Source organism: Cynocephalus volans, chromosome 8, assembly GCF_027409185.1.
Source record: "Cynocephalus volans isolate mCynVol1 chromosome 8, mCynVol1.pri, whole genome shotgun sequence".
NCBI classification, from domain to species: Eukaryota; Metazoa; Chordata; class Mammalia; order Dermoptera; family Cynocephalidae; genus Cynocephalus; species Cynocephalus volans.
Window position 1 is genome coordinate 113,759,895 of NC_084467.1, and position 139,597 is coordinate 113,899,491.

Sequence of the window (139,597 nt, forward strand, 5' to 3'; positions counted from 1 at the left end):
CAATCCACTACAACACCCAAGTAATTAGAATGTTCAGTCACTCACCCACTCCACACGTTTACTGACTGTGTTCTCGGTGGCAGAAACAGTGCTTGGCATATTGGAGATTTAGCTGCACAGGATCCCCATTGGCCTTAACTGACTTTCAGCTGCGTTTCTTCATCTCAAACGTGGAGACATGGAGATAATAATATCTATCTTTAAGGCTTGTTGTAAGGATCACCCGATAGAAATATCATGCATAGAAATGCTCTGTAAACCAAGTGCAATATACGTAAGGCTTTCCTCTTCTCTCCAACTATGTAATGTATTTGAGGGGGGAGATTCCATTATCATCTTTTAAATTATATTTTATACATACAAAAGAATAATTTGTATATGTGTTATATACATAAAAAAATGAATACCCATAAATCTACCATTTAACCCAATAACTAGAACATTTCCAATGGCACCCATCTGTGTGTTCTTTCCCATCTGCTATGGATTGAACGTCCCCACAAAACTCATTGAAGCTTGATCCCAATGTAACAGTGTTAAGAGGGTGGGAAATCAGACTATGGCAATATTGAAAGGTGGGGCCTTCAAGAGGTGATTAGATCATAAGGACTATGCCCTTGTGAATGGTTTAATGGGTTGTCATGGGTGTGGACTGGTGGCTTTATAAGGAGAGCACATGAAAAAACTTCTGGTCATCCTTGCCATGTGTATTTTGCATTGCCATGGGACTCTGTACAGAGTTCCCACAAGAAGAAGGCCCTCACCAGAGTGTTCCCTGGACCTTGGACTCCCAGACTCCAAGACTGTAAGAGATAAAATTCATTCCTTTATAAATTACCCCGTTTCAAGTATTCTGTTAAAAGCAACAGAAAATAGACTAATACATCGTCCCATTCCCAATCTCTCTCCAAGATAACCAATTTATTTTGTTTATCACTTTGCCTTTTCAAAAGTGTTATCAAATATACTTAATATATTAATTTTGCTTGGTTTTGAACTTTATAAAAGTGGTTTCAAACGTTTGCAATGTCCTGGGATTTCTTTTTTCATTCAATATTATGTTCCTAAGATTTATCCACTCCCATCATGTACTTTGTACCATCTTCGAAGCCTCATCTCCCTCATGTAGCCTTCTCAGATCACAAGAGCAGAGAGCTCGTTCTCTCTTCGGAACACGTCTTGCACTCATTGTTTAAAAAAAAAAAAAAAAGGACGTAAACTGTGCCTTTGCTTTTCCTTTATCTTAAGTGACATCACCCCCAACTAAACACAAGCTCCCTGAGAGCAGGGAGGCAGCTTATTATGGTAAAAGAGCACTGAACAGGGAGTTGGCCAGCCTGGGTTCCAGGCCCGGTTTTACTCTGACTGGCGGAGTCCTCGGACTAGCCCCTTCCTGAGCCTCTGCGTCCTTACTTGATAACCTACGTGGAGGGCTTTTGTGAGGAACTCCTGAGACGATGGTCATAACGCGCTTTGTAAACTGCGAAGCGTCCCCTTCTCCAATCAATGTTCATGCTACTATTTGCCCTCAGCTCCTACAGGGACCTCTGCACAAAGACCCAGGCCAGTGACTCGCGCGCTGCGTTTGGGGACGGTCGTGTCGCCCCTGAGGGCAGGGACCGAGATCCTCTCTTTCTTCTGGATCTCCCCAGCGCCAGGTCCGTATACAGAGGTTAGGGGTGTGGGAAAACTGCCAGGAGGACAGAGGGCGCTGACTCCCCGCTAAATTGCGCAGGGAGCTGGAGACGGTTAGACTCACGCATGCGCGCCTCCTCCTCGGGGGCCCTAGTGAGACTCAGCCAAAATTGGTTCGCTCAGCTCGGATTTTTCCCATACACGGGCTAAAATCTTTTGCGTACGCATGCGTCTTGTCCAGGCTGCGGTTGGCTGATGGTCCCATCTATCACTGGAAAAGCCAATGGAGTGAGCCTGTGCAGCCACTTCCCAACGGTAGGAGGTGCTAGGAGGGGATTGGGATCTTTGTCCGCTTATTCAGGTGTGGAGGAGCCGGTTGAGAAGCAGGTTTTGGAATGTTGATTGGCCCTGCTGCCGAACCATTGCCTCATCTGCCGTGTCACAGTGGGGAGGGAAGCGGGGAGAGGAAGCGGGAGGGGACCGGCGTAAAGGGCGGCGGGGTTGACGCTGCTTGCGAACAGTGTCCGATGGCTAGCTGCCAATCGACCATTTATTGGGCGCCTCCTGTGTGCCAAACACGGCCCAAGGCTCTTTGGAATACGGTGATCTCTGTATTCATGTGAGTTTATGGTGTAGAGAAGACTGAACAAGTGACTGTTGCTTTCCTTTTTCCTCCCTTCTGCCCCTTCGCCTTAGATGGAGATTTTCTCTTTCCGAACCCGGAATCGCTCCTTCGTCTCCGCCCACAGCCGGCGCCAGCCTCCCTTTTCTACTGAGGGTGGTGACACAGGCGAGGACGGGCGCTGCCGGGCGCCGCCGGTCGCGTGACCTGGCCGTAGGCGGAGTCCTTCCCCTCCCTCCTTCGGCCCGCGTCGCCGTCACCAGCTTTTATTGGGCACGTGGCGGCTGATGCGCAGTAAACAGGAGGTGACTCTGGGCGGCCACTCTGCGAAGGTGGGGACCGCACTTTATGAGACCAAACTGAGCTAGGCCCTTAGAGCTGTAAACACGTGGAAGCAAGTACAAAGCAAAGGGAGGTGAATGTAAATCAATCCAACTGGAAGCACTAAATCCTGGGCCCCCAGGGTGATCTGAACTAGACCTATCAGGGAAGTGCAGAGGCAAGGCGTGGTGGAAAGAACCTGGGGGGGAGGCTTTACCAACTGTGAAATAGGGCAGGGGAATGGACGTGCCCCTCGCCCAGGCAGTGACACTCGATGACTTAAGATTGCAAACAGATACAAGTGGGTTGTAGTGGCTCAAGTAGGAGCCTCTTTGGAGCCTGGGGTGGGGTCGCCCTGTGTCCCTTCCACTTCCGCTCTTTCTGAAACAAGTTTCCACCATCACAAGGTTGGAAAAGTTACTCAGCCCATGGGACTGAGGAGTGAGTCAGAAAAACATGAGCTACAAGAGAATTGGCCTGGCCCCCTTGGCTGGAACAATCAGATACCACCACTTTGTTTTCCACCTCTCGAGAGCCACCTCTTTAGGGGTAGGAGCCCAGTAGCTACTAATTCTTGCATCTACTACCCACAGCTGAGTCCAGGAAACTGAGATCCTCAGCCCTATTCGATCTGGTGCTCCTTCAGGAGCTGGTCCTGACATCTGGGAAGTAGAGGAGAAACTGCAAAAAGTAACCAGGCCCTTGAGTATTAAAAAAAAAAAAAAAAATCGAGTTTGTAGCACTCCACAGTTTACAAAGGGCACTTTCACAAGCATTAGCTCATTTTAGCCTCCCTGAACATACTGTGTGCCAAGTGCTAAGCCAGACACAAAAATGGATAAACCAGTGCATTTTTTTTTGTGACCAGTAAGGTGCCTGCACCACGGTCAGCCAGCACACCGGCCACCCCTATGTAGGATCCGAACCTGCGGCCTCGGCGCTCCCAGCGCGGCACTTTTCCGAGTGAGCCACGGGGTCAACCCGACCAGTGCATTTTTAAAAGAGGTGTTCAGTCTAGTTGTAGAAAGAAGATGGAAACTAGTACCTACATTTCCAGGTAGAATGGGGTAGATGCTATAAGGAAGGGAAGGGGTAGATTCCTGATGCATTGTTGGAGGATATCACAGCCACCTCAGCAGGAAGGGGGATGGAAAGATCAGGAAAAGTGTCATGGAGTGAAAATTGTAGGAGTGAAAACTTAAATGATAGGGTTTCAAAGATAGAAATAGCAGTTTTTTGCTCAAAGACCTCTTCTTATCGAGGTAAGCACATCATTTTCATGTCTGACAAATAACAGTAGTAAGTATTCTACCTCTTAAATATCTACTAAATTCATCCTCTTCTCTCCATCCTTCTGTCCATGCCTTCCTTGGGTTTCTATTTGTAGAGGATCCTGACTGGGCCACTTGCCTCCAATGCTGCATTCCTTCCAAGTGATTTTCACCATTACTGTCAGAGGGAGCTTTTACTGGTAGATTTCTGAAATGCAAATCTAATCAAGCTCCTTCTCTACTTAAAATCTTTTGTTGACCAAACATCTGCAGAATGAAGTCCAAGTATTGGCCACCAAGGCCCTTCATAATGAGGCCTCTGCCAACCTCTTCAGCTCTGTATGCTATTCCTTTGTCCCGCACCACAATGTTTGAGTTCCTGAAGGCACCATTCTCTCTCCATACCTTACATGCTATTCTTGCTGTAAGGAATGCCTTCCCTCATTTACCCAGGCAAGTCCTACATGTCTTCAAAATCCAGCTCAGAGCTGGCTAGTTAGGTCAGTTGGTTAGACCACAGTGCTATTAACACCAAGGTCAAGGGTTCAGATCCCCTTACCCACCAGCCCCCCCTCAAAAAAAAAGTTCTTGGAAAAATGGAATTAAAAAATAATATGTACTGGCCAGCCGGCCCCCCCCCAAGAAGAAAAAAAAAAAAAAAAAATCCAGCTCAAACACCTCCTGCAGGAAGCCTCCTCTGATGTCTACTAGTCTGGATTAGGGTGTGCCCCAAACGCATTTATATCCTTCCTATGTGACATTTAACAGACTCCAGTGTTAACTGTTGGTTCACTTGTCCCTTGTCCCCACTAGACTGAGTTGCCTAGAAGTAGGAGCAGCCTCCTTCCTCTCTATATCTCCAGTGCCTAACACAGGGTTTCACAGAGAAGGTGCTTAATAAATGTTTGTTCCATTTCGGACAGAAGGATGGCATGAGCAAAACTACAAAGGATCGATCTATCAAGGAATAGAGTGGGCTGTCTAAGTCTGCCTAGAGTCCAAGGGATGCATAGGGAATGGCATTGAGTAAGCCTGGAAAAGGGGTTGTATGTTGGCTCTTTGAAGGCCTTCGGAGCTGGGCCAAGGAGTTTGGACTTTACATGGTGGGCAGTGGAGAACCATATGGTATTAAGATTATCAAAGCTGGGCCAAAGAGGGAAGGATGGATTGGAGAAGGGTGAGGTGAGGATTAGAAAGAAAGCATGCAGCTACTAGCTCTGTTTACAGATACAGAGGCCCAGGGAGATTGTGACTACCCAAGGCCACACAGCTGGTAAGTGGCAGAACTAGGAGTTGAATTAGTTCTGGACTATACCAAGTCCAGAGATCTTTTTATCACACCACAAAGGGTGTACAGTAGATGGGGCTTCAAGGCTGTCCAAGTGTGAGATGTATGTTCATTGATCAGAATGAAAACCTGCAGGTCTGCAGGTTATTCTGCAGACACAATACTAACATCTCTGCTGCTTAACACAACACACATTTTCTATTCACACAAAGTCCACTCTGGTGCTGGACAACACCTTAAGGTGGCTTGGCACTCCAGGCTGCTTAGATCTTGTAGCACTCTACCTCAACATGTGCTTCCACAATTCCCACAATGGGGAAAGAGCACTTGGAGAATCAGGTACTGGCTGTGCTTCAGAAGGGACACACATTATTTCCCGGTACAGTCCATTGGCCAGAACTAGTCCAATGACCCCACTTGACTACACAGGGACTGGGAAAAACAGCCTTCTGTGTGTCCAGGAAGGAGAGAGAACATGAAATATTTGTGGGCAATAGTAATGCCTACCCAAGACATCATGAGCAATGCCTATAGAGAAGGAGGGGCAGGTCAGACAGTCTGAGGAACAGACTGGAGATGTACAGAAAAGAGGCTTTGCTCAGGATTTAGGTGTTAGGTCAAGACTGTTCTGGTCACCTCAGAGAAAGGTTCTCTCTTCCATGGGAATGGATGAGCTGCAGCGTACATCATACCAGTGGTTTCTTACCTGTAGCAATGTTTGGGGAAGTTTAGGAACTATAAGCACAGAGGAGAGGATGGCTTCACTCAATGGCTCCTGGCAGGAGGCCTCAGTCCTCTGCCATATGGGCCTCTCCATAGGGCTGCTTCAGTTTCCCACAACATGACATCTGGCTTCTGCCAGGACACATGATAGAGAAAGATAGGGAGAAGCTATGACTTGGCCTTGGAAGTCACATGCCATCACTTCTGCCTTTTTTTATTGGTCACACATACCAACCATGATTCATTGTGGGAGGGGACTATACAAGGTCATGAATACCAGGCAGGGATAACTGGAGACCATCTTGGAAGCTGCTACAGGGGAGCAGGTAGCCACAGGGGAGCCTCATCTGGAGGACAGTATCTTCTTGACCCCTTCCTGCTCAGCTCATTGTTCTTCTCTGCCCCTACTGAAGAAGTGAGGTGAAGTCTGCAATGACCTTGTGAGGGAGGCAGGATGAGTACAGGTGGTTGCACTTTGCAGATAAGGAAACCAAGGCACGAACACATTCCGTGACTTGCCTGACTCCCATGTGTTCTTGCAGCAGCCTGCACATGCAGCAACCACAGCCTTAACCTTGCGACATGGATTTGAGACATTTGTAGGCCTGTCTCTGCTGTTGTATACAGCCTCTCACACTCCATGTTTGCTTCTGCAGCACCTAGCATGGACTAGGTACAGAGGAGTGGTCAAACTCTGCTAGCAGTGAGCCACACCTGGTACACTTCCCTCCACAGCCGCTGCACTGGCCCCACGGCATAGCTGTGCGGGGTGTGAGGAGGCAGGAGTAAGGGCAGCCTGCCCAGATGAAGGGTGCCAGGTGGGGGGCCCTTCAGGATGTGTGAGGAGGGCAGGGAGAGGTTCCCTGGCATGGTTAAAGCACTCAAAAGGCAGGTCAAGGGCAAGCCACTGTTTCTCACAGTTGACTGTGAAGGTGGAATCCATATGTGCCTAACAGTGCCTGGGCAAGTTTCTGCTGCAGAATGGTTTTCAGCAAAGTTCCTCTACCATGCTGCACCCCCACACTGAACACCATTCTGTTCCCAACCTGACCTTGGGTGGTATTTCTGTTTTTCTTGTGTCCCAGGATCCCTCCTGGGACTCTAACTGGACAACCCCTTCTTAGTCCTAGGGCTGCCTCCTTCTCACAGAGCACCTGGAAGAAATTCTCACCTGAAAATCCCACCAGAGACACCTGGAAGTGCCCTCTCCCACAGGTTGACCACCATTCTTCCCAGCCAAGGTGAAGCCTCTCGCCATGGCAGGGCCACACCGGTCCTTCCTTCGCCTCCTTGGCCGGCCGCACCAAAGAAACCAAATCCAAGCCAAAGTATCAGAAACGTGTATTCTTTTTCTTTTAATAGTAAACCTCTTTACAACAAATATAGTGAAAGAGTTTTCAAACAAAACTCATAAGAATCTCGAGGACTTTGTCTTTTCTTATTGTGTAGAATACTAAGAAAGCATCACCATACAGCACGAAAAGAAATATTGAAAACAAATCAACAGCCACACACTTGGACTCGCCCTGCCCCAGGACCCAGGAGGAGCCCCAGGAGTGTGGGTGATTGTCAGGTTTGGGGGTGGGGCACCTCTGTGGCCTGGCCTGCCCCTCCCTCCCTCTTCCCCAGCCCCTCCCTTCCTCTGGGACTTGAATGGGGGAGAGGAGAGAATCAAGATTCTCCATGTAACGTTTCAGCCACTTCCCCCCATACAAATCCCACTCCTTCTACCAACTGCTCAGGGGGTGGGAAGAGGCAGCAGAGGGGAGAACAAGGAGTTCCCAGGCTCCATGTCTCCTCCCTTCCATGAAAGCCTAAAGTCACCCCCCACCCCACCCCAGGGGATTCCAAAGAGTCAGTTAAAAATATATAGAGATATAGATATTTCTAGATACACTTACATCATTTCTGTCTCTCCAAACAAATAAATAATCAGCAAGAGAAGGTGCATTACTTCCTTCCTGTCCAAGGTGGGGAGGGCTGGGTGGGGGTCAGGGGTCAGTCTCGCTGCATTGAGTGCACTGTTTGGGGGAGAGGGGATAGTGCGATCCATTGGGGGGGTCCTCATGCCCACTGTCCCTGAAAGCTGTGGGAAACCTGGGGAGGGGAGGGGTATTGGACGACTCCAGTGGTTACTTTGGCAAGTGCCCAGTTCTTCAGAGGGAGTGGGTGGAGGCAAATTTGGCTTGTAAGAGGAAGAAATTAAGTCCCCATTTGAGCTCTGGGTTCCCAGGGACCCATTCATCTAGCCGGCCGAGAGCCCCTACCCCCAAGAGAAACCTTGGGATACTGAATTGCAGAAATGTCACATATTCATTCACAGACCACCCCCTGTCACCAGGGAGAGAAAAAGGACACACACACATCCACACATGGTAATAATCAAAAGCCAGGTTTGCCATTATGAGGCAGAGGGCAAAACTGGTGAATATTGCACCGTGAACTGCAGGGGCCCTCACCCTCACCCCTCCTCCATGTTTGATGGTGGCCAAGCCCAGCCTAGAAAGGTGGGCAGACTGATGGTAGGAATAGCCTGAGAAGGGAAGGCCAGTCATTCAACCTTTACTGAGCACCTATCATTCAACCATTCGCCCCTTCAGCATTTACTGAGCACCTACTATGTGCCAGACACTGGACAAGGCTCTGGGAATGCACGCATGCATAAGACTACACCCTGGCTTCTTTCAAGTCCCTGATCAAGTCTCATCAATTCTTCAAACTCCCTCTAGGAACTTGCAGGAGAGGTGGGAAGGCTGGACATGCTGTGTCCCTGCTCAGTCAGCAGGTGAGGGTTAAGCTGTGAGTAAGGAAGGATCACGCCCAGCTGAAGAAAAAGCTCAGGGAGGAAGGGGAGCTTGAGTTTCACCCTGAAAGCGGGATGGGGTTTGGTGGAAGAGGGCACTCTAGAAAAGGGAACTGAGTGTCAAGGCATGAAGGACTAAGTGGACAACAGAGTGGGGGCAAAGGTTCCTGGAGGGAAGCCCTGGAGAGGTAGGGCCTAGGGAGAAGCAGAGGGACAACTGCCAACCCCCCTAAGTGCAATACAAACTGTAGAGCTGTGGTGAGAGCAGGTGAAGGAGCAGGCAGGAAGGGAGTGAGGGTCAGAAGCCAGTGAAGGGGAAGCCAAGGCTTGGAGCTAGAACAGCCACCTGTCCCTTTGTAAACACACACCCAGCCACACACAAACACCAAACACAGAGATGCCCTCAGAGCTCCAGTCACACAAGGATTCACGTATCCACCCAGATGGGCTCAGAGACACACACAGGTACACCCATGCATACACACACCCCCACACACACATACATAAATACAAAGGTACGCTCAGACACACAAGTACTAGGTGCCCTCATGAACACACTCAGGTAGATGTGTGGTCACACACACCCCTCTGCTTCTGGTTCCTTCCCTGCACTGAGTGTCGGAATACTGCAAGAGGCTGGGCCATAGAGGCGGGCAAAGACGGTCGTTTAACAGGAGACTGGGCCTTGTCTAACTACTCTCCTCTCCAACAGAGAGGAAGCCCCAGGGGAGTGCTGTACCTCTTGGCCACTTGGCAGAGGAGTTGCTTGTGTGAAGGACTGTGGTGGGCCCCTGGCTACCTGCCCCTGTCACCCCAGGCCAGGCCCCTTAGGGTGGGGAGTGGCTGTGGAGTCGGTGGAGAGCAGGCTGGGGGCCTGTCCCCTCCAGTTTGATCTCTGATCCAGCCCGAGGTCTCAGGACCCCATGCTTCGGCTGCCCCTGGCCCCTTGCCCACCACCCCACTGGGGAGGCAGCAGACGGGGCAGACTCGGGGGGGAGGGGAGGGGGAGTGAGAACAACAGCAGAAGAATCTCATCTGTACAGTACGGGCCGTTTGAGTCATTATTATTACAATATACTTTGACAAAAATAGAATCTCATTTCATATCAATACAACAACAACAAAAAAAACAGTTTCCTGGACTGTTACACCGCTAACGTTTTCCAAAGGTTGCTATTTACAATTACAGTAGCCAAGAGGGAAGGTGGGATGCGGCCTGGAGGTGGTGGGTCAAGGAGGTAGCGAGACCATGAGGGCGCCGAGAGCAGGGAGGTGGGGTGGGGAGCAGGAGGAGCTAGGAGGAGGGGCTGGGGAGGAATTCGGGAGGCTGGCCCTTTACGGACCTCATCCCCTCATCCATAGGGACCTCCCACCCCACAGACCAGCCCAGTGCCCACTCCTCTGGGTAGTGTGCGTGCAAGGCAGAGGAAGTCCCTTCACCACACTCGACACTTGCCCCATGAAAGGGCTCTGGCCCTCAGGCACCCTAGGGAAGGCCAAGGCCGACTCTCGCTTGGAGCCACCCCATTAAAATTCCTCACCCCAGTTCCCCCTGCACGTTGTGGCCAGCTTTACGGGGCTGGTGTCAACTGAGGGATGGGGAGCTATTGCACTGTATATCTTAGAGAAAAAGCTGGGGAAGGGAGGGGGCCCAATTCAACCCTTGCCCAGCCCTCTTGCCCTCCTCAGCCCTCTCCTCATGGCTCTGTCTTTCCCTCCAAATGTGCTTTCAGAGAGGCCCCACCTCAAACCCCCACCCCCAGCCTCAGATTCCTAGACACCTTCATAGCCCAAAAGCTCAGACAGCACCCACATGAATCAGTGAGAGTGTGTCATGTGTGTGTGCAGGGGAATTTGGGGGCCAGGCTTGGGTATTCATCCCCATCTGCCTATGGCCACATGAACAGCCCAGAAGCAGAGACCCTTTTCAGAATCTCTGCCTCACTTTCCCCTTGAAACACAAACCCACCCATGAAGCCAACTTTGGGGTTTCAGTCTATTGTATGGGTTATTTGTTGTTTGGTAGTTTTTTTGGTTATTTCCCTCTTTCTGGGGGATGGAGTGGGAGGGCTCCACATGCAGGGCTCGGCACCTGTCCTTTCCCAAAGGCCTATCGGGCCCCCCACCCCCTTCTTGCAGCATATGTGTACAACGTGCAAAGTGTCCCCCCCTTCCCGCAAAAGAGAGAGCCCCCCAGCCAGTGAAAATGGTGGGGGGTGTAGAAAGAGGGGATGAGAGCATCCCCCTCTCCAAAGCGAGAATCCAAATTAAAAAAAATATAATAATAATAATAATATAATAATAATTATACACAAATGTAACCGTCAACAGGACACGGAGCACGAGAAAGGAAGTGGGGGTCGAGCGGGAGGAGCCCAGGACAGGGAGGGGTGGGCGGTGAGATTGTCAACTCTTCATCAGGGAGGCTGAGAGGAGGGGAGTGGGGATCGTCACTTTAATGTCTGTGAAGAGAGGAGATGGAGAATGGGGTGTGAGGGGGTGGCCCAGGCTGCAGGCATGTATCCCCCACTCCCCTCTCCCCATAGGGCCAGGATTCTAGTGGCAGGGCCAGCTGTGAGGGGCGGAAGCCATCAAGCAGACAGGCTGATGCTGGAGGCAAGGAAGGAGATGGGCCTTTGGTAGGGGGACAGGGGTACTGGTGCTGCCCCACAAGGGCTGGTGGAAGGGCTAGCTGGCCACAAGGCCTCTCGGGTAGGAGTTAAAACAAGTTGGGGGGCACAAGGGGCAGTCCCTGGGTGTAGCAGACACTGGAGGACAGGAGGGGTGATGCTACAGTACCCAGGTATCGAGCCGCATCCTCTTCACAGCTGAACCCTCAGCCTCAGGCTCTGGGGCCGGGCGCAGCAGGCCCAGTGTGGGCCCGAAGTCCCCCCGTCCATCATCCCGGTCCCCTGTCTCATAGGATCCCCCAGCCGGGCTGCTGAGACTGTCGCCAGGCTCAGGGCGGGCAGTTGGGAACACAGCTGGAGGGGGAGGCGCAGGGCTGCGCTCCCGGCTTGGGGACACTGGTTCCGACTTGATGCTGATGTGGGGGTGGGTGGTGACTGTGAGGGCAGCACCCACGTGGGGCAGGGGGCTGCCCGGGCTGGAGGTAGGCAACAGGGATGGGGCACAGGGGACAGAAAAGGAGGGGTGAGAGACAGAAAAAGTGATAGCAGGTCACAAGACAGAGAGTAAGGGAGAGCAGAGAATGAGAATATGGGGATGGGAGGCATGGGGGGACGAGGGAGAGACCAGTGGATGGAGAGAGTGAACAGAAGAGAGGGGGTCAAATGAAGAGAGAGAAGGGAAATAAATATTAGTTCTCCTTCTATCACATGTTATCTGCAGCCCAGGCCCCCCTCCCCAGGGCTGGCTGGGGGAAGGGGCTCAGGGTGAGTCTCATAGGCTTGTACAGGGGATTCCAGGACTGCCACTTATGCAGTGCACAGCCTCACATGATGTCCACTAATGACAGACAACCCTGAAGGGAATCCAGCTCTCAAGAGGATCCTCCTCTTCCTGCTCCTCAACTCTCCCTTCTCAAACATTCCCATGGAAAATCTCCCAAGGACTCACATGAGGTTGCTGAGAGATACGGGGACCAGGTGGGGCTGTTGCTGAGGTGGCTGTTGTGGCTGCTGCGGCTGCTGCGGCTGCTGTGGCTGTGGCTGTTGCTGTGGAGGCTGTGGCTGTTGCGGCTGCTGGGGTTGTTGTGGCTGTTGCCAGGCGGTGACATTGCCTAGTGACAGCCCCCCAGGTGAACTGAAGGCTGGTAAGGAGGAGAGCTCTGCACTGGTCAACTGGTAATCTGCTCAGGAGAAAAAGTGAGATGAGTCTACAGTGGGGGAGAGGGCACCAGGCTCCCATGGGGAGCCACCTCCCAGAGGACCAGGGTGATGAGGGAACAGGTGGTGTTTAATGACGGACGTGAAGAATTCAAGAAAAGCATAAAAATTTGGAGATGGCACTCAGAGTTAAAGAATTTCAAGTCATAATAACCATGAAGTGCTGGGGTTTTTTTTGTTTGTTTTTTTGTTTTGAAAGATGACCAGTAAGGGGATCTTAACCCTTGGCTTGGTGTTGTTAGCACCGCGCTCTCCCGAGTGAGCCACAGGCCGGCCCTTGAAGTGCTGTTTTTTAACAGGATGAAAAGAGGTGATTTTTTAAAAACAGTATTAAACTTTAAAAAAATCGTGTAGGTAATGACAATTAAAAAGAAAGAAAAAGGAGGGGAAAAGATAAGTAGAGAAGATCTAATACATGTCCAACTGTCATCATTTCACCTGCCACGTCTCCAATGGCCTTCCTGAGGTACTGGGGAGCCATGGTACAAGCCAGACAAATGGTGCCTCAGAAGCAAACCACTGTGACCACCATCCCACTCTGCACACAGGCCCTGAGTCTTCTACAGACTGTCAATCCATAAAATAGGTGGCAGCAGGGATTTGAGCCATTGTGCCTATGCACATAAACACAGAGGATGCATGTTTGCCACCCAGTTCTCACCTCATGGAGCAGTGAGGCTGCAAGGATTTCCCCACGAGAAGTTGCTCATTATTTTCTAAAATGTCTGTCCTAATGAAGAAACTGTGACATCTGTACTGTCACAGAACAAATAGAACCATGCTATTGTTTCATGTTGCAACCTGTTTGGGAGTTTATAAAATGTCTTCCCTGAGGATCATAGTGAGGTGGCATTGTAAGAGTGGGAGGGCATGCTGTGTTGGGGAGCACATCCCCCAATCATCCCAGCACCATCCACTATGCTATTACTCAGGGGGTCATCTGCTCCAGCACTCTGCTTTAATCATATTGTCTTTGCCATATAGCAATAAGGTTAAAGGCTTAAGATATGAGGTCAAAGTTCCTTGCTACCTCTGCTTATGGGCTGTGTGACCTTGGGCAAGTTACTTACTCTCTGCCTATAAACTTGAGGCAGGAATCCTATCTACACTGCACAGCTGTTGTGAGGACTGAGTGAGTTAATACACAGAAAGCATGTAGAACAGTGTCTGGCTAATAGTATATATTTAAAAAACTGACCTATCACTACTTTACAAATGAGGCAACCACAGCCTCAAGTCTGAGAAACTTGCTCCAGGCCATGGAGAAAGCCAGTGGCAGAGCTAAAATAAGAACCCAGGACTCTGTATTACCTTTAAGTCTCACTCTACAGTTGATCCACACTTAACTCTGGTCTTGTAATGCTGGCCAGGAGTTTTGAGATGCTTATATTTACAAAAAGCAGAACAAGGGCAGAAATAGGCCCTGGGATCAACTATCTCCAACACTTGCTTTACAAACAAGGAAGCCAAGCCCAGAACAGTGTAGCAGCACCTTTCCCAAGGTCCCTCCATGAGTGAATGATAGACACAACTCCCAGTTCTCCACTGTCCCACCAGACTTCAGCCCTATCTATTGGGAGGCCTGGCTCCCCAGGGCCAGGAGGAGCACAGCCCCCCGGCCATTTGGCAGCCCACTCAGTCTGTTCCCTGAGCCACTACAGCCAAACCTCTGTTGCCAGTGCCAAAAGTGGCCAGGCCTGTCCCTTACCCAGGACATTCCCATAGCCAGATCACCCCCAGCTGGAATCGGAACTGGGGCCAAGGACTGTAAACAGCAATGTGTTCCTTGGGGTTTTGTTTATATACCTAGGGTCACCTGAAAACACCTGTTTAAACTGAGGTCTGTTTAGCTATTCCTGCAGCAAGAGTGATTGGAGCCCCTTGTTTCTGAGAGGATGTGAGAAATCCCACACACTTCCCAAAAGGACTCCAAGGGCAAGCCCAGGGTCAGAAAGTGCTTTCACATCAGAGGGACAAATAAGAGTTTGTAAGTCAGGCTTTGCTGAGAGCCTGTTCCAGGTTCACTGACACCAACTAACCTCCCTCCTGCTTCACAAAGACTGCGGCTACTCAAGAAGATGGCAGAAAACCACCACCATGGGATTCCCAAACTAACAACAGCTCTGGAAAAGCGGTCTGAGCTGCCCTCGGCCAAGCGTCCAGCCTGCCCTGCCCACAGGGAGATGGCTTTTCCAGTTGGCCCCAGAGCCCCAGTGGTAGGGCTAAAGGAGCCCCAGAGAACTTCTGTCCACCAACTCCTCTTACAGATGAGGAGCATGGCCCACAGCGTGTGCCTTCTGGAGGAGTCCTTGCTGAAGCTGCAAGGACCTAATAACCTGGAGTGAGTACACATGTGGACAAGGGTTTTATGGACACCTGATTAGAATGTATACACAAAACACATGCCAGAGACTGGTCACTTAATATGAGGCAGTTCTCCGGGCTCTCATACCTGCACAGGTTGGGGTCTGGATTTTTACATGTGGGGAAGAGGTGGGATTTTGTGAGTATTTGTACTGGTGTCTGGTATCACACACATGGTTCAACTCTGGGATGGGCATGTGGGGAGGCGGAGAAATTTTAGGGGTTTTCTTGTCTAGTCTGATCGCATCACAGGAATAGCCTTAACATAAGCTACTCACATGTGAGAGAACCTGGGGAAGGCAGAGATCTCTTTAGCTGGAAATAGCCCAGGTTCGCCAATTACACAAATGCTCTGAAACAAGGTGACAAGGCATTTCCCCTAGTAAAGTTCTTCCTGACACAGCAGCTTGAAGTGTGGACAAAAATGGCTGGAAGTGTCACAGACTGTTTCCAGGTGGGTGTGAGTGGGTGACATAGGCCAGGACAGCCCTAGGGACCCAGGACAGCTAGGCACTGGGTGTCCTGTCTGAATTCTACCCAGAGACCTCTCCCCTGTCTTCAAGTGAACTCTTCACCTTCAGATCCCCCTCTCCAGCCATCATCAGTCTTCCTTCTTCCTTCCCCCCTTATCATTCCGCCACCAAGCCAACATCAGGAGGAAGAGACCCCCTTCCTCCCCCTCCTGCCCTGGAGGCCCTACCTGGCTTTCCCAGGGAGCTGGCAAATCATCCCTGACCATGAATCTCTGGCCTCCTCAGTCTCCCCGTCTCTTCCTCCTTCATTCCTTTATTCTCCTCCAGGAAGCCTTTGTGACCTGACATGTCTCCCTCCCTACTCCTTTAGCCTGAATCATCTGCTCAGCCCACCTCTGTCTCCCCTCCTCCTCAAACTGGAGGCTTCCTGAGGATGGAGCTTCCCTCCTCCATTAGGTCCCATATTAAAAATAAAGGATGCCCAGTTAAATTTGAATTTCAGATAAAACGAGTAATTTTTAAGTGTAAGCATATCCCAAAGACATTCTTCTACTAAAGTGTGTCCCAAAGACATGCATATGCTAAAAAATCGTGCATTGTTTTATCTGAAATTCAAATTTAACTGGGCATTCTATGTTTTTATTTGCTAAATCTGGCAACCATAATTAATTAATTAAGTAGGGGCTCCCCCAAATCAATAACCTTCCTCAGATTGGGGCCTCCCCAGAGCATATCTAATGTCCCCTCTCTGGTCACTCACTTGCCCCAAGCCCAAGTGCACACATGTGGACGTCACAAGAACACTCACCTGTGTTGTAGGCAGTGGGCATGGAAGAGAAGGGGAGGCCCTGGCTGAGTAAACTTGGTGTTGCCACGGAAACCACTGGGGTGGTGAGAGAGTGAGTAGACTGGGAGACACCAAGGCGCTGGGCATTGTTCTGCAGGAGAAAACTGTATCAGGAGGTGGCTGATGGGTGGGCTTGCCTTATGTTGGCCCTCCATTCCAAGGCCAAGCTGGGGACCCTGAATCACAAGGCCAAGGTGGGGTGCCTTAGCATGGAGGCCCATGTGGATACACATATGCTGGTGCATTCACAGGTACACTAAGATCCATGGAGATATACATGCACACACAGATTCATTCACACTTACACACATGCAAAGAGAAAGGCGTGTATGCTAGCCCTGTGGCCCCAGCACCGAGCCCAGTCTCCTGAGGCAGAGTGAGAGAAGGGAGAGACATCATTCTTCTTCTCCTGGCTAGTCCCTCCACAGTCCACTCTCCATCCACCTCACTGCAGCGCACGCCCTGGTAGAAGCATGCTGGCATCTGTGAGGGAAACGTGGGGCCTGGCATGGCGTGTGCCTGCATGTATGCACACACGTGTGTGGGGCTGTCAGCTCCATCTGCCGCTGAGTCACTTGTTTATTCCAACTCCACGCTGGGGCCGAAACTGCCGCCGTGTTGGCCGCCAAAGCCTGCCTGCCTTTTCCAGCCTCTCTGGCCTCCCGTCAGGGAGTTGGGAAGGGAGGAGCCCCTGCCCCACTCCTGGCTGAGGATGAGTATGTAAGTGTGTGGGGGGCGGGGCGGCTGTGTGCCTGTGAGACGGGCTGAGTGTAGGAGGGAGCATAAGGAGACAGAGGGAAGCAGGGAAGCCCCCCAGTAAGAAAGACAACTCTGGCCTTGCTTGGGCCTCAGCTTCCCCTGGAAAACGACTTTACTGTCCAGCAGGCATTCCTCCTAAGGAGGTCCCTGTCCTGGGTTCCAAGAATGCCCTGTGGGCCTGAGTGGAGTCAGAGGGCTAGTGGGATCCAGCCCTCTGGTCCAAGAGCCTAAACTAGATGTCAGGGTTGGGACCTCTGAGGCCTGGGGCTGGCCCACTCCCCTTGACACATACACATACACATACACACACACACACACACAAAGGAAGTTGTGTCTGAATAAATATAACATCACATAAAGACATCCATGTACACAGGTATGCACACATGCATGTCAATCCCCTCACTCTCACCCTCTTCACCTCTGTATTCCGCATGGCACTGAGCACAGCCCCTGGCAAATAACCAAATAAACAACACCACTACACACACAGGCGAAACAGCAAGGACATACACATACTTCATGCTGGGGGAACACAGAGAAAGGGCTGACCCAGAATTCAAAGCCACAGCAAACATCTCACAGCCTCACTTACCAGATCTAAATGGTCCTCAGTCTGAGAGCAGAAATAAAACCAAGGGGATGATTCAGTCTCTGGACCCTGCCCTCCCCCCACACTTCCATCCCCATAGCCACTCCATCCACCTCTCTGCCTAAGAGCAGGATGGCTCTGCCCAGCCTAGACGGACAGAGAGCTCTGCACGGTCCTAATTTACAGAAGATGCTACATCCCCAATAAGATGAAGATCCTCATAATCTAATCCCCATCCTTCCTGCTGAAATGGCAAATCCTTTCTATTATCCCCCATCACAGGACCTTCCCTCCTACCTCCTGTCCCTTTTCACTGCCCTTAGGCTGGTATTTCTGTGTTCCAACCTCTTAAAAGGCCTGCTGGGAGGAGCAAGCTCATGAAAAGCCATGCTTCCATGGTCCCTCTTGGGATGTTCTGACTGCTGGCTAACCTTCATCTCTCCTGCTAGATGTCTGCTATTTCCCCTCTCCCCACTCTCCCATTCCCCAGCCCCTGCCCTTGGCCCAGATACCTACTCACCAAGTGATGCATTAACCCTTTTCCTCCCTGGGAAGTGATGACCCGCAGGTCGGGCTTGCGGCTGGGAGCTCCAAGCTGGGCGCTGTGGGTAGGCGGGGGTGGAGACTTGGCAGGGATGACCTTGTTTAGGCTGTTGCCATTGGCCACAGGGAGGAGGCCAGGGGAAGCCCGAGCACTGACATAGCCATTTCCTGGAGAAGTGACAAGATGAGGGTAAAAGGCGAAACACGGGCCTACCCTACTCCTCAGCCTTGTTAACTTCCCCATGCCAGTATGCCAGTACTGTCACCCAGAACCTCTCAAAGCCATGATAAGGTTTTGAGTGGGTGCTGAGCTATCTCATATTACCTAAAACCTTCCTGTCTTGGGAATAAGGAGAGGACAATACCCCTTACTAATCATTGGGTTTGTTCCCCTGCCTCCAAGATGCATGTGATGTGGTAGGTGGTGGAGGGAGCTCTGAGGTTGGTGGGAAGAACTGGAAAGCAACCAATGCCTCTGGCCCCCGCAATGGCCAGGAGGTTCTTCTGCAACAAGCTTCTCCCCACGTTTTCTCTTCTTTGTTCTCCACAGGGAACAAGTCCAGTTCTTTCAGATCCCACAATCTGCCCCAGACAGGACCCACAATGACCAGGACAGGGAAAGGGTAGCAGTCTGGAATCTGGGCCTCAGTGAGAAGCCTGATCACCAGGACAAACTACCAACCACTCAGACTGCTCCCTCTGCCATGAGCTGGGATGCTGTGATTTGCATCAGTACATGACAAGTTGTTCACAACTTGGGGGAGACAAGCCATTCGCTGGTGGTAATGGAGTTATTGGCACTGGTGACTGATAGAACAGCCACCACCACAATTAGCCTGGTAATAATAAGCAGAATAACTATCTTTTACATTTGGTCCCACTCCACAATCTACACAGACCTTCCACACACATTATCTCATTTAATCCTCACATTAACCCTGTAAGATGGACAGGACACGTATCATTAGTCCTGTTTACAGAAGAGGAAACTTAAGCCTGATTGGGAGAGGTGTAATAACTTGACCAGGGCCACGCAGCTGGCTGGAGGCCAAGCCAGGGCTCTCACCAACTTTCCACATGCTGGACTTGAGGGCCTACAAGTACTAATATTTCCTTAAGGTCTGCAAGCACTTCTCTGGCCTTCTGCTTGGAGAGGTAGGGGTATTCACCAATTCTCCCAATTTCCTGACCCCAACACACAATTATTGCTGGGGAGGTATTATATGGTGACTGAGGCTGAGCTGGGGTATTCTGAGGTCCAAGGATGTGGGAGTGACCACAGTCAAAAATGCCACCTTGCTCTGTCCCCTAAGAGCACACTGTTGTCCTGGAAGTGTATGCCTGCTTCCATCCCAATTCCCAGATCACTTTGGGAATGGCAGGAATGTCAGGGTGACGTCAATGGTGACATTCGAAGTCTCAGTCACCCAGCTGGACAACGGCTCAGGGCAGGAGGGGCTGTCAGCTGCCAGGGGTTGGGGGGAGGTGCGGGGGAGCAGCCTTTCTTCAGTGGCTTATGCATGTGATGTGTGTTCACAAGTACACATCTAAGGTCTAGATATTTCCATAGGAGTGAGAATGTGCATGTGTGTGAACGCAAGTGTGAGTGTGTGTGTGAGTCTGTGCCTACTGTTTGTCTAGGCAACGCCAAGCATTCTCATCCTCCACAGCCACCCAACTGGAAAGACTTGGATCTTCCCCCTGGTCCATCTTCACAGTTTGTCCAGAATTCTGTGAGCCTACATCTCTGCTGATCCTCCATACCAATCACTGCTACAGACAACAAAATCCGTAGGCTTAAAAATCTTCTGACTCTAATTCAGGTCCTGGGATCCTCCTCTCCTCTAATGTAGGTCCTTCTTGGTCCTTGGACCCCTGAGGCCACTGAGCAGGCAGACCTCCCCATCCCCAGGTAAAAAGACAGCTGAACTCACCGACAGGGCTAGGGCAGGCGCCATTAGCACTGTTGAGGTCTCCCCCCAGCATGGCCCCTGGAGGAGAAACAGAACCATGATGAGCTAACAGGACTCCCCCTTCTAGAGTGAGTCTTGGGGGCTGAACAGGAAGAGGGGATCCCAGGAGAAGGAGTCACAGTCCCTTCCCTCAGGAGCCACACAAATGGGAATGCTGTGGTGGGTGAAGGAAATACTCCCTGTTGAAAATGGAGTCCCAAAGCTGCCATCACACCTCATTTCCACCTCACATACCCACCTACCAGCTCACTTACCCGCACTAGCTGGCCGCTGGGGCAGGCCGGGAGACACACTGTTCCTCTGCAGTGCTGGCTGCTGGGGGGACAGGAGCCGTGGGTCCGTGAGGGATGATGTCACCAGGGAAGGAGTGACCAGGGAGCTGCTGGGATTGCTGAACTGCAGTGAGCTCTGATTGGACACGGGCACCGTGACAGGCATGGCAAAGTTGGGGGCCGGGACAGCTGACTAGACAGAAAGACGGAGTGGCAGGGTCAAGCCAGGTCGACCCCTTATCCTGGACCCACTTTGCCTGGGAGGGCAGACAAGGGCTCTTCTAGTTTCTGGGCTGTGCATCCTAAGGCCAGCAGCTCAAGCTCTGCCCTGGGCCCTCCTGGAGTCCTGCCTGCCACTCCCACCAAGGAAGAACATTGGTGGGAATGCTTCGGGATCCAGCTCTGGCCCAGAGAATGAGAACAAGGCTCTCCTCACTGCAGACAGGACCAGGGACACCCCCTAGTGGAGGAGGGTTAGTCCTCAGCCAGGCAGGACACACCGGGAGCATGTTAGAGGCCCTGAATACAGACCCAGATCCACACACACAGCTGTTAAAGGCCTGCACCATGGGTCGGGGCATCATTTCACTTGCAGTCTCTCATCTATCTGGCCTGCTGCAGAGGAGTTCACACCCACCTCACTGCTTACCCATTAGCAGTACTGCTTCCCCTAAACAACACGGAGTGTCTTAGGCTGGGGCATCAGAGCAGGCCCAAGGGGGCCTCTCCCCCAAAAAGATCTGAACAAAGTGCACACTCTACTTTCTTGTCCTCTAAGGATCTCATGTCATCTACACACTTCTTGCTGGTGAGGGAGACACTACAGACCACTCTGGATTATGCTTCATTCAAGATGAGTCTCAGCAAGGGTCACAGGTTTATCATGACCAAGGTCAGAAGTTCCTCAGTGGTTACTACTAGCCCCAGCGTGGCTCAGAGCGGGACATCCATCAGAGGCAGCCGAGGGCCGGGCGCGAAGCCACACCATGCACCACAGGGAGGCTCTCCTCCATGCGACTACTCACGGCCAGTCTATAACTCTGCATCATTTTATCAAACTCCTCGTCTATCTTTTTATATTTCTCTTCCGTCTGGGGGGTCAGGGCAAACACCTCGTCCACCTCAGGGCTCTCACATTCCCTGTGCTTCTTGTGCAGCGCCTGGGGGGAGGGGCCGGAAGGGGGAGCCGACAGAGAGAGAGTGAGTGGGGCTCACCCCGTAGCGCCGGAAGAGCCCGTCCAGCTCCTCGCTGGCGCGCCGGTACTTGTCCTCCAGCAGGGGGCTCTGTTCCAGTGAGTCCTCCCCGTCGGGCTCTGGGCTGTCGCAGCCGTTGAAGCCCTTCTTCCTCAGGGTCTGTAACCGCACCACTACCATCAGTGGGGTGAGGGTCCTCCCCTGTTCACCTGCTCTGAGTTCCTTCCAGCCCTTGTCTAAGATCCCCCTACTTTTCCCCAACCTCCTTCCTCAGGGTTACCAGCATCTCCCTGGCCCCCTCTCTCAATGTTACCCTCCCCTCCCCACTGACAATGCCTCCTGGGGCACTGTGTGAAGATCAGCTTGCTGGGGGGAGGCATCAGAATATGGGGATCACTTGGAGGTGGGCCTAACCCAGGGAGTGCACTTGGCATGGAGACATGTGCTTCCAAGGTGACAGGTGGGGAGGGGGCCCTTCAGGGGGAGGGGAAGCTGAAGAGCTGGTTCCCTGGACCAGCCCCTGCCTGACCACCTTTTGGTGAGCCCTGGCCAGAAGGCACTGAGCATTCCCCAGGGGGAGGTAGTCAGGGTGGCTTTGCCCTTCCCAGTCCCTGGGCTCTGCTTAGGAGAAGAAGGAGGAGAGAGAAATAGAGATGGAGACACAGAAGGAGAAGAATGAGATGTGGAAAAGCAAAGAGGGAACTAGCCCTTACTGAATTCCTACTGTGTACCACTCCAGACTCTGTCCTTGCCCAGAGGACAGAGTTTGTCACACATACCCACTGTGGTGACCAAAAAAAGTGGAGGCACACCTGGTGGGTCTGCAGCAGCTCCCAAAGCTGCCCTCTCCATTTTCAAAATATCTTTACAGAGACTTGCTTTGTCTTTTAAATGAATGTAAATTTTACATTCTAGTCTAGAGTAAATCTGTTTTCTCTAACATAAAAATTAAAAAATTTTTTCCAAGGGCTGGCCCGTGGCTCACTTGGGAGAGTGTGGTGCGGACAATACCAAGTCAAGGGTTAAGATCCCCTTACCAGTCATCTTTAAAAAAAAAAAAAAAAATTCTTCCAAATCTCTGAGTAGGCCTGTGGCTTCCTGGGCACGGGCACAAGTTCTGTACCCCCAAGGTGTATGCAGCTCAGTGTGACAAGCAGGAACTGGGCTGTTTCATTTAATTCACACAGCAACCTTCAAAGCAGCCACTGGCCCCATTTTGTGGAGGTGGACACCAAGGCTCAGGGAGGCCAAACCATCTGTCCAAGGCCATGTGGCCAATAAAAGCCACAGCTGAATTCCAAAGCGTGTCCTTCAATAGTTCACAATGTCGGCTCTCTTTGAAACAGAAAATATAGCCACAGGGACCCACAAGGAACAGAGACAGAGCAGGAGAGATGGAAACAAAGAGGGAGACAAAAAAAGAAGAGTCAGATGCAGGAGCAGACCAAAGGATGGAGAAAGGGGGAAAGAGACAGAGAGAAAAAGAGAGAGAGAGAACTGGAGAGAAGACAGGGCAGAGAGGTATTATGTCATGCCTGACGGACATGAAGACTGATTCTCAGAGAGAGCAGCCCCTCCCAACAGCTAGGCAGCCCAGGTGTGGGCCTGCTCACCCGTACTGCCCTTCCTTTCTCCTCTGGCCCTGGGTTTGTGTGAGAGCATGTGGGTTTACTTGTGTGTGTGCATAGATGAGGGGTCGCAAAGGGCAGGTACACAGATGCATGTGCACAGGTAGGTTTGTGTGTATGGGCTGCATGGGCACGTGCCCATGTGGAGGCACGCAGGGGTGGTGTCTGTGTGCACAGGCCCACCTCAATGATGTCAGCGTTGGTACGGCTCTCATGAGGCTCATTGTATTCCGTGTACTTGAGCAGCACCTTGTCCATGTCAGTGCTGGCATACTGGAACAGCTTGTTGGAGTGGTTGAAGATGATAAGTGCGATCTCGCAGTCGCATAGCACGCTCAGCTCGTAAGCCTTCTTCATCAGCCCAAACTTCCGCTTGGTGAATGTCACCTGCAGGAGGGCGGATGGGCAGCCGGGTCTGGCTAAGTCAAGGCCTACCCAGGAGTCCTGGCCTACAGCAGCTGGGTATAGCCCCTATCCTCAGGAGCCTCCATTCGCAGGGTGACATAGCCCCTGCTCTCAGGAGTCCCTGGCCTGGTCAAGGAACAGGCTAGCACCCTCTGCCAACACATGGCCAAGACACAGACCAGAGCCAATTCAATGAAGGGAGAGGATTTAGATGAACAGAACTCTACACCTCTGTGCTGGGAGCTATGAAGCGGTCAATGGGGAAGAAGAGAAGGGCTTCCTAGGGTGAGAAGAGGGGAAGGATTCATTTTGGAAAAGAGGGAGTGCCTGGGCATGGCCTAAGGCTTGCATATGGCTTCTGTATGGGGGCACAGGTCCATCTGGTTGCAGCAACAGATGGCCTCGGAGTCCTGGGACACAGGGTTCTAAAAGCTGCAATGAGGTGAGGAATCCTCTTCTCCCAACTCAGCCCTTCCCCTTCTGTAATAGCTTCTACAGTCTCCCCTCTTTCAGGAAGCCCTCTTGGACTATCTGGAAGGAGTAGAGGCAGAGGCCAGTTCCCAGCCCTCACCCCACTGTGGCTCTAGGACTTCCTCACCTGTCGGTTCCGCTCATCGGTGATTCGCTGGATCTGAATCTTTTTCCTCCCCATCTTCTCTGGGGGTCCTCAGTGCTAGGGAGGGGAGGGGCTTGCTGGGTAGCAGGTCTCAGCACACCTTACACTGTGCTCATGAACGGTCTGGGACCAGTGCTCAGTTCATGGTCTGCAGGACACCTTCTGCACAGATTCCTGGGAGGAGAGGGTCATAAGAGGACTGTCAGCCCCCATACCCCCAGCCCTGCTCCTGGGGACATGGGCCAGGCTCACAGCATCCCTGGAAGAGGCTGGCAGAGTTTGAGCCCCACCCTCAAGATGAAGCAATGCTGGCTACCTGAGGCAATGGCATGCCACCGCCAGGCACAAGCTGGAACTCACACCAGGGCCCAGGATGGTGGTCCAGTCTCTTTCTACGTGGTTGCTGCCCTCACACTCTAGATCAGACAGAATACATGCTGCTCCCTGGTTTCTAAGGGTCTGTGTCTTGGAGAATGCCCCATACCTCCTTCTCCCCAAAGCTTGCTTGGAGTAGAGACACCTGGGCTCTCCAGCTGGCCCGGTGGCCTAAGAAGAGTGGTTCCCATTCTGGAGCCTGGTGTGGAAAGCATGCTGGGTGAACACCTGCCCAATCAGTAGACAGCAAGCATGGCATACAAGAAGCCAGGATGGGCTTTCTCTGAGGCCCTGACTTAAAAAGCAGTGGTCCCCATACCAGGCTCATGGAACCTGGGACTTGGAGTCCCATAGTGGGCCTTGGGCTGCAGAACCCCTATCTCCCTTCAAACAGAGTACTTCCACACCAATCCATTTTACTTAGTGGGCCTTGGCCTAAATTTGTTTTTCTTTCTTTCTTTTTTTTTTTTGGTGGCTGGCCAGTATGGGGATCTGAACCCTTGATCTTGGTGTTATAACACCATGCTCAAACCAAGCTCTAACCAACTGAGCAAACCGGCCAGCCTCGGCCTAAAAGTTTTGTTTGAAGAAAGTGTTCTGCTGCTTAAAACAAACAAACAAACAAACAAACAAACAAACAAACAAACAAACAAACTACTCCTCTAGACCAGAGGTCAGCAAATTTCTTCTGTAAAGGGCCAAATAGTAAATATCTCAGGCTTTGCAAGCCACAGAGTCTGTTGCAACTACTCAGCTCCGCCATTGTAGCACGAAAGCAGCTGACGGCAACACGTAAACGAAAGACGGTAGCTGTGATCCAATAAAACTCTACAAAACAGGCACAGGCCAGATGTGGCCTAAGGGTCATGGTTTGCCAACTCCTGCGCTAGAAGTAGGGGCCAAGTCTAGCACCCAAGCTCAGTCTAAGAGCTACTACTTCCCAAACTTGTACACCTTGAGGCACACAGAGATAATATAAGGCCAACTGAAATACAGTGGCAAGGCCACTGGCAGCCAGGGGGATGCTGTGCCTACAAAGGCTGAGTGAGCCCTCAGGGACTGGAAGGGCCTTGGTGGGATGGAGGCACGAGATAACCTCAGGGCCCCTCCAGCTCTGTGATTCCACTGGGAGATGCTGGAGAAGGGCAGTGAGCAGGGGACCCATGCTTTCTAAAGCCACTCTAGTTGGGTCCTGGGAGGAGCCTAGACCAGAGAAGTCCAGCCCTCTCCTCCAGGGTTCCCCTTCCATATAGACCCTGCCCAGAGACCCCATTGAAGAGTCCAGGGAGGTGAGTCCCAGCCTCTATGTGCCCTTCCCCCTCCCCCAACCTAGGCAGAATTGTTGCTGGGATGTTTGATGAAAGGGACCCCTCCCCACACCCCTGACTGCCACTGCCAATGGCTGCTGAGTTTCCCTCAGCTTTTCCAGCCCCATTCCACATGGCCCCTTAGATACCACAATAGATGCCAAAGTTCAGCCTTGGCATCTTGGCCATGGAAGGAATGAGGGAAGGGAAGGTGGGGACTTGGGAGGAGCCAGGACTAACCCTCCCCATCTTCCCCATTACCGGGACTGTCCCTCAGGCTTTCCCCAGCCCAGATGGAAAGAGAGCTTCTGCTCTGTCCATACATAGATATTTACAGAAAACAATGAAACAGCTCTCTCCCTGCTTGTTGAAGGAACTTTCACCCCTCTTGCTCTTCCCAGAGAGGGATGCCAACACCCCACTTCCTCTCCTCCTTGTCCTCAAGGTGCTCCATGGGCCATGGCCCTCCTACTCTCCCTCTGTGTACTCCCCCACCCCCAACCCTGGGATAACATCAACATCAGCCCATCCAGCCCTGAGTTGCCCAGCAGACACCTAGGCCCAGAACCAGCTCCAGCCACCCCATTCCTCACTTGGGACCCCAATCTCTGCCAGACACACATTGCAAAGGCTCCAGCCCAAGGATTTCAGCTCTTCTGCTTCCCAGTGCAAGCCCAAGTCCATTCTTCCTAGGGTTATGGTGGTGTGGGCTTGGCAGGGAAGGTGGAGAGGGCACACAGCGGGCAAGGGGTGTGGAGCTATGATGAGTTGGCTTTTTAAATGAGATTCTCTGGCCTGGCCTTGAAAACCCCAATCTAGACTGGTAACTACTGCACTCCTCTGGCTTACAGCGTCTACCTTCCCTTTTTCCGCCATTTTATTATCTTCCTCTCACCACCTCTTGTTCATTAGCAAATTCTTGCTGAAATGTAACCTCTATCAGCTTATAGCCAATACTGCTTTTTCCTCCAAGTTGAAGAAAATCCTCTTTGTTCTCATGACCCTCAGAAAAGTCACTCTTGCAATCTTTCTAGCACTTATCACAAGTTAATTATAACTTAACTAATTACAATTCTGTACTTCTATTTAATGCTTGGCTCCCCTATGAAACTGAAGCTTCATGAGGGCAAGAACAGTACTTTATACTTGTAAGAAGAAGTTCAAGAAATGTCTGTTGAAAGGAAGAAGAGATTATTTTATTGTTGTGAAGTCCTTCTTGCAGTCTAAACTCTGTCAGTCCTGCTGCCATGCCAACTCCTCTTACTCTGTGCAGCTAGAACCCTTCCTCTCCCAGCTGCTCCTGAAGACTGTCCTTTGGACACCATCCACCCTCCAACATCCCCTACCACCTCAATCCTCAACCCTCCCCACCCTCAGGTTGGCTGGTACAGAGGGTGAGACTCTATAAAGTCTTCTAAGGAGCAGCCCTGAGCACATGGAGATAGAGAGGATGGGGTTGCTTAGGCAACTGTCGCCTGGCAACCAGCTCCCTGGCTGATCTCCTACCCCCCCCACCCCCGCCTCATGCTGGGGGAGCTGGGATGTGAGAGGGATCAGGGCTGAGAAGGCAGGGAATCCACAGAGACCCATTGAGCATCCTCTGATAGAGAGAAATCAGGGTTAAAAAGATCAGGCTCCATCTATCCCCTCTCCCTGTCAAAGTAATCCAAAGTACTTTTATAATTCCCAGCGTCCCAGGGCCCTTTCCCCATTGCTGCTCCCACCTCTGCACCAACACTGGCAGAGGAGATGTCCCTGCCGTGGGTAGTCCTTCCTCCTATCTAACCAGGAGCCCTACTACAAAGCAGGTTCAGTCTGTACTAACCTCTTTCTCCTTCTGCTATCCATTCTACGTTGTTGCAGGGTCTTTGAAAGCCCTGGGGCAAGAACATGAACTCAACCGTGACTTTGGAAGGGGTGGCTGGGGCCTAGGTGGTCAGAAAGGAGCCTAAACTGACCCTATCCAAGGTGTGGAGGCCTATCCTGTCCAAGCTTCCCTCCTAACAAATTAGGGAGATTTTAATGAACACCTGGACCTTCTTAATTAGCCCTCTGCCTAATTACCTAACCAAATGCCAGGAGCCACAGGCCTCGGCATCTGCTCTCCAGATGTGAGCCTCCTCCCACCTGGGCCTGGCCCCATTCCTCTTCTCCTTTCCTGCCTGTTCCTCTTCTAGGAAGCCCTCTCACATAACCTGGCCCTTGGCTGCTTCTCCTCTAACCCTCTCTCCTTTGCTCTGCCTGGTATCTGGAGCCCAGGGCTTGGGAGGACTTGGGCTGCCAAAGAGATAGGGGGTGTGCCAGGATGGCCTTCCTGCTCTGATGGCTCCAATGCCTGCCCAATCCTGACCTCAGGCTATAGCTATGACTCCTAGGGCTGACAGCATCTGTGTCACCAAAGTATCCCTTGGAGGCTCCAGCTACCTGACTCTGATTCACCTCTGTCTCCCTGGACAGGGCAGGGTTGGGCAGGGCAGACCGCTTGGGAGGCGAGGGGTAGGGGCAGACAGAGGCATGGCTTTCCTAATGGAGAGGACAGCTGGGCTAGCCTCAGAGAGGCAGGCACAGACCCAGTGTCTGTGGAGAAGGGTGGTTGTGAGAAGCTTCACAAATGGACAGCAGGGAGGATGCGGAGCAAGAGGCCCACCCTTGACAAGGAGGAGGACCTGAGGGGACCAAAGACCATGGTGGATCCAGAAGGACCCCCCACACACATACACACAGCCATTTTTCCAAGCTGAGCTATAGACCCAGTAGGAACCTGAGGGTCATGTTTATATGTAAATGAGGTACAAATGATATGCAAAATGTACCCTAAAGGGGGACTGGTTTGGAGGGGGCATGGGAGAAGAAACAGGCCCCTGCCTCCCCAGTGTAACACCTCTTGGTACCTGAGCAATATTCAAACCATTCTCAGGTTTCAGAATGATGCTATCTCAGTTCCTGTGTGAGGGTGGCCTGGGGCCAGTGGGGGGGGGCTGAGGGGGAGCGGTCAGGGCTGCCTCCCAGGAGCTGCAGCTGCAGCAGGGCTGAGCAGGGCTCTCCTTCCTGCGGAGCTGCAGGAACAGTCCTTTCCACTGGCTAGACTCCATCCCTCTCTCCTCGTCAGGAGAATACCTATTTTTCCTCCTCCCTCACACCCTTCCACTCACATCCACCCTCTGTCCCAGTGGCCCCAAGTCTCAGAGAAACTGTAGGGAATCTGCTTCCAGAGCTCCCCACCACTGCAGGTCAAAATAGAGATGCCCAGAGAGGCTGAGTGAGCAGGCCCCATGTCACAGAGCGATGGTGAGAAAGGGAGCTCTCATTAGATGGGCCTTCATCCCTCCCCGCAGGCTGCTCGGGGCTGCAGGCTTTGGACTGGAGGGGAAGGCAGGAGGCGCTGGAGACAGCTGTCATCCCTCCTCCCGCCCCTTCCCTGTGGCTGGGCTGCAGGGCATGAAATAAGCAGCAGGCGCTGGGGGAGGGGGTGACAATCCAATCCACCTGTCACCCCCACAGTCAGGCGGCCTCAAGCAGCCTGCTCACTAACGAGGGAGGAGGCGTGGGTGAGGGAGACGCAGAGGGGGATGGCAGAGGGGGACAGACACACAGACACAGGAAAGAAGACAAAAGAGGCAGCCAAGTCAGAAGGCAGAGTGTGGGGCAGGGGCGGAGGCAGAGACTGACTAGTAGAGGGCCACAGGAGAGAGGGAGAGGCAGGAGAAAGAGACAAAGATTCAGAGAGAAGCAGCAGAGAACAAGAGACAGGTTCAACAATGCTCACAGGACTCTGCCTCTAGGTCGCACTAGGAAAATAACTTGACAGGACACCATCCCTGCCCTCTGAGAACCTGCAGTCCAGCCAAGAGACAGACAAGGGAGGGGCAGTCCCACCCAGGGCAAGGGCAGGGATAAGCAATAGGGCCCGTTGGTCCTGGACTGGGCCCAGACTCGGCCCCTGGGCAGGAGCATCAAGGCTCTCCCAGGTGTGGGCGCCCAAGGGCAGGCAGGCCCCGAGAGGGGGCAGAGGTGAGCACCAAAGACCAGGGCTGCGAGGGTCAATCCCCTGGGTCCTGCCACAATTTCCATCCTACCCCCAGGGCTGCTCACAACCTTCCTAGTCATTCTCTCTGAATCTCAGCCCTGGGACCTCTTCCCTCAAGGCTGAGGAGGTCTTGGAGACGGGGAGGGGAGGTGAACCCCGTGACTCCCCCAAATACCCAGGCAAGAGGGTCCAGGGGCATTTTTCTGTGGTTCACACAGGGAGCCCTTCCCTCACAAAGGAAGTGGGGGCATTACCCTTCTTAAGTCTGAGCAAAGGCAGTGCTTGGGGTCTCACCTAGTCCTCCTCTACCCCATACACAGCCCAATTCTCACATCTCCCGCTGCAGGGCCTGTTTCCCACCCCTGCGCCTGGGCCTCTCTCTGGTCTTCCTCTTCTGCTTTATTCCCTCTGTCCTCTCTCTGTGCCTGCCCCCCTCCCATGTCAGCCTCTTTTCTTCACCCCAGAGTGCTTCTAGGGTCAGTTCAGAAAAGGCAGGGCCCCAGCCCCAACCCTTCAAAGTTCTGTCTGGCAGGCTCACTATCCAAACTCCTGGTTCCCACCATCTTCCCTCCCTCAGGGACTCCCCTCCCCCAGCCCAGCAGCCTCAGGGCTGGGCAGGGGCTATTTTTAGCCAGGGCACTGAGCTAATTTTAACTCACCAACAAGGGACCTGGGGGCAGGCTGTTGGACTGGTAGGGGAGGCAGTCCAGGAAAGCTGGGCCTGGGGCAGGGATGGTCTCAGGTCCAACGCAGCCTAGGAGCACAAGTGGGGGTCAGGCACTGCAGTCTCAGCTTAAGGGACAGAACCGAACTGCCAGGAGGAGAAACTGGAGTGGGAGCATGGCTGGGAGCCCTCCCCCCAGCTTCCACTGGAGAACTCTCCTGTGCCCCACCCTAGGCTTCCCGCCCTCTTCTCCCTGGCAAATCTCCTGGGATGGGGTCATCCTGTTCTCTGCCTCTCCAGTGAAGGTCTGTCTCCTGAGCCTCCTCCACTTCTTCCTCACCCCAGCTTGTCCTTCCTGTAGTCTAGCTCTCATCCTTCCTGTGGCTGCTATGAGACTGTATGGCTATGGCTCCCTACAGAGGCAGCAGTCTGACCCCCAGGCTCCAGCACCTCCCACCCCAGCTCTACCCTTCCCCTCATGGCTTTTGGGCTAGCTCCCAGGTAACAACCGTACCCCACAAGTTCCTTAGAGCCACCCAGACTGATCTCAGGAAGTATATGGGGGGCCACAGGAGACTGAGTCCCAGTAGGAAGAAAGTGAGAGAGGGCAATGAACAGTCCAGGGAAATATGGGGGCTCTGGGCTGGGGTTCTGGATGTCTGTATTCTAGTCCCTGGTCTGGCTCTAACTCACCGTGTGACCTTGAATAAGTCACTGCCCCCTCCAGACTTCACCCCATTGGCCAGTATAGTGGGTAGCTGGAGTGGGCGAAGTACCCCAAGTGCCCTTTCCGCCCACACATTCTGTTCCTGTGTTCTTTGAAGGGGCCCAAAAGGAAATGAGGTCAGGATTGTGTGATTCCATGGAGAGGTAACTGAAGCATGGCCTTGTTGGGTCCATCGTTCTCCAGCTGTGGGGGAAAGGCAATATGGAGGCCAGAGGAGAATAGGGATGGGGCTGATGGAGGGGGACATGTTTTCTGAACAGTAACTCCACAACAGATGGCCAAGGGCTGACAGAGGCCCATGGCGAGACACACAGGCCCTTGTGGCAGAGGTTCAGCCATCCCAATCCCCTCATACACCTGGAATGCCTATCAAATCCAAGGCTTGAGGACTCTTGCTTCTGGTTGTTGAGCAGTGACTAGCCCAAGGTCACTGTCATGGTTGCTGGTGGGGCCAGTTCTGGAACCCAAGCCTGAGCCATGCTTCATGCTCCACCCCAACAGGCCTAGCAAGCAGCAATGACTCACTACCACTCATTTGCACGGGGATTTGCATACTGTCTCTGACCTTATTCCTTCAGGCTCAACTTCCCATTCCAGGTTCTGGGCCACCCCCACGAGGATCCCTAGGCACTTACAGACCCCAGGCCTCTGGTCCCTTCTTTCTCCTTCAGAAAGCATTCCGAAATTTATAAATACCCCCCGGGTTGATACAGTCTAGAGCTCTTCGTCCAGCTGGGTCCTCTACTCTTGTCCATGCAGGGATTGGGGGTGGTGATGAAATCATGAGGAATAAGCAAGCACTGCAGCTAGAAGAATTTGGTAAGGCTCGTGGGGTAAAGTGGGGGGGATATGCCACTGCCTGGGGGTTCCCCAGGAAAAGAATCCCATTTGCCTCTTTAGTGCCAAGGTTAGGGCAGCAGCAGTAGGATGAGGGTGAGCTGTCCTTTACTTCTATTTCTATCCCCATTTCTAAAACCCACCCACAGAGTGCAGAATGAGAGGAAATAGCCTAGTGCAGCTGGGAAGATAGATGCAAGACTACAGAGCGGACTTCTCATGGTGAGTCCCTGGACTCAAAGTAGTCTCTGGGGCTCAAATTTACTTTGTCAGAAGCCAACCAACCAAGCATGGGCAGCTGGTGACAGGTGTGGAGGCCCCAGCATTGTATTCCAACCAATGGGAGCTAGCAGTCAGTCCCTTACCTACCGGGAGGTCTGACCTCCATTTGTCTAGTTATAGTATCTACACTTCTAGCCATGCCCTCTGAAACAAGGAATCTCAGCCATGGTCCCCTATCCTGGGAAGTCCTTCCTGCTATCTAACTGCCATCCTTCCCAGTGTAGCCAATCCTTCTACTGCAACCTAAGTCCATTTCAGTCATCTAGACAAGTGTGGTAGATGGGGGCCCCTGGCTATCAGAAGCCTCGATTGAGGGGAGGTGGGGGCGGTTGGGACGGTTAGTGTGTCACCTTCCACCTCCCCACCCAACTTCCCTCTGGGGTCTCAGGAGACAGAAGTGAAAGTGGCAGCTGGGGCCCTGAGGGCGGGTCAACTTGAAAGCCGTTGGGATAAGCATAATGCCACCAGTGCTGGGTCTGGCTGGCCTGTCATTGCAGCGGGTGGGCTGATGGTTAGATCAGGGGAGGGACTTCCCATGGAAATGAGGGCAAGGGGTAATGATGAGCATGGGCCCCTGGCCAAAGGAAGAGTAGGCTAATGAGGAAAAAATGGAGAGAGGCAGGCAGTTGACAGTCTCAGAAGGGCACTCTCTTCCAGGGCAGTGGTTTGTCCCCTTGTTTAAAACAGCAAGATCCTTTCTTCTCATCCACAGCAAAGAGACAGGACTTCTCTGGCTGAAGAGGGTATGCGCTCTGGTTGCTGGGACATGAGGGCAAGGAAAGAGGGGTGGGGACTTAGGTCCTAAGGCCTGGGCCTTCAGACTGGACAGCACCAATTTTAAAGGAAGGGGAGGTGAAGGGTCAGAATATGAAGTGTTCACCTACAGTTATGACAGGGGACCTGAAAGAGGCCAATCCAATCAGGGAAAGCAAATCCTCCTAGAGACATCATGACCTCAAGAAGCCACCAAGGATTTAAAGGGGCCACTCAGGGCAATGGCTGGGTCTCCTTCTGACTCAAAGGACAGTCCTCTAAGCCCCTGGCAGGGGAGGGAGGGCAGGCATCGTGGATGTGTGGGCCTGCTGAGGCGGCCAGCCAGGCAGCTCTTACAGGATTAGCTTGCTGCTTTCAGGAAAGGTGCCAGGTGAGGCTAAGATGCCCAGCCAGATGGAGGGGGGCCCTGGTGGGTGGGGGGTGGGGAACAGTACTTGCACAAGGCTATGCAAATACATGTGTCCAGATTTGTGCCACTCACCAATACCTGGTTTCTCACCCTTTCATGAGAACACTTTGCAAAGACCCTTCTGATTTCTGTCAGCAAGGACCTCTGCCTACCAAGATTTCCCTGCCATTCTTATGATCTGGAGCTATCCTTCCTCTGAGGGGGAAGTCCTGCCTGTTGTCTACTCTCAATCCCTTTGCTATACTTTACAACCAGGGCCCCACCCCTAGGAACAGGCGAGGGGGCCAAGGGGTTCCTCTCTCTCCCACCCCCTCAGCTCCCCACCCCCTGGCTGACAGGTGGGAGAGACAAGAGGGAGCAGCTGGGCCAGGACACCTGTCCCCACCCAGCCAGCATGGGCCCCATGGGCCTGCCATGGGGTTACGGGGAGTCAGCATACAGGCAAGCAGAAGTGGGGGCTGGAAGAAAGGGGCTCAGAAGTCAAGGAGAGAAGTGATAGGAAGCACCCCCTTCAAGATCAGCCCATCCTGGCCTACCCCCAACCATCATCCCTCATTAAACACATAACCTACGCATGCTGCGAAGGGAAAAATTTGAGGTTTGAGGCAATCTGTCAAGCCCCTTGACTCCATGGCCCTCATCCCCGCTTACCCCATCCTCCTGCCATGCCTTTTCCCTTTAGACTTGTGATGGACTCTCTTTCATCCTTTTTTCACCTAATCCTCAACCCCAGGTATTTGCTGGTGGGGTTGGGGGCAAGGAAATCGTGAGGAATAAGCAAGCATGCAGCCAGACAGATCCAGTAAGACTCATGGGGTGAAGTGTGGAGGGGCAGGTTCTGAGACAAGGAGACAGCTGGATGGGAAGAGCAGGGCTGGGCTCTCCCCAGGGCTCATCCCAGGGTCAAACTGAACCTGAGGGGACCTCCAGGCCTCCTCAGTCCCTACCTGGACACCAGAGGAACTTCCCGCCCCCACCCCCACTTCTAGGCAAGTCCCGGGCCAGGCTGGGGCTGAAGGTATGGAAGACAGGTGCAACCACTTTCTGAGCAGCCTTCACATGCTTTCCCACTGAACCTTCTTCCCTTCCCTTCCCATGTGAGACAGATACCTCATCTCCCTTTCACAGATATGGAAACCAACTCAGAGATGGTCAGGGACTTGCCCAAGGTCACCATGAATAAGTGACAGAGGTAGACTGACTGCTTAGCACACTGCTTCCCCTCATGACCTGTACTGAGAGCAGGGGAGGGGTCTCCCTCCATCTGGGAGTTAGAGCACACTGCTTCCAGGACAGATTCCCCAACTCTAGGCCTGAGAATGTTGGCTATGCCTCTGCCTTCAGACAAGCCCAGGCTCTTGTAGTCTAAGCCTTCCCATTGCAGCCTCTCTCCTCACCCATCCTGTGCAGCAGCTCAAGGCGGTACTAATCGGGACCAGGAGGGGTCTCTGAGTGTCATTTGTCCCTGCTCTCATACCCTTGCTTCGGGGGCTTTCTCCCATGACACTCACATCAGAAGACAATACCTTCTCAGGGAATCAAAGCAATATCCCCCCTCAACTTTCCAGCAAACCCCAATTCTCTGTCCTCTGCCAGTAGAAGCTGGATGTATGGCTGTGTTGTGGCTGATGTCGCCCTATCTGTCCATGATTACAGCAGGCAGGCTGGAGCTTAGACTTCAGGAAGAACTTCCCAGTAGAGCTAGGTTGTGGAGAGAGAGCTCTAACTTGGCCTGAAAAAGGAGGAGATCTCAGAGCCCTTTCTTCTCCAGTGGCTGTGCAGAAAGGCCTTGACCAGGTTTACTCTTCCCTGCAATTTCTCCTCTTCCTTCTCTCAGGTCTCTTTGGACCTCCTTTCCATTGCCCCTCCTGCAGGGCAAGATCCCTCCTTCCACCTCAGACAAAAGCCCTTAACAACACTTCATAACTGGGAAAGCTTGAGTAGGTCACTTAAATTTCTGAGCCTCAGTTTCCCCACTGGTGAAAAACAGTTTTGGAGAGCAATAAGTAGTCTTCATATATTACATGCCCAGCATAGAGTTTGGCACACAGGGACACACAAATAAATGTTTTCTTCCTCCAGCCTCCAGGGAACTCAATAGTTTTAGTTTTTGGTTTCCAAAGTATATTGGAAAATTGGGTGATTGGGGTAATGCCTGAGGGTTAGGCTCCCTTGACCAAGGGGGCAAAAAAAACCTCCTACATGCTTTCCTGGTTTGCCCAACTCTAGGGGAGTGGCCAAAGGCACTAAGCCAAGGTCAGTGACCAGGCCTAGAGCCCAGAGCCTACTGGGAGGGTAAGTTTAAATGAGTAAATATGGTCCCGCCTGGGTGTGGCCAGTGGCAGGCCACAGCTTCAGACAAATCCCTCCCCTCCTGGCCTACAGCAGAAAGGAGAGAGATGAGATGGCAGGCACAACTGCCCCGCATTGTCAGGGTCCTGTGCAGAGTCAATGAACGCATCCCCCTGTCTGCACAACAGCCCGGGCTGGCCAGAAGCATGGCTTGGCTCCCAGTAAGGGGAAGTTGTGGCCTTGGCCTCAGGAGAAAGAAAGTCAGATGTGGAGGGCCTTGGGGGTCAACTAGGCCAAGGATCTGCCCCCCAAATGCCTGAGGATTCAGATGCAGCCTTCATACCTCAGAATGTCCTTGCTCATCAGTGTGAGTGGGGAGGACAACAGAGACCAGCGACAAACCACCAAAACACCCAGATGTTCTGTTCACCGAAAGGCGAAACTCCCGTACATCTGGAAAGCTGAGGAGTGACTTAACCAAGGACACACGGTGTGAGGGGCAGAGGCAGGCTGGGCCAAGACCACAGAGAGGGATAGATAGCGGAGAAGGGATAAGAAGTAGGGATGGAAGTCAGCCAGGACTCCTCAACTCACAAACCATGCTCTTTATTTCGCAGACGGAGCTCTGTCTGCCCATCTGTGGTCTAACCTCAATCCCTCCTGCTCCAGTTAACTCTTCTCTCTTCAGAGCTCTTGCCATGCCCTTCGCCTTCTTGCCTCCGGTCCCCTCACCCCATCCCCTCTCCAATCCTTTAATCATCTTTGTCATTCACTACCCCCAACCCCCACAGGGCAGCAGCTGCTCTGTGGGTGTCTACAGACCAGTGTATATGTGCTGCAGACCTTCACACATGTGTGCCACTAGATGCTGCAGACCTACCAGGTGCTTCTTGGCATGCCAGTCTACACAAGACCCCCATCCAGCCTCCCCTGCTGAGGGAAAGGTGCCCAAAGGCTAGCTCTCCCACAGCTCCAGGACAAACTCTCCTCAGAATACCTTCAGCCCCAGGAAGGGGGAAAGAAGAGAAAATAAGTATTCCAGGAGCCAAATGTGAGCACCAACCCCACTAGGCCAAAGGTCAAGGCCTTTCTGCACAGCTACTGGAGAAGAAAGGGCTATGAGATCTCCTCCTTTTTCAGGCCAAGTTAGAGCTCTCTCTCCACAACCTAGCTCTACTGGGAAGTTCTTCCTGAAGTCTAAGCTCCATCCTGCCTGCTGTAATCATGGACAGATAGGGCGACATCAACCACAACATAGCCAAACATCCAGCTTCTAGAACAGAGCTCTTAGCACCCAATACCATCCTCTCGCTCCATGAGTCAGTCACCAAACTGGGACAGAAGGACAGACGGTTAGCCAGACTCTGGCCCCATGACTGGCTCATAAAAGCCACCAGCGATTACAGTGATGCTGCGGCTGTGCTGGCCCTGCCACCATCTCCTCCTTCCCTGTAAAAGGGAGATAATTGCCTCAAACCAGTTGGCCTCGGAGAGCCTGGAGAGTCACAGCCATGGTCCCAAGGGGTGTGGAGAACCCTGCCACCACAGTGCCACAAGTGCCGGAATCTGACGCTTGATGATAGGTTCTAGGTCCACATCTGAGCCTCATACCCACTTACAGAACCTGGGTGAACACCAACTACAACCTGTGTCCAAGAGGTCAAGACCTGTTTTATACACACCCCATCAATTCCTCTTCTTCAGTAAGGCCACCATTCTCCAGACTAGAAAGGCAGAGAAGCAGGGGGCCTGGCTCAAATACAAGGAGGGAAATGTGGGACCCAACATTTGTCCCTGTACTCCCCTTGCCCCCATGGAGGTACACAGGTGGGTGGAAAAGTGTCCAACAAGGGCTCACAGCAGGCTAAGCACTGAGTCTAGACCCAGTGCCAACTAGGGAGGGCAGGGGGCCCAGATGGCCAGGAAGAGAAGGTTGACAGGATGGGCAGAGGTCCAGGCCTCTCTGGGGGCATAAAAGCCAGGGACACCCACAGCACAGGGACCTTCTCAAGGCAGGATCAGAGGAGAAGGGTGGGAAGGGCTGGACCACAATCAGTGAGGGCTTAACCCCAAGGCTTCCTGTTCCCAGTCCCCCTCAAGGGCCAGGGCACCCCCTACCAGCCTCCTTGCTGCTGCTCCTTGCTCCAGCCCCCAACTTGGGGAGTCTCCCTCTGCCTTCTTCTTCCCATCACACCTCCCAGGAAAGACCCAGGGAAGATTTAAAAAAAACTCTGCTGGGGAGAGATTATATAACAGCAGTCAGAAAGACTATCATATCTCCCAGCCTATGAGAAGAGCCAGAAGCCAAAAGGGGCAGAGATGAGAAGCCCAGGCCCCCCAGCCTAGGGGCACCAGGCACAGAGTGGGATGGACGATGGGCAGCACTTGCCACCCTTCCAATTCCTCCACTTTCCTGTTTCAGGCACTGGGTACAGCAGACAGAAGCTCCAATCCAACTCCCCACACCCATCCCCCAACACAAGGGTTATGATGCTCTCTGACTGGGTCCTACTTCTCCCCTTGGACCAGGGCCTCCAAGAGCAACGACTGTATGTCTTCTTTCCTGAAGTCTCTCCCTACTATGAAGCTGTGCCTGAAAGAGTGGAAGGACTAAAGCGCTGACACAGATTTGCTATGTGATTTCAGGTAAAAAGCTCAACCTCTCTGATCCTATAGGAATATGAGTGAAAGCTCCTCCCTTTGCCAGAGAAACCAGAGACCCCTCCCTTTACAAACGTACATGCATGTACATACATATACACATACACATGAAACACATGCGGGCTGTCATGGGGGGGCAGGGGAGTTACAACAAAGAGAGTATGATCACTGAGACCCAAGGGCCCAAATGTCTGTGCTTAGGCAAGTGGAAAGGAGCTACATATAAGCTCCAGTGTCCCCTAATCACCCCATATAAACAGGTCCTCAGCCACTCCCACACTGATCCCACCCCACCCCCATCTCCTGCCCAACACACTGGGAAACTGCAGGAAGGAAATTCATTCCCAGGCAGACCGTGGGAGCTGGGACAGCCAGGCTAAGTCCTGGGGCGGGTGTGACCTGGTGGCCACGGGAGGGTGGACATCTGCGAACACTAACATGTGCTTTTCAATGCTCTCCTCCACTACTAAGACATCCCTGTTGGAGGTTGGTAATAGAGTTAGGGATAGACAGCTCCCTAACTCCAAAACAACCAATCTCATGCTGGCTTGGGCTTCCCTCCTATCTCCAAGCTAGAGCAGTCCAAGGTCACCGCCCCAGACGGCAAACTTCTCATAGTCCAGGCTCACCCCTGAATTGCTGTGGAGACCCACTGGGGGACGGAGGGAGGGGTGGATAAGGGCCCCCTCCCAACCAAAGAAACCAGCCCTCTGAGGAAAACTCCAATGGGGGGGCTGGGCACAGGAAAGGGGGACACAGGACCCACCCACTGTATCCTCCCCCAACCCATCAACAATGCATCTTGTAAGGGGAGGCAGAGAAAGCTTCACACTCAGATGAACTTGGGATAGCCCAGACAGTGGCTCCAAGTGTACACATACCCAGGAGCCCTCTTTTCATGGGGAGACCTCAAAAGGCTGCTGAGAGGTCGGCATGAATCACTAGGGGGAGGGGGCCCCTTTCCCCTATCCCTGTAAGACCCAAACCTGATAGAAAGGGGGCTGGCATTGGAATGGGAGATTAAATGCACCTTAGTTTGCATGGCTCTCTCTCCCTAAAGCCCCCAACACTCCCTAGATCCCCACTCCCTGTCCAGTTCAGCCTGCCATAGGTGGAGTCACTGGGGAGCTCTTGCCCAGATGTTGAACAGCTGCAAACTTCTGGGGGGGGGGTTCTCCAGCTGGGGTTACTGACAAACCAGATCAGGGGGTCTCGGAACCCGGGCTAGGAGATCCCAAGGAAGGGTCCTGCATGCCCACCTCCGTGGCGACTCCGCGTCCCAACTCCACAGCCACCCGGCAAACACCGGGCCCGGAGACACACTCACTCACACACCCCAACCCACTACCCCGGTGTCATCTGAACAACATCCCCCCTCCCTCCCCCGCTTCCCAAACAGCTGCGGCTCCCCCCGCCCCCACCCTCCCGCAGCTCTCCCAGGTCCCCTTCTGCACCATTTCGGGCCAAGGAGGAGGGAACAGGCGGCAAGAGGAGGGACAGGGAGGGAGGACCGGCTGTTAAAATGTCAGTCGTTCCCGGCTGTCACCGGAGACCCCTCTGAGGATGGCGCCCCTTCCCAGGCCGCTCGGAGGCCATCGTAACCCCTGGACATAAACGGGTCGGCGCGCCCCCAACCCGCCGGTCCCCACCCCGTACTCAGCCAAGAGAATTACAGCCCACTCCACTTGTCCCCCACAGCCGACTCCCTAACACAGTCACCTATATAATCCCCCACCAACGCCACACGAAAACACTGCCCGCTCCGCGAGTTCCTCCCAGCCCAGGGGGCTACCCCATCCCATCCCTCAGGGGGACGGTCTTAGACCACCCTCCACCCCAACCCCAGGACCGGGTGGGGGAGGGGGACCCTTAAAGTGGCAGGCGCATTATTTTTCTCTACTCACCAGCCCCGCTGGGGGAAAAAGGGTGTCACGGCTGGGAGCGGGTAGCCCTCACCCCTCGTCCCGGGGATCTTCAACACCGGGAAGCCGCAGCTTCGGGCGGGGGGTATAATAAATGAGACTGGAGTCCGCGCGGGCCCAGGGCGGCGCCGGGGGGCCTGGGCCCCCGTTGTGGGCGCGGGGGCCGGCAGGCGGACGGCAGGCAAGCGAGGGACTGGGGCCGAGAGCCCGAGCCGCCTCTGCTGTTGTTGATATTTTGCTTCCTTCCTCCTTTCGGGCTCCAAAGGTAACTCCTCCAACCCCCGGGAGTCGAGGCCGACGTAGGCAGCTCAGCCTAGCTTGAGGGGTGGGGGGGGAATGTAGATGATAGACAGGCGGGGGGCCAATGGGAGGAGCTCGTGGGGGCGGTGAGGCGGGGCCGGGGCCGGGGCGGTCCCGGGTACGCGGCCCCGCCCCTAGCTTCCCGCGGGCTGGCGGGGCCGGGCCGGGTCTGGTCGGCCCCCGACACCTCCGCTTTCCCAAGCTAGGCTGCAGCGTCCGGATGGCAGATCCCTCCGCCTGCCGGGAGGGAGGGAGGAAGGGACAGAGTGAGGCAAAGTAGGGAGGCGAGACCCAGAGGCCTTTAAAGGGATCGGCCCGAGCCTGTAGTGCCCCCTCCGAGCACGCGGGACGGCCGCCAGCACTGCTGCCACCGTGCGCTCAAGGAGGTCCTTTCTGGGGAGGCTCTGCGGGCAACAGGCACACTCTTACATATACACACGCTACCTCGACATCTCCCCTCCTCCCAAACCCCAGGAGAGTTGAAGGTGGGAGTCTAAGTAGATAAATTAAGGGAAGACTAAGTGCTGAAAAGATTCCATCTACCCCACTTAGTGTGTGACAAAGCCCCACTTAAAAGGCCATGTTCTTTTCTTGGGGGGTTACCTAGGGAGCTCAGTTGCTCCCTCTACCTGTGACAGTCCACCTCCCCTCCTAGGGCCCTGCTCCGCAGACGCTCAGCAATTTAAAGCGACAGCTCATAGTTCTTGGGTGACCTAATCTCCAGTGCCTGCAGCCCCAGAGCAAACACTGCAGTGGGGGCAATTTAAAGGGGCGGTACCCTAATCCACCCACCTCCCCGGCCGCACTGGAAACACCAGAAGCATCTTATTAAAGAAGCAGCAGTAGCTCTTTAAAAAAAAAAAAAAAAATTCCTGGTTGCCCCAGGGGTGGTGAATCTTTGAATGCCCTACAACAGGAGTGTGGGTGCCATGCCTACTGTGCCACCGACCTATCAGCCTTCCTCTTCAGCATCCCTATTACTTCCAAGTCCTGCTTCTTTCTACTTAGAGCTTGAGAAAATTATTGAATCTGGCTTAGATCTCAAAGAACCTGGAAGAACAGAAGCGCAGTCAGTTCTTCACAAACACTGATTTCTATCTGGCTGGGGTCTGATTTACAGGACAAAGACTCAATTCTGGGTTAGTGCTGAAGAGACTAATATATACAGAGAAAGGCAGCATGTCATGGTGGTTAGAAACATCAACTGTGCAGTCAAGCTTGCTTGTTTCAAATCTTTACACCACCATTTGTTAACTATGAACACAAGCACATTACTTAACTTTCTCTACCTCATGATCCTCATGAGTAAAATGGAGATGGTGTTAATAGTACTATACCTAACTCATCAATTTGGTGTGAAGATTCAACTAGTTCATGTAAGTAGATTGCTTAGTACTATAATGCCTCATGCTGCATTATAATAACTCGGAACCTTGGACTAAGGACTGATTTGCATTTAGGCACCTATTAGCCCATGCAAGCCTCAAAGGAGGAAAACTCAATGGAACTGCTCTGCAAATAGGTTGGAGGTTTATCTTATGTGTCCTGAGACAGGAAGCCAACAGTCTATTTCCTTGACCTCAGTTTCCAACCCTTCTATCTGGCTCCTCCTTCAGGAAACTTGACTTACATGCTGTCCCACTTTGTCCCCAAATGTAGCTTCTCATTCCCCATTGGATCTGGGAGATGGGATTCCCCCCAACACAAGATGTTAGTTCTCCCTGCCAGGCAGGGCTAGATTGCCCCAAAAACTTCAGGGTAGGCAGAAGTCCATCTGCCCCTTCCTCAAGGACTTGGAGAAGAACAGAGCCTTGTGCCAGGTTTGAGGTTGTGGCAGTAGCAGGATGGGAAAGTGCCCCCCCTTAAGTGGGGAACCTCCCCTCACTTGTGGCCTCTATTTTTAGTTCTTCCCCAGGCTCTAGCTGGAGAAACCGTTTAGTCATCAGGGTGTTTATTTTCTGGCTGTTTCCGACGTCGGGAAAGCAGAATGTTGAGACTGGAGAGATCCAGGGCTGCTGGAAAAGACTTCTTAGGAACAGGCCTGGGAACTCAGCCTTCAGACCATTGGGTCCCAGATCACAGGAAAAACAAAACAAAACAAAACAAAGTGGGCAGAGAGCAGCCAAGCCCCCAGGAGGTGGGTTCTCAGCCTACCTTCAGCTTTGAGGATTTTCAAGCCACAGAACCCTCTGGCCTCAGCTCTACTTGAAGGATTCTGTCCAAAAATATAAGCAGCCTCAGAATAAATTATTTCCCAGGGCTGATTCCCAGAACCCCCCTCCCCAGCCTCCTATAGATCAGCGTGGTGAGCCTCCCGCCAACCACAGTTCTAGCCAATCTCAAGCCTGAGGCAGGCTTGCCAGGGCTATGATTGGCTGGCTGGTCCTCCCAGTCTTGGAATGTTGGGTTTTCAACAAAGGAATGAGGAAGGAAGGTGAGTCACCTGGGGAGGGTGTTAAAGGGCCAGGCGCAGGAGCTAAGATGAGACAGAGTGTCCTAGTGAGATGGAGTGCCCTGGGCCCTGGGATGCTGACATGATAATCCACTAGAGAACAGAGTAGGAGAGGCTGACACTATAAGTGGGATAGAATTTAGAATTAGAGAAAACTTAATGAGAAGGAAAAGTAGCAAACATGAGGCCACAATTTCCATGGAGGACTAAGAAAGGGTCTAGGGAGTAATATTGCTGGGACTTAGATCAAAATGAGGGCTTCCTGAAAGTGACTCACTAAATCTTTTTCTTCTGGTCCCTGTACTTCCCATCCCAGAATCCCCTGGGTGGAAAATGTCTGAGTGGGGAGACACCTGGGTCTCATTTTTCCTCCTCCCTCTCTGGCTACCCGTCCATATTTCCTAGAAAAAAGTCACCTAACAGCCTGAAGCTGCTGTAAAATCCCCTAGGAGTTAGACACTTAGATGTCCACCAAAGTCCTAAAAAGTGTGTGTAAGTTTCTCTCTACAGTATCATCTTCATAAGTTTATATGGCAAAAGGACATCAAGAACTCCTTTTATTCACCCTTTCCCAAGCACCCCTAATCCAACTTAATTTGAAAAGGTCTCCCTCATCCTCACACCCCAAGAGCTGTTTCTCTACCTGCCTGTTGTTCCATAACCCTGGGAAGCCATTACTGCTGGTTCAGCCTCTAGTCTGCCTGGCTGTCTCACCTTCCCCATAGCCATCTGGACAATCTCCACCCCCCTACCTCCATTCACCTCATCCCTGCCAGGAGGCTGATCGTTCTTCCTCCAGTTTTCGAATGATCCCAGCAAAGTTCCCCCAATCTCTCCCCACATCTGCCATCTTGCTTGTGAGGAGAAGGGCCATGAGCAGGTGTAGTAGTTCTGTGTATACAGTCTCTGTGGGGATTTGTGTATGATCCTGTGCCTGCTTTTATAGTGCTTTCTGCTTTGTGTGTCTACCTCCTCAGTACACGCTGTATTGTATTGACATTTTTGGTTTCCAGTTTACTCTTCCTCATCAGATCCTGAGCTCCATGAGGGCAGCGATGTAACTCAATTTTGGGTCTTCAGGGCTCTAGCTTTGCAGAGCCCGGCATGCAACATGCTCAGCAAATGTGTACATGAGAGAGAGAGAGTGAGTGAGTGAGAGAGAGAGAGAGAGAGAGAGAGAGAGAGAGAGAGAGAGAGAGAGAGAGAGTGAGTGAGTGTGTGTGTGTGTAGCTGTGTATCTGAGTTAAGATTATAAAAAGTTTATTGAGCACCTCTATTTGTTTATTGATAACTGTCTAGCCCAGGGATGGGGCTCTAGTCTGGGGCCCAAGCACCACTCTAGGCCAGAGTTGGAGGGAGAAGGCAGAGTTGGGCAGAGAGGTGTCCAACGCTGTTTTGGCAGAGCTGTGCCCCAAGCTCAGTGTCAGGGTGCCTGGGGACAGAGCTGGGGCAAAGGGCAGAGGCCCCACCCTGGAGCCGAAGGGGGCAGGGAAGGGGTGCCAAAAGCCGGGTCCTCGGTCAGTGCATCCCCCCAACGTGAGCTCCCTGCCCACGACTGGGCAGGATGTGGTGGCAGCTGCAGGAGGGTGGGCAGGATGTGGGGGTGGGGGCAGCTTAAACGCAGCCTGACAGTCGTCTCCCCAACTCCTCCCTCCTTCTCTCTTGTCCCCCCATCCGCTCCCTTTCAGTCACGTGCTCCCAGCTTAGGAACCGACGGACTATTTCCCCCTCTTCGCGGAAGGACATAATTGGCATTGCAAACTCGAGTCATCACCGACTTCAGCCGTACCACGCCTTTTTCTCGTCCCATAGCCCAGAAGAGAAAGTTTGCCAAGTACACATTTCTTTAAAGCCCTGATCACTAACTCAGGAGTGTCTCCTTTAAATGCAAATGAACAGCCATCTCTCTCGCCCCCACCCCCATCCCAACTTCGCTCCTCGTGCCCAGACTCCACCGGCTGCCATTGACGTCAAGCGTGCGTCAGCGTCTCCAGCCCAACCAGACGGCACGTGGGGGGAAGAAGGTAGTCTTAAAGGGCCAGGCTCTCGCGGCCTGTCCGATTACTGCTGTGAGATTTGGCCTTGGAAAGGAGGAATGGAATGAGATATGGGGAGATCTATCAGAGCAAGAAGAAATGCAGGGTAGACGTTAGCAAGGACTTCCCAGAGTAGGAGGGTATATTCTGAGCCAGGCCTTTCCTTTATATTCCCCAGAAGTTTGGGTATTTGCGCTTGGGAGAGAAACCCAGGAGCCAGAAGAGCAGAGCAACTTTGAAGGTAAAGGAAGCTTGGCATTTAAGACTCATCCAGCTGTAATTTCAGTCGTTCCCCTGTTCATGCCCAGCATGTCCGCAGGTGCAGGGACTTCGTTCACTTCTGTATCCCCAGCACCTAGAACAGAGCACGTAGTAGGTACTCAATTTAAGAATTTGTAGAGTGAATGAATTAATCCTTTGAGTCCACTGCAAAGACACCTCCTTTAGGAGGCTTACACTAATTGACCCACCCAGCACGCATAGCACATACAAGCTCAGCTAAAGACAGTCTCACTCTATTTTGAACACTCACACCATTTAATGAACTTGTCTCTTCCTTCCATGCATTAGAGACCGGCCATGGAAGAGCACAGAAAGGGGAACCATATAAACTTGGGTTCCAATTCCATTTGTACTGTTTACTAGTTAAGTGACATTGGACAAGTCTCTTCATCTTAGTTCTAATAGCTATCTTATGGGGCCAATACTACTTAGACCATAGATTTACTGTGAAGATTAGATGGGACAATTTCTATGAAGTACCTGATGGTACCTACTGCATAGTAAACACTCAGTAATGGTGGAAAATAGGTTTTAAGATGGCCATTGCCCCCACTAAATTGTGAGCTTCTCGAGAACAAGGACCTTGCCACACTAATTTATTTCCAGCATCAAGCACAATGTGAGGCTTATAAAAATGTTTTTTGGGGCCGAGCCCGTGGCGCACTCGGGAGAGTGCGGCGCTGGGAGCGCAGCAACGCTCCCGCCGCGGGTTCGGATCCTATATTCCTATATAGGAATGGCCGGTGCACTCACTGGCTGAGTGCCAGTCACGAAAAAGACAAAAAAAAAAAAAAATAAAAATGTTTTTTGAATGAATAAAAGTGAGTGAATGATTTCAGTATTTCCTGAAGTCTGACCTCCAAACCCACCCCTGAAGTTGTTATCCTAAAGGAGAAATCATTACAAATACCTCCTTACCCCCTCCCTTTTCCCCCTGTGAGCCCCAGGTTTTAAAGCTCTGTCGTAGAACCTCAAGGTAGAGTTGAGGTTAATCTCTGCAGCTGAACCAAAAGTATTATGCAAACAAGCCACAAATGATTGGCCTGCAATGGAGATGGGGTGGTGGCGGTGGGGGGTGGGGGGTCTCCAGGTGGGGGAGCTCCCCACCTCTCCCCATTCCCAGCTCAGCTACTGAAACCCTGTCCCAAGAAACCCAGGCTGGGCTTCTGCCAGGAACAAAGGACGCCTAAAAGAGAGCTGGAAGAGGGGAACTTCTTGCCCAGACACCAACCCATCTTCCGTCTTTTGTTCTCTGGAGCCTAGTCCCTCCTCCCATCAATTCCTCTCTTCTCCCTAGCTCTGCCTCCTACTCCCTGCCGCAATCTTCATTCCCTTCACACCTTCCCAATAGTTATAGAGGAGGTGGGGTGGGGACAAGACCTCCTATCACCTGATTCCAGCTCCTTGGCCTGAGGAGCAGTAGCCACCTCGTCCTGGTTCAGCCTCTCTTGCAGCTGCCTATCGATTTGGTTTTCAATATCTGTCACCATCTCTGAAGTAGAATGCCTGACAGACAACAGAAGGGACTTCCCGCCAGGTGAGTGAGAGCCCTCTCCTTCCTTGAAGAGGAGGAAGAAATGATGAGACCCTCCTCTAACTGAGAACAATCCTGTCAACCCCAAGGAACCCTGGGGGGTGCTGGTGCCCCCCCCCACCCCTTCAGGAATCTCCCATCAGCCTTGATGCTGGCTCCGCCCCCTGCAGGGGTTGGGTGACAACAGGAGCACTGTGTTCCAGAAAACCCCAAAATAACCCGCCTTCACTGTCCAGCTGCTATTTCTGTCCATCTTGTTTAATTATTCAAACCCAAGTTGGGGAGTGAACTATAAAAAGCTCTCCTGCTTGGGGACCCAGGAGATCTGGGAGACTTGCCAGGTTGCAATAGCAGCAGACCACAGGGTTTGGGTGAGGTCACTTGGTCCGACCTCCTGCCTGAAAGGTCCGACCTCCTTCTGCTGTTTGCCTGCTTCCTCAGCTAGAAGGCAGAATCCAGGCCTCTCTCCCTAAAACTCCCTCATGCCCTCGTTTCAGCATCCTCCAACCCCCATCCTGCCTGAGAGCTGCCTTCCATCCCATCACCCTTTACTCTGGAGGTATTTCCTCTGAGCTGTCTTTTTGCTGACCTGCTCCCTAGTCTTGGTCTTAACCCACATATAATATCATTAGACCCAAGCATCAGTGACCAAGGGAGGTGGGGTGGCAGAGGACAAGTCAGGTTGACACAGAGACAGGGAGATGGACACCATGTCCTTGGATGGCATTTATTGTCAGCTGGGGGTGGAGAGCCCTGTTCTGGGTGGGGCAGTTGCTGCCTGTCCTGGGTGCTGAACCTCCTCAGGAGCTTCTTTTGTGAACTCTGACCTTGTAGCTGAAGGGATGGACATAAGGCAGCAGGAAGGATGTTCTTTTCTGGGCCTAGTCCCCTTCTAGATGGCCCAAAGTCCAATGTCAGTTTCCATTGAAGCGGAAGCACATGGCAGGCAAAGTGAGAAAAGCAGGACTCCCCTGGGGGCCACTCCTGTGGCCCCTCCTACCACAGGCCTTTCCTAGAAGGGTGGTAATGAGGGGTTGTGGTCATGGTTGCTCTGGCAGCATGGGGTTGTCACAGTGACTGCCCTGGGAAGTGGGTAGTAAGGAAATTCACATTAGTGAAGGGGAGACTGGCAGTTACACAGTCTGAGCAGGAAGAGGTACACGAGAGGCTGGGGCAATCCCAGAGACCCCAGAAACACACACAAGGACAAGAAGTTACAGGATGGACAAAAGGAACAGGGGTGGCAAAAGTGACAATTGAACCCCAAGAGAGGGAGAGACCGCAGGAACAGACACAGAGACCCAGGGCACAGAGAGGGGCAGACATGTGAGAGCACAGAAGTGGGGTGAGATGCTCAGTGTGGGAAGGGGACCCAGCAGGCAGGCAGAAGCCAAGGACAGGGGAGCATGGCAGGACTTTCTGACAGTCGGTGTGGGACCTGTGTGTTAAAAAAGAACCTTAGGTTTCACACTTGGGCCTATTTTGGGGCTGTTCCCACACATTCCCTGTCAGCAGCAGCAGCAGCAGCAGCAGCAGCAGCTCCTGCAAAGTCCAGCCTGGCTCTCCCTGCTGTGGCTGCTACTAGAGCTACAAGGGGAGGTTGCTGAGGTATGGGGAAGAGGTGCGCCGTTGCTAAGCAACAAGAGACTGTGTGCCTGGAGGGCATAGGAGGGGGCCCTGGCACCGATTGTACTGATTGTACCAAGAGAGGTGGGGAGACAGTAAAAGAGCAGGGTGAACCAAGCTCAAGGCTCCCTCTCCCATCCTCCTCATGACAATTACAGAGGAGGGTTGTACTCCACCGCTCAGGAAGCATTTTGGGTAAGTGTGTAATCCTTCTCCAGGATGCTGTGATTGTGTGTGCAAACCTGTGTGACACTCATCAGCCTACCTCTAAGGGTGGGCAGGGGCAGGGCCTAGGGCATGAAAGACAAGGTTAAGCATCTTTCACAGGACCCATCTTGTTGGAGGGGTCAAGGACTTGCTCGTCTGCTAAAAGGTAGGAACCTCTGCAGAAATGCAAAGGCCCAAGTATGGGAACTTAGTGGGGAGATGCAATGGAATGGGAAGAGAAGCTGGTTGGGACGTGCCCCACCCTCTCAGTCATAGACGTTATGGAGGATCCTCCCCAGAGGGTTGGCAGCAGGGGTCCCTCACCCACCCAGCTATCTGTTGAAAGTCTCAGTGTTCTTAAAGCTGAAGTTCTCCACTGTATTTCATTATTTGTATTCTCTTATTCATTATTTTATTTATTTTTTTTTAGGTTGACTGGAGTTTGACAGGTAGCCATCAATAGGGACTCTATTCTTTCTCTTTAGAGCCCTGTCATCTGTGACAGGTCTGTGGACCAGTAACCTAAGGAGCAGCTCAGACCTTCACTCAGTGCTGACACAGGGCCATCACCACTCGGAAGAAAGCACCTTCATTCAACAAGCATTGATTGGGCACCTATGATGTGCCGGCCAGGGTGCTGGGGAAGTGATGAGGGGTGGGTACCATGGTGGTCGACAACCAGCCCTTCCTCTGTAGTGACAGTGTGCTTGCTGGTGTTTCGGCAGGCTCCCTTCTCCCATCAGACACTGCACTCACATATGTCACATATACTGTTTAATAGCTTCTTGCTGTCCATCTTGGCATGGTCCCCAAATTCCACAGGGGATGGGTTGTGCTTCAGTCTCCTGCTCTCAGAAGGGCTCAGAAGTTGTGAGTCCTTCATCATGCATGCTCAGACTTGGCCCCAGGGGGGCTGTACAGGTGGAGTATCCTTTATCCTAAATGCTTGGGACCAGAAGTGTTTCAGATCTTGGATGTTTTCAGATTTTGGAATATTTGCATATACATAATGAGATCTCTTGGGGATGGGACCCAGGTCTAAACATGAAATTCATTTATGTTTCAAATATACTTTATACACATAGCCTGAGGGTAATTTTATATAATATTTTAAATAATCTTGTGCATGAAACACATGACCTATCATCTGAGGTCAGGTGTGATATTTTCCACTTGTGGCCTCGTGTCGGTGCTCAAAAATTTTTGGATTTTGGATGTTTGGATTAGGGATGCTCAACCTGTGTTGCTGAGAAGACACAACGGGCAGTGAGAGGCTTTCTTATTCCCAACCCACGAGAAAGATAAAAAGTTGGGGGTAAAGAGTGCAAGCACCCGAAAGGCATTATGTGCACTATCTTCATCATCATACAATAGCCCAGCTGACAAAGAATTATCATCCTCATTTTACAGGTGGTGACACTGAAGCTCAGTGAGCTTAAGGAACATGCTCATGTTCATACAGCAAGAAGTGGCTGTGGGATTCTAACCCCAGACTGTCTGTGCCCAGCCAAGGGTCAGGGGAGAAAACAGCTTCAGTCTCACCATTGCCAAGGAAGAAAACTACATGTTCACAGGGACCCTGAAGAGACCCAAAACTACATACGGAGGGAGATTCTAGAGTGTAGTTAGGACAATACCCTCATGAATTCAGTGTTGAAAGAGCCAATGAAAGATCCAGTGCCACTGAAAGATCCAGTATGGTCACACAGGGAACTCTGAATTGCTCAGATTTAGAGAATGCTAGGAGAGAAGCCTTGGTCAGACAGACCTAAGATCTGTTCCCAGCTCAGTCATTTCTAGCTGTGTGACCTTGGATGAGTAACTGACCTCAGATTCCTCAGTGATAATGTAAGAGTGATACTCCTAAAGTGCTGCAAAGATTACAATAGATAATGTACTATTGTAAAAAATGACAATGTACTTTGTTGCTTGCAACAATGGACTGCCCCTCTCCATTTCCTACAGAAGAAGAAAATATGTAACCAAGGGCAAATTCAGAAGGAATGCAAACCTGCTGGTATGGTACCAGGACGCCCAAAGCCTGGCAGAGGTTTGGGAACATGCAAAGGACAGCAAAAAGACCTTGTTTCTCTCTTACTCAAAGCAGGGGGCAGGGGACCAAGTAGGATGGTGGGAAGGCATATTTGAAGCAAAAGTATCAAGAAAGGCCGAAAAGGGGCCTCTGCTGGAGCAGGCAGAGTGATGGTGATTGATGACAGAGGGAACATAGATCTCAGCTCCTATTTTCTTCCCCTTTCTGCCCTAAGACAGATTAAAAAAAATTTTTTTTTATTTATCTTATTTTATTTTTATTTTTATTTATTTTTTATAGATGACCGGTAAGGGGATCTTAACCCTTGATTTGGTGTTATCAGCACCACACTCTCCCGAGCGAGCCACGGGCCAGCCCATAAGACAGATGTTTAGAGTGGAAATAAGAGACCTGAAGTCCTGGAAAGGTGAGAATAAAATCTACAGCCCCATTTGTTCAATGACTTTCTATCTCTAACTTGTGAAGTTCACCAGAAGCCAAGGAAACTTGCACAGATGGTTGTGGTGGCATTGTCTCCCATGTGTGAGGAATTTTGGAGAATAGAAGAGGTGCCAAAAGACTGGAGGTGGAAATAGAAGGTTCCAGTGTTTAAGAAAGGGGAAAGATATTTTTAAAATTCTAGGCTTTAATCCCCACAACCATTTTAGAAGGTTAAAGGAGACAGGATGGATCATCAGGTGCTAGTTGGGGTTCACTAATCCCTGACAACTCAAGTGACAATGGACATCACCTGAGAGATTGTCAGAACTTCAGGAATCTCAGCCCCACCCTGGGCCTACTAATCACAGCTTGCATTTTAATGAGAGTCATAGATGACTCACAAGTACATTCAAGACTTAAATGCACTTCTGTAAACCTGTTCTCAGACCCCATAAGCAGGCAAGTGGTTTTACTTATTTGTGGCTAGCACAGGGATCCAAACTCTCGACCAGGATCTGGACCCTTTACCTTGGTGTTAAAGGCTGTGCTCTAACCAACTGAGCTAACCGGCCAGCCCCAGCAGGTGGGTGGTTTTAAAGGTGCTATTGAAGGACAGGAGTTCCTTCAAGAGCTTCTTCCTCCAGGGAGGTTAGTGAGGATGGGCACTGTGTGGGGCAGGGTTCTGTTTCCTTTGCCCCTGTGACATCTTTTACTTGTTTTACAGCCTGTGGGCTTCCAACTGAGCTTTCCTTTGCAGAGCCCGGCCACAGCCAAAGATGTTTGAAATCGTCTGTGCTATGTTGTGGAACATCTGTGTTATAGAATGCTGCACAGACTTCCAAGGCGTGAAGTGGATCTGGGCCCACTTCAGGGTAGCCAGACTTCTTACAAGGAGGCTTCAGGCTCCAGCAGCAAAGAACGGTATCAGAGAGAAATTGTTCCATGAAAAAGTCAAGTCTCAGAGCAATCTATATAATAGCAGGCCATTTATGCAAATAAGCATGTATAGGTAGATGTGTATTAATCAGCCATCTATATTGAATGGCTTAAAACAACAGTCATTGTTTTTACTTATGGCTTTGGAGATTGACTGGGTTCAGCTGGGTGATTTTCACTTAGAGTCTCATGCTGTTGCAGTCTGACAGGGTTTGGGTCAGGAGTCTTCTTAAATGCTTCTTCACATGTCTGGCACCTGGGCTGGGAACACTCAAGCAGGTGGAGTCCAGAATAGCTACAATCTCTTTCTCTAATCTCTCCTTGTGGTCTCTCCAGCATGGTGGCTTCAGGGTAGACAGACCTCTTACAAGGAGGCTTCAGGCTCCAACAGCCTTGGGAGTCACCTGGCATCACTCTGTCATACATTAGGCAGTCACAGAGACCTGTCTAGGTTCTAGCGGGGAGAGGACAGAGTCTCCACCTCTTGGGGAGTGGCAAGGTTTTGGAAGAGCATGTGGGATGAGAAATGTTTTGGCCATTTTTGAAAAATACATGCTGCTACAATATGAGCATATTCATGAAGGCAAATGTATAGGAAGAAGGTCTGGAAGGATCTACACTAAACTATCAACAAGGCTTCTTGCCTCTGAGAATGGTGGGGTATAGATATTTTACATTTTGTATGTATTTCTTGAATCTTTTACACTGAGATAGTATATACCTTATTTCATTTGTTTAATGAAAAGGAAACTAAATAAAAAAAATAAAATAAAAAATAATAAAAAAAAAGAAACTAAAGAGAAGGGAAAAGAAAAGTAAAACTTTGCTATAAGCCTTTTATAATAAAAGGGTTTAATTGATTGGTATTTCTGGGGAATGTTGCATAATGCATCTGAATTTCATGAATGCATTTAATTAGATTCATTATAATAATATTTTTAAATAAGATGCAGGAATGTGCAATTATTCATTCATTTAACAAATACTTATTGAAAGCCTACTGTGTGTTACTTGAACAGCTATGCCCAGAAAATCTTGTTAATAGATCTGAGTCAGCTTGGAGGGACATCTCTGGTAGCTCCATCCATTGCCTCGTCCTATTTAGTACTTTTATCTGGAAAGAGAAAAGGCAGGCTTATCAAGAAGGTGTCATCTTGGTGCAAAGAGACTTCAGTATATTAGATTAAAACAGTGGGAAAAGTTTAGCTTCATTCTTCCAGTTATCTATTGCTTTGTAACAGACCACCTTAAAACTCAGTGGCTTAAAACAACATTATTTTATAATTATTATGATTTTGAGCTCATCTATGCAATTCTCGCTTGGGGTCCCTCATGTGCTGCAGATAGGCAGTGGCTGGAGTCATCTGCAGAAAGAGCTGGCATCATCTCAAAGCCTTGCTCACATGTCTGGTTGTCAGCCAGGACCTGGGTTGGGAAGGTCAACTGGAACACCTACCCTCTCCTTCTCTGTGTAGGCTCGAGTTCCTCACAGCATAGCAGTAGGGTTCCAAATGGCCCAGTAGGACCAGGCAGAAGCCATATCACTTTTTATGACCTAGCTTCGTAAGTCACAACCTTACTTTCACTGTAGTTAGAGGCCTGCCCAGATTCAAGGGGAGGGAACATAGATGCTACTTCTCAATGGGAGGGGTGCCAATGCTAAGAGCATGGGGGATGGGAGATTTTTATGGCCATCTTGGAAAATACAACCTGCTATATTAACTTATTATCAAAGAGATAAAAACTAAACAATGATGCTTCCATTTTTCAAATTAACAATGGACTCAGTTAACACAGTAAAAGCCAAGTCCTTCTGTATCAGGCCAGATGGGCTAAGTTATGCTGCAGTGATAACTATGCCCCAAGTCTCAGTAGCTTAACATAATAAGAGTCTTGGTGCCAGACAGTGGCTGTCTCTCCAGGGTGCTACTAGCTGGTGAATCAGCTTGTGACACAGGTTAAGGGCAGAGGCTCTGCTCCACATAGTCACTCAGGGACCCAGGCTGATGGAGGCTGTGCCATGTTGTTGCTGCATCTGGAACACAGATACCACATCAGGGAAAGAAAGATCAGAGAATCACATATGGAATTTTTATTGCCTGAGCCTGAAGTGACACACTATACTTACAGTCACATTTCGTTGGCCCACACTAGTCATATAGTTCTGCCTAACTGCAAGGGGGCTGGGAAATGTAGCAGAGTGAATGGAGTTTTTGGTGACTGTTTGGTCTCTGTCCCAACTTGTTACAGCCTGTAAGGCCATACATGATCTGTCCTTCCACCTTACCTCTCAGACCTCTTCTCCAGATATCCACGTAGCTCAGCCCTTCACCACCTTCAAGTCATTGCTGAGATGTTGCCTCCTCCATGAAGCCTCTCCTGATCACTCTAATGAAAATTGCAACCCACCCCTCCTTTCCTCCACTCCTGATGTCCTTTATCCTGCTTTTTCCTTTTTCCAAAGCATTTATTACTTCTAACATACTGAAGTATCTGTCTTTTCTGCCACAATGTCAGCTCTATGAGGGCACTGATCTATGTCTGCTTTGTTCACTAATGTATCCCAAGTACCTAGGACAGTGCCTGTTACATAGGGGGCACTTAATAAATATTTGTTGAAGGATTAAATTTTTTAAAAATATTTGCTGGGCTGGCCCCGTGGCTCACTCAGGAGAGTGCGGCACTGGTAGTGCCAAGGCCGCGGGTTTGGATCCTATATAGGGTTGCCCGGTGTGCTCACTGGCTGAGCGTGGTGCGGATGACACCGAGCCAAGGGTTACAATCCCCTTACCGGTCAAAAAAAAAAAAAAAAATTTGCTGTTGGCAAGGGTGTGGAAAAACTAACACTTCCATGCCCTCTTAGTGAGATTATAAATTGATGCAATATGTTTTTTGTTTATTTTTTTACAAAAGATGACTGGTAAGGGCATCTTAACCCTTGACTTGGTGTTGTCAGCACCACGCTCTCCCAAGTGAGCAAACCGGCCATCCCTGTGTAGGGATTCGAACACATGGCCTTGGTGTTATCAGCACCACACTCTCCCAAGTGAGCCATGGGCCAGCCCAAGGTGCAATACATTTTAAAAAATAAACTTTTAATTTTGTAACAATTTTAGATTTACAGAAAAGTTGAAGAGATAGTACAGAGAGTTCCTTTATGCTTCTCACTGAGTTTCCCCTAAGATTAACATCTCATATTACTGTGGTACATTTGTTAAAACTGAGAAACCAGTATGAACATACTACTATGAACTATACTCCAGAATTTATTCAGTTTCTACCAGTCTTCCCATTAATGTTCTTTTTTCTGTGCCAGTATCCAATCCAGGGTACCACATTGCATTTGACAAAACATTTAAAAAATATTCATGTTCCTTGTGGAGAGAGAGGCCCTCTTATGCTACACTAATGGAAGGGCAACTGAGAAGTTTCACAAGCCCCAGCAAAGACAGATTTGTGTTGATTTGCAACGTCAGTCTGGAGCTCTTTCTGGAAGCTGGACCACTGGCCCCAGTAGTGTGTGCCAGTTTTCTCTCGTTTTCTGTCCCCTCTTTCTTTCTGTTAATTGGTACAGATTTTCTAGAGGACATTAGGCCACATGTAAAAAGATCCTTTATAAAAGGCATACACTTTGACCTGGCAACTTCCCTTCTAGAAATGAAGTCCAAGGAAATAAACATGAGCACAAAGATTTATGTGCAAGGACATATCAGGAAGGAATCTTTGTAGTTAACAAAACATGAGGCTGAGGAACTTCAGCAAGTAGGTCTTTGTCAGGAGGGTGAAGTAGCACCCAGAGTTGTAAGGGAGTGAGGTGACTTGACCTGGGAAGGATGGCACGCTGACCCCTCTGGGGGTCCCAGTGCCAGAAACTGGTGGCTGCCTCTCCCTGGGGTGACTCAGCTCTAACTGGCTTCCCTTTCTGGGTGCCACCCTCAGAATTCAAGTTCCCATGGCAGAGGGAGAGAGATTCTGAGTGGCTGGTCTAGAGTCAGGAGCCCAAGCTCCTGATCAGTGGGAGGCAGATTCTGCTAACGCTTAACCCTAGGGGTCATAAGGAAGGGAGGATCGGTTCCCTAAAGGAAGAGACCCAGAGGGAACAACCCCAACAGACAACCACCATAAAGGATCTGCACTACAGTATTATTTTATATATCAAAACTTAAACAGTCTAAATGGTTATTTTATAGTGGATGGATTAAGTACATTACGCTATATCACATTTAATATAGAGAAATGTTTACAATGTTAAATGGAAAAAACAGCTTACAAAAAAAGATGCATAGTGTGATTCTAATTACAAATATGATTGGAAGAAAATACATCAAAATGTTACAAGTGATTATCACTTTGTTATGGTATCATGAATTATTTTTACCTTTTCTCTTTTTAAAATATTTTCTAAATTTTATACAATAAATATGTATTATAATCAGGAAAGAAGTATAATTTTTTTTTTTTTTTTTTTTTTAAAGATGACCGGTAAGGGGATCTTAACCCTTGACTTGGTGTTGTCAGCACCACGCTCAGCCAGTGAGCGAACCGGCCATCCGTATACGGGATCCGAACCCGGGGCCTTGGTGTTATCAGCACCGCACTCTCCCGAGTGAGCCACGGGCCGGCCCAGAACTATAATTTTTTTAAAAAATTCATACTCCAATCTTCTAATTTCTTTTCTAGTATTCTATTCTAAGGGGATAATTAGAAATGTGATAATGATCTTGTACATAAGATATCCATTAGAGATTTATTTGTAATAGTGAAGGTGGAAAACAACTGTTCAATATTGTAGGAATGTTAAAAATATTAAATATATGGGCTAAGCCAGCAATCCCACTTCTGGGTATTTACCTCAAAGATTTGAAATCAATATGTTGAAGAGAAGTCTGCTTGCCCATGTTCATTGTAGTACTGTTCACAACAGCCAAGTTATGGAATCAACCTAACTGTCCATCAGTGGATGAATGGATAGAGAAAATGTGGTATGGAATACTATTCAGCCTTTAAAAAGGAAGAAATTCTGTCATTTGTGACAACATGGATGGAAATGGAGAAAATTATACCAAGTGAAATAAACTAAAACACAGAAAGACAAATACTGTATGTTCTCACTTATATGTGGCATCTAAAACAATTGAACTTCAGGGCCGGCCTGTGGCTCACTTGGGAGAGTGCGGTGCTGATAACACCAAGGCCGTGGGTTCGGATCCTATATAGGGATGACTGGTTAGCTCAATGGTTGAGCGTGGTGCTGACAACACCAAGCCAAGTGTTAAGATCACCTCACCAGTCATCTCTTTAAAAAAATAAAAATAAAAATAAAAAAATATATAAAACAATTGAACTTCTATTTTTTTTTTTTTTTAAAGATGACTGGTAAGGGGATCTTAACCCTTGACTTGGTGTTGTCAGCACCACACTCAGCCAGTGAGCAAACCGGCCATCCCTATACAGGATCCGAACCCGTAGCCTTGGTGTTATCAGCACCGCACTCTCCCGAGTGAGCCACGGGCCGGCCCAACCATTGAACTTCTAGAAGCAGAGAATAGCATGGTAGTTACCAGAGGCTGGGGGTTGGAGAGAACAGGGAGATGATCATCAAAGGGTACAAAGCTTCAGTTAGATACGAGGAATAAGTTAGACTTTTTTTTTTTGAGATCTGTTGCACAGCAGAGTGAATATAGCTAATAATTGGGTACTCTGCATTTCAGTGTCTCTAAGAGAGTAAATCTCAAAAGTTCTCATCACAAAAAAAGTCAAATATTTGAGGTGATGGATAGATAAAATAGCTTGATTTAATCATTCCACATTGTTTTCAAAAATCATATCATTTTGTATCCCATAAACATATGCAACTATAATTTGTCAACATATAATAAAAATAATAAAACATAAAAATATATGAGCTTTTTTATAGGCATTAATAATGTTTTTAAAGTTGATACGACAAGCAAACAGAAAGGACATTGTTGGGTGGGAGGGGCGAGAGGGAAGAGGGAGGGGGGTTTCGGTAATGGGCCACAATAATCAACCACATTGTATATTGACAAAATAAAATTAAAAAAAATAAATAAATAAAAATAATGTTTTTAATGAAATTTTTTAAATCGTAAGAAAATGTTTTTCATGGCTAAGTGAATAAAGCAGAATCTAAAATTGTATATATAATATGATCTCAGTTACTCAACTCAGTCTATTTTTTTATTGTAAGTTGACAAATTATAGATGTATATAAGTCTCTCTATATCAACACAGCTAATGCATTCTTACGTCACATTACTAAAGTATGCTCTCTAGAACAGTTCTCAAACTGTCTGTAGTAAAGGATGTGTTTTTTAAAATTTCCAATCTGTTATGGACTGATATTTGTGGAAAGATAATAAAAACTAGTTACTAGAAAAATGAAAAAGACACAGAATACAAGCCTCGATTTTTTAAAAAAATTTTTTATATTCAGGTGTATAATTACTGGCAGTTTGCTGGAAGTTTCTAAGTGCTTGCTCTCAATTTTTGCATTTATCTGGTTGCAGGCCAGTAGCAGCTGTGGAGCCCACTTTAAGAAGCACTGCTGTAGGACAGGGGATATGCCACTCCTCCATGTTGTTTACACCTCAGTTTTAGAGCCAACGTGTGTACTGGCTTCCTTTTTCATAAGTCATGTAAGCTCATTGTAATAATGGCACAAAAATTGACTTCCCCTCATTCCTATTCCCCAAAGGTGATCACTGCCCAGTTTCTTGGGTATTATTCCAAAAAACATACAGTATACCATTGACAGCATTTCACATCAGCATGCACAATTCTAGCTTATCATTTTTATTGGCTGCCTAACGTTCCATTGTATGGCTGCCCTACTAAGTTCATTGCTATTATAAACAATACTGCAACAAACTCTTCAGAGCTGTTTGTCTCCTTACCCAGGTATATCCACAGGAAAAATTCCTCACTCGGTATGTGCACGTACACTTTTAAAAATAAAAGCTTTATTGAAATATAGTTCACATAGTATAAAATTCACTCCTTTATACAATTGAGTGTTTTTTACTATATTCATAGAGTTGTGCAGCCATCACCACTATCTAATTACAAAACATTTTTATCATCATACCCATGAGCAATCTCCGTTCTCCCCTTTTCCCAGCTCCTTGCAATCACTAATCTACTTTCTATTCCTGTGGGTATGCCTCTTCTGGGCATTTCTTATAAATGAAATCATACAATATGTGGCCTTTTGTGTCTGGCTTCTTTCACTCAGCATAATGTTTTCAAGGTTCATCCATGTTGTAGCATATGTCAGTGCTTCTTTATCAAAACAAAAAAAGGTAAGGGGATCAAAACCCTTGGCTCGGTGTCGTCCACGCCACGCTCAGCCAGTGAGCACACCGGCCATCCCTATATAGGATCCGAACCCGCAGCCTTGGCGCTACCAGTGCCGCACTCTCCCGAGTGAGCCACGGGGCTGGCGCTATCAAAATTCTTTATCAAAGTGGCTCCACCATTTTACCACCCCCTTAGCAATATATGAGTTGTAATTTCTCCACATCCTTACCAACACTAGTTATTATGTTTTATTTTGTAAAAAAATTTGGCAATTCCTCAAAATTTCAAACATAGTTACAATGTGATCCAGCAATTCCACTCCTAGATACCTAAGAAAATTGAAAACATATGTGCACATAAAAATCTGTACACAAATATCCATAGCAGCATTATCTATCATAGTGAGGGTGAAAAGGTATCCCATAGTGATTCTGATTTGCGGTTCTGTAATGACTACTGATGTTGATCATTCTTTCCTATACTTATTGACCATCTGTATATCTTCTTTAGAAAAGTGTCTATTCAAATCCTTTCCCCATTTCTTAATTGGGTTGTCTTTTTATTGTTAAGTTGTAAGAGTTCTTTATATATTCTGGACATAAGTCCCTTATCAGATATATGATTTACAAATACTTTCTCCCATTCTGGGATTTGTCTTTTCATCTTCTTGAAGTTGTCCTTTGTAGTACCGATTTTTAATTTTGATGGAGTCAAGTTATCTATTTTTTCTTTTGTCACTTGTGCTTTTGGTGTCCTAGGAAGCCATTGCCTAATCCAAAGTCAGGGAATTTTATGTCTGTGTCTTATTCTAAGAGTTTTATAGTTTTAGCTTTTACATTTAGACCTGTGATCCATTTTGAGTTAGTTTTTGTATATGGTGTAAGGTAGGGGTCCAACTTTATCCTTTTGTATGTGGATTCCTAGTTGTCCTGGCAGCATTTGTTGAAAAAATGACTCTTTCTTTCCCCATTGAACTGTCCTGGCAACCTGCTCTTACATTTTTGATGTTGCCAAAGTGTCCTCCAAAGAGGCTGTACTGGTGTATATTCCTACCTATGGGAGCTAAGTGCCTATATCTCAGATTGGGCATTGACGGTGATGAACTCAAGCCTATTAGGGACCATCACCAGGATGGATGAGTGTGGGGTAGGCTTGAAAGTGGCACGAGAGGGTGAGTTGAAGGAAGTGAAGATGTATCTCTCAGAGAAGAGAAAAATGCAGGGAATATGAACTGAGTGGATGGGACTGAGTTTAAAGCCTCATTCTGCCCCTTATCAGCTGAGTTAACCATCTGAATTTCTGTTTTATCATTTGTTAAACAAAGATGGTAACTGCTTACCTGTATAGGGTTGTTGTGAGGAGTAAATGTATGTAAATATCTCAGCCAATGACAAGCCTTCAATAACAGTAACTATTGTGACATTTCTGTATCGGTATATGTGGTTGAGATCATGTGTTGTGGGGGGGCACCACAGTAGGATAGTGTTGGAGCCATTTGGTGAGTGTGAGATTTTTAATGATGACTGATCACGTGTAGGAATTTGGATCTACTGGTAAGTGTCACTGTCACTCAGAGCAAGGCAGTACTTGAAGTCTTTGCTGTGACATATTAAGGGGGGGAGAGGCTGTGACTGAGATTGGCTGTGACAAGACAGATCCTGAGTGACAGAATGGAGGGAGGCAGCTGTGCCGGGCAAACATGGGTGCCCAGTAGGGGATGCTGGGGAGTTCAGATGTCCAGGCAGGTGCCTGGCTGTACTTTCCCCTCCCCCACAGACTTCCCTCCCTGTTTCCTAAAGCAGGCAGGAAAGGAGGGGTGCTTTCCCTGTGGAAAGGGGATTTTGATCAGAGTGTAGAATCTACAGTACGTAAGGAACTGCAATACCTTTGGTATTGTCACCCAAGGCTCAGGAAAAGAAGTGGCTGGAAATGTGTGCAAAATGGGTGGGGTAGAAGAACTTGGACTGGTTTCTCCTCTCAGCTTTAGTCTTCAGAATGACCAATAAAAACGGAATTGAAACCTAAGCAGTCCTTCCTCCTCTCTGTTCCCTGGGGGAGGGAAGAGAGGAATAAACGCCACATCTCATTAAGCTTTTACGAGCTCAGGCAGGAAGAGTGGACCCACACCAGAGGCAAGCAGAGGGCTAGGGGAGGCTGCAGGAAGGATTCTCCATCTCTCTCAGGGAAGATGTGTCCCAGAACTTGGGGGCCTGCTCTGCAGGAAATGAAATAAGTGGTTAACAACAGATGTGGAGCTAACAACTGCTTTTATTAAAATCAGAAGGGCAAAAGGACAGGAAGTTGGGTAGATGTGGGAACAACAGAGAGACAGTGGCAGAGGCAGGACTGCAGATCTATAGCAATTGCCTGGAAGAGACAGCTCTAAGGCATGAGAGTCTCGAAGGTGAAAGAGAAAAGGGAAAGACTGCTCTTTGTATCTTATGAAGCTAAAATAATGAGATCTTAAACATGAGTGAGAACCCTATTGCCCTGACCCATGCTGACTTTATAACACCATGCTCTAACTGGCTAAGCTAACCAGCCAGCCCTTCAAGCTGACTTGAAACACAAGGTACAAAAGATTGGCATGAATATTAATTTGAATAGGGGAAATGAAAACTCTTTCTCTGAGCTAAAAAAGATGAAAGAATTAAAACCATGATTAAGGCTGTATAGTGATCTGGAGTATAAGGGTGGGAGAGAGAATAAATACCTTAGTGACCTATATATAAAATAGACCATTACTAGGGAAGGAGATGGGAGGTTAATGGAAGGTCATCTTGCCATGCTGCCATGGAAGACAACTGTGCCACAATGTGACATGGGTATTAACAAACACTGAACCCCCCACCCCTTGCCTGGGTGTGTAAGTGAGAGGTTGGAGGGTGTGGCGACGTCACAGTAGCAGAATGGCCTGGGCTTGGCAGGGCAGGAAACTCACTGCTGATGAAGTGGGAGGTAGGGATAGGGAGACTGGCCCTGGCTTTGGAGGTGTACGGAGTGAAGGTAGAGGAGAAAGCAGGCTGCTGGGGCAGTGCTTGTAATATTGGGGTGACAATGGGAAGGCAGTAACTGACACAGAGCAATAGCCTTCCCAGGCCAAGGTGCAGGCCCTAGGTTTGTGCCCCACCATCTGGCTGGAAAACCATGGGGTTTATCATATGTGGTAAAAGCCACACAACCAGATTTCAGGGCAAGGCCCACTTTAGCCAATTAGAAGAGATACTGCCAGGGCCGGCCCGTGGCTCACTCGGGAGAGTGCGGTGCTGATGACACCAAGGCCACGGGTTCGGATCCTGTATAGGGATGGCCGGTTGCTCAATGGTGAGCGTGTTGCTGACAACACCAAGGGTTAAGATCCCCTTACCGGTCATCTTTAAAAAAAAAAAAAAAAAAAAGAAGAGATACTGCCTGTGGCCAGGTAGGCAAACTCCTCCAGCTGGGGAAGGGATGAGAATCCTTGAGCTTTGCCTAGCCCTGAGCTCTAGGTGTCTGCAGGGAAGCGGAGTAGTTAGTGTTAAAGAGTATCCAGCAAGGTAAGAGGGACTTGGGCAGCATCCACTGCCTCTGTCACTTCCACAAGAACTTCTTGTTGAGGAGGAAGATGAGAAGGTTGACGTTGACCTTGGCCTTATTGAAGAGCTTCATGACAGCCACACCCTCATACTGGAGCTGCAGGAGGTCCTGGAAAGGAAGGGGCAAGGAGGGAGTTTAAGGGCTCCTGGCTGTGACTCAATCTACAAAACACTAACATTGTGGAGACTTACACAGTGTCTGCCGGCATTGGCCACTGAAGTAGGGCATTGAAATCCCATGTCACAAATGAGGAAACCAAGGCCAACAGAGAGTGACTTGACCAAATGTCAACTCAAACAGTCAGGGTTTGAAATCAGTTTTCTCACTCAAAAGGCAAAACAGCAGAGCAAAAGATCTGGATTTGAAATCACTGCTTCCTTAAACACTAGCCTATGACTTAGGCTGGCTTCTTAACCTTTTAACTTCAGAGCTTATAAAATAGGGATAATTCTTCAGAGCTGTGGAGAAGATTAAATGAGGTAACATGAAAAGTCCCCAATGTTTGATAGGGCTTCAAATATTAACCCTATTCTGACACCACCAGCCCACTCCACTCTTCCAGATACTTGGCAGTGGGGTCTGTGTCAAGGCATGGGGAAAGGGGGGCTTGGGACATACAGACCCCACCCTTCTCTTCAGGAACAAAGCTGATGTTAGCTGGGGCCTAGGGAAGTGAGGCCGGCCACTCTCTTTAGGTCAGCACCTACAGCCCAGCAGGTGTCTTGAGGGCTCACGGGAGTGTCCCCTCACCTGATAATGAAGCTGAAATCGCTCCATGTCCACACCCAGGAACTTGGCATTTACTTCATACTTTCCTGCCTCATCTCCAGGGGTGATGTCAAAGATGACGTTTCTGAAGCTGTTAGAAACAGGACACAAAACAGGGACCCATTGCCTCTTTCCAGGGCCACAGCCCCACTCTTGCATCCACTGCTTCTCATCTCGGGCAGTTTTGGGCATGTCATCCAGAGCCCACACTTCCCCTCTGACACTCCTGGGGAGCCCAGCTCTCTGCTTTCTCCCAGTTTTACTCCTGGTCACCACATCATCTTTTTTTTATCTGCCCAGCCCTACTCAGCTGCTCTTGCTTCCAGGAAGCTTTTCCAGCATCCTCTGCTTTGAGGTATCTAGAATTGTGCTAGACCATGTCCACTGTCCTTAACTTTCTGTCTGGGGATGCCCTGTCTCCACCATCATTTTAGCAGCTCCTTCAAGGCCCAGAGCAGTGCTCCACCCACAGGTTAGGGGACAGGAATGGTCTGACATCTGCCCTCCAGTAACACATACTGAGAGGTGGGAAGATCTTCAATTTCCACCAGGACACCCTTCTCCAGGAGCTGGGCAGCAGTGTAATGAAGAGATGGCTGCTTCTTCCCCTTTGCAGAACTCCTGAGTAAAAGAAGGCTGCAGAAACTTAATCCAACCAACTCTTCACCACCAAAGACATTTGTTCTCTGTGACTGGCAGGAAGGAAATTAGATACTGAGGAAGAGTACTCACTGGTGGAAGTCAGAGGAAGGCTGAACTTGAGCCCAAGGCTTTGTGAGAGAGACTTAAAGACCAGAGTCAGGAAGGGATTGTGCCCTGCTGGGGTGAGATTCCCCTTTTGAAACTGGGAGACAGTGAGGCAAGGGTCAGCATGGGCAAGGGTGAGAGGTCACAGGGAACCTTCTGAGTATGGGAAGGCAGCACCTACTTGGAGCTGGGGGCCAGGTGGTCCAGGCAGGCCCGGATGTACTGCCCGTAGTAGTCTCCCTGCTCCTCATAGAAGGTGGTTTTAGCACTCAGGCCTTGTAATGTGGCCTGAAGCTTGACCAGCTCCACCTTCCGCCGCTGTCGGTGCCTGCGCTGGTTGCAGATGTCCTGGGGTTAGGGGGACCAAGGGAGGGGATGAGTTGGCCCTTCCTGGCAGAAGCCTCAGGGTCTGACACAGGCCCAAGAACAACTCACTGTGAAGATCTTCAAGAAAAGCAGGAAGGAAGAGGAGGAAGATTTCAAGCCTACTTTTCCTAGGAGGAACATCCCATCCCAAACCCTCAAAGCATGTCTTGGGGGCCTCTCCCTCACTGAAGAATAATTAGTGTCAAGCCTCCTCATTTTTAAGTAAAAGAGAATTGTAAGAACATCCCCCTCTCTGGCTAATTTTAAGACCTTTCCTTCAAAAAGGAACCTAGGCCTTCCTCTGGCTGGTGACAGTTTGAGGTAGACACTCACCAGGGAGAGGCCTGCCTTTGGAGTGCAACACCATGGATCTGCCCGTGCAATGCATGCGCATCTGTGTGCATACACACGCACACACACAGGCACACAGGCAAACAGAACCCAGGCCCAGGCTGTTACCTTGGCCAGCTCGTCCACTAGCCCCTGGTAGCTGTTGCTGGCACTGACCAACCCCAGGCCCTCAAGTTGGCGCAGGTTCCTCAGGACACGCCGTTGCTTCTCTGCCAGTGGCAGGAGGGAGTGAGCTGTCAGCGAGTGGTGTCGTCGCAGTGGCTCTGGGTTCTGGGCCTCACAGGCCTGGCGTCGGCACATCAGCCGCTTGTGGGCCACTTCCTGAGGGGCAGAGATGCTAAAGGGGTCTGCCGGGCCCCACCATTCTGCCCCCAAACAGGCCCCAAGAGCACCAGCAACCAAGGGAGACCTGGGCACTTTTCTAGGTGTCACCAGGAAAGTGCCCCCAGAGCCCAGGTTCTGGGGGGAAATGGGGTGTGTAGCTAGCTTGTGGAGAACATCAAGGTGTAACATCATAACAAAAGGTGTAACACATAGAAGGGCCTAGACATCACCACAGGGGAGGAGTGGCCCAAAGGAGACCCAAACAGAAACTACAGCATAAAGGATTCTGGATAGACCCTGGCTACGATGTCCCAACAGTGTAGCTTTGTGATGGCACCAGGGTGTTTGGGGAATTTTCCTCCCTGTTTTATGTTTTTAGGACATGCCTCTACTGGCTGTCACCACCTTTTCTCTAGGAAGCCCCTGGCTAAGTCTTCAATCCAGGGGCCCAACTTGCCTCTGGCCCCCCACCCTCTTACCAGCTTCTCCTGCTTCCAGGCCTTCAAGCAGAGTGCTCCCTCTTCTGAGCACAGCCCTTCTGTGCTCTTCAGGGTGGACTTCCCAGACTGCCTCTCGGCATCCCCCCACACCCCAGCACTGGCATAGTGGGCTCTTGTTGGGGAACAAGGAGGGATATGGAGTCCTGTGATTCTGCAGCCTGAGGATCCCCAAGGCTAGGGCTGTTCCCCTCGGCCTGTGGGCTTCCAGGTCAAGGGCCTCTGCCCTTGGCCATCCAGAGCTCTATGCTCTCATTACTGATGAGCACAGGTATCTCTGCTTATGGCAGACTGTGGGTGGGGTTTGGGAAGAGAATCAGCAGTGCTGGTGGGGTGAAGTGGGGGATGAATGAGGCAGAACCTGTGGGCTGGCCGGGCTACTCACCTGCTCTCTGGAAGCTGAGAGGGACAGGATCTCCTTTAGGGAGTCTCCAGGATGGAACTGAATGATATCGGCCAGCATCTGCTTGGTGCTACAGGAGGAGGGAAGTGATGGGAAAGAGGTGAGGGGCAGGAAAACATTGGGCTGGCCACAGATCTGAGAGTAAGCGGACCCTACTCCACATCGTGGCTGCCAGAGATGCTTGGGAGGGAAGGGGAGAGAGCAAGGGGTGGAGGAGAGATGTTGATGCCTGGAATAACCTCCCCACAAGTTATCTTCTTTTGAGTCCTTCAGCTAAAGGATGCACTTCCTCCTCCCAACCCAGGTGTCCCTTCTCCTGAGCTCTCAATGCACCTGACACCCCCCTCCCTCCTGGTGGCTCTCTGTGTGTTCACCCCTGGCCCTAACCCACTACAAGCCTTTTGATGGCAGGACAAGGCATAATACCCCACTCGCTTGTTTACTGAATGAATGAATGAGTGGAAGGTTGCCTTGTTGGCAGGTGACTGAGCTGGTGACTTGGCTCCTCCCTTGCCCAGATGACCAGCCCAGCCCTGCTGGGGGTCCCCCTGCCTTTTGTGGAGCTGGGGAAGAAAAGCTCCATGCCCATCTCCTGATCATCATACTCAAAAGAACGGAGAATGACAACATGTGCTCCACCACCCGCTGGCTGTGGGACTTTGGACAAGTCACATAACTACTACGTTTCTTTCCTCAACTATGAAAAAGGGAAACCACCATCTACCTCATAGCTTGTTCCTAAGATTAAATGATGACATATAAAAAAGCATTTGGTAAACAGCACAACAATATGCAAACACCCATTGTTGCCAGTATCTTAAGCATTCCTTTGCCTTTTGCTCTAACAGAGCCAAAAGCTGAGGTTGTCAAAAGGAAAACAGCTGAGATTGCAGGAAGATGAATGTGAGTTAGGCTTCAGGCAGAACTTCCTGAAGGGGAAGGGAGCCCGGGAGAAGGTGGAATGGCCCCCTAAAAGCAGTGCCATTTTACTGGCCACAGGGCTGGGGAGCTCAGGTATGTGGGGGCAGAGGCTGGCCTCACCCACCTCAGAAGCAGGCTCCGGGCATTGGCATCATCAGCGTCTGCTTCTAGCCCTTCAAACTTGTTGGTGAGTGTCAGGGACACTTCTAGTTTGCTCAGATCCATGTGCCCATCTGTAGCTATGTTCTCTCCTGTGGTAGGGTGAGGAATGAGACAGAGACAGGCACAGGTGCGCGCACACACACACACACACACCCATGCACAGATGGGGTCATGGTACACGTGCTGCTCCCCATGCCCTCCTTCCAGGAAGCTTTCCCACATTGCCCGATGGCACACACTGTGCCCTCAACCCTGAGCACTGATGGAAGAAATGCTACCCACAGAGCATAACCTTATGTCACTGAGGATGTGCTGCCCCCACACCCTCAGCCCTGGGTTTCTCACTGGGCCTGCATTTCCTGGCTGTCTCTGATCACCACCTTCATTCTGCCCTTCCATCCCTTGAAGCTGGCTTCTTCTCATCCCTCTTCATCAGAGAAACTTACTGAGACCCCACACAGGCCCTTAGCCCTCCATGTCTCTCTCACATGATTTAATTGGCCATTTATATGATGGTACTGGGTCCCTCTACTGTCTGTCCACTCTCTCCATATCAGTGTCCCTGTGTTCATCTTAGGACCAAAGGGAGCGAGAGAGGGAGAATGTGTAACGAGCTGCCTGGCACACCACCAGACTCTTCTGAGGTGGGGTGAGTGGGCATGCTCATGTGCCCTGGCCAACTTCCTGTCTCTTCCTCCCTGCAGGTCCCCTGGCTGGCTGCAGCTGACAAGGAGGGCACACACCAATGAGGTCAGGGATGGTAGGCAGCTCCCCTAGTTCCTCCAGGAGCTCATGCAGGGGGTCATGATTGGGGGCGATCCAGTCCTGGTGCTCCAACAACAGCTGTAGGACGGAGGAAGAAAAGTAGATGCGGGGTCTGAGCCAGGCCCTCCTCCTGGGGCCAGCACACCACCCCATTGTGGGCTTCAAAACCTCTGTCCACCTAGCCAGCCTTGCAGGTTGTGGTCCCTCACCTTGTGTGTGTTGACCAGCTCCCCCACAGTGATATACACCATGGGTTTGGCTACAGCCACCATGTCTGAGTACTCATCCATTGCAAAACGCTCCTCTGGCTCTGGCACCTGGCACGCTCTGCAGATGAACTTCCTATCTCCAGAGGGAGGGCATATGAGAGGGCAAGGGTGGCACACCACACATGCTCTGTCCCCCTCCACCATCCCTTCCCCTGGTCATCTCCAGCGACTGCTCAAGCCAATTCTGACTCTTCTGTGCCCTCTGTCCTACCCTACCTCTGTTCCAATGTCTTCTTCAAGCCAACATCCTTTAATAGTCCTTTTTTCTCTCCACTGGGGAGTCCTTCCAACAACCCAGCCTCTAGCCCCTCGATATACCCTTCACCTCTATGCCTCTCTCCCTCATGAATTCCGGAGGGGAGAAGTTGGATGTGAAAGATGCGAAGAGGAGAGAAAAGGGACAGGGAGGATCAGGATGCCAGGACCCAAGACCTGAACTTGAGGTGTGTCTCCTCCAGATAGCCATTCAGGACCTGTAGGTGCCGGTTCTCCCCAAAGAATGCCTTGCCAGCTGCTGCGTGCTGCAGGAGCTGAGCCACAGCCCCAAGGGCGTGACGCTGTGGGGCGGCCAGGGCACCGCCCGCTGTCATGGCCACAATGTCGAAGGCGTCAGGTGCCACCACAGCTGGGTTCAGGAAGCGGTAGTACAGGAGGTTCCCTACCACCTGAGGGCAGAGGAGACACTTCTAGAAGCACCCCGAGGTTGCCTTGAAATCTGGCCCCACATTCCTAGCTCACTTGGCTGGAAGGGACCACCTGGCCAACCCTCTCACTTTACAGAAGAGAAAACAGACACAGAGCAGGCAGGCAACTTGCTCAAGGTCACACAGAAAATTTGAGCAAAAGTTGGACTAGAACCCAGATCTTGTGACCAAGCCCAGGGTTGTCCACTCTGTTATCTCATGCCTCAGCTGCCTTTCCATCTGCCACCTGAAGCCCTGCTGGTGAGCCAGGCTCAGTTTACAGGGTGGAATATATTTTCCTCCTTGGATTTTTACAGCGTAGGGTTTTCTGTCCTTTTGTCTCAGTCTAGGGCATCATAGGCATCAGCAGGGCAAAGGAGGACTTGTGAGGTGAGGGAGGGGAGACAACACTTGCCTTATAGACCTCGCTCTCCATGGCATTGGGGAACTTCTCTGCCAGAGCTGTCTTCAGGACTTTGGCCACATATCGCATCCCATATCTGGGGACAAACAGGTGCACTTTGGCTCTGCCTGTCTCCCTCCATCAGAGCTCAGTGCGTGAGTGCCAAGCTGCCTCTCCTTCTCCAGCTAAGCCACACCAGAGTCGAACTCAAGCACCATCCCTCCACTATCTCCAGCCAGCTCCCTGCTGCCTTCCTCCAAACATCTCTGAGCCTCACCCCTTTCTTCTGTCTTCTTGTCAGTACCCAGGACCAGGGCTCTATCATCTACTAACGCTCTCATGCAGACTCCAACCTGGCCTGAGAGCCTCCTCTTTGAGACCCTCTAGTCTCCCCTGCAGAACACCCCAGATCACAATATCCCTACTTTCTCCCACTGAAGCATCTTTAGGCTGTAACTTGGGTATCTGACACTGAGCCAAAACCCTGTTCTGGGACAGCCCAGTAAGCTCCAAGGCAGCCAGCCCTGTCAGCTATTATAGAGCATCTGTGAGGGGCCTGGTCTGGCCTAGAGGCAGGGCCTGAGGAGATCAATGAGCTGGGAGTAGAAGCTCCAGTCCTGATTCCACCACCAACCAGAAATATCATTCTAGGCTATTTCCTTCCCCTTTGTAAGTCTGTCCCCTGGTCTAGAAAATGGGAATGATCATTCTGGTCCTCTTTATCTCACAGGGTTTTTGTGAGGATTAAGTGAAATTATGTCTGTGAAAGTAATATATAATGGTAGAGTACTATTCAAATGCTAGACTTCATTATTATTATTATTATTCCTATTATGGATATGCCAGCTACAAATTTAATTAAATTTGGTTAAAAGCTATTTCCACCTCCTAGGGTACCAGAGACAGAAGTTTTCAACTCATTGTGTACTTTCCTTTCTTAGGCCTAGAACAATCTACAATATAGAAAGTATAGTGAGTGAGCTGAAGGATAGGTTTTTGGTAGGACTCCCTAGTGGAGAGAAAAGAGGACTATATTTTGTGTTTTGTTTTGTTTTGGATGGCTGGCTGGTATGTAAAAATAGATTATTTAAGAACTTCTAATTGTACACCCTTAATCCAGTTCTCCAAGTTTGGGGAGCAGAGTTATAAACCCTGTAGGTTCCCCTCTCTGGCATCCCCTCCTTGCCCTGGGCCATGCTAAAAGGCCAGTTGGCTGAATACTGGGGCTAGATGACTTCTACCTTGTCAATGTTTTCACTCACTTGCTTTTCAAAAAACATTAACTAAATGTTAAGAAAGGAGAGAACTGGGCCGGCCTGTGGCTCACTTGGGAGAGAGTGGTGCTTACAACACCAAGTCAACGGTTAAGATCCCAGTCATCTTTTTATGAAATGCTTTACGGGTTTGAAGTATTTCTTATGTGACTTTGCAGACTAAAGAGTCCCATTTTATCCCTATTTGCTCTTAGATAATAATATGTGCCCGTAATCATTTTAGGTTCCCTCCTCTGGCTCCAGTGATATCCTAACAGGCCACACACAGGCCTGCATGCTGTTTTCCAGCTCACTCTCCAGCAGGGCCTTCAAACATTCCTCACACATCTCCTGGAACTGCTCTGAGCACCCCCAGCTGTGTTCCCCTCCCTGCCTTCCTCCCTTCAGGACTGCTGCCCTGCTTTCTTCTCCCCTCCTGGCCCTCCTGAGATCCCGTGCCCAGGCTGGGTGGGGCGGTCACACATACGGAATTTGGTCCACAGATGAGATGATGGCTACAAGGAACTTATCAGTTATGGTGAGGAGGTTACGCAGGGAGATGTCCAGTCGTCTTTGGACCTCGGGGTGGCTCAAGGCCTGCTCTGGGGTGACATCATATGGGAGATGGCTGTGGGCAGAAACAGACAAGATTTAAGTTGGAGGCCCCCTCCCAAGACCTCCTTTCCCTGAGGCCCTACCCTTCAAACTCTTCTCTAACAACAGGATCTCATATAGACCTGCTAAGGGCAGCCCAGCATGCTAGAGGGGAAAGGGCCAGAATAAGAGAAAAGACTCAGAGAGGACTGGAGAAATGCAAGTGAAAGGTTAACAAGAAAGAGTTGGAATACCCACAGGGAAGCTGGAAGAGTGTAGGAAGGAATGCAGAACCTGGAATCTATGGCTAGTTGCCTAAGGGGAACTGGAAGGAACCAGGGGGCTGCTTGCAAATAGTCTTTGGCAGTTGAGACAATAGGGAAGTCTGGGCCAGGGCTTGTAATTCCCCCACCTCAAGCCTCCCATGCCATCCAGGACAACCAACACAATTGTCTGCTCTCCTCAGTGGCTAGATTTCCCTAGTACCTATGAACCTGAGTAATGCCCCCAGTCTATAAGGCCAACCTATATCTATCACTATCTCATTTGCCGTAAACCTGAATATTCATCTATACCTCTATCAATAAAGAGTCTATATCTCAACTCCTAGCAAATTTGACATATCATTTGCAAGCACTGATACAGCAATTAAGCACATTTGCATATTCATCTGTGCTCATTTTATGTTAAGCTCACCAGGTCTGGAGTCATTTATATCAGTTCCATGTTAATTACCAGAGGGGGTCTAAAAGGCTACTTTATTTACTCCTGTCGGGCTGGTGTCATATTTGCATAAATCAGCATGCTCATTTACACACCACCTTCACAGCACACTGAAGCTTCCCCAGTGAGGCCCAAGATAAAGCTGATCAAAGAGAGTTCTCCCTCAGCCCATCTGCTCACCTGCGCTGCCCTGTCTGGGCCTCTGTCTGGTTGATCCAGCTCTTGTAGAGGTAGACTGGGTCTGTGTGGATGCTGAGCACCTTGTCCTCCAGCATATCCTGGATAACCTTGCCCAGGATCTCCCGCAGGGCACTCTGTCCCCGTCCATTACGGTAGAATCTCACCACCAGTTTCACCACTGTTGGGTTACCTGTGACCATGTCCTGGGGCTGCTCCACCTTTAACCTGTGGTTCAAGAGGTCATTAAGCTGGTCTCCTTTCTCTGTGTAGGACAAATAGTTTCCTTTCTGATATTTGGCTCTTCATTGCCTGCTCTGGTGTTCCCCCTCTCAAGGAATGTCCTGATATCTCTATTTCATCCTTTGTGCTAACATGTCAGCTCATGTCTTCCTACTGTGCTGTCTCTGGAGATATCTTACAGTCTCTCCACAGGAGGCAGAGAAGAGGTCTTTTGATTCCATTTCTACCCTTAAACCTTAACAAGTTGTCACCTTGTGAAGAAGCCAGCAGGGGCATCTCTTAACCCATTCTCTTCCCATCCTTTTGTGCCTGGATAACCTACTTGATTTCCTCCTGGAGTGCTGTCTTGAACAGCTGGAGCAGGAGGTAGGCCTCTCGGCGGTTGGAGGCATAGTTGTACAGACTGAAAATCACTGACTCCATGAACTTGGTGGTTTTGTTCTGTGGCATCTGGAAGATCAGCTTGGCCAGGTAGATGGGTTGAGTCTGCAAGCAATTGGAGAGACAGGAATGGCTGATAATGCACCTCAAGGACTGGTGATTGGATAAGGAAAGGCTTTCCTGATGGAAACTTGGCATGGAGAAAGCACTGTCACACTCTCAGGGTACTGCAAACATTCCAAACAAGGGAAGAGGTAGTTTCTTTCCCTGGGGACAAGGCATTAGGATTTTGGGAAAGGATACCTTGCATGGGGGCAAAGGCACAGACAAGAAGGCCCCAGTGTCCCAGGCCCTCAGGGGATGGTAGAGACTTCTCCTTCCAAAGTCCTCTGCTTACCTGGAGCAGGTAGAAGAGGTGTTGGTATGACTCTAGTTTCTGCCGTTTCTCTTTGCTCAGCGACTTTAATCCCTTCTGCTTGTCCAGAACCATCATATCCGACAGCTGTTCCTTATTCTTTTTGGTCAGCTTCTTGCAATGGGAGACCACCTCCTGCAGGGGTGGGGAAGCGGGTGATACAATCAGCTCAGGCCAGCACAGAGCACAGAACATATCATCTAGAATCAGCGCCTAGAAGAGCCAGGGCTTTCGGCTGTTCAAAGAATAGGCATGAGGGCCGAGCCCGTGGCGCACCTGGTAGAGTGCCGCGCTGGGAGCGCGGCGACCCTCCCGCCGCGGGTTCGGATCCTATATAGGACTGACCGGTGCACTCACTGGCTGAGTGCCGGTCACGAAAAAAAAAAAAAAAAAAAAAAAAAAAAGAATAGGCATGAGCCAGGGGAGATAAACGGTTCTGGTGTGAGGAAGGGCCCCTCCTACTGCCCTGAGACTCCATCTGGCACCTCTGCTCTCACAGGGGTGAGTCTCTAAAGAGGACTGAGTTGCCAGGCTGAGGCATTGTGTCTATTTGGTTTTTGCTGTTATTTCTTATTAGACTATTGTACAAATTTCAGGTGGAGACATCACTTTAATACTACTATTCTGTCACTGCATATTCATATGGCAATTTATAGTTTAAATAGTTTTCATATCTATCTGTACAGTTGGCCTGGTGAGCGAGACACTCTGATCATTTTCCCAGGTTACTAATGAGGAAACAGACTTAGAGGTTAGATGACCACCCACAGCTGCATCACTAGGAATCAGCAGAGCCAGGCATTCCAATTCTACATCCAGTGCTCTTTCTACTATATCACATGTCCCCAAGAAATGGCTTACTAGAAGGGCAGAGGGCCACTGGAACAAGGACCTGAGCCAGGTGATAAAATCCACACATTTTAAAAAGATTTGATTAGTAACTAGAGAATGATCAGCCTCACCACTCCAGAGGCAGCTAGACTGGGGGGCAGGTGGTAGGCTGGTGGGCCCCTCACCTGCAGGGTGATCCTGTTCTTAACCAGCAGGCCAATCTTGATGTCCATGAGGTTGAGGTCCTGCTCCAGCTGCTGATTGGACCGGATCTTCCTGACTACCTCTTCCTGGAGCTTCAGTAGCTCTGCTTCAGCCAAGAAGTCCTGCTGACTTTGATTCAAGAGGTGGGCAAATCTGCATACCACACTGAGAGGAGGATGGGGTGTGTGTACTGGCAGGAAGAGTGGGAGGGCATCAGGATTAGGCATGCCTCACCAGAGGCCTCCTTGCCAGCCCCCTACCCCACAGTTATCCCACCCTCAGTCCCCATTCCACTTGAGGCCAGCAGGTCTCCAATGCCAATCCCCTTATAACTGGTTCTGCTTGCAGTTGGAGGGCAGTGGGCAGCCTCCCAGCCAGGCCTGCCCTGAGCTCCTTGTCCTATAACCAGGGATGACATAAGAGCTGTTCTTCCCCTGCCTCTGGATTCACCCCAGTCTGGACCTATCCCAGTGACCTCCTATACCAAAGCCAAAGCCCCAGATCCCTCTAATGGCCCTGCCAGACCTCCCTATTCTACCCTGATTTACCCCTTACTCCTGCTGGGCAACCTGCTTCACATCCTTCCACCTCGCAACCTCCACTCAGCCCTGCCTGTCCTCACCTGGTCCTCCTCTGTCAGCAGTGTCTGTGCACAGGGAGAAGCATGGGTAGACAGGATGGCCAATGGGTTTTATAATATAGCAGAGATCAGAGCTAGATAGTGATTCTCCTTGAATTACCTTTGGAATTGGTATTTGAGGGGGAAAAAAAAAGCCTCTGAGCTAAACTACAGGGAATAAGAACAAAACAACTAATACATATAATGTTTACTATGGGACAGACACTGTTCTAAGTGCTTTACATACTTAAAACAACCCTGTGAGGTCAGTACACTATAACTATCCCATCTTACTGAAGAGATCACTGAGGCACAGAGAGGGTAAGTAACTTGCCCTAGGTTACACAGCTAGTAATAAATGCAGGAGTCTGATTTTGAAGATGAATAATACTAGGCCCTATCCCTGAAGGCAGTCTACTAGAGGATCAATTTCCTCTAGTAGATCAACTACAATTTCCCACAGTGAAGCTAGTGCTTTGGGAGGGGTGAGCATGGGGATCTTTGGGAAAACAAAAGCAGGCCACCCAACCCCACCTGGGGAGTGAAGAAACACTTCCCAGAGGAGGTGAGGCCCCACCTGATATCTGTGAAAAGAAGGTGAGAGAGGGTGAGTGTGGCTGTTTGGGAAGTGGTGGAAGTCTGTCATGCCTGGAGCACAGTGCAGAGGGTGCAGGTAGCAAGGGAGAGGGGGTCAGTGAGGTTAGAGGTACAGGGAGAATCTAGATCATAGAGAGCCTTGGAAGCTGTGGTTAGGAGATTGAACTCAGAACAACAGAGTGTCACAATAGGTCTTAAGCAGGAGAGTGACAAGATCACATGTACAAATTTAATGGCCTTATCTGGAGGACAGATCTTCCAGAAATGAAGAATGGTGGAATCTAAGAAAATTGACGGCTTCTTGAATTTGATGAAATACAGCACATTAACTCATTTAATCCTCAATACAACCCTACAAGATAGGTATTATCATTATCTCCGTTTTATAAAGGAGAAAACTGAGGCAAGTAAGTTAAGTAACAGGCCTAGGGCCATAGATCTAGTAAGTGCCAGAGCTCTGAGTACTGTATGTGGACTGAACTGGGAAAGACAAGTTCTAGAAAAACTATTATTTTTATTTTTTTGGCAGCTGGCCAGTACAGGGATTGAACCCTGGACCTTGGTGTTATCAGCACTGCACTCTAACCACCTGAGCTAACTGGTCAGCACTTAGAAAAACTGTTTTAAACTGAAGAGAAGAAAAAGAAGATAAGGACGACCAGGACAGTGGTTCAAGTGCAACAGCAATAGGCTAGTCCTCGTTAGTATAGTGGTGAGTATCCCCGCCTGTCAAGTGCAACAGCAAGAGAAAAAAAAAGAAGGGCCAGGCTGGGGAGAGGAGAGAAAGTGGAAAAGAAGCTAGTTGACTAGAAGCAGATGACCTGAGTGTCCATGGCCAGAGAAGGGGCAGGCCAAGCCCCTGCAGCAGGACAAGGGGCAAGAAGGACTGAGTAGCTGAAAGAGATGACTCCTGAACAGCACATTTAACCAGAAGCCCAAGAGTGTAACCTCAAGCCCAGAAAGGAAATGGGTCTACTGCTTCAGGAACCCAGGGGCTAGAGGCAAATATGGAAATGGACCACTAGCCAACTTCATCAAAAGGAAGGGGACCCCCAAGGCTGGGTTTCTGGACTTGAAGGACTGGGGCCAAGAGCAGCCTAGAAGGACCTCTTTAAGGCTTTAAATGCACACCCAGCTAATGGGAAATACGGGGCAGAAAGATGGTGCTCCCCCAAGTACTTCTCTCTAAGTTCCCCAGCTCTGCAGAAAGGACTCTGCACGCCTCACCAGGCCTTGTGTGTACTGGACCACAGAGGTCAAGAGGTGGAAGGGTCATAGACCAGGGAAGAGGGCAAACTGGGAGAAGGTTGGAACCTTAGAGGGAGGAGAAAAATCCTTTTCTTTTGTTTTGGTGGTAGCAACAGGTATACAATCTAAGCCTGACACAGAAAAAACCTGGTTAGAGAAGCTTTCTCTACGACAAGGCTGTCTGTTATTGGGGTGGGCAGGGTGGCTTTTGTTATACCCCGTTCCACATTCCTGCACAGGCAGCTCGTGACTACCTTCCCTTTACAGGCTGTGCAACCCCAGTAGGGATATCTAGATCTGCCTGGCTCTCGAGGCTCCTATCTTTCCCATCAAAATGGGGGAAGGATAGAACAGGCAGCTCACCTAACATCCTGTAGTCATCCCGGGCTTTCCTGGCTCGGAAAAATGCCTGGATCTTCACAACAGAGTTAACCTGCCATGAACACAGATGGGAAAGGGGTTGCTAGCTGCCCTTGCTCTGGTCCCATGGGTAAAGGTTAGGTATGGGGGCAAAGGAAGCAGGGTGACACTCACATTCTTCTGGAAGTAGCGCAGACGCCTCTGGTATCGCCTCCGAGCTGCCCACATCCGGGCCAAGGCCTGTATCTGGGAGAGACACATTGCCTCAGAGCTGCAGGCTTGGGACCCGTCCTCAGATCCAGGCCAATTTAGCCAACTCCAAAGGCCACAAGGAAATGAGAGGACTACAAAATTTTTCTCAGAGGGTCCTCCAAGGGTGATGAGAAACTGTCCAAACCACTATAACTACCTTGATTATGGCATCCAGGTTTGCTTTTAAATACTGCAACCGCTCCAGGTAAATCTTCCGCTGTCTATAACCCCGCCAGTGAGCCTGCACATCAGGAGAGAAAAAGAAGTAACCCTAGCAGGTCTCCTTTGGCTTGTGAAGTTTGCAGGAAAAGCCTTGTCCTGGACTCTCCAAGGATGGGAGAGTGATGTACAAGTAGAGGGGGAAAGGGAAGCTGGCCGTTCCTAAAGAACTTCCGACTTCATGGGCAGATCAAACGACTGCACATAGTTAACCATGCCCTCCACAATGCTCCCTGTTCCTAGCGTACACACACACACACACACAACACACACACACACACACACACACACACACACACACACACACACAATGCAAACATACACATCTACCTAACCAACACCTCCTCACGGAAACTCAACTGTGAGATATAGGCTTAAAAGATATTAATAAAGCATACACCTACTCACCAGCTTCACCAAAGCATGCACCATATCCCCCCAAAATACACTCATAACACCCACATGTAGACTACACACACCCTATAACACACTCTGCTCTCCCTCAGTGTATAGAAAGTGGGTAGAGAGCAGTCTGGAGAGGCAAGCAGTTGTGTGATGGGATGTGTGTACAGGCACAGAGCCGTGTGCCCACCATCTCTGCCAAAGATCACCTGCGTAGCAGGTCACTGATGCTCTCAAAACACACACTTCTCTTTACAACACCATCCAGCTCCTGGCCCCAGTTCTCAGCAAATCCTCCCACCAAAGTCCCCAGTAATTCAGCTGTCAGTCTAATGGCCTCTCCCGCTGGCTGGTCTGCTGCAAAGGGTCCAACTGACCATCTCCTCCACAAATCCCACCTTCTTTGGTCTCTTAAAAAGCACAAATCTCATGGCTCCTTTCCATTTTGGTCTCCTTCCTAGGTGTCTCTTCCCTTTTACCCCAAGCTTGTGTGAGATTAATTTTCCTAAAGTACCACTTGGACTATGTCTCTCCCAGCCCCAAAGTTTCCAGAAGTTCTTGACTGTCTGACCCCAAATTCCCCATCTGACTTACCTCCGGTCCCCTACCTTAAGATTCTAGCCACATCATACATTTTACTTTCTTATAAACATGACTAATGATTTTCTGCCCCAAACCTTTGTTTATGCCCGCCTTGTCCCCAGCCCTATCTCTACCCACTGAAATCCGTCCTGTCTTTTAGGGCCCATGAAAAATATCTCCCAGTGTGCAGGCCCTGGAGGATACTCTACTACTACATTGTCGAGGTCTGGTGAGATATAAGACCATCCCCTTTCACTCAGTTATCCTCCCAGTGCTTCCTAAAGCGAGTTCTCTTGGCTGGGCTTTCCCCTAAGGCTCACACTGTTCCTCTGTTGCAATAGGATGTAAAAGAGGAATCTTGGCCCATGACACTGGCTGTCCACATTGGACCCTAGAGGCCAGGAAGCCCCATTTCCATGCCTACCCTCAGCACTCCATGTACTACCTGACATACCCTCTGAACAGTTGCAAAGGAAAAGGCAGAGCAGTCTGCTCTTGGCTCTTACTTCCTACCCAACCCCCATGAGGTTCGTTTCAAAAAGGCCTCCCTGTCTGGACTGGTCAGAATTCAGAACCCTAGTTGGGGTTCAGGCCAGGGTCAGAGCTTTCTAGAGAGATAAAGTCTCAGGACACCCAGGAAGCCTCATTTCTGATTCACTCTTCCCCATAGCTGCAGGGTAAGTGGCCTATAGCCTTGGGCTATCTCTTTCTCTTGTCTCCCAGGACCCAGGCCAGAGCTCCAGTATTAGTGACAAATGTTCCCTCTTACTCCATCTCCTCTCCCACTGTTAATGTGGCTTTTCATCTCCTTAGTGTGAAATTCCAGTCTGGGTTCAGGAGCAAGGAATCCCTATGATTCAAAACACTAAATGCAGATTTCTAAAGTTCTATACTGAGTTCTGGGACCAATGCCCTGAAAATAACTTCTCATAATGGCCACCACACTAAGTACTACATGTAATTTTCCTACAATCAACAAAATCCTCACAACCAACATATGAGGCGAGTACCATCATTATAAATGAGGAAACTGAATGCTAAAGGGGTCTTAAGGTGCCCAAGGTAACATGAACAGAAGTGGTAGGACCAGAAGGCAAACTCTGGCCCAACTCCAAAGCCTGAGCTCTCAGTTACTACCCCCACATGCCCTAGGTCATAATCAAGGCCCATGTGCCAGTCTCTGTCTGCACATCTCTCTCCCTTGGAGTACTCTGGTGTTGTCTTTGTGTCTCTACTATCAAAACATCTAATATCAACTGTACTCCAGTTCCTGCAAGGGGAGAGATATAATCACTTACTGGTGGGTCTCACACCCATCTCCCACCCTTGCCTGGTGCCAAGTGGAATGCTTTGCAGATACTGGGCATTCAACGCTTTTTATTAAATAAAGTATCTTTACGCTGCCAACATCTCCACGAGGCCCTCCAGATCACACCTGCCTGGGGAGATCTTAGCTCAACTCCCATCACTCCTGGCTTGAACAGTGCTCCTGGCTATCTTCCCAGCTGGCCTCATGTCCCAGTTACTTATGGGTCAGTCTCAGAGGCCACCGACTTGTGGACGTTTGGAAGAATAAAAATGGAAAAGGATGGTTGAAGAGGAAAGGTAGAAGATTCTTCTTTCTCTAAGGGATATTCTACCCCTTTTCTGTTTAAGCACCACCACCTCTTCACAACTCCTATTCTAGTCAGGAAATCTTCCTGGTGTCCAAACAGTGGTGTCTTACTAAATCCTATTTCATTCTTCCCTTGGGGAAGCTAAAAAGCAACTCTCATAGTCTCTGAACAGTGATAATGATGTTAGTAAGTAGCACTTACACCAAGTCCTTATCTACCTGCCAGGCACTATTTATAAACACTTTAGATATTACCTCACTTAATCCTTGTAACAACCCTATAAGGTGGGTGCTATCATTATCCCTATTTTTCAGATGAGAAAACTGAGGGACAGATGAGGAAACTGAGGGGGAGAGAGAATAACATGCTGAGGTCACACAGCTAGGATGTAGTAGAGCTGGGATTCAAATCTAGGCATTTTGGCTCTAGAATCCATTCCCTCAGCCACCACCATTCAGAGGCCAAAAGATCATCCCAACTTCACTCAGTAAAAAGGAAGTAAGGAGGACACCCTGAAGCCCAGAGAAGCCCAGGCACTGAAGACGTAGAAAGCCAGAGACTGCCACCTGGATCTTGATGACTGCTGGGAGCCAGGTCCTCAGGAAGTGGGAACGTTCAGCAAACTTCTGCCGAATGAGGAAGCCACGGAGACGGGCCTGGAGCTGGACAACAAAGCCAACGTTGGCCTTCCAGAGTTGCTGGCGGTCATGGGCAGCAGTGACCTTGGTAATGGCTGACTGTGGAGGAAGGAGAGAGAACCTGTGGCCCTTTGGTGGGTGAAGAAAGCTTCTTCTGCAGGGCATTTCCCATTCATGACCCCCTGGCTTTTCAGGGGCCTTGCCAACCTGGATCTCCCCCCAAGTCAGGTGGGAAGTGTTGAGGTGGCAGCCAGGGGGTTGCTCCCAGGTTCCCTGGAAGGTCTGCAAATGGAAGTAGTAGACAGTGCCATCCTTCATGTCATGTTGAACCCAGAAAGCTGTGTCCCCTAAGCAGAAACCAAGTAAGCAGAGAAGGTTCAGAAGAGGCAAGAGGTGGCTGGGGCAGGCAGAGAAGAGGAGAGGTAGGTGGGACTGTTACCTGGACGCCGCTTCTTTGCCATAGCACCTTCCAGAGCTTGCTGGTAGGCGGTGGCACAGTCAGGAACTATCCCTCGGAGGGCCACGGTGGGATTCCTCAATACCCGCTCTGTCTGGGCTGCCTTGCCCTCCTTGATGGCCTGATTGATGGCGGCCACACCAAGAGCCACTAATGGGCATCAGAGAAAGCAGTCAGTCCTTCCCCCTGAGTCCTTCTCATAGGCCCTGCCCTCTGCACTGGGGAGGGATTCAGAGAAGGACACAAAATCACCCTGTCTGATGAAGACATACATGAAAAGCAGCAGCATGCAGCTGTGCTTGGAAGAAAAGGGAGCAGACAAGGAAGGGTTCCTGAGGGAGGCTGTGTGAGGCAGGGCTGGGATAAGGCCTGGCAAAAGGAAAATTGGCTGGTACAAAAGCTTACAGACAGCAGATGGGCAAAGAATCTTGGGACAATTTCTTAGAAGACAGTCCAAGAAGTGGGGGTGGTTGATGTACCACCTGCCTCCATTCCCTCACAGACAGATGGACAGAAGGACGACAGATGGACAGAAGGACTCCAGATACTGAAACCTACGACCACTAGCACCCCACACCAGCACCAATATCTATTTGCACTAATCCTGTCTATTTTCCTCTAACTCCTGCCATGCCCTCTTCTCCCACCCCAGACAACATTCTCTAGCCAGAGCTGATTGACTGTTGCAACCCAAACTCAGGCTACCAGCAGAAACAGGATGGGTTTTTGGCCAACACATGATTTCACGTGCTCACATTGCAGGGAAAGCGCCCACAGGAAGGCATAGAAGGAGGCAGTAGGTGGACTATGGGCTCTCAACTCCTGAGAATTTCCTGCCCAGCTGACTGCCAGGAAATCCACCCTGTGGTCCAAGCAGCAACCCTCCCCTTCTGATTCTGGCCTGCCTCCCCAGAGATCGAAGTGAGAAGTGACTGAGAAGGCCACCTGCTTATTTGGGCTGTTGCTGAGCCCCCATCTCCTTCCCTCCTCTCCCAGTGTCCCCACCCAGCCCACTTACTTCTCTGAGCTGTGTTTGTGTCCTGGTTGGCTCTGATCACTCCCTGGCGGATCTCCTCCAACCACAGCACAGCTCCAGGATCCCCTGTCACCTGGCAAATTGAGAGAGATGGAAAAAGACGAGACCCTAGTCTGGTCTCTCCAGGTTCCCAGGCCAAGCTGCCCAGGAGAACCAAACTGCAGGCTAATATTGGGAGCCACAGGACAGAAATCACCACTCCCCTCTTCCTGCCCTGTGTCAGCATAGCCTGTGGCTCCTTGGGACTGCTGCCAGGCTCCGAAGTCTTTTTTTTCCTACACTGCTTTCAGGCTGTCCCAAGCTAAGGCTCAGCTTGGCCCCAGCACCCCCAGAACCCACAGCTGCTCTACACAGCTTCTTAAACCCTCAGTATCCACCACCTTCTCAACAGCTCAATTCCTTGCCCTTGTGCCTCAGCCATGTCCAGGGGTAGCCCACACTGGAGGCTCTACCTACCCAACCCCACTCCCCATACCCCTATGCCTCAATTCACACCTTCTCAGGTCGATCCTGACACTGACCTTCTCCTTTGTATTCTTATTCCACACTCCTCAACCTGACAAAGTTGTGGGAAGATTATAGTACATGAGACCACAGGTCAAGTAAGCCTGTGCCAGCCTCATTGTCAGGCTGAGAAAGGCTTGTTCCCTCCCTGCCTCACCCAATCCCAGACTTTATGCCCTCCCAGCTGTCCTAATTAATAATGGACTTTGTTAACTAACATTGTATTGAGCACTAACTGTGTGCCAGACTCTGTCCTACAACACTTTCTTACGAATTAATACTTGTAAAGCACATGAAACAATGCTTGGCACAGAGTGAGAACTCAACAATGTTAGCTAGTACTACTGTCATATTATCTCCCCTAAACTGCATAAATCTGAGATCAGCCCATTACTGTCACAAGTCTGTAGGTGAGGACATGAAGGCACAGATAGGTTAAGTAGTGCATACAGGGTCAGACTGCCAGGATGCAAACTCAAGTGGCCTGACTCAGGAGCCCTAGCATTCAACCACTCTACTGCCACATGCTCAGGGTGTTTCAGGTTCAAAACCTTTCCCCATTTGTCAACTTATTTGATTTTCACCCTCATTCTGAGAGATGGGTAGGACCAGGGTATGCAGTATTTTACAGAGGAATAGAGCTCAGACATCCAGGGATTTGCCCAAGGACATGTGGTCACCAAGTGTCAGAGCAGGAAATCCAGCCCAGGTTCCCAGACCTGTGCTCTTCCCATGCTCTGTCTAGTGCCCTGGCAATGGAGGCCATTGTCACCATCAGATCAGAACCCTGCCTATCCCCCATCCCTGGAAGCGACATGTCCATCAGATGGGAGCTCTGCCAGGGTGCACACTGGGCACAGCTCTACCCACAGGGGATGTTCTTCCTGCTCTGGTGACCAACCCAGCCAGCCCTAACCTCACCTGTGCCTTCTGCCTTTTGGCTGCCACAAGGAGGAGATGGTACCGAGGGGCGACAGGGAGGCTGACATCATTCAGGCCAGCTGCAGGAAGCAGCAGGGCAGACAGAGTCTTCTCAGGGCTGTCCTGATCCAGAGCCTCATTGATGAGGCTGACTGCAAGAACCTCTGAGAAAGAAAGATCTAGGTGGGCAGGGGGCCCTGCCCCCAGACTTCTGGCTTAGGGATGGGGCTGCCTGAGTGGAGCCATCTTCTCCCAGCCCTTGACTGCACTCACGGTTGGTCTCTTCCTGGATCTGGGCGTTGACCTGGCTCACGGCGACCTGCAGGTCATTCCAGCTCAGGAAGGCCCTGTCCATTCCATGCACCCGTTGCAGCTTCACCAGGGCATCAAAGTAACTGGTAGTAGGGAGAGGGAGAGCGAGGTGAGCAGCGTGTGCATCATCAGCCAGAAGTCAGGGGAAACATGTGAACTGTTGTCCTCACTTGGCCTCCAGTACACCACGCTCCCTTGGTTCTTTCCTCACCTCACAGGTTATTCTCTCTGAGCTTCCTCTGCTGGTTCCTCCCTGACCTCTAAACATTGGAGCATCCCAATCTGCAGTCTTCAGGCCTCTTCTCTTTCCATATTCTTTTTTATTTTTTGGCAGCTGGCTGGTATGGTGATCTGAACCCATGACTTTGGTGTAATAAGGCTGTGCTCTAACCAAATGAGCTGACTGGCCAGCCCTCTCTGTATTCATATGCTAGGTGATCTCACCTAATCTCTTGGCTTTAAACATGGTATGTTAATGATTCCCAAAAGCACATGTCCAGCCCATTCATACATCCCAGCTGTCTCCTCAGGATCTCCGCGTGAATATCTAATCAGCATTTCAAATCCAACAGCTCAACTCTGAATTCAATTCCCCTGCTCAACCTGCGTGTCCCATGGTCTCTCCTATTTTGTCAAGAGTCTTAGAGTCATACCTAGCTCCATTCTCTCACACCCCATATCTACTACATAACCAAATCCTGTCCGTTCAGTTTTCAGAATATATCCAAAATCTGACTCCTTTTCACCCTGCACTGCTACCGCCTTAGGTGAAGGCCCCTCATCTCTGCTTAGATTACACCAATAGCCATCTAACAGGTCTCTCTGCTTCTAACCCTGAACAGCCGCCAGAGTGATCCTGTTAAAGTAGGTCAGATCATCTCCCTCCTTGTTTAAAACCCTACTGTAGCTTCCTTCCTCAATCAGAGCAAAAGCCACAGGCCTACATGGTCTGGCCTCTGCTACTCTCTCTTCATCTCACACTCCTCTCTCTTCCTTATTCCATTCTGCCACACAGGCCTCCTGATGTTTTTTGAACTCACCAAGAACACTTCTTTTTCAGGGCCTCCACTCCAGATAGCTTCATGGCAATCACTTATACCATTTACGTCTCTCTCAAAATGACCACCTTACCAAAGAGGGCTTCCATAACCACACTATATAAACAGAAAACCGCCTCTACTATGTTCCACCATTATCCTCTTTGCCCTGTTTTACTTTTCTCCACAGCTCTTCTTCTCTTCTAATCATGTCTCCCTCTACTAGCAGATATGTTTGATGACAGCAGGAACTTTGTTTTGTTCACTGCTGTTTTCGGCACCTAGAATAGTATCTGGTACATGGGTGGGTACTCAAATATTTGGTGTTAAATAATGAATGAATGAAAAAACATGGGAAGAAACACAGGCCAAGAACTGTGAACAGACCCAGAGGGTGGATCTGGGCCCAAGAACGGGGCATCATGAAGAAGGCTAGCCTCCAAGCACAAGAACTCTGAGTTGTGGCTATATTCCCTCCATTCCTACTCTCCCAGCATGCAGCTAAACCTTTCTCACCGCTGAGCATTTTCTTCTTCCACGTTGGCCAGGCCTGTGGCAGGGTTCACCAGAGTGCTCCAGAAGCCAGTGGCATCCCTGGCCTCCAGGGCCTGGTTAATCAGGACCACGGCTGACAGCATCTCCACAGCCACGAAGAGCTCCTCCTGGCCAAGCTCCTACAACAGGGGGAGGGCTGGTGAAAGGCCTGAAGACCTACCCATAGTCCTGACCCCAAGCTTCTGGTATGTCCCAGGGTCCCCATCTCAAAACCTCAGTGGACTGATTCATTCACTAACAATTAATCATACTTAACATTTGAGAATACCTACTATGTGCTCAATTATAAGTACGTCACTCATGTTATCACTTAATTTTCATAACAAGCCAATGAGGTAGGTACCATTAATATCCCCATTCACAGATGAGCCCATAGCCAATAATGTGAGTTAAACCTAGCTGCCTGATTCCAGAACCTACACTTAACCAGTGAGCTCTACCAGCTCCCTTCTGGTCCCTACTACACACCAAGAACTGCACTAGGCCCTGGGCATGCAGAGATGAAGATGAAATGGTCATTGCCACACTGCACTGCACACCCAAGAGGCCCTGGCCCTGTTTCCCTGCCCAGTTCTCCTCCTCCTTTTCAAACATCTGCTTATGCTGTTCCTTCTGTCTGGAGCATCCTTTCTGTCTTCTACAAACAGAATGTTGCGAATAATAACAGTAACAACAACAGCAGCAACAATAGCTAAAACTTACTTACCAGACTCTTCTCTAAGCAATTCTTAACTCATTTAATCCTTACAACAATCCTATGAGGTAAATATATTATTATTCCCATCTTGTATACGAAGAAACTGAGGGGCAGAGAAGGTTAATAACTTGCCCTATGTTACATAGCTAAGAACCATCAGAGCCAGATTTGAACTCAGGCGGTCTGGCTCTAAAGTCCACAAGCTTAGTCATTATGCTTTACTCTTAGTACTATTTTATGCTTCCTTGTACTGCAGTTATTCATGTATAGAGACTGTGCCTTTCCTCAGGGTCATGCCTGTGTCTGGGTCATGCCTGGAATAGATGCTCTATAAATGCCTGCTGTGGGTACAATTTTCTATTGATTCTTTCCTCTTCCAAGAAGCCTTCCCAGACTTACCCTAGCTCTGCTTCCTGCATATCCCTGGTCTGAAGTCTTCTTCCACTTATATCATCTACTTTTCTCTTCTTGTGCCTCTGTCTGGACCCTCAGGTATATTCTAACTCTTCCAACAGACCAGGAAGTCCCTAAGTGAGGGCTCTATCACCTTGATGTCAGAGAAACTGTATGGACTGGAGTGAGGTGGGGCAGAGGAGTGGTTAAAAGCATGGGCTTCAAATACATTCAGCTTTGCATTCACTCTCAGCACTGCCAATCGCAGCTGTGTTGGGCAAGTTACTTAACCTATTCATCTTGGTTTTCTCATTTCTAAAATAGAAATAATACGACTTACCTTACAGGGTTATCTTAAGGATTAAATGAGTGTGTAAAGCAGTGTTTGCTCAAGGGTACTGGCTATTATAATATGCTCAGGAAGACAAGGATGGTGGCCCTTGCCCTCTGCCCTAACATCTTGCCTGCATCTCAGATTGCCCTTAGAGCATGCTCTGGACTGACTGCCCTGATCCCTCCATCTGCTTGGGAACCTGAGCTGGACCCCACATTTCTGGGGCTTACCCCCTGCTGCTGCTGCTGGAGCACTGCCAGCTCCTGCTGGTACACATGTGAGGCAAAGGTGTACACTGGAGGCAGCTGGGCTTCAGGGCACATCAGCTCCTTCACAGTGTCAGCTGCCACTCCCCTCTGGATGGCTCTGTTGATCCGCCGCACAGCCTGGAGCACTGTAGGGGAGGAGAGTAAGAGGGGCACAGGCTGGGCATTCATTGCCATCTCTCCTCTCATGGCCAGCTAGGCTCTGTGGGGATCTCTGAGGGGAAACGGCATTGTGACTGCCTTGAAAACATTCTGCTAGGTTCAAAATACGTTTATTTTTTGTTGTTGTTGGGTTTTTTTTGTTTGTATTTGACCGGTAAGGGGATTGCAACCCTTGGCATGGTGTGGTCTGCACCACACTCATCCAGTGAGTGCACCGGCCATACCTATATAGGATCTGAACCTGTGGCCTCGTCGCTACCAGCACCGCACTCTCTGGAGTGAGCCACAGGGCCAGCCCCAAGATACATTTCTAAATGTTCATGAGGAAAAGGGGCTGGGTTTTGCTTTAAGAAGAGGCTCTGTAAGAAACAATTTGTCAGGCCTAGAAGTTGAGCAGCTCAGCATGTAACACAGAATGGCTGTCATGGCAGAGGTGACTTCCTAAGGTGGTGAGCACAAGATTGACAGCTAGCTATGGAGCGTAACTAAGATGCGGTTAGTCAAGGGGCTCCAGGGGCCAAACCTTGACGACAGCACAGAGAAATAAGAAAACAGCTCCAAGGTGGAGTCATTTGGGCTACAAAGGATGGGAGTAAGCTGAAAAGGGGCTATAATGTGTCAATGTAGTTTGAGTTTACAAACTCTAGGGCTTATAAAATGCCAGGCAGATCTGGGCATTAGTATCAAGGGGTGCCCAATCTACTGGGGAGAAATAAGGATACAAAAATACCTTCAGTGCACTGCTGTCAATGCCACATTAGTAGTACTCTCCCCCACACCCCAATGCTATGACAGTGCAGGGGAGGAGGGATTCTGGCTGGGAAGGCTTCACAGAGGAAGAAGCCTCTGAGACAGTTCTGGAGAATGTTGTCACCTGCTTCCAACAGGTGAAAATGTGGGAGAAATTAATCCAGAGGACCAGAGGCCTGGTGAGAAGAAAGGCTGGTGGGGGTGGGGTGGGGTGGGCAGGGGGCGTACAATTAAGGAAGACCAGGTTGTCTGGCTTGGCTACACTTGCTAGAATGTGAACAGAAGAGATGGGAAGAACTCTGGAAAAGTCTTACCTGCCAGGCCAACAAGATAGAACTAAAGCATAGGATAAATAATGGAAGAGCCCATAAAGGTCTGAAGGTGTTCAACAAGGGAGATAAGATCAGATCTGTGCTTGAGAGATTACTCTGGCAACAACAGTAGGGAAGGAATAGAGCTAATAAGGCAAGCTGCTAGCCAGGAGTGGCCTGGGGGCTACTGCGAGCCAGCTTCTGGAAGCAAGGTAAATGGTTACTGAGCAATCTCGAAACCTGACAGCAAGTCAAGACTGAGTCAAGCAAGTCCAACAGGTCTAGTATCCACAGGCTACTGCATCATGCTTCAGCCTTACTCTCGCTATACCGATTGACCTCTTGGAGAAAGACAATTACTAACTCCCATCCTATTAATAAAGAATTATATTTGTATAGTGTTTGTTAAGGGAAACTGAGTTAGAATATGATCTTCTCTCTCTCCTGGGAAAAAACTACATTTCAGAAGCCAAAGGAACTCAAGGAGGTTGAAACTGTTGTAATTACAGGCAAACTGGAAAGAAACTGCCTGCCCTAGGAGTCCAGCCTGGTGCAGTACTGACATGTCTTAGACATAATGTCTTATGTCATGGTACTGCACCGGGCTAAAGCCTTAATGAACTTGTCTGTAGTGTCCCTCCAGGCAGCCAGGAATAGGGCAGACTATGTGGGGGGAAAAGTCCCTTGCCAGGCTGGGAAATTGGGAAGCAGTTTGCATTGCCCAGTACAGAAGCCAGCAAAGAGGTAGGAAGCTCTTCCAAGAGCAAGTGATAGACCCAGACCAAGCCTCAGGCCTGGAGATGACTTACTGGCTTGTTCCTGATCACCCTTCATGTTGGCTGCAGCCACACCAGCCTGGACCTCCTCCTTTTCCAGAAGCTCCAGCAGGCCCAGCTCCTGTAAGAGGGAAGAGATGCAGTAGAAGAGAGTCCTCTTGGGGCCATGAACATGCTTTAGGAGCTGCCAGCATGAGCTCCCAGGTCCACCCAGCCACCCACCCTCAATCCTACATCTCCTCCTTGGGAAGAATAGCCCGGCCCACCCATCCCTATTAACCCTTACTTACCCAGCAAGCATCTAAAATAATAACATAGATAACACAAATATAAATAGTGTCAGGGAGAAAGTCAACAGCACTGAAAACAAGATTGCTAAGTTGAAGCCCCAATTCAGCAATGGGGGATATATCACTAGCTATTGGACTCCCCGCTGGGTCCCTCGTGTTCAGTCTGAGGGACTCTCAGAGGACAGAAGCTGATTAGTCTAGTCCACTAGACTTTGGGTGATTTATCCATTTAAACATGTAGTCGGCACTTACTGAGTGCAAAGAACTGAATAAGAGGCCCTCTCCCATCCTACAGTCAAATAGAAGAGGTAGCAGGTAATAGACGGAGCCTGACCTGTGCTTTCTGTTCTCTGTCTGAGCTCAGTTGCTCCAGGTACCAGTCAGTAAAGTCTCTTCTCACCCCTTGCAGGCCTAAGGCAGGGTCTTGAAGGGCCTCAAGCAAGGCCTCAGGGCTCTGTCTCTCCAGGGCATCATCAACAACTTCTAGAGCCCCGTGTACTGAAAAACACCGACTCTATAATGAGCAGTGTGAGAAAGCCCACCTCTTACCATCCCCAGCCCAGCCCAGCCCCTGGAATCTGCCCTCTTCCTGCCTTCCCACAGTTACCTCCACCCTTGTCCCTGGGTTCGGAGCCCACTTGGTCCAGCCCAAATTCTTCAGCTTGGTCTTCACAGCCTTCCCATCTCACCACCCCAGACCCTGAGGATATCCTGACCCAAACAGGCAACCGTCCATCCATCTTGAGCTTATAAGCAGCCTCTCCTGCCCTGATCTCTCCCTACCCCCATCTATTCTCCATACTCCCTTCTCAAAGGACCCCAGTTCAACTGCCCCCCAGCACCAAGAGCTGCAAGGCCTGTCCCTTTGCCTCTGTCCTCTCCATGGTTGTCCATTCAGACAGAAGCCTCTCTAACAGTGACTGTCTCTCCTCCTGACACTGCTAGCCAGAACGCAGAGCACAGACTCCTCAGACTCTGATCTTTCCCCAAGGCAAGAGTTGGTCCAAATGAGGCCATAGGGCTTTCTGGCCTGAGAGAAGTCATCTCCAAACCTCCCAGTACAGGGGCTAACCCTAAGAGCACCCGCAAACCCCTCCTGGCTTGTCTCTCTTACCATTGACGTGGTTGATGTTGCCCTGGATTTCAGCCTGAGTTAGGTAATGGTCATAGATGTCCTGGCTTTCTCTGTCATCCTGCAAAAACTACATTGAGAGGGAACCATGGAAAACCAATTCAATCTTCTCCTACTTCTCTCTCCCTGTTTATACTTATTTCTTCTTCTGGGAACGTTCCCAAGGCCAAAGGTCAGTCTGCTTAGAAAGACTCTGGGGAAACTGTGGGGTCTAATCCCCTGGCACTGACACCGTTAAGCCAAACCAACCTTTGGAATTTCCAGTCCAATCTCATCCTGTTCTACATTCCAGAGCCCCTCTCCAGCCTCCCTGAAGATTCATCCCCCCAGAAACTCTTCTCTAGTCCTCTCTTCTGAATTCTCATCATTCTCTCGAGTTCTTCTGTTTCTCTAAAATCACTGATAAGTTAGTTTCTCTAAGAAACTTTGGAACCTAGACACAGGACAGATAGGAGTCCTGGTTTCACTTGAGACTTTCCAGGCCACTCAGCTTTTTCAGCCCTTGCACCCCAAATTCCTCCTTACGTGGTTCCTCGCATTGGCAGCCTTCTCCATCTTGGCCTGAGCCAGCAGCTCCTGGTATATGGCTGCCAGAGGCTCTCGAACATTCCCCAGAAGAGCATTGGGATTCTGCAAGGCAGCCAGTGTGTCTTCAACCACCCCTCGCTCCACTGCCTCATTGATGGCAAGAACAGCTGCATGTACTGGGAGGGGGCAGGGAACAAGATCAGGAGTCCAGAACAAGCTCCAGACCAGAGCACAGCCTGTTGTAAGTCACTCTGACATCATCCCTTTTTCCATCCTCAGGGGCCATGCAAAGCAGGGAGCCTTATGGCCCTGCCTGCAGAAGAGGTGGCTGGAATCCATCCAAGGAGTGTGAGGCTTGGAGTCCTCCCGTACTCACTGAGTGTACCCTTGGCAGGGCAGAGCCCAGTCCCTACCTGCAGCCTCATCCACAGAGAGCTCATTGGCCAGGATGCCCCCGATCTTGCTGAAGGCAGGCAGCTGGAGGCCATATTTGGCCAGTTCAGAAGCCATGTTGCTGAGTTCCTCAGCTGCAATGAAACCACAGGGGCCCTTCATCAGGTCCCAAACCCCCAAGACCCTGCCTAGACTGTGGTAGTTGGGGAAGGAATGAGCTTACCTGTGAATTTCACTTTCCCATATAGATCATGTATCTGAGGGGCCAATCCCAGCCGGAAGAGGAAGAGACTAGGAAAGAACGGAAAGCATTGGAAGGCACTGGGGCCTGTTCATTTCATCACTCTGCCCATAGAGGGTTTGTACGAGATACTGTGGGGACTCAGAGATGAAGACTATTCAGCACTTGCCCTCAAGTCACCCCTGATGCTCAAGGAGAAATATGCTATAGAAGGTAGATAAAATGGTGTGGGAGGTCTTCCCAGAGAAGGGAACATTGCAGTAGCAAGTCACTGGATGGAGAGGAGGAATAGCAAGGATACAACAAACAGAGACCCTGATGAGCCAAGGCACAGAGGCATGAAAGGACATGGGAAGTGAACTTAGGAAGAGATGACATGGTAGACACAAGGAACTGGCCAGTCACTTTCTATGATTTAGCCAACTGGTTGCTGATGATGGCTGGCTGTGGGTAGGACAAAACAGCCTTCATCATTCAAAATGGTGTGCATGTGATGCCTTGATGGGTCCTGTACTGATTCATTTATACCCCAGTCACAAGCTGAAGACCCTATCTTGCCTGCCCTTTCCCTGCACCTACACAGGTCACACATAAATGTGCCCACAAACATGCACATAAATCTAAACACAAATGGAAATCTAAAACCTCACTCTCTTGAGAAGTTCTCCCTGTGGTCTGCCCTCCATCCTTCCTGCTGCATTTGTTACTATTGATTGTTGGTTGCATCCACCTAGAAGAATCTGGATGGCAAAATTTGGGATCTCTCACCTGAGGGCATGAATGCAGTAGACCACCCGGGGCATGTTCTTTTTGTCATAGATGTCCGTGGTCTCTGGGAAGAAGGTCTAGAGGGGAAATCATCTGGTTACTGCCACTGGGGACCTTTAAATAGCACCAGATATGGAGAGAGAGGGCCAAGGAATGGGTCTTCCTCTCAGACCTGAAGTGTGTGCTCCCTTGTTGCCTGGGGCTTCTAGATCAGTCTCCCCAACCACTCCCATTAAGCCCAGTGTAAAAGAAAGGCACCGGGAACACACACTAAGCCAAGACCCAGCCACAGATGCACAATGACAGGATGTCCTGGATTAACCAAACACCAGATGAGGCTGTGGAGGCTATAGGATGCAAGCTATATCCTCCAGGAAAAACAGGCCCCTGGCCACTTTGTAGACCCAGCAAGCCTGCACGCATCCCCTTAGACTCTCGCCAGAAAGGTGGTATGCTGGGGACTGGTCACACTTCCGAGGGAGGGACCACAGAGGCGTCAGGGTATGTTGTCCCTGTCAGAGGCCTGTGATCAATGGGGGTCCCTCTAAGAACTTAGTTGTTCTAGGCCGGCCCGTGGCTCACTTGGTAGAGTGTGGTGCTGATAACACCAAGGCCACGGGTTCGGATCCCATATAGGGATGGCCGGTTTGCTCACTGGCTGAGCGTGGTGCTGACAACACCAAGCCAAGGGTTGAGATCCCCTTACCGGTCATCTTTTTTTAAAAAAAAAAAAAAAAAAAAAAAAAGAACTTAGTTGTTCCAGACATGGCTTCCCATGCCACCTAGTGACTATAATGAGGCCTAACTTGGTTACATTTAGGTGCATGATAAAGGACCAAATCTAGAGACTTAAAGTATTCAGTCCCACTGAAGACACATGCCCTCTATTGCTTCTGCCTCCCATCAAAACATCTTTCCTCACTGCTGTTTCCTTATGTTATAATCCCCTTCTACAGTGATGAAAAACAAAGCAGAAAGAAATCATGCATTGCAGAATCCTATTATGCCTTAATTTGTATAGTTCTTTACAATTCGCAAAGGGAATTCACACAGACCGTGGGATCCTCCTGACAACATTATAAGGTAGACAGGGCAGGATTACCATCCCCATTTTATAGATGAGAAACAAATTGAGACTCAGAGTAAAAGGACATGCATCATGGGTTCAGTGGGGTCTTTGGCCTAGTTTTCCAACTCAAGGCCTACCACTTAGGGATGCAGTGTGCTCTTGCTTCATGCTGTGCAATTCTGGTGGAAAGATGGCTGGCCAGAATAAGTCCTGTCTCCAGCATTTCACAGGGGCCCCACTGCATGATGGGACCCATGCGACTCAGGCCAGGGAGTCTTTACTCCTTTTCCCACAGGGAAGTGGAGTCAGAGACCAAGTAACCTGGTTCAAAGACAAACAACCCCAAGGAACTCTTCTCTTAGATTTAGTTTAGAAGACACATGAAAACGGGACTAAAGGGTCCAGGAAAATAAAGCATGTGAGGTGGGGGGCTGGTAAAGAGTAAAGATGAAACCAATGTTACCGAAGGCAGACCGATGTGGGCTATTGCAGACAGCCAAAAGTTGATGTTATCTGTGTGACGGAAATGCAAGCCAGTTGCCTGAAAGAGAAGGAAAGAGAAGAAAATCTATTTCCACAGTCTCAGCACTCCCTATGGGCAGAGTCCAGACCACAGCTTAAAGATTCAAGAGGGAGGGATGGAGGGAGCCACAGAACCCCACTCTGTGGATTTCCCATCCCCCCAGCACAGAGAAACATAGACAGACAGAAACCACCAGGAATGAATGACCCAGCTGGACACTTGGGAAGGATGGCACAGGGATGGAATTAACAATCCAGTAAGTCTTCCTAGAAAAGGGGAATCCAGCTCTGGGATGGAAAGGAGAGGAGGGTTGGGCTGGCTAGAGCACAGAGAAGGGACAGCATGTCCAGGAAGTACCTTTAGGGTGGCAAAGGCCACAAGCCTCTAGGTGTAGACTGTGGGTAGAAAGGTCTGCTTGGCAATTCTCATTTCAGGGCATCTTATTTTATTTTATTTTTTGGGTCACTAGCCGGTACAGGGATCTGAATCTGTGACCTTGACGTTATAAGGCTGTGCTCTAACCAAATGAGATAACTGGCTAGTACTCATCTCAGGGCATCTTAAAGCCCACCTAGCAAGTGCCCCTTGCTGCTAAGGATAGTACACAACCACCTGGCTGGGAGACACCAATTAATACCTGCTGTCCTGGTGCAATAACTAATAGTACCACCTTTTATCCTCACAATGTCCAAATTTGGACAATAAGTTATATGGCCTCCCTAGCCTCACAGCTTTGAGGAGAAGGGATAGTTTGAGAGGAAAAGGTAGAAGGTAGAGTCCACTATTCCCTTACCTGATACCGTAGCTGCTCCACATCATAGATCTTCTTCAAGGGAACAATGGAGGGCGCAAAACAGTGGCCCAGCTTGGCCAGCAGCACTCCGTTCCGGAGGCTTTCCTCTAGCTCCACTGGGGAAGGAAGATCCTCCTTCAGGCAGGCCTCCATCCAGCTAAGAACATGAGAGCACCTTCTCACCCACTCTGGCAGTCCATAGTGGCTTATTCTAACTGCAGTAAGTTAAAATTAACTTATTCCTTCCCTCTCTCCCCCTAAGTGGCCTCTGACCCTCCCCTGCCTCCTATTCCTGCCCTATCCCCTCTCTACCCATTGTCTGGCTGTTCTCCCCCTCTCCTAAGCTGCCCCAAATACCTGGATTGGTCAACCCTTAGTCCCACCCACCCCAGAAAATCTTCCCTAACAGATCCTGAACCTGTCCATCTTCAGTGAGGCTTAAGCAGACTCTTACCCTGTTACATAACATAAATTTTCAGCCTGGTTACATATTTGGGTGTTGAACCAAACTGAATCTGCTCACTTCTCTCATTATGCATAGTTCTCTGAGAACCCAGGTACAGAAAGATCATGTCTATCTGAATGATCTAAATGGCTCATAATCCAGCTTTGAAAATGATAAGGGTAGTGGGCAATCCCTGGGTTGATGGGAGGGGAGCAACACAAAGGGACAGAAAGACCACAGCTCCTGGAATCAGAAGGCCCACTTTTCACACCATCTCCCCCATCTCTCTTCTCTGAGCCTCAGTTGCATGATCTGTAAAATGAGGATAAAACCACCTGCACTTCCGGCTTCAGTGGGCAGCTGCCAGGATCAAATGAGCTAATGAATGTGAAAACACTTTCAATATAAATGTAAAGTAGTATTATTGCTGATGGTTGTGTGAGGGAGAGATTAAGGGCTCCTCGGATAGAATCTCTAAACTTCCCTACATATTGGGGTCTACAGGAAAGTGTTTCCAAAGAGAGAGCCAGTCATGCCTTGCTTCATGCCTTCTCTGCCATAGACAGCTTATTTCCTGACTTCCTTATCCTACCAAAATTTTTTGAGACCATTAAAAATACACTATTGATTAAAAGGAAAGAATTAAAAACACCAAGGTCCAGGGTTCAATCCCTGTACCAGCCAGCTGCCAAAAAAAAAAAAAAAAAAAAAAAAAAGGAACCAAATAGCCCTAAGATGATGAGGAAAAGTTCTTTAGAATTTCAGTTAATAAATGTAGAAGAAATGACAAAATTTGAAAATAGTCATTTTGCACTCAATAAAATAATAAATTCTAGTGAGGACCAACAACGGATGAAAACATTAGATGAAAGGTTAATGGGGGAATTTTACAATGTAGAGATCAAGTTTTTATCACCTGAACTCCCAGATTGAACTTAGCATCACTAAGAGTGGAACAAGCCGACATTATATTCCTCCTATAATATGTAATATGAAACACACACCACCACCAATGAAAATATCTTGATTTTGTTGAACCTGAATCTAATCAAGCCCTTTGAGCCAACATCCATTTATAGGAAATATAGGGTATACAGGAACAAGTTGAATGATAGAAGAAAGCAATAAGACAAAGCCAGGGTGTTCCACAGGAAAAATGTTCATTTCAAGTCAATGACATAAAGAACTGAAAAGGGAAGTAGACTGGTCTAGATTAAAAAAGACTTAAAGTGCTGCTTGATTACTCAATTGGTTAGAGCACGGTGTTGCTAACACCAAGGTTAAAGGTTCAGATCCTGTACTGGCCAGCCACCCACAAAAAGAACAAAACAACAACAACAAAACACTTAAGGGACATACAAGCAAATATGTAAACTTTTTTAGATCCTTATTTGAATATGCCAACTGTAAAAATAAATTTCCTTTTAGACAATCAGGAAAATTTTAAAATTGCCTGGATATTGATCTTCCAAGGGTTTACAGATAATTTAGTTGGGAAGTATAATGGCATTGTGGTTATATATAAGCAAATGTCCATATATTTTAGAGACATATCAAAGTATGTAGGGGGATAAAAGGATGTATGTTTAGGATTTGCTTTTTTTTTTTTTTTAAAAAAGATACTATTTCAACTTGTCCTTTCCCACAGAAGGAACCCTTGTCCTGTTGTATTTACTTTGGGGGCAGATGCTTGGGGGGTTGGAGCGGGGGAAGGGAGACCATCTTTATGGACTCTGCTCACCGCTTGGCTTCCTCCAGCCGGCACAGGTACTGGTAGGCAACGTTCTGCCTCCTCTGCTCATCCATCTCCTCAGCTGTGAGGCGTTCATCTGAGGAATGAAGGGAGATAGGATCAATGAAAGGAGCATCAGAGGGAGCCTTAGCATTGATGATACTTCTTACACTTCCTTAGGCAACCTTGCTCAGAGACCTGACACATCTCCATGTCCCTCCTGTTCTTCCCAGGACACCCTATAGTGGGGGTGGGGGGGAGAGTCCTTCTGTACCAGAAGCATTTCTTCTCTTTCCTCTGAAACCATCTTACTGTCCTCCTCCTCCTTCCCAAGTCTACTCATAGCCCTTCCCTTACTGCCTCCCAGCAGGTACGCCCAGAGCCCTCCTTGGCTGGGAACTTAGCTCCTTATACTCATATTGTCTCTAATTAGACTCTGAGTTCTCCAAGAACTGGACCTGTGTCATCCTTTTCGGGTACTCTCTCAGGGCTAGGATTAACAGAACCAACCAGAACTCATCGTTCAACAGCCATTTATTCACTTTTTCATTCATTCAATATCTCCTTTATGTCAGGTATTGGGCTAGTGGACCCTTACTCTTAAGAAATAGAGATTATTATTAGAAAAGAAAAACATGTTAGCAAATAACTCCGACTTAATGTGGTCAGTGTGATTAAGCCCATGAATAAAATCTACGGAAACAGCAGAGGTAGCAAAGGATTCTACCTATGAACTAGGTCTTAAAGAACGAACAGGCAGAAAGGGTGAAAAGGCAGTCCAACAGAGGAAACCACACCACTCATTTGGGATTAAGTGGAAGAATAAAAGAGAATTTTAAAAGATCACAAAGGTAACTTTACTATCCTTTTTGGTACAGGTCATCTGAGGAGGAAAATAATCTTCAAGCTAAATAAAATGCAGACAATACTCTGACTCCCAAACTAAAGAGCAGGGACTCCCTTAAATGAGATAACACTCATACTCTACCTTAACCACAGCCTCACTTTATCCTTCTCTCTCCTCTTCTCCCCCATCTCTCTCTTCTACTTAGAGAAGACAAAGCAAAATCAAACAGGTCTAAGAAAGCTACACATCCCCCCAAGAAAATAAACTCAGAGGGCTTGAAAAGAGATAGAGCTTAGTCAATCCATCTTTGACTCAGCTTAGTCAATCCATTCACCAAACTTTATTCAGTCAATCCACCATTCCCAGTCTTTATCCTATTTCCTTATATTGCACATCCTGCAACATTATTTGGGGGAGGGCAGGGCTATTTGAATTGGCACGTAAGCAAGTTAAAACACACACTCACACACATCTCCAAGTACAGATTTGAAAGCATGGCCAACCGCAGGAAATCCATCGGTTCCTCTGAGGGGGTGTATGAGGAACAAGTGTTGGTTGTTAAGCATGGAAAATAAACCAATGAGTGAGTGACATCACCTCAGAGTTATGAATCGAAGACTGTGAGAGATGGGCGGGACTTTTTAAGTACACACACACACACATACACACACACACACACACACACACACACACACACACACACACAGTGTCTTAAAAAAAAAGTCTTCCTGCCCTTCTGAAGTCTGGAATTAGCTTTCCTTCCACTGATGGGTGGACGTAGACTTTGCTTTTTGAATCCTAGTGGAGAAGAAGGAGGGAGTGGAAGAAGGAGCAGGTTTTGCCTTTCATTCAGAAGATCAGATAGCACCTTTTTACTGTCCTATCCTTCCGACCCCAGTCTCCCTCTTTCTAAAGCAGTGTTTTTGAAAGTGTGGTTCATGTACTACGTGCATCACAATCACCTGGGGTGAGAAAAGAAGCATAGCAGATTATGGGCCCCAATCCATACTACTGGAGCTAAAGCTCTGGGATGGGGCTCAGTAATCTGCATTTTAAACAAGCTTCTCCGGTAATTTCGGCACCCTAAAGTTTGAGAGGCGTCACAAAGCGGCATCTCAAAGCCCAAGAGTCCCCCCCCCGGTCACTTTAGGCGTGGCAGCGTTTGGCAAGTATGGTAGCCGTTAGAGTTACTGCTGAATTTTAAGGAGCCAGACAGAACACCTACATTCTCCCAACCCCGGAGCCCCAGAATTTGGGAATAAGGGAGAAAACTCTTTGCAAGCTTTAAAGCGCGGCACAGAAGTCAGGAGGCGTTTCGCGGCTCACAGTTCTACTCCCTCCCGCTGGCGCCCGGACTCAGTGCTCCCTTCCCACTGAGCAAAGTGCCACGGCCCCTTGCCCCTTACCCAGCCCCCGCCCCAACCTCTCCCGGGATGGCCAAGCCCCCGACTAGCAGCACCACTGCTGGACCCTTCTCAGACCCTTCCGGCACTCACAGGCCGCCCGGCCGGGGACCGCTCCTCTGCCCTCCATGTTTCTCCTTCCAGGTTTGAATCTCCCGCCGTTGGGCCACCGCCCCTCACCGTTGCCACAGGACACTTCCGGTCCGCACCGCAGGGAACCCTGGGATTTGTAGTTCCACGCTGCAGAGGCGCACCACCCAGGTGGGGAGGAGAACAGTACCGCCAGAGGCCGGGATGGGGCGCTCTCCTTCCGGCAGTTCCTGGCTTGCCATAGCACCAGGACTCCTTCGCTGCTAAACCGTGTGGTAGAGCCACGACTTAAAACCAGAGAGTCCTACTCCAAGCTTGAGTTCTTAACCGCTGTACAGTACACTACTTCCAAGGTCTTGGACATAAGACTGCAGAAAAGAGGGTATACTGGAGAGGGATTTCAAAGGTAGAATCAATAGGCTAAGACTGAGAGCTGGAGAAGGAGTCAAGGATAGCTCCTCGGTTTCTAGTTCAGAGACTGGGTTAGTGGTCTACTAATAACACTGCGAATGTAAGAAATGTAGAGTTGGGGAAATATGAGTTTCACCTGGACAAGTTAAGTCTACAGGTATACATTTAGAAATTATTGGAATATCGGTGGTGTTAAAATCAGAGGTGTGGATGAAGGATTTTTTGGAAGAGTATGTAAAGTAAGTAGAGAAAATAGCAAAAGACAGAGTATTGGGGACACTAGCATTTAAGAGGTGGAAAGAGGGTCCAGCAAAGGAAATGGAAAAGGAATTGTCAGAGAAGAGAGTTAGGACACAGTAGATCACAGAAGCCAAGTGAGGAGAGGGTTGCAAGATGTGGTGGATACCACAGGGAATCAAACAAGAAAAGAATTCAGAAATGATCACTGGATCATCGGGTGGTCATTGGAACCTTGGTGAGAGCAGTTTCAGTCCTTGACTCCTCCCCGAATCATCCTATCTCCTTAAGGGAAGACTGCTGAGTGAAGGGCAAACTGACCAGTGAGTGGTAGCATCCTGAAGGCTCAGCCTGCAGGCAGAAACTACAGGCAGCTGGGAGAACCTGCCTTGGGCGTGGGCACTATTGCAGCTCAGGCCACACCATCCCAAAATGTGACTGTAGGAGACCAGAATATGCCACCCCAAAATATACTTCCTTGGCATATTTTGAGGTGGTTATTCTGAAACTGCAGGCAAAGGAGTATCTCTGAAAAGCTGACCTTTTGTAAAAGAAATTTACATCTATAAAGGAAATCTACATTACTAAATTATCTGTATAACCAGACAAACTTTATTCACCATACATTTCTTCCCTTCACCCTCCCATAACTTGTGTCACCACCAACCCCCAGATGCCCCAAGCCCCTATTCCTTTCTGTAGCTCAGATTTCTATATATGCTTCATTCATCTTACCCTTCCTCAAGTCTCAGGTTTTGTAGGACTCCCATGTGTATGCACACAACTAAATTGGTTTTTCTCCTGTTATTCTATCTTATGTCAATTAATTTGTAGCCCAGCCAAAGAACTTAAAAGGGTAGAGAAAAGTCATTTTTTTGCTCCTCTCCAGCTTCATCTGCACCTATGGCTATGCCTGCACACAGCAGGCACTCAGCAAAGGCTGCAGGGCAAATGCAGGTGAGCCTGACTACTTCCTTGTAATTTTGTTTCTGGCAAAGGCCTCTGTACTTAGGTACATGAGAACATTTGCTTTCTGATGCAGGCCACCCTTAGTGAGTTGGGGCATTAGGTCGCTGTTGTCCTGAGGCCTGCTGTCCTCTCATTAAGCAGAACCTGGAGATTGCAGATCAATGGAGCTGGGAAAAGCAGTTTGGGGACAAAGAGGCTCTTCTGATCTCCAGACCTTTTCTGACCATCAACATTTCACTCTGTTCTCAAAATATGAAGCTACTACACAGAAGCACAGTATGTAAGAGAGAGTGTGTTTGTATGTGTATGAGTGAAAGGGCTAACTACTTTAAATCAGAAAACCTAGGGTCTAACCCCAGCTACATGACTGCTCTGTGTCCTTAGGCAAGTGTCCCCTGCTCTCTGAGACTTGGTCCCCTCCTCTGTGAAATGAGGGGATGAGATAGATGATCTCTCAGGGTATAACTAGTAACCAGTCCCACGATGCTTTAATTCATTCCTTGAAGTGAGGTACTTGAGGGGTGTGTCTATAGAGGTGGGGAACAGGGGAGCAGGCAGGGCAATGGAACTCAGGTGTCTGTGCCCAAGCATTATCAGGGTTCAGCACTAAGATAGGGCAACTGAGCTGTCACTCAAAGAATTCCCTACCAGTGGATGGTGGTTGCCTAGTTGTCTAGTAACCCCCAGGGCTTTGAGCTAAGAGCTAGGGGAGGTAACCCAAGCCAGACGGGCCATTCCAGAAAGGCAGATGCAGAGACGACCAAGGAGGTAAGGCATCTTGCGTCTTATGGCAGGGGGCCCCAAGTCTGGGTGGGGGTAGTCAGGAATGCCTGGGGTTGAGGCCCTTAAAAAGGCAGGATTTCTGGTGGCAGAAGGAATTTCTTTGGATCCCTGCACAGACCAGCCACCCAAACAAAAGCAAACAAACAAACAAACAAAAGAATGTATCACCTCTGCCTTCCCCTCCTAAAAAAGAAAAAAAAAAAAAGAAAATGGGAGGGGCTGAGAGCCCAATGCCTGGGTCTTCTGTCTCCTGGAAGGAGAGTTCATGAAAAGACTTGCCTTTCAAGGGGAAAGATACCAACAGGATGCACATGCTGATGAGATGAATATATTTGGGTTTAAGAGGGCTCTGGAGACAGAGCAGGATGTTGGGGGATCAGAACCAGAGAGCAGACAAGACAGCCAAGGAGATGAGGAGAGAGAGGTTCCCCTTGAGATAGGTAGGGAACAGTAAGTAGAGAGACAGAATCCCTCACTCCTGTAAGTTGGCTCCTTGCCAACTCAATTGCCTGTTCAGTTTTGGGTCCTCAGTGCCTAGTATGGCTCCTGGCACATAGCAGGAGCTCACTGAGTATTTGTTGAACTGACCTGAACTACATCTTGAGATGTGACAGCAGGAATACCTAGATTAAGAGTGGAGGGTGTATGTGGAGGCACAGCGTGAAGGAAGAGAGGATGTATATGCTATTTCTTCATCCATTCATTTGTTCATTCCATAAACATTTTTTATTGTGGTAAAATACATAACATAAAATTTGCCATTTTATCCATTTTGAAGTGTACATTTCAGTGGCATTGAGCACACTCATACTGTTGTGCAACAATCACCACCACCCATCTCCAGAACTCTTTTCATCTCATTCAATAAACATCTATTGGGAATCTGCTATGTGCCAGACCCTTCAAATTGCTCCAAATCTAGTGGGGGAGGCAGACAAGAAAGTCAGCAAGTCTAATCTAATGTGATACATGCCATAAAAGACACAGACATAAGATGCTATGGGACTACAGAAGCACCCGGTTGATGGAGAGGGCTTTCTGAAGGAGGCTGTTACTTGACCTGAGGCTTGAAGGAGGACTAATAATTAGGACATTAGGATAAGAGTCGATATGGTGACAATGTGATAGATGAAAAAGTGAGATGTCAGAGAGAAATTCTTGAAATCCTGAGGGTCACACCAGAGCAGGGATAGAGCAGAATTGCCCTAAAAGGATTGTGTTCTAGTGGAAGCCAAGGCTGACCTACTGACCCCTCTGTTCCTCATAGTCAGCCCCATGTCTTCCCCCAACCCTGAGGATATCCTCCAGGAGCCTGACCACGAGCCCTCAAGCTCCGAAAAGAAAAAGAAGAAAAGAAAATGGCTACAGCAAGAGGCCAGCATTCGAGCCCTCACCATGGCTGGCCATGGGGCCCTACAGGCTGGCCAGAACCACGAGGCCTTGACCAGCTTCCAGAGGGCCTTCCTCCTGGCCTCTGAGGCCCCAAGAACCAGGGATACCCCTGTGTTCCGAGCCTGTGCCTTCAACCTGGGGGCTGCCTATGTGGAGACTGGGGACCCAGCCAAAGGCCTTGAGCTCCTCCTGCGAGCCCAACCTGAAGAGAAGGCACAGGGCAGGTGTCATGGTGACCAGTGTTTCAATGTGGCTTTGGCCTATCATGCCCTCGGTGACCTGCCTCAAGCTTTGGCCTGGTACCACAGGGCTTTGGGCCACTACCAGCCCCGGGGTGACCAGGGGGAAGCCCAGGCAAAAATGGGAGCCTGCTACCAGGCTCTGGGACAACCTGAACTAGCAACCCACTACCTACAGGAAGCAAGCCGGGCCTACGTCCAAGCAGGGAGGCCCCAGGCCGCAGCCCTGGCACTGGGGGCTGCGGCAGGGTGTATGCTGAAGAGTGGGCAGCATGGGGTGAGTGATGTAGTGCAGGTGCTAGAAGAGAGCCGGAGGCTTGCTGAGAGGAGCACTGAGCGGAGACCACTGGGTGAGGCCTTTGACAGAGTAGGTGTGGGATCTGGGGACACACCAAGCCTGGTGATGCTCTGAGGGCTGGAGAAGGGGCTGGGGGCACCTGGAAGAGTGGGACAGGGCTGCACCGGTACAGCTTTAGTTATGCCTGATCTGGCTACCAGTGACCCTGGCTGTGCCTTCTAGGGCAACTCTATAACGACCTAGGCCTGGGCTACTCCCAGCTTCAGCTATTCCCGCTGGCAGTGGAGGCCTTCCTTCAGGCTCTGCCCCTGTGCCAGGGGCCAGGAGAGCAGGCCACAGTGCTAAGAAACCTTGGTATGGCCCACAATGCCCTCGGCAACTATCAGGAAGCCCAAGAGTTTCACCAGAAGGCAGCTGACCTACATGGTGAGTGCAAGGGGCTTGGGAATGGGACTGGGACCAAGGGACTAACAGTGGTTCCAGCAGGGGGCACAAGCTTAAGGATAGATGGAACTTCAGGACCAGTTTTGGGGCCTGGAAGCCCAGAACCAGGGGGGGTGAGGGCTGGGAGTGCAGGAGATGGGTTAGCCGGACAGGACAGAAGGCTGTGGGCCCAGAGATTAAGGCCTGGGGTTGGGAAGGCAGCAATGGACAGAGGGAAGAGCCCCGGCTGGGAGTCAGAGCCTGAAGTGGAGCCCAGACCCTCCTCTGACTGTGTGTAACACTCAGCAAGTCACTTTTGCACTGTGAGCTTCAGTTTCCACATGTATAAAAATGGGGCTATTAATACCTGCCTTGTATACCTTGTAGGGTTGTTGCCTGGCACAAACTAGCCAGGTGGAGGCATTGAGGCCAAAAATTGAGACAAGGAAAGGCTGGGTCTCAAGAGGAAAGGCTTCTGTGTCCACCGGGAGTTGTGCCAAGGCTGGGCACCAGGACTTTTCGTAACCTTCTCTTGGTTGCTGGGGGCAGGGTCCCGATGCCCTAGCAGCCAGAGTCCCCTCTTAGGATGGGATGGACTCTGTTGTCAGGCTCTGTGGGGCAGCGGTGGGAGCAGGGCCGGAGCTTTGGCAGCCTGGCATTTGCACTGAGCCAGCTGGGGGACCACAAGGCCGCCAGAGACAATTACCTGCATGCCCTGCAGGCTGCCCGGGACACAGGTAAGGATTGGGGGTTAGCATGTGACTTGGGGGGTTCCCAAAGACTGAGGGTCCTTGGGGCTGGTGGGGAAGCAAATGGGGGGACCTGGGAGTGGGGGGTCCTCTGGAGGGGCGGGTCAGTGGAATAGGGAGCCATGAGAGGACCCTTCAGGCTCTCTTCTCCAGGGGACATGAAAGGGCAGTGGCAGGCCTGCGAGGGTCTGGGGGCTGCTGCAGTCAGACTGGGGCAGTATGACCAGGCCTTGAAGTACTATAAGGAAGCACTGGCCCAGTGTCAGGTGAGAACCTCCATCCTAGAATACAACTCTTCCATTCTATCCCTCCTCCAGGAAGCCTTCTCCAGCTGACATTCCTACCTTCTTTCTTTGTCTTCTCACCACCTTTCATTCACTCATCATACATGCATCTAACACATTCTGTGCTAGGTCCTGGGATACCATTGTGAGGAAGAGCCCATGTCTATCTACAATTAGGGGCAGGTGGTGGCAGGACCCTGGGAAAGGCATAAGGATGGGGAGGGGAGACAAAGCCCCCTTTCCTGTATCTTTCTACCTCACTTCCCTGAAGACCGCAAAGCCCAGGCCTTTCCCCATTACTCCATTATCCATCCTTTCCCCAGAAGGAGCCAGATTCTGTGCGAGAACGGCTGGTGGCCAAGTTGGCAGATGCCATGAGAACCCACTTGGTCCAGGTGGGGCTGGTCCAGACTCACACCCCGGTGAGACAACACCTGAGACAAGAAGCTTGGGGTGGAGAGAAGGGGGTGGTGGTAAGCAGAGCTGATGTTCTCAGGGATGCTGCGCTTAACTGCTCATCTGTGTTCATCTGCCCAGGAGCCTGCACATGGGATCTATATCACTTTCCTGGAGGGTGGGGAGGAGGGCAGAAGATAGTGGCACATCTACACAGGGCTGTTCCAGGGCTTTGGCTAAGTGGTACAGCTCATTGGGTGAAGGCCAAGGGGTGCAATCAAGAATCCTGAACTAGGGCTGGCCAGTTAGCTGAGCTGGTTAGAGCATGGTGTTGATAACACCAAGTTTCAGGGTTCAATTCCTGTTACCGGCCAGCCGCCAAAACAACAAAACAAAAAGAATCCTAAACCATATGTGAGATGAGGTGGAAACAGTTCAAGTCCTTGGATGCAGTTCCCTAAACAGCCACAGGATGGGGATGGTGCTCCAAGGGAATCCTTTCCCAGTTCCAGATATCTCACGGGCATTTCTCTCATGTGTCTCCACCATGTCCCTCCTTCCCAGGGTCTGTCTGATCCTGTCTCTACCTCCTGGTCTCGCTCTACAGGTCACTGTCTCTCCAACTACCTCCACCCTCAGGAAACCTCTTCCTACCCCAGGAATTGAAGTTATACTTCAATATTTATATGATATATTTAATAGATTTTACATCCTCTTATTTTAAAGACTAGAAGACTGTATTTACAATCTGCAAGCAAAATTAAATTAGCCTGGTACAGGCAGAGGATTGGATTGGGAATCACAAGACCTGGGTTCCATCCGAGGTCAGCTGCCAACTTTCTGTGACTTTGCCCAGTGAGGCTCCAGGCAGGATGGGGTGGTAGTCTGGCTCTGTCCAGGTCTGATAGTCCATGAGCCTGAAGTCTAACCTGAGAGTGACTAGTGAGGACCTTAAGAGAACAAAGGGCCTCACCCTGACATTTTATTCTTATAGACAAGCAGCACACTGGGTTGTCTGTCACATAAGTCTCTGTCTCTCTGGGATCATTGTGTGGCCCTGCAGGCAGCTGGAGGGAACATACACTCCTGCCCTTTTTCTCAAATCGATTCCTTTTACTCCACTTCATGCCCAGACTCGGGCTCCTGGAAAGCCCCAGGCTCTAGGTGGGGCTGCTGCAGGGACCCCAGCCAGGGTGGGGAGCAGCACAACAAATGTCCCACACAGGTGAGTGAGGTGGGGGCGGAGTTTTGGGAATGGGCAAGGCCTCTGGAGGGTGTTGAGAGGTTTTGCAACAGGCTGGACCTCATCAGTACCCCCAGGGAGGTAGGGACACAGCAGGGTGCTGCTCTGCCCAGCCGTGCCCACCTGGTTCCCTGCCCCTACAGATCATCGGGTGGGTGGGAAGATGAAGAGTTTGAGGAGGGCCACGAGGAGGAAAAAAAGGAGGAGTCGGCGAATATTCCCAAGACATCTGGGCCCGGAAGACTGGAGCGTGAGTTGATGTAGGCTGTCCCTTGCCGTGGCCCTGCTCCCCACCAGTGGAGCACTCTGTCCACCCCACCTCGTTCTTGTTTCCTCACCGCTCATCCACCTCCCATCATTTCCTCTCCCCTTCCCAGGTCTGATGCTGAGGCCTGGCACTGCTCAGCACCACCCTGACCCCGACTCTGCAGGTTCCCAACCCTCAGAACAGCTCTCCCCACCCGTTTCTACTTCTCTCTCAAAGCCCTGACCCATTTTCCAGAACCCTTTCCAGAATTGCCTCTTAACTCCCTGCTCCCACAGCTTTCCTAATGTCTAGAACTTTGCATCTTAGAGCACCAATGTTTACTGAAAGCCTACTAAATGCCCAGTACTGGACTGGGTGCTTTTCTCACCCTAGCTCACCATTTCCCCCCAAAGGCTTCCAACTCTGGGAGCAGAGTTCTTTGCTACTTGCTGAGCTGACTTGAATTGACTAATGTCTTCTTTTCAGCATGTCTCCTTTCAGGCACAGTGAATCATTCCCAACATCTAGCTTCTCATCAGCTCATGTTTACCAAGCACCTGCCCTGTAGAGGGACAGTCCTTGGTGCACCTTCTGTGTACAGTGACCAATGCATCCCCTGGCACCCACCATCCTGGTTCTTTTCTCATAGCTTTCTCTCTTCCACCGTGATGGTCCTTGGTGTAGAGAGGCCTGTGATAATGTGTCTGTCCCTCTCCATCTAGGTCCAGGACCCAGAACTCATCTTCCATTTGGAGGTCCAGGCCTTCCCAGAGTGGAGTGCTCTGGCATCCTGGTACCCAGTGGCCCCCAAGCCAATAGGTAGATCCCTGGGGGAGGGGAGGAAGCCTGGAGAATGGACAAAAGAAGTAGAAGATGTGGCTTGGGATGATTTTAATGAAACATGACCTGTTAAAGTAGGGAAGATATGATCTAGTGCTTGGGATGTAGGGCTCTGAGGCTCTTTGTCTTTGCTCTTTGGCAATCTGCATGGCCTATCTGTAGGCTTCAGAGAAAAGGACAGTCCTGCAGAATGGGGGGACATGAAGCTTAACCCTACTCCCTTCTATCCTAGAGGCAACCAGTAGATGTAAGGGGCAAAGAGGGCACAGGGAAGCTGGAGTCAGGGCAGGCTGCCTTTTGCTCTTCCCCAGTCAGCCTCACTGGCAAGCCACTCCCTCCTCCTTCAGGTTGTCCAAATCGCCCAGGGAAACGCTCAGCAGGAACCCTCAGAGGAGACCCACCAAGTCTGGCTTCTGCACAATCACGTGACCTGCACCCTGCTGGCCACAGCCCTCATCTCTGCAGTTTCCAACATGCCTCTTCCCAGTTGTTCAACCTTGTTTGGACATGGAACACAACATGGTCAGCTGGTGGGCTCCTGAGGAGGCCAGCCAAGGGCTTTGTAGTCCCAGCACTGAGAAGTTCTATTTGCTCCCCATTGGGATTTCTGGACTCAGGCAAAAGAAAAAAGGAAAATGGATGGTTAATTTCCCTTTTCTTTCTAGATCCAAACCTCATGATTGCTAAGGCCCTTGCCAGTTTTAAAAACTATGACTTCTTGTATTAGCCAGCCACCAAAATAAATAAATAAATAAAAATAAAAACGATGACTTCTTGTTCAAGTGGCTTTGGAGTCACTGACTCTCTCCAGACCTCTATTTTCTCATATGGAAAATGGTGATATAATACTACAGAAGACACATCTTAACCAACCTGTGCATTCAGCTTCGTCTGTGAAACACAGTGGATGCTGGCTGCAGGCTCAGACCTGTAGCCTGTAGGACAACTGTTGCAGCTGCAGTAACAATGATATTATGTAACATTTATTGAGCACTTAGCATATGCCCCATACTATTCTAAGTGCACCCAGATTTATTTAAAACAAGTTTTACTTGACACAGAAGCCCTCATAAAGAAATAAAGACTCAAAAAAGTGGCAAAACCTAAATGTTTTATACTACATTGAACAGAGAGAGGCAATTTTGGAAAAGCAACTAAAATATAGGGGGAGGCTAAAAGGACGATAAGAGTTTTTTTTAAGAAGGCCTGTTTGTACAGAATTCTGTCAGCCTTAACACCCTGTCTCTGGTGATGGTGTTTCTTTCCACCTGGTATAGGGACGTCATCTTTCACATGGGAGTATTATTTCCTGTTTCCAGGAAGAAAAGGGAGGTTAGAGTGCCCTTCTCATACCTACTGTTTTTCAAGTACCTTTAGCTCAAAATAATCCTTATGCCAAAGTGGCATATTCTGAGGTGGCATATTCTGCCACCCTACAAGGGTTTTGATTGTACTGTGAACTACTTCACAAGGAGATTTTGAGGATTCATTAAATTATTTGTAGAGGACCTTCTAGGTTCTAGGCATGGTGCTAGGTACTAGAGACACAGCTGATAATCTTGTCTTGTCATGTGTTCAAGATGTCTTGATGAGGATGTAGGTTCACCAGCTGTAACAAAGGCCAATAAAACATTGCCTTTAAACAAACAAAACTTTCTTTCTCATATAAGCCGCCCAGCACTGATATGGTTGCTCCATGGAGCTTGGGAGCCCAGACGGGATGTTCTGCCATTTGTAACAGGGGATTTCCATCTCATGGTATAAAATGACTGCTCTAGCTCCAGTATCATGCCTTATTCCAGTCAATACAAAGAAAAATTAGGGGAAAACATTCATTTTTTTTTAAGGGCATGACCTAGGAGTTGCATATATCATTCCTGCTCATATCACATTGGTCAGAATTTTGTTACATGGCCACTTCTAGCTGCTGCAAGGTAGGTTGGGCAGTTATGTGGTCAGATAAAATTCAGGGAATCTATTACCAAAGGAAGAAAGGAGAATGGATTTTGAAGGAGAAGTAGCAGCTATTGCTACTGGATATTGCTTTTGGGTCAGGCCAACACAATATCAACCACCATGGCTCTACCATTTAATAGTTGTACTATCTTAGGAAAGTTACTTCTCTCTGCTACTCAATTTTCTCATTTATAACACGAGGATAAAAATACATTACAGGATTGATGGGATTAAATTAGATAATATATGTAAAGCATCTGGAACTCAGCAGGTTCTCAGTCCATGTGCCCTTCCTGAATTGGTTTTGAAAGCATTTCCCAAAGAAAACTCAAAAAGTATGAATGGCAGGAACAAGGTAGACTAGATACTGGGGATAGCCCCCATTTGATTGTCTTATAAATTTTAAGTGTGTGGTGGGATACCTTTGCATAGTTATTTTATAGTTATATCTCATCAGGATAAAGTCAGCAGTGACAACCCTTTACTTACATATTTCTGCATTTAGTGAGGCAGTTCAGTATAGAATAATGCTTGAGTGAAGACTTAGGTCAAGCTCCACCAACAGCTATAATTGTATCATTGGGCATGTCACTCAACATCTTTTGGTCTCAGTTTTCTCATCTGTAAAATGCAAAGAATAGGTTGCTGTGAAAATGAAATGAGATGATTCATGTTATCATCTGATACATATAAGTGCTCAGAATGTTATCTATGTCAAAGAAATATGCTTCACATTGTGTTTTAGAATGAACCTTCAGAATCACCAAATTTATTTTCTCAAAAAGACCTGTAGGGAGTCTTGTATAACATGTAAAAGTGAAGCCGCTTATATGCTAGTGAAGTTAGAAAATAAAGTTAATGAGGTCTTGGATAAGAACATCTAATTGTAATATACACTGGTGTGTGCATTACAATTTACATGAGTAAACTCAATTTCCCACCACAGTCACAGTATGACAAATTCAATTTCCCACAACAAACACGTAAAACAAGCGTAGCTGGAGGCCAATGTTACATTCCATTGGAGATGATAAACCTCTTATAATTAAAAAGGAGACTATCAGAAGAGTAGTTAAAAGCAGGAGGGATTCTTACCTTTCTCAGTGAACCAGCCAGGAAAGCATTTCACAATACAGAATAAGAATAAGTCTAGCATAAAAAGAGGACCTTCACTTCACCTATATTTTAGCTTTGGCTGTCAAAACAAAATGCCATAGACTGGGTGCTTGAACAACAGAAATTTATTTTCTCACAGTTCTGGGGGCTGGAGGTCTGAGATCAGGATGCCAGCATGATGGAGTTCTGGTGACAGAAAGGAGGGGAAGGAAGAAATGAAAGGAGAGAGGGGGCTCTTAAAAGGGCATTAATTCCATCAGACCAGTGCTTAGCCTTATGACTTCAACTAACCCTAATCACTTCCCAAAGGCCCTATCTCCAAATACTGTCACATTGGAGGTCAGGACTTCAGCATATGAATTTGGGTGAGACACAAACATTCGGTCCATAACAATCTGAATAATTACCTTTATTTTATTGCCTGAATGGCAACTGGTTTGTAATTCTCCAACCTTTCCCTTTAACCATGCAACAGTTTTTGCATTCTCAAAAGTGCTTGGGTAAAATTTATTCTTACTCTCAAAGTTTCTAAGGAAATATTGTGACCTGGAGCCTACAGTTTCAATTACATTTTAATCATAATCTCCCAACCTATTCAAGGTCTATTAGCTTCTATTTCCATAGCTACTGGTAAAGGGGTATAAGTATGATTTGGGAAGCACAGCGTGATATCCTGGTAAAAACAGAGGCAGCGAAGCAAACATAGTGGAGACAGGGGTCTCAAGTTATATAAAACCCTGTCTATGTACCAGGCCCTCTGCTAAGCTATGGCTTTGCTTGCATGAACACCCTATGAAGTATGTCCCTGTTGTATAGCCGAGAAACTGACACCAGGAGTGCCCAAGTTCACTTAGCTAGTAAGTGGAGGGGCAAGAACCCAGGCTATGAATATAGCTAAGCTATATAGCTTCCCGAAAGAGCTACAAAACTATGAATTATTATTTACCAAAGGGCGGTTGGGAACAAAGCTATTCGGTACATCGGGACATCTGAGGCAATCTGTAATGCTCTCGGGAAAGGCTGGGATCCAGGCTGCAAGGGAAGGTGCATGGGAGCCCAAGCCCGGGTGGGAGGGTACTCGGAACCTGCCGGCGTGATGCAAAGAACCCAGAATCTGGGAGTCCAGCTCACACCGTCCGGCCCTGGGCCACTTCCGGAACTGGTGCGTGCCGGCCGGCCTTGCCGGGGGCGGGGCGAGCGTCGCGCATGCGCCGGGGCTGGGGCGGGCCGGGCCGGGGGCGCGCGCGCTGAACTAGCTGCATGTCTGGGCTGCGGACGCTGCTGGGGCTCGGGCTGGTGGTTGCGAGCTCGCGCCTGCTGCGGATCACAAGCCAGGTCTCCGCCTGCCGCGTGGGACCCACCTGGTGGGGGCCGCAGCGACTGAACTCGGGCGGCTGCGGGGACTCAGAGGTCATGGCGAGCACAGCGATCAAGTACCTGAGGTAGGCTAGGTGTCGGGCAGGCACGCGGGGCGCGGGACTCAGGTAGACTGCTGTCCCTCCAGGGGGAGGGACCCGGGACAGTCGCGCCGCCAGCGCGGCGGAGCATCCGAGGGGCGGGGACTCAGGCCAAGGGTTTCCCTCAGCCAGGAGGAGGCCCAGGCCGTGGACGAGGAGCTATTTAACGAGTACCAGTTCAGCGTGGACCAACTTATGGAGCTGGCGGGGCTGAGCTGTGCCACAGCCATTGCCAAGGTCAGTGGCGCAACTCTCGACCTTTGGGAGGAGCGGGGGAGGAGTCACTGCCCAAGCCCCCCTGGCCTAGGCACAAAGGGGTGGGAGAGACAGCTGGGCTAACCTGATGTTACTGCCTGAAACTCCTCTGAAACCCCATTGATTCTACCTTCAGGCATACCCCACCACGTCTATGTCCAGGAGCCCCCCTACTGTCCTGGTCATCTGTGGCCCCGGGAATAATGGAGGAGATGGCTTGGTCTGTGCTAGACACCTCAAGCTCTTTGTAAGTATGTGGGGAGGGCCGTGGGGAGAGTGTGAGGATTCCGTGGTCTGGGGCTGCTGAATTGCCACTTTCCTTTCCTCCAAGGGCTACGAGCCAACCATCTATTATCCCAAAAGGCCTAACAAGTCACTCTTCACTGCGCTGGTGACTCAGTGTCAGAAAATGGACATCCCTTTCCTTGGTGAAATGCCCACAGAGGTAGGTAGCCCCAGTTCAATACCCCATCTCCCCATCTGCCTGTGCTGTGTTCTTCCTCCATGTTTCCAGGCTGAACTCATTGATTTGGTGCCTGACACAGAAGGTGCATAAAGGATATTGGAATAGAAGGGGAGTAATAGCCTTCTCCTCCTCCTCCATAAGATGTGCTCCATGAGTCCCCAACACCACCTTCTCTAAAGCTTCCTTTCCCCTTCATCTTCCCTGGTCACTTCTTCCACTCTACAGTCAGGTCCTCTTCCCTAGCATGCTGTAAACATGATCTGCCCCTCTCCGGGGCTAGAGTGACTGCCTCATCCTAAACCGTTGCTGCAGATATATGGATTTAGGGGTGAGAAATTTGAGATTTAAAAAAAATTTCTTAATACATTTTACAGATGAAGATATCAAGGTACGGAGAAGTGGTTTGCTCAAAGTCATAGAATCGGATCATGACAGAGCTGAGACCAGAATCTGGCCCTCCTGACTTCCAGTCTCAGGCCATCCCACACTGTGCCTCCCCAGTGGCAAGCAGGCACTCAGAACAGAAAATGTGTTGACTCAGCTTGGTCTGGATCAGTGACCAACTCATGTTTGCTCTAGGCCTCAGGATGCCCTCTGAATGAGATACAGTCATATTTGTCCCTCTGTGAATGGTCCATGTATGCAGAGGATAGCCCTCTCCCGTTAAGGCTCATTGTGCACCAGCTGGCTCTGACATCCTTTCCTTTTCCTGTTCCACCACAGCCCACAATGATTGATGAGCTGTATGAGCTGGTGGTGGATGCCATCTTTGGTTTCAGCTTCAAGGGCGATGTTCGGGAACCATTCCACAGCATCCTGAATGTTCTGAATGGACTCACTGTGCCCATTGCCAGCATTGACATTCCCTCAGGTTCTGGGACCCAGAGATTGGAGGGGATCGGGGCCCTACCCTGTCTCGAGGCTGATACTGAAGAGTCCTGATTCTTGTGCCACGGGTCAGACCAAGTCTAAAACAGTTTGAGTCTAGAGGGGTAGAACACAGCTTTCCAGAGCCCACATTAGGGCTGAGGAGCAAAGAGTTCAGAAGCCCCCTTAACATGTTGGCCCTATGAAAAAATTAAAGCCCAAGGGTACATGGAGCTCCTAGGATAAGAGTTCCTCAGGTGGGAACTGAGGGGGCTTTCCACTCCTTTAAGGCTGGGGTAAAGCAAGGTGCAGAGGGGGCCTAGACATCTGGCCTCTTTGTGAATAGTACCCTCTTTTCAGGATGGGATGTGGAGAAGGGAAACTCTGGAGGGATCCAGCCAGACTTGCTCATCTCCTTGACGGCACCCAAAATGTCTGCAACCCAGTTTACCGGTCGCTACCATTACTTGGGGGGTCGTTTTGTACCACCTGCTCTGGAAAAGAAATACCAGCTGAACCTGCCATCCTACCCCGGCACTGAGTGTGTCTATCGTCTACAGTAAGGGAAGGTGGGTGGGCATTCTTCCCAATAAAGACTTAATGCCTCTCTCTCCCGGAACTGTGGAGTCCTGGGAGCTCTTCTGGCAATAAAGGTTAGTGGATGGTGGGAGCCAGAGAACAACCCTGAATAGTGGTGCTGTCTCTCCGGGGGAAACAGAACAGGCAAGAGAGGGTGCTACAGCATCTGGAAGCAATGAAAATTGTTAGATACCATAGGAGGTGTGCTGTCTTTTACACATGAGTGATTCTTTTCCATGTGGGATGCAGACAGGGAGCTGGATGACGTCTTAGCTACTTCCACTTAATCCATATAGCAAAACTACAAGAGGTTAACAGAAGGGATTTTTTCAAAGTCCTCCAAGGAAAATGTAATTTGTATTCAGGACCTTCCCAAGCTAGTAATGGAAATGCCAGTCAGGACTTATCTGTAGGCTAGGAGCACAAGCTGATGTTTATTCAAACATTCAGTATGGCATTAGAAACTGGCAACCTGTAGGCTGAATCTAGCCAATAGACCTAAATATATTGTTTTTCTTAGGTTTCACAATATTTAAAAATCAGGACATTTCACAAAAGTTTGCATTTTCAGTTTCTTTTAGCAGCGATGCCCCTTCAAAGGGTGTCTGCATCCTTGTTACCACAGTCCCCAGCATTCTTTGTCCCTTAGCTGCTGGGTTCCTACAGGTACCTGAGTTCATGATCTCTGGGTTAGAAGCTGTAGAGGGGACTATGCCCACTCCCTCAACTAAGGCATGGCACTGCTGCTCTCTCTTCAGCAGACTGATGTTCCAGAGCTCAGTTTCCAACTTAGGAGGAATTCCTCATTTAAGGGAGTGCAGAACACCTGCATCGACCCATGTCTCTGAGGCTTCAACTAAGGAAAAGGCTCTGATTGAGCCCCACCTTGACCAGACCTTCAATGTCTCTTTTTCTGTTTCTTCTTTTTGGCTCTGTGGTCAGTGTTGACTCCAGCTCTTTCCTCCTCTGGATGATGCTGCTGCCTCCTCTTCTTACCTCTGCTGCTAGAGCCAGTGCATGCTCCGCTCTCTACTTCCCTAGTCCTGCCATCCTCCTCATCTCCTTCATTCCTTACATCCAAGACCACCTCCTCATCTTGATGTTGCCATCTTTTCTTCTTGCTTTTCCTGCTTCTTCTGTCACTGCCTGCTCTGCTTTCTGCTTCCCTGGTCCCACCATCTGATACGGTCTCCTCTACTTCTTTGTCCTCTGTGTTCAGGTCCTCCTCAATCTGCCACCTCTTCTTGCTTCTGCCGCATGGGGCAGTATATGTTTTGCTCTCCGCCTCCTCTATCCTGATACCACCTGCAGCCTCCTTACCTCTTTCTCCATCCAGGACCCCCACTCTCACCTCCTCTTCATGTAGCTGCCTCTTCTTTTTCTTCCTTTTCCTGAGGGACTGATTGGCTTGCTCTCTGCTCTTCAATTTCCCAAGCCCACTTGTTCCTGCAGCCTCTTCCTCCTCATTCCCTACAGTTGTTCCCTCTTTCTCATCTGAGACCTTTTCTTCTTGATGTCGCCTTTTCTTTGTCTTGCTTTTCCTGATGCTCTGGTCAGTGTGTTCTGGGTGCTCCTCATCTGCATTCCTTTCAGTTGCTGTAACCTCTTCCTCCTCTTTCTGCTTCCTTTTCTTTTTCTTTTTTTGGGGGGGCTGGCTCTCAGACTGTGGTTGAGGGGCTCCAGGGTCCTGGCCTTTGAGATGAGCCAGGAAGGCCTGCTCCTGGGCCTCTAGTCGAGCGAGCTTGGCCTTCATTGTGATCCCAAGACGGGCAGCCCTGGAATAGATAGAGTCCAAGTCAAAGTGAGGGTATCAGGAAAAATAGGCTTAATCCTTGGGCCTGCAGGGAAAGTTGATGGGGGTGGATGGGGGTGTGTGTGAGGGATGCCTATCTTCAGGCAGTAGATGGGGAGATGCTGGGAATCATTTCCCTGGGTTGAAAGGAATTGAGGTGGCACAGGCCACTGTCAAGGGCGGGCAGAATAGAAGGGAGCCAAAAGAGCTGACCACTACTTACTTGTGTGCTGTTCGTCCCTCACAGGCTTGGAGCAGCATCTCATCAGTCAGACTGTGTTAGTGGGGGAGATCAGCAGTTAAAAGAGATCTGGTGGAAAGGCTTGACCTGTCCTCCCCTCTAAAACATTCCTTCAACACAATTCTTGTTCAGGACCTGGCACTTTTTGAGGTGCTAGGGATACAAAGATTAGTACAACATAGTTCTAAATACTCCCCCTACCACCCTGCCAAGAAGCCCACAGTCAAGCATTGGACTTAGGTCTTTTCTCTTGAGATCTCAGGGCATCTCCTCCCACATACCCCCAGTGCTAAATAGAAGTCTCACATATTTGGGGGCTTGATTGCCTGGTTGTCATCATCACTGCAGCTCTCCAAGTCTTTATCTGGCTTCTCTCCACCTGAAGTCAGTGTGGCCGTCTAGAAGGAGGGATCACGGGGGTGGACGAGACCTATTCAACACCACTGCCACCCATCTTCCCTCATAGAAGCCCCCCCCTGGGAACTCACAGCCCTAGGCAGGAATTTACCAGCCCCCAACACTGCTCCTTGCAGAGGCATAGAGATATGCCACCCTGCATACTTCAACTTGGGCAGGAGGTGAGCTGCAGTTGCTGGGAGGTAAAGCAGCCTTGGCCCTTCTGGCCCTCAGCTGCTGCTGGGCAGAACAAGAAAGAGGAAATGCTCTGGGTCATCAGGTCCTCACAGTGGGACAAGTGCCAGTAACTGACAATAAAGATGGAGCCCCCCCTTCCCCTCACCACAGTACTTATTCACAGTAACTTCATTTAACCAGATTGAGAATCTGTTATGGGCCAAGGAGACGGGGATACAGAGTGGTATAAGAATGAGAAGGGTCCAGCCCGGATGGAATCTACATGGTGAGGGGAAGGGAATATGGCAGAACATAGGCAATTATGACAGAAGTGTTGCCTGTGCTAGAGGAAGGGTATTCAACTCAGACTTTAGGGTTTGGTAATGGTTTCTAAAAGTAACTGATATATAAGCTGAGCTCTGAAAGACAAGAAAAAGTCAGCAGGTAAAGGGAGAAAGGTTGAAGAATGTCCCAGGCAGAGGGAATAGCATGTGCAAAAACCTGCAGGTGGAAGAACATGGTGCCTTCAACGAAAAAAAAAAGGTTCCATTTGGCTAAAGTGTCACTGTCCTGGCAAGAGATGAGGCTGGAGATGAAGGCAGGGACAAGGCATGAAGTGCCACCTAAGCCAGTTTGATAAATCTGGACTGTGTCATTCTAGGTCCAAGAGGAGCCGGTGACATGGTGAAATTTGTGTTTTAGAGAGAACACTCTGGAAGCTTTGTAGAGGATGGACTGACTGGGGAGGGGAGTGAGACTAGAGGTGAGGAGGTGGTTAAAGAAATTAGGCAAGAGATGATGGAGGCCCAAACTGGGGTAGTAGATGGCAACAGAGATGTAGAGAAATGGGAAAGGTGTGCTAGATAACATGTAAAGCCCTTAGCACATGACAGATGATCATTAAATTTTAGGTCCCTTTTATTGGTACAGTAGAAAGTGGGAGTCTAAAAACCTGGGTTCTAATCCTGTCTGCCATTACCAGCCAACTGTGGGCTTTTCAGCAAGACATATTTCACCCTTTAGGAGACATCTGCAAAATAAAGAGGACGGGAACTGGCTGGTTAGCTCAGTTGGTTAGAGTGCAGCTTTATAACACCAAGGTCACAGGTTCAGGTCCCTGTACTGACCAGCCACAAAAAACAAAAAAACAGCAAAAAAAAAAAAACCCACACCAAAATAAGGAGGATGGACCAGATAATCTCAGGTCTCCTCTGGTTTCTAAGTCCTTTGAATTAGACACTCCCTACCCCCAAATCTGGCAGCTCCTGACTTGAGGACTGCGCCCTACCTCCCACTCCCTATTGCTACTCCCTCAGCAGACGGCAGGGATGTGTGGACCCTGAAGATCTCAATTCTGGCTGATTGTCTGGGCAGTCTAAGTGAGCAACACCAAGGTTGATCACAGGTGGTCACAGGATCCCACTATGTTAGGACAGTCCTGAGAAATGGTAGGGCATATAAGGTAATTGTTCAGGCCCCAGAGGAGACCAGGGAAGGAAAAAAGGATGGACTCTGTCACCCCCAGCCTCTAATACCTTCACAAACTTCTGATACAGCAAGCTGGGCTTAGGATGATTATGACGGGTGGTCTCCTTAGAAAGGCGCCTTATCTGTACTCCATCCTGTAGGGAAGTATCAGTGAGTGGGTGACATACCATGTCTCCCCACTCCCACACATCCCAGGTCCTCATGTTTCATGTGTGTATCTTTGAGAGCTCATACCTGCCCAGTTTCCACTACCAAGTTGGCTGCAGTCTTGTTGAAGAGCTCATTCCACCAGTGGTTTGTGAATTCCTTAGCAGGGTCATGTCCCACCTGGCAGGGGAATAAGTATGAGCTCTGAGTACCTGCCCTGCCTGCCCTCAAGGGTCCCCCTCTCCCATCCACACTGACCTCCCTCAGCCTGCTCAGTCTTACCCCATGAGTGTCCTGCTTCAGCGTCACCCTGAGGGCCTGGGTGATGCCATTCTCCTTGCGGCCCAGGCCTTTGCCTGCAGAGTACAGTGAGTGACTTGGCTTATCCCGCTGCCTGCCCTGAGCCCTTAGGCACCCCCCGCCCCAGGATTCCACATACTCAGCATTGGGGCATACTCCGCCCGTCTTGGAAGTCCTGCCAGCTCCTCCTTCCAGTACCACTCCATGTAGTCTCCCTGTCTTTGTCTGGACCTGGACTACCTCTTCCTTCATAATTCCTTAGGGGAAGAGGCCATGTTGCTTCATTCTTCCCCCAGTCCTCCCAACCACTTCTTCCTCATTATCTACTATCAAATTTCTTCCATTCTCCCCTTTTCTGGAAAAGTCAGAAAATTTCTTTGCAAATTTCCCTTTAAACTAGTTTTTCTTCCTTCAACTGAATGGATTACATGGGGGAAAGAAATCAAGGATGATGCCTTTCCCCCCGGCAGAGGGTAGGCAGAGAGTTGGGGTGTGTGGAAAGGCCCCATGAGGATCACCTTGAGTCCATCCATGCTTTAGCAGCTGCTCCTCGGCAAACTTCATCCCACGACTCTTGACTTCTGGGGTGACACTCATGGTGAAGAAAAGAGTGTCTGTCCTCAGGGTCTCACCAGGGAAGAAGAGGTGATATCATCCTTTTAGGTGGAAAGAAGAAAATGCCCAAGGCAGCTATCAATTCCATCCTGACTGTTCTTATAAGAATTCTCTTTCCTGAGCCCTGGGGAGAGACAGAGAAAGGAGGAGGCCTGGTCTTTCGGGAGCTCCTTGTCTGGCTACAGAGAGGCCAACATCAACATATCAAGAAGTCAAGGAGGACTGGTATGAATACAGAAAACTAAATTTATGGAGAGCTCAACCCCTGCCAGGATGTGCTAAGGCTTTACATGGATTATTTCATTTAATCTCCCCAGCCTGTTCAGGAATGTATTATTATCCCTGTTTTACAAATGAGGAAACTATGGCCTAAAGAGTTGAGGTAACTTGCCCAAGGTCATGCAGCTAATATGTGTAGAATTTAAACCTAGGCATCTTGTCTGCAGAGTCTGCACTCTTTACTGGTACATGATAACATCTTCCCAAATATATTACCTTGTAAAAACAAAGCTATGAGGTGCTTGTTAACCTGAGTTATAAGATAATGCCACTTAATAGAGCCAATATCCTGCACCTATGCCTCAGCATTTACATTGTCCAATTGGTGTGGGGGCTACACACTTCTCCTGCATTGCTGCTGAATTTCAGTCTTGTTGGAGCTCCCCTTTTGAAACTGTCAAGCTTAGGAAGGGTACTCTTGTTAAGCCTTTTTTTTTCTTTTGGTGGCTGGCCAGTAAGGGGATCTGAACCCTTGACTTTGGTGTTATCAACACTACACTCTCACCAAGGGAGCTAACTGGCTAGCCCCTTATTGTGTATTTAATACATAACAGGTGGATTACACATATTGTCATATTATCTCATTTAATCTTGACAGTCCTGTGAGACAGGTATTATCCTTATTTTACAAATGAGGAAAACAAGGCCTGGGTTTCTTGTCCAAGGTTACACAGCTATAAGAGATGGAGCTGGAATGTGAGCCCAAGTTGCCTGACTCCCGAGTGATCCTCCTTCTGTCACACCACCAATTAGTTGCATTTCTTTACAGTAACTAACACATTCCTCCTTTTGGACCCAGAATGGCATTATCTAATACATATACTAAATTTGCCTCTGAAATGGTTAAGATGGCTTAATACACAAGACATTCAAAACTAAGACTACCAACGTTAACATGATTCTCTACAGTTAACGTATACTAAGATCTGTGGACATTTCATTTATTACAAGCATTGCGAAAGCTGACTAATGGCACCACTGGAACCATTAGTAGCCTCTTGTAGCCTCCCAAAGTGACAACTCTGAAGGGTACAACTTTAATTTGAGTTTAAGAAGGTCGAGTAAGTATCCTTTTAAGAAATTCAGACACAACAATACAGTCACTCCTTCAAAACGTTATGGTTTAAGAATGGTGACCATCAAAAAAGAAAAAGACAAAAAGAATGGTGACCAGTCTCTCAGTAGGAAGAGGAGCAAATTCAGCATGACTCACATTTCTGCTCACATTTCTACTGAGAAGGAATGATAGGATAACATGAAAACCTAACTGATTGCTAAGAGTTCCAACAGAAAACTGTTGAGTGAAGAATCGGCCCTACCTTGCTTCTTGATACTGTAAGACAAGTAAAATCCAAACACTGAGGCCTTTAGGGCCACCTCAAAACTGCCCCCTCTCAAAAGTCACCTGTATCTGTCAACCCCCAGATTTCAATAATAATGACAATTGTGTCTAACACTTGTTGCACATTTACTCAATGCCAGCCTGTTGCTAATTGCTTCACATGGATTATCTCATTTAATCCTGCCAACAACCCTATTAGGGAGGTGTTATTATGAGTAATTTACAAACGAGGAAACAGGCACTGATTTTTGCCCAAATCAAAAAGCTAGCAAGTAGTGAATCCAAGATCGGTATTCACGCACTCCAGAACTGGTGTTCTTAATCACTACTCTTCAGCCTCTTATAGCTCTTTGTATCTTCTGCTGTAAGACTTACCACAGCCTATCCCTTGTCGCAGTAATTCGAACTACACGCACTGGAGTCAGAGATGGGCTTTATTTCCCAACCCCAGAGTACTTAATGCAGCGCCAGAAACCGAGAATGCGTTCAGTTGTTACTCGTTGCACTGAATGACACAGATGAGAATCGCTTTAACAGACTTTCAATGGACAACTATAGACAGAATCAACCAGGTCCCAGGTCGTGCGCCGCAGTCTTTGCGGAGGCTGCGAGCACAACCTGGGGCACTGTCTCCTCTCCAGTCAATGTGAGTTTTCAGGAGAAGTGGCCCAGGGCCACTCATCTTACAGAGATCCTAAAGAGTAGGCTACCCTCTCCCTATGCTTTCTTCCTCTTAAGGTTTAATTTTCAGCCCTCACACCGCAGTGTCACGTGAGTAAAACTACTCTCCTGCTCTCACGTGCTCCAACTGTTACCATTCGGGGGAAGGGAGCTCCTTACCGTCACTGCGGGGTCATCTCCGCGGAAACATGTGCCATACCTGACTTGGGTGCCGCCATCTTCCCGGAAATGCCGCTTTGGTCCTTCTAGGCTGTTGAAACCATAGAGACGCCTACAGGAACCAGAGTCCGGAAAGATTGTGCAGGCCAACTTGCGGTATGGTTGTCATAGAAACTGGGCCCCGTGGCGGGCGCATTTTCGGAGGTTCTGAGCGCGTTCCAACTCCTTCCTCCCTGCGGTCCCTCAGCGGCCAAGGGACTTCAGTCCTAAGTGGCCCTCTCAGATGACGAGAACAGGTTTGGGTCTTACACCGAGCTAGTCCCGGGTATACATATGAGGAAGGAAAACTAGGGAAGCATCGAGAGTGGCCTGAGGGATCCGTGCAGGCAGAGGAGGTGGTACCTCTGCCGTGATTTTGCAGGGATGAATACTCAGCCTTCGGGAACAGTTATTTCCCCATACAAAAGCCTAGAGACGAGAGATTTCAGTGGGTTCATCCAACACTTTTTGACCCACCACTGTGTGCCAGGACCTGTCCCTTTGGTACTGGGGATAAAAAGGTGAGTAACACACGAACCCTGACTTCGGGGAGCACTCAGTCTAGCCCGGGAAGATTGGGATCTTGAGTGGGACTGCAGGATATAGGGGGTGGAGCATGGAGAGAGATGCGAACTCCCGGAATGCATGCCAGGCTGAGGAGTTTGGACTTGCCTTGTGGGTATGAGGGCCTGTTGAGCAGGCGAGGGAAAGAAAATACTGCAAAGAAGTCAGCAAGAGGGGTTGCACATGGCCCTACCCCCACAAGCTAGCTGCCCCTAGGCTCTGAGCCACCCAAGAACTAAAACCTGAAAAGTATTTCTCATCTTGCTTCCCCGTATCAGCATTTCCCTTCGGTTAGCGCTTCCTAGAAACTTCCAAACAGCAAAATTGCCATTTCACAGTAAGACCTTGTCGCAGTTACTCATTATGTCATGTCCCTTCATCCCCGTAAATTTTTTTCCATAAAATTAATTTTACTTTAAAAATATGCTTTAAACGATGGATCTTGATATTGGAATTTTAGACGCGTAAAGAATGTGGGATGCTTCAAGGCATTCCTCAGAGGCTGGATTCAACAGAGGAAGATTCTGTGAATGGGAGTCAGATCTGAGTCCTTCTCCCACTCTGTCACTAACTGTGTGACTTTGAACAACTCACTTCTCATTATCAAGAGCACCCTTTCTATGGTCTGTAAAATTAGAGTATTGGACAAGTTCAATCATTTTTAAAAACTTGAGTTTTATTGTAGTGTCTCAGGGTCCACTGAGAAAATTCCACTGACAAGGCTTCAATTTACACCATCCACTTCCCATCTCTTCTACCCCTTCCATCTGATGTATTTGTGTGTGTACAAAGAGAATTACTATATGGCCCAGTGAGCCCACTCCTAGGTATATACCCAAAATAACTGAAAACATCTCTACACAAAAACTTGTATACAAATGTTCATAGAAGCATTATTCATAATAGCTAAAAAATGGAAATAACCCAAATGTTCATCAACTCATAAGTGGATAACCAAAACGTGGGAGATACACATAATGAAATATTATTCAGTCATCAAAAGGAATGAAATACTGATATATGCCACAACATGAATAAATCTTGAAAACATTATGTTAAGTGAAAAGTCAGACAAACGGCCACATACAGTATGATTCTATTTATATGCAATGTCCAGAATAGGCAAATCCATTGGCACATAAAGTAGACTATTGGTTGCCAGGGGTTTTGGGGAATGGAGAATGGCTGCTAATGCATACAGTTTCTTTTTGGGGTCATGAAATGTTATAAAATTAGTGGTGATGGTTGCATAACCTTGTGAATATACTAAAAACCACTGAATTGTACAATTTAAAAGGGTGGATTTTAAGGTATATGAATTATATCTCAAGAAAATCCATAGGCAAGGGCCGACCCCGTGGCTCACTCGGGAGGCACCGCGGCGCTGGGAGCGCCACGGTGCTGGGAGCGCCGAGGCTGTGGGTTCGGATCCTATATAGGGATGGCCTGTGCGCTCACTGGCTGAGCGTGGTGCAGGCAACATCAAGCCAAGGGTTACGGATCCCTTTACTGGTCACAAACAAAAAAAAAAGAAAGAAAGAAAATCCATAGGCACACTAAAATATCAAAGGAAGAACACTTAATGTTATAAACACTAATTCCTAGACAGAAGGATTATGGGTAAGTGTTTCCCCTTTACACTGACAGAGATTCTTTGCTTGGCCAAACTTTAGTTAGGCTCCTGAACCTTTCTTAGGTCCATGTATTCACTTTCTTGTTAAATCCAGTTTTAGCAAGGAACTCTACTAAATCAGTTTAGCAGAAACCCCCCATCCTTGATAATCTGCTTATAAATTTTTAAAATTAATTTTATTATCAATTAATAAGGAACAAATTTAACACAAAGATTAACATCCTTAATGAAAAAAGAACTCTTAAAAATGTATTAGAGAGGAGGTCCAGTCAAGATGGCAGAATAGACAGTCCCAGCATCACTCTCTCCCACAAATCAACCAATTTATAGCTATAAAAATGTAACATCAGCCAAGCTGGGGCCACTGGAGCTCAGGGGAAGAGGAGGAGAGACCTGTGGAGTTCATGGAGGCAGAAGAAACCACGATGAGAGAAAGAAAAAACTGCTTGGAGCATCTCAGGCTGTAGCTGCTTTAAGGCGGGAGCTGCTGAGTGCATGGAGCAGGAGCCAGCAGAAGCCGCAGCTGTGCCCTTCAGATGGAGTTACTTGGAGGCGGCAGGGGAGAAGAGGGCCTTGGCAGCCCCCAGGACAGCAAGACCACTAACAGGGTTCCCGTGGACCCACACAGGAGCTAGGAGCCAGAACAACTGGAAAAAGGGAGCTATTTAGAGACTGGTGCGTCACTGCAAGGGACCTGTGCAGGGCCTGTCCCATGGGAAGTGTTTGGAGCATGGGTGCTGGGGGAGATGGGCCCCCCAAGAGAACACTGGGACACAGCAAGGACAGCCAATCTGCTCCCCAATCAGCGCAGGACCACTCAGAGGACACTGGTCGGGAATGCAGAACTGCATGGGGTGCAGTTTGATGAAAAAACTCAGGCCCAGATCAGAGATTCTACACAACACAGATCCACCGGGTCTCTGGGGAGCTGGACGTACCCATAAGGTCAACCATTAAACTCTGAGCTGCACAAAAAGCCTTCCCTAGGGAAACAGCAGCAAAGCAGCAATTTACCTCAACCACACATCTCAAGTACTGGTTCCCACAGGAAGTTCCCCCATTTTAGAAGTAAGCAAAGGACAAAAAATTAGTTCCAGCTCAGGCACACCACTAGCGCCTTGCGGCCTGCCAGGGAACATGAGGCATGGAGCCAGGACTGGACCCCCCTCCCACAACCAGGCACACCATGCCAGCACCTCAGGGCCTGCCCGGGGACCCAAGGCATGGATCTGGGGACCAGACCCCCCTCTCACAACCAGGCACACCACACCAGCGCCTTGGAGCCCACTAGGGGACCAGAGGCATGGAGCCAGGGACAGGATTCCCCTCCCACAACCAGGCACCTTGCACTAGAACCTTGGGACCCACCTGGGGGACCCCAGGCATGGATCCAGGGGCCAGACACTCCCCACAACCAGGCACACTGCCAGCTCCAAGGAGCATGCCAAAAACATCACCTCCATGTGGGTGGCCCAACACAGCCAACACAATAACCATGGCTGATGCCACAGCCTCCACGCAGATGGTCTGCCAACCACTGGAGTGCATTTACACAAGGAGAGTCACCAGTAGAGATAAAGAAAAGAACAGGATGTCTCTCTCCACAAAGCCCATTTCAGAGTGACAGAAGAAGCATCTGCTTTATGATAATATTGAGGGACCTGAACACACCTCTAGCATTGGACTTATCATCTAGGCAACAAATCAACAGAGTAACCATTGTTCTTTCAGAAGGAGAGAAGAAATCAAGGGTAATTAGAGGGGGGAGGAGGGAGGGAGAGGGGGATGGGGAGAGATCGGACAAGGGGCATAAAGAATAATTATGATTTGTAACAATACATATGCTAGTAACATTGATTTGATCAACATATCTCAATGTTGAACCCCCAAAATATGTATAATAAATTTTAATTCAATAAAAATTAAAAAAAAAAAGAATTAGAAAAATCTAAGCAGAAACTTGTGAAGGACATGAGCAAATAAGTTACACACCCCATAGAAACACTCGTGTCTAATAAGTATACTCGAAAATGTTGTTGCAGGGGGAGAGGGGGAAGGGCGAAAGAGGGATGGGGCTAAAGCCTTCTTCCCCCATCTCAGGGCCCTGGGGGCTTTTGGTTCAGTGACTTTTGGTTCCAGCTAAGTGGTCGGTCTGGTTGCGGACAGTGGTGGGCAGGGCCGAGACCTGGCTCCAGCTGTCATCATCAGGGCCCCCGGGCAATAATCTGATCACCAGGGTCCTCATCTTTCTCCATCCCCCAGGTGATGTCTGGTTACCCTGGCCTGTCTTCAGCAAGAATCCTGTTAGAATCCATTTAGCCAGAAGCCCCCTAACCCCTGATATTTCCTTTCAGTAATTTTCCATCCACTGACCCCCACCGTGCTCCTTGGCTATAAATTCCCACTTGCCCAGGCTGTATTCTGGGTTGAGCCCAAGCTCTCTCCCCCACTGCAAAATCCCATTGCAGTGGCCCCTATGCATATCACAGCAGTCCTTAATAAAGTCTACCTTACCATGCTTTGACAAGTGTCATTGAATAATTCTTTTCTTTAACAATACCTTTTCCCTGCATTTCAAAATTTCTACAGTTAACATATTATTTCATCAGGAAAAATAATTTTAAAATAGCAAATGGATACAAATTATAGTTCCTCAGTGCTGAGGAAGGTGGAACAGAGGTGAAGTGCAATATGATTGGCAACCAGGAAAGACCTTCAGGAGAAAGTGAGTGTGGCCCCTCAAACTACCAACTCTTGGATGCCTCTCCAAATTTCTGGAAAAGAATTCAATCCTAAAAATTAAGGCACTGGGTTATTTTTCTATGGATTTAAATCTATGCATAATATTTAAAAAACATATCATAAGAACAAATCCTCATGGTTCATAAGCTGTTATGCTGTTTCTCTTTCTCCACCTCTTCCTATTTTTTTTTTTCTGTCAGTGAAACCTAAGACTGAGGGAAGAGACAATATCTTGTGATTGCAAGTACAATGTGGGATTTTAAAAAGCCTGTATGTTTACATAATAGAATGTTATTTACATTTCTTTCTATTGAGGAAAAAAAGGCATGCCTGTGTCTCACAGGATTTTTCTTAGACTCATATTATTTCTTAATCTTCAGCCTAGGCAGGTTCTAATTTTCCACTACCAATTTTATTTCATAATATAAAAATATTACAATCACTTATGTACAGTACTTTAGTTTTTTGGGTTTTATTTGGTGGCTGGCTGGTAAGGGGATCTGAACTCTTGACCTTGGTGTTATCAGCATCCTGTGAGCTAACTGGCAAGCCCAGTGCTTTACTACTTAAAAATTATTTTCACATGGTGGTTTCCATTTTAAAATATCATTTTCACAAATATTACTATGTTTGGTTCTCACCATAGTCCCATATTGTATGTAATTGCCCTTATTTGTAGAAAAGTAACCTGTTATGGGTTGAATGTGTCCCTCCAAAGTTCATGTGTTAGAAACTTGATCCCCATTGTAACAGTGTTAAGAGGGTGGAAAATCCAATTATGGTATTTGAAGGGTGGGGCCTTTATGAGGTGATTGGAACGTGAGGACTATACTCTCATGAATGGGTTAATCCATTCATGGAGTAATGAGTTATCATGGGTGTGGATTGGTGGCATTATAAGGAGAGCACATGAGAGAGCTCTTGCCATATTCTTACCATGTGATTGCCTGCATCATTGCAGGACCCTGTAGAGAGTTCTCATCCAGAAAGCCCTCACCAGATGTGTTCTCTGGATCTTGGACTTCCCAGCCTCCAAAAACTGCAAGAAATAGATTTCATTTCTTTATACATTACCCAGTTTCAGGTATTCTGTTATAAGCGACAGAAAAAGAACTAATACATAACTTGAGGGCCAGATAGGGCACAGAGAGAGGAAATGGAATAAGACATAGTCTCAGGGCTATGACTGCTGTTCTCTGATACCATCTACTGTGGGTTAGCTTAATAAACATTCATTTCTCTTTGAAGCACCATTGCCATCTGCCCCCAGCTACCATTTTCTCTCCAATCTGGGCCAAGACCGGTCTCTGAGTCCTGTGTTTCTATCCCTGTAGTTCTTGTTTCTGTCTTTCCCTGGCCTTACTATCTCCTTTGAAGGGGCTTGAAACCGCAGTGTGTGTAAACGCTGGTCATGGTGTGGGTGAACAGATGGCGGCAAGGGAGGTAGGGCAAAACAGGCCCTCTGTTCTTTGCAGTGCTTGCTGCACTTCTAGAGTAGTCCTAGAGGACTGCAGGTTTCAAGGTAGTGGGCACACCCATTAGGGTTGCTTTTTATATTTTTTATATGAGATATTTCTAGATACATCAGTAAAAATGCTGTGGAAAATTTTCTGAAAAGAACAGTATAAAAGACACCAACACCAGTGGGAGTAGAGGTGGGAAAGCAGATCATGATGGCAGGAAAAACACTAAGGAATCCTAACCTCATACTTCTTCTTGGCACAGCTGCCACAAATAAGAAAAACACGTTGAGAGATTGGGACTCCCTACCTCCTAACTAGCGCTTAGCTAAGCACAGGAAAAGCAAGGATCTGAAGGGCACTCTGAGTCTGAAGGACACTCCCAGCATTATGAGGATTCTGTTCCAGCATCTGCATCTCTGAACATCCCCCGTGGACATCTGGTGATCCCCGCATTGGTGCACAGGATTGGAGCTGGGTGCGGTGCCCAGAACTCTGCAGTGGCAGTTAAGTGCTGGTGACACAGCCTTCTCGCCCCACCTGCTGGCTCTGTGCCGTACTGCATGTTACCATTTAAATTATGGACTAAAAGCTGGCAGTTTGGCTCAATTGGTTAGAGCACGGTGTTGAAACACCAAGGTAAAAGGGTTCTGATCCCCATACTGGCCAAAAAGAAATAAAAAGGAAAAAAAAAGTTATAACCTCAAAAAACCATATACCTAGTATACAAATGTATACAAATGTCTTCAAAGATTGGGAGTTTAGACGACAAAATGTTAAAGGTTATTTTCTCTGTGTGGCAGGATTAGAGAGGATTTTCATTTTTAAAATGCTTTTATGTTTGTTAAATTGTCCGCAATTAAGTATATCATTGTATAATCAATAAAAAAGCAATAAAAGTTGCCTTCCAATTAAAAAAATATTCAATAATTTATTCTGGCTTTTTCTTTTCTTCTCTGTGTGTGTGCGTGTGCGTGTGTACGGAATATTCTGGCATTTTGATGGCTTTATTTTCACATTTAAATCTTTGAGCTTTCTGGGCTGGCCAATGGCTCACTTGAGAGAGTATGATACTGATAACACCAAGGCCATGGGTTCGGATCCCTATATAGGTATGGCTGGTTAGCTCACTTGAGAGAGCATGGTGCTGACAACACCAAGTCAAGGGTTAGGATCCCCTTACCGGTCATCTTTTAAAAAAATAAAATTAACTAACTAACTAACTAAATAAATAAATAAATAAATAAATCTGAGCTTTCTGGATTTATTTTATTTAAGGAACGAGTTATGGATCTGCTTTTTTGTTTGTTTGTTTTTTCCAGATGGCTAGTTGTCCCAACTTCTAAATGTCCATCAATAGGCATCTCGTTAAATAAATTATGCTACAGCCATACACTAGACCACAATGGAGGCATGAAAAAGAATGAGAGAGCTCATGTCATGTGTTGATAGGACAGAGGCTCGCAACATATGAGTATTATTATTATTTTTTCCCAAATAATAACTTTATTTTCTTGATTGTGAAGTTGATTGGCTAGATATTATGACGAGTTAGTACTATAACAACACATGTAAAAAATTTAAAAAATGCATAAGAAGTCCACATTCTTCAAGTTTATCCTGAGTTCCAACTATGCAGAAAACTAGATAGCACAGAGTAAAATGTAAAAGTGCACTTAGGCAGGAATTGTATTTTACTATGGCCCCTCTTCCTCTGCATCATTTATTTCCAAGAATACACATCCCCAATGTCACCTTTAGTTACATTCTGCCATCTGAACATCAACTGCGTGGTGTACATGTTCTATAAGCACTTGTCATTCCAGAGAGGAAGAACTGACTTAAACCTATGGCCTTGGGAATTAAAAACTAAAGAGAAGCTCAATGCACACACTTACTGGTGTCCCTACCTCGTGGGGTCCTTGGGAGAACTAAATGAGTAAATGCATTGGGGTGTTAGCGCTGCCTGTCATATGGTAAGCTGTTTATCTTTTTGTTTTGTTTTGTTTTGTCCTTAATTTTTATTGAATCAAAATTGATTATACATATTTTTGGGGTTCAACATTGAGATATGTTGATCAAATCAATATTACTAGCATATATATTGTTACAAATCATAACTATTCTTTATGCCCCTTGTCCAATCCCTCCCGACATATGAGTATTATTACGTGAAAAATGCAAAGCAGGGAACAGTTTGTATGATATGATCACAATTAGGTTAGATCATATGTATGATGTATGTTTCTATTTATCTGCATTCTTGTAGATTCTTAAATACTTTCTGGACAGATACAGAAGGAGCTTAATGATGATTTAATTATTCCTGGGAAAGAGGAAAAGAAAGAAGGAAGGATTTTACTTTTCATTTTATCCTTTTGATAGTGATTGAGTTATTTTTCATTAGGTACATGTATTACTTTTGTTTTGTAATAAAGAAATAAAAATAATTAAGTGGAACATGACTTTTATTTGTGTGTGTGGTTTTTATAAGCTCTTACAAATCAGATGATCTCTTAAAATCAATCAGTATCTGCGGTTTTGATTGATTTTGTTCCCTTTGATATTTCTTCCCCACCCACCAATAATAATGCCTAGAATGTATTGAGTACTTTCTATGAGACAGACACTGTTCTAATTACTAATGTTGCTATTGTTGCTGTTATCCTCAGTTTTAGATGAAAACAATTAAGCAAATAGAAAAGGTAGGTAGGTTGTCTAATGTTATCCATTTAGTAGGTAGCAGGGCTGAGATTTATGCCCAGACACTCACATTCCAGAGCCTATGGAATTTAATCGCTATAACATACTGCTTTTTTGTTGTTTGCAGAAATTGGAAGAAAACTTCAAATTTGTTCGTTTATTCAGTAAATATTGTCTGAATGCCTAGTATATAGTCCAGGTGAGAAAGGTGTTAAATGCTTCTTGTTTTTGTTAAGGAAAGCTTCTTGGATAAAGCACAAATAGGTGCTCCTAAAGTCTCTTCGATGTTGCCAATGGAATTGAGAAGCTGTAATTGGTGGCCCACTGGAGCAGCAGCCAGCAAAGGATGTCCTTAACTATAAGAAGGCACTGCAGAGGACACTTGCTGAGAATGGCCACTTCCTCTAGTGCCCATTGCTGGAGATAGAGAGTGGTCCTACCCTCCCTGGAGCTCTTGCACTAGTTCTGCCAGTGGATCCACTATTAGAGGGAAGCAGAGAGTGCTGGTGTGTTGCCTGTAATAAAGGGAAGATGAGAAGTAGATAAACACAATTCTCAAAGTTATTTGTTAACTTGTGTTGAAGTTTTATTTAACTCATTGATGAGGGAACCAATGAAAAGCTGCTTTGAAGAGCATTTGAGAAACAGGGATTTATATAGTCAATAAGAAAAGGATTGCTGAAATAAGATTGCTAATTTAGATATAAGACTGGTTAACTTCCTAGGATAATAAAATCAAAACATCTTTGTGGTTAACTTCGCTATTGGGCAATAAAACCCTATCATTTTATCAACTTCTGCACGTTAATCTCTAACCTTACAGGACTGTAAATGTCTACACCTCTGTCAGTTGTAGATGATTTACCAAATATACTGTGACAACAAAGTTACATTTTGTGAGAGAGTCAGATGAGTGTCAAGCAAGCTTATTAGAAAATGCTCTAGCATGATACCAAAAAAACCCCCAAAGCAAAACAAAAAAACCCACAAACAAGAAACCAAGCCATCCTCCCTCCCTTCCTCCTTTCCTTCTTTACTTCCTCCCTCCTTTCGCCCTTTCTCTTCCCCTCTACTACTGTTGCAGACTTTTGGGGGATATCTAAACTGGATACTACACTGGTGACCCTCACTGTATAGAAGGAGACTCCAGCCCCACTGGAGGCCCTGCCTGTTCCTAGAGGATGTGGCTAGGATGAGGATGAGTAGATCTAACAGGTCTCATCTCCTTCCCATCTTGTTCTCCTCCTCTCTAACCTTCTTCCAATTTGAACCATGTAGCAATGAACTTAACTCCCTTTGTAGAGGGCTGTTCCATTGCCTTTACACCAACTAGTCCTGTTGGGCAGGTATGGACCCATTTGATAATTAGAGAGACTGAAGCTCCTGGAGGTTTGTATAAAGTCTCATATGAAGTTAGCATCTGGCTAGAATAGGGTTACTGATTCACGGTCCAGTGTTCCTCCCATTAGCTCATGTGGTCTCATGCTCCCTCCAGATTGGCACCCCTCACCCCAAGAGCATGGACCCCATCTCCGCCTTCTTTCTCACCCTTGACTCTATCCACAGTATACGTGAGGACTCCTGAGTGGAAAATGTTTTTCCTTGAGGCTGATTCCCCTAGGCTCGCCCCCCACATCATTTTGCAATACAGCCAGGGTCCAGCTGCACAAGAGGCCTGAGCCTGGGCTAGAAAGAAGAGAGTGACCTGGGAGTTCCCAGGGAGGAGGAGAAAGGTGAGAGACAGAAGAGGGAGGGGAATGAAGCTGCCACACATCATCTGCCAAGGACTCTGCTGCAGGGAGGCAGTGGAGGTGCTGGAGGTACCCGTGTGTGATGTGCAGTTTATTGGAAGGAGAGGGAAGCCTTGTCAATCACACTGAGCCCTTCCCCATATTTCCACCTTAAGTGCCATCTTGCCAACCTTCCCAGTATTCATGCAACAATCTTAATTGTAAACTAGGACCATGCTTGCCACCACCAGGGGTCAAGAAAATTGGTCAGCTGGATCTGCCTGGAGGGTGGAAGCTGAGTCTGGGGTGTTAGAGAAGTGCCAGAGCTCTATGCCTATCCTAGATAATTTCTCCTCCCCCTGGTCCGTAGGTAGCAGCTGTGGTAAAGGCCTCTCCTCAGAACATTCTAGAGGGGCTGGCCCGTGGCTCACTTGGGAGAGTGCGGTGCTGATAACACCAAGGCCACGGGTTCGGATCCCATATACGGATGGCCGGTTCGCTCACTGGCTGAGCGTGGTGCTGACAACACCAAGTCAAGGGTTAAGATCCCCTTACCGGTCATCTTTAAAAAAAAAAAAAAAAAAAAGAAAGAACATTCTAGAGCAGTGAAAAGATGCCAACTCAAGCCCAAGCAGTCTTACCTCATTCCTATTTCATGGATCTTGGGGGAAAACTGGGTGAAAGTGACCGTGACCTTAAGCAGACTAAACACAGTTTGACTCCTCATTACATACTTATTCCTGTTCCTTTTTCATTCTATCCTCAAAGGGTTCTTTTTGTATCAAACAGTTCCAGGCCTTCCTCTCTGCCCAGCTCATTACGGATTTACCAGAGACTTCAAACCACAGTTCAGAGGTGATCTAGGGAGAAAGGAGCAGTAAAGAGTAAGCCTGGAAATGCAGGCAGTGACCCAGGCTGTGTAGCTGTTTATACTCACCCCCTCCCTCTGTGGGGAGGCTGTTTGTTTGAGTTGGGAGGAAGCCAATCAGATGTGCTGGATCAGGGTGTCCTGTCCCGAGGAGACAGGGGGCTATTTGTCTTCTCACATGAGAGAGACAGTCCTGGGAGGAGGAGGAAAGGGTTTAGGAATAGAGATGGAATGCACAGGGAGAAGATAGTTAATCAGATCCCTAAGGAATATAGTTGGGGTGGGCTCCCTGTTGTTAGGTATGACCCACGTGAAAAACTGGAGCTCCTCTGCCTTGGAGAGCCAAGGAGAGGAGCAGAAGAGGGATTAGTGGAAAGGGCAGAAAGTTCTAGGCTTGACTCAACAACTGTATTGGGTGTGACTTTGGGCAACTCACCTTCTTCTCTGTCTTCTCTTCTTCATCTGGTAAATGAGGAAGTTTGATGTCCTGAGGTCCCCTCTTAGTTCTGAAAGTGCATGGTTCTAATAATGCGAAGATACTGGTGTGGGTTGCTCAGCAAAGAGAAAAGAAGGCTAAGAAGCTATTTAAAGCTCTAAATGTTTCTAAATGGTTGTTTATGGGGGCAGGTAGCGGGGAGTCCTCCCTTTGAATTGATAGCAAACAAAAAAGAATTGGATTTATTCTGGATTGTTGGAAATGTTCTATATCTTGATCTGAAAGAGTAAGGGGTTAGTTACACGGTGTGTACTCAGGTAAAAATTCATTGAGTTGTACACTTAAGATCTGTGCACTTTTTTGTATGTAAATTATATCTCAGTAGAAAGGTTTTAAAAATGGACTTAAACTCCAGCAGAAATTTAGGCAAGGTCCCAACATGACAGACTTTAGAGAAAGTGAATTTCCACCCAGGGAGATTAAGGATCCCCTTCTCTTGAGAACTTTAAACTAAGAAGATCATCTGTCTGTGCTGAAGGAGGAGGTGGTAAACTAGGGAACAAATAAGATGACCTCTCTTTTGGAGAGCCTTCCAAAGTCCCCCCATCCTCAAAAATTCCCGTGTTCCTTCCCAGGGACAGAAAAATCTTCCTTACTGTCTAACTTCCATTTCTCCAATTGAAGTACTAGCCACTCCCTCTGCCCTCCACGGAGCCCAGCCAGTGCCCTGACCTCAGACAAAATATCTTTAGAACCTTGTAGTTTGGAGTATTGAGAGGGACCCTATTTCAACCTTCTCACCATCTGTTCTCTCCCCCTCACCACATTCTCTTCTTCTTGGGGATGTCAATTCCTGTTCTGAGCCCACCTCCCACCGAGGCCCTTTTTCCGGTGGTATGTGCCAGCTGGTCCTGCATCCCACATCCCCAGCTGTTGACATTTCACTGCCATTACCCACAGGATAAAGAAAGGGGCCCTGTTATTCAACAATAGGGGAAAAGACAGAGACAATGGGAAATTGTGCTTCCGATGGGGTGGAGACAGAGAAGGAAAGGACAGACAGATGGACAGACAGGGGGACTGGACAGAAGGGGTCAGGTTTCTTGAAGCAGCTGGAAGTCCTGGAAGTCTGGTTCCCACCTTGAAAGTCTCTTCCCAAAGGCAATGTGCACCCAGGCACAGGAAGGCAGAGGTGAGAACTTTGCTGGGGGGAGGGTAGGTGCTGCTTAGATGAAGCCCATGTGGAAATGCAAAGGCAGCTGGAACTTGACAGCTATGGATCTTTGAGCCCTATTCGGAGTGCATCCCCATCCACCCAACACCCTCATACCCACCAATCCATCCATACCTCTCTGGTCCAAGAGCATCTGGAAGCAACAAGGCACTCAATTTCCACACTCTTCTAGGTTGCCTCACTGTCCTGGGTTGCCTCCTTTACACCATCCTCCCTCATGGGTTCCCCCTCATCCTGAGCCCAGCATCTTCCTTGTCCCAGGACAGTGAGCTCCACAGAGGTAGTCACAGGGCTGGACACCCGTGACAGCCTGGCTTAGTGGACCAATGGGTGGGGAGGAGTTCTTGGCACCTTGGCTTCTTCTTTGAGCACAGGGCAGAAGGCTTTCCTCAAAGGTGCAAAAGGAGCAACCATGTTGATTAGGTGCTCAAGTCCTGGGACTTTAAGGTGCTTGGACCTCCCAGGAGCCTGGGAAACACCTTCATCCATGACCTCTTCCTCAAGCAGGACAAAAAGCTGCTAAGCGTTGCTCCCTCTGTCTCTGTGAAGAGACCACCTTCTAACAGGTAGGTGATGGAGCTGCTGGGCACTCTCTCATTTTCTGTAAGGGGTATGAAGAGGACGTGTGTGCACCTGTCTGAAATACAGAAATATAGACCAGTGATTAAGAGCTTAAGCCTCATTCCCAGATCTGGATTCAAATCCCAGCAAACCCCTTCTCTTACTAGCTGTGTACCCTCATTCAAGTTTCCTAAAATGTGTGCACCTTTGTTTCAGCATGTTTAAAATGGGATTTTTGATAATTCCTACCTCATGGGATTACTAGGAGGAGTGTATGTGAAAGTACACATGCAAAGTGCTTAGAGCACTGTCAGGCACATTCAACCTTAGACATGTTAATGCTAGCCATCATTACTGTTGGTCCCTGAATCACTCTCAGTTCCCAGGATCACCTGCATTTATCAGATTCTTCTGTAAAGGAGAGGTGGTTCTCTCCCTCATGGCCCTTTCCCAGATACCTTCACTTTTAACCATGGGAAGTTCTTTCCGTGCCTAACCCCTGTTTCTCCTACTGCAAGCTGGTCTTCGGCTCTCATTTTCAGGAAAATGGAGCCCAGCTCTTTAGATTTCTAACGACTCTTCAGGGTGTTTCCTTCCTCTCCCCATGCCCCATCGCTTCTTCCCTAACAAGAAGTCCTTAATCTTAGCTCATTCATTAAAATTCTCACACACATTTAGCGCCCACTGTGTGCCAAAAACTATACTGGGAACTGGAGGTAATAGCTAACACATACATAGCACTTATTACATCAGGTACTATTTTAAGCATTTTGTATATATTAATTCATCTAATCCTCATGGTTGCTTAGTGAGGTAGGTGTGCTATTATCTATATTTTACTGATGAGGACACTGAGGTAGAGAGAGGTTAAGTAACTTGTTAAAGTCATGCAATTAGGAAGTGAAGGAGACAGATTTGGAAAATGAGTAAAACCAGGTCAAGGGGTTCTCAGTCCAATTAAAAAAAAATAGGACAAGGTGATAATAAGATACAGTAAAGAAGGGGAGACCATCAACTACCAAAATAGACAATTGCATTTGAAATAGTTTTAAAAATAACTTCATAATTTTATGCTTTTTAACTTTATAATTTCTAGAAAACCTCATTGATATAGTATATGTATGCATATATATTACTTTCAAATTCACACAGTTTAGGTGCTAATAAAAGTACTTCTAAAGAAAAAAAAAGTCCCTGGTCCAGTCCCATAGATGACAGTGCACTACAGTGTGGCAAACTAGGGTAAGAGGAAAGGTTTCCCAGAGAAGGTGAGGTCCCGACTGATGCCCATGAAAAGGAGGTGAGTGCAAACTTGGGCTGTTTTGGAAACTGCCAGAAGTCCAGCACGTCTGGAGCACAGCGGGGAGGGCAGGGGTCGTGGGGGAGATGTCTGAGGTGCAGGGAGAGGCTGGGTTATAGAGAGCTTCCAAAGCTGTGGCTCGGAGATTGCCCTTTATCCTCATGGCATCGGGGAGTCACTGTTTCAAGCAGGAGAATGACATGATCATATTTACTCTGGCTTCAGGATGTAGAATGTATGTTGGGAGAGGGTAGAGACTGGAGCTGGCAATCCAGATGGCAAGCTCGGGAAGTAGCGCGTGTAATGAGAGGGGATACTAAATAAGTCAGGACCTGCTGACTGAGGGGATGTGAGAGAGGAAGGATGGGGCAGGGGAAGGGGGTGGGGGGACAGTAGTCGTTACTACCTTCCTCCTCCCCATTACCTTCCTTTTGTCACCAGCCCCATTTTCTGTCCCTATGGCTTCCAGCTGAACGGTCCCCTATGGGAGATCATCCCAACCCTACTCTTCCCCCATCCCTTTCCCTCACTCCTAAGGAATGCCACCCTTTGTGCCCTGCAGACAGTGCTGGGCTGATTCCCCATCATGCCAGGCCAGTTCACTCTCCCCACATTCTGCCGCTTCCTTCTCCCTTGGGCCTTCACCATCTGCCTCATAGCCCTGGGAGACCCAGGTAAGACCCCAGCCCAGCCCAGGATCTGGGGAACCCTGAGGGAGAGGCTCGAGAGGTGGGGAAAGTGAAAAGGGCAGTTGTTCAAGGTACTCAGTGAGAGTCATTGCTGCATGGGCAGTGGAGGAGAGGGTTGGCGGAGCCTGGGGAAAGCATTTGGGGTACAGGGTCTGGATGGGCATTTGGGGCAGTGAGGATCAAGGGGTTGCTGCCACTGTGGCCCCCTCTGCTCAGCACCCCACCCGGGCCCCCACTACCTCCTGCCCCCCATCCACGAGGTCATTCACTCTCGTCGTGGGGCCACGGCCACGCTGCCCTGCGTCCTGGGCGCCTCGCCTCCCAGCTACAAGGTGCGCTGGAGCAAAGTGGAGCCCGGGGAGCTCCGGGAAACGCCGATTCTGGTCACCAACGGACTGCACGCCCGGGGCTACGGGCCACTGGGAGGGCGTGCCAGGATGCGGAGGGGGCATCGGCTAGACGCCTCCCTGGTCATCGTGGGCGTGCGCCTGGAGGACGAGGGCCGGTACCGCTGCGAGCTCATCAATGGTATAGAGGACGAGAGCGTAGCGCTGACCCTGCGCCTGGAGGGTGAGGCCCTGCCGCTCCCGCCCCGCTCCTCTCTAGCTAGAGTCGGGCCGCCTTGCCTCGGGTCTCCCAGGGCTCCTTCCGAGCATCTCCCCCGCCCCCTCCCGGGGTCCCCCCAGGCTCCTCTGCTAGGCTGCGCTGCCTTTCCTCTCCTCCCGGCCCTGGCCCGGTCTGCTGGCCCTCTCCAGGCTCTCCGCCACCCCCCAGGTGTGGTGTTTCCGTACCAACCCAGCCGAGGCCGGTACCAATTCAATTACTACGAGGCGAAGCAGG

General features: G+C 49.1%; 6 protein-coding genes and 1 long non-coding RNA gene across 15 annotated transcripts in view; 3 read left to right on the forward strand and 4 right to left on the reverse strand.

Annotated features, from left to right (window-relative positions):
• Positions 1-7,189: 7,189 nt before the first annotated feature.
• Positions 7,190-40,775, reverse strand: MEF2D (myocyte enhancer factor 2D). Of its 7 annotated transcripts, XM_063105647.1 has the most exons (13): positions 40,437-40,774; positions 30,546-30,640; positions 24,160-24,351; positions 23,340-23,543; positions 21,550-21,687; positions 20,317-20,527; positions 20,024-20,080; positions 18,067-18,257; positions 17,550-17,570; positions 16,157-16,286; positions 12,243-12,474; positions 11,463-11,769; positions 7,190-11,125 (listed from the first exon to the last, which is right to left on the reverse strand). In XM_063105647.1, the coding sequence occupies exons 3-13, from the start codon at positions 24,211-24,213 to the stop codon at positions 11,114-11,116; spliced, it is 1,557 nt and encodes a 518-aa protein (XP_062961717.1). In that variant the 5' UTR covers positions 24,214-24,351; positions 30,546-30,640; positions 40,437-40,774; the 3' UTR covers positions 7,190-11,113. The 7 variants fall into 7 exon arrangements, with proteins under 7 accessions (XP_062961717.1, XP_062961716.1, XP_062961719.1 ...); XM_063105646.1 differs by lacking the exon at positions 30,546-30,640; XM_063105649.1 differs by lacking the exons at positions 21,550-21,687; positions 30,546-30,640 and adding an exon at positions 21,360-21,494 and having other exon boundaries at positions 40,437-40,772.
• A 4,608-nt stretch (positions 40,776-45,383) lies between these two features.
• LOC134385016 (uncharacterized) lies at positions 45,384-47,141 on the reverse strand. The gene is made up of 2 exons (XR_010024275.1): positions 46,915-47,141; positions 45,384-45,597 (listed from the first exon to the last, which is right to left on the reverse strand). It is a non-coding gene; the product is annotated as an uncharacterized LOC134385016 (long non-coding RNA).
• Positions 47,142-61,910: 14,769 nt separating this feature from the next.
• IQGAP3 (IQ motif containing GTPase activating protein 3) lies at positions 61,911-100,216 on the reverse strand. Its single transcript, XM_063105847.1, has 37 exons — positions 100,165-100,216; positions 97,644-97,731; positions 95,458-95,614; positions 93,073-93,149; positions 92,287-92,354; positions 92,084-92,197; positions 91,668-91,846; positions 91,125-91,212; positions 90,345-90,508; positions 89,754-89,841; positions 87,686-87,849; positions 85,993-86,150; positions 84,401-84,522; positions 84,128-84,291; positions 82,685-82,775; positions 81,649-81,816; positions 81,417-81,556; positions 81,138-81,308; positions 77,910-77,993; positions 77,675-77,746; positions 77,504-77,573; positions 74,658-74,866; positions 73,624-73,776; positions 73,168-73,331; positions 72,606-72,830; positions 71,596-71,736; positions 69,868-69,952; positions 69,202-69,434; positions 68,710-68,842; positions 68,479-68,578; positions 67,698-67,824; positions 66,635-66,722; positions 65,537-65,749; positions 64,893-65,059; positions 64,484-64,585; positions 63,947-64,055; positions 61,911-63,304 (listed from the first exon to the last, which is right to left on the reverse strand). The coding sequence occupies exons 1-37, from the start codon at positions 100,214-100,216 to the stop codon at positions 63,191-63,193; spliced, it is 4,842 nt and encodes a 1,613-aa protein (XP_062961917.1). The 3' UTR covers positions 61,911-63,190.
• A 3,433-nt stretch (positions 100,217-103,649) lies between these two features.
• TTC24 (tetratricopeptide repeat domain 24) lies at positions 103,650-108,914 on the forward strand. The gene is made up of 10 exons (XM_063105848.1): positions 103,650-104,355; positions 104,526-104,729; positions 105,335-105,463; positions 105,629-105,741; positions 106,083-106,181; positions 107,289-107,380; positions 107,542-107,648; positions 108,132-108,245; positions 108,368-108,464; positions 108,833-108,914. Exons 1-10 carry the CDS (start codon positions 103,650-103,652, stop codon positions 108,912-108,914), a joined length of 1,743 nt encoding a protein of 580 aa, XP_062961918.1.
• Positions 108,915-112,778: 3,864 nt separating this feature from the next.
• NAXE (NAD(P)HX epimerase) lies at positions 112,779-115,221 on the forward strand. Its single transcript, XM_063105493.1, has 6 exons — positions 112,779-112,999; positions 113,143-113,251; positions 113,406-113,516; positions 113,601-113,714; positions 114,459-114,606; positions 114,963-115,221. Exons 1-6 carry the CDS (start codon positions 112,818-112,820, stop codon positions 115,163-115,165), a joined length of 867 nt encoding a protein of 288 aa, XP_062961563.1. The 5' UTR covers positions 112,779-112,817; the 3' UTR covers positions 115,166-115,221.
• A 299-nt stretch (positions 115,222-115,520) lies between these two features.
• Positions 115,521-122,864, reverse strand: LOC134383543 (G patch domain-containing protein 4). 3 transcript variants are annotated; one of them, XM_063104708.1, is made up of 8 exons: positions 122,799-122,864; positions 120,241-120,461; positions 119,705-119,778; positions 119,510-119,602; positions 119,323-119,409; positions 117,521-117,612; positions 117,197-117,247; positions 115,524-116,956 (listed from the first exon to the last, which is right to left on the reverse strand). In XM_063104708.1, exons 2-8 carry the CDS (start codon positions 120,317-120,319, stop codon positions 116,080-116,082), a joined length of 1,353 nt encoding a protein of 450 aa, XP_062960778.1. In that variant the 5' UTR covers positions 120,320-120,461; positions 122,799-122,864; the 3' UTR covers positions 115,524-116,079. The 3 variants fall into 3 exon arrangements, with proteins under 3 accessions (XP_062960779.1, XP_062960778.1, XP_062960777.1); XM_063104707.1 differs by having other exon boundaries at positions 120,241-120,378; positions 122,799-122,863; XM_063104709.1 differs by lacking the exon at positions 119,323-119,409 and having other exon boundaries at positions 115,521-116,956; positions 120,241-120,378; positions 122,799-122,863.
• Positions 122,865-138,654: 15,790 nt separating this feature from the next.
• HAPLN2 (hyaluronan and proteoglycan link protein 2) overlaps positions 138,655-139,597 on the forward strand; it is a 1,850-nt gene continuing 907 nt past the window's right edge. Inside the window, exons 1-3 of the mRNA XM_063107037.1 lie at positions 138,655-138,742; positions 138,974-139,327; positions 139,532-139,597. The exon at positions 139,532-139,597 is cut by the window's right edge and continues 51 nt beyond it. Of these exons, the coding sequence (XP_062963107.1) occupies positions 138,655-138,742; positions 138,974-139,327; positions 139,532-139,597 (508 nt within the window). The remainder of the gene's footprint in view (positions 138,743-138,973; positions 139,328-139,531) is intronic.

What these genes read in the sequence shown, in the direction of transcription:
- MEF2D (XM_063105646.1), bottom strand. Translation starts at nt 24,213, where the DNA reads ATGGGGAGGAAAAAGATTCAGATCCAGCGAATCACCGATGAGCGGAAC. An exon ending in CCGATGAGCGGAACCGACAG is followed by an intron (nt 23,544 to 24,159) that starts GTGAGGAAGTCC and finishes GCCCTCCTGCAG; the next exon opens with GTGACATTCACCAAGCGGAA. An exon ending in CTGAGGACCATTTAGATCTG is followed by an intron (nt 16,287 to 17,549) that starts GTAAGTGAGGCT and finishes TTTCTCCTGCAG; the next exon opens with AACAATGCCCAGCGCCTTGG.
- IQGAP3 (XM_063105847.1), bottom strand. Translation starts at nt 100,216, where the DNA reads ATGGCAAGCCAGGAACTGCCGGAAGGAGAGCGCCCCATCCCGGCCTCT. An exon ending in TGGAGAGCGAGGTCTATAAG is followed by an intron (nt 69,435 to 69,867) that starts GCAAGTGTTGTC and finishes CTCTGCCCTCAG; the next exon opens with GTGGTAGGGAACCTCCTGTA. An exon ending in GATTTCAGCTTCATTATCAG is followed by an intron (nt 63,305 to 63,946) that starts GTGAGGGGACAC and finishes CTTCCTTTCCAG; the next exon opens with GACCTCCTGCAGCTCCAGTA.
- TTC24 (XM_063105848.1), top strand. Translation starts at nt 103,650, where the DNA reads ATGTCTTCCCCCAACCCTGAGGATATCCTCCAGGAGCCTGACCACGAG. An exon ending in TGGTCCAGACTCACACCCCG is followed by an intron (nt 106,182 to 107,288) that starts GTGAGACAACAC and finishes CTTCATGCCCAG; the next exon opens with ACTCGGGCTCCTGGAAAGCC. An exon ending in TGGGCCCGGAAGACTGGAGC is followed by an intron (nt 107,649 to 108,131) that starts GTGAGTTGATGT and finishes TCTTCTTTTCAG; the next exon opens with CATGTCTCCTTTCAGGCACA.
- NAXE (XM_063105493.1), top strand. Translation starts at nt 112,818, where the DNA reads ATGTCTGGGCTGCGGACGCTGCTGGGGCTCGGGCTGGTGGTTGCGAGC. An exon ending in ACAGCGATCAAGTACCTGAG is followed by an intron (nt 113,000 to 113,142) that starts GTAGGCTAGGTG and finishes GGTTTCCCTCAG; the next exon opens with CCAGGAGGAGGCCCAGGCCG. An exon ending in CTAGACACCTCAAGCTCTTT is followed by an intron (nt 113,517 to 113,600) that starts GTAAGTATGTGG and finishes CTTTCCTCCAAG; the next exon opens with GGCTACGAGCCAACCATCTA.
- LOC134383543 (XM_063104708.1), bottom strand. Translation starts at nt 120,319, where the DNA reads ATGAGTGTCACCCCAGAAGTCAAGAGTCGTGGGATGAAGTTTGCCGAG. An exon ending in TGAAGCAGGACACTCATGGG is followed by an intron (nt 119,603 to 119,704) that starts GTAAGACTGAGC and finishes TTCCCCTGCCAG; the next exon opens with GTGGGACATGACCCTGCTAA. An exon ending in GAGGGACGAACAGCACACAA is followed by an intron (nt 116,957 to 117,196) that starts GTAAGTAGTGGT and finishes TATCTATTCCAG; the next exon opens with GGCTGCCCGTCTTGGGATCA.